At 43.2% G+C, this 144,179-nt stretch overlaps 4 protein-coding genes and 1 long non-coding RNA gene across 10 annotated transcripts in view; 1 reads left to right on the forward strand and 4 right to left on the reverse strand.

The window, feature by feature from the left end:
• Positions 1-32,801: 32,801 nt before the first annotated feature.
• Positions 32,802-86,105, reverse strand: LOC106562365 (serine/threonine-protein kinase 33-like). 2 transcript variants are annotated; one of them, XM_045689276.2, is made up of 14 exons: positions 85,958-86,105; positions 47,900-47,956; positions 45,272-45,416; positions 44,642-44,755; positions 44,392-44,496; positions 44,106-44,244; positions 41,746-41,831; positions 41,029-41,116; positions 40,864-40,939; positions 39,803-39,915; positions 39,531-39,616; positions 38,952-39,338; positions 38,477-38,584; positions 32,802-33,515 (listed from the first exon to the last, which is right to left on the reverse strand). In XM_045689276.2, the coding sequence occupies exons 2-14, from the start codon at positions 47,926-47,928 to the stop codon at positions 33,375-33,377; spliced, it is 1,617 nt and encodes a 538-aa protein (XP_045545232.1). In that variant the 5' UTR covers positions 47,929-47,956; positions 85,958-86,105; the 3' UTR covers positions 32,802-33,374. The 2 variants fall into 2 exon arrangements, with proteins under 2 accessions (XP_045545232.1, XP_045545231.1); XM_045689275.2 differs by having other exon boundaries at positions 32,802-33,525.
• Positions 76,261-79,107, forward strand: LOC106562366 (uncharacterized). Its single transcript, XR_001319018.2, has 2 exons — positions 76,261-76,353; positions 78,215-79,107. It is a non-coding gene; the product is annotated as an uncharacterized LOC106562366 (long non-coding RNA).
• Positions 86,106-87,421: 1,316 nt separating the features above from the next.
• Positions 87,422-94,828, reverse strand: LOC106562363 (ras-related and estrogen-regulated growth inhibitor-like protein). Its single transcript, XM_014127203.3, has 6 exons — positions 94,655-94,828; positions 93,872-93,928; positions 93,107-93,180; positions 90,036-90,184; positions 88,833-89,129; positions 87,422-87,557 (listed from the first exon to the last, which is right to left on the reverse strand). Exons 1-5 carry the CDS (start codon positions 94,704-94,706, stop codon positions 88,835-88,837), a joined length of 627 nt encoding a protein of 208 aa, XP_013982678.1. The 5' UTR covers positions 94,707-94,828; the 3' UTR covers positions 87,422-87,557; positions 88,833-88,834.
• Positions 94,829-99,384: 4,556 nt separating this feature from the next.
• Positions 99,385-115,232, reverse strand: LOC106562362 (tripartite motif-containing protein 66). Of its 3 annotated transcripts, none has more exons than XM_082957838.1 (17): positions 114,164-115,232; positions 113,175-113,388; positions 110,647-110,776; positions 110,236-110,352; positions 109,802-109,916; positions 109,251-109,394; positions 108,953-109,070; positions 107,915-108,798; positions 105,786-106,007; positions 104,316-104,466; positions 103,917-103,995; positions 103,621-103,810; positions 102,394-103,379; positions 101,752-101,884; positions 101,494-101,568; positions 101,241-101,393; positions 99,385-101,026 (listed from the first exon to the last, which is right to left on the reverse strand). In XM_082957838.1, the coding sequence occupies exons 1-17, from the start codon at positions 114,170-114,172 to the stop codon at positions 100,790-100,792; spliced, it is 3,957 nt and encodes a 1,318-aa protein (XP_082813964.1). In that variant the 5' UTR covers positions 114,173-115,232; the 3' UTR covers positions 99,385-100,789. The 3 variants fall into 3 exon arrangements, with proteins under 3 accessions (XP_082813964.1, XP_013982677.1, XP_045545236.1); XM_014127202.3 differs by having other exon boundaries at positions 109,251-109,397; positions 113,175-113,408; positions 114,164-114,983; XM_045689280.2 differs by having other exon boundaries at positions 109,251-109,397; positions 114,164-114,982.
• An 11,433-nt stretch (positions 115,233-126,665) lies between these two features.
• The window catches only part of st5 (suppression of tumorigenicity 5), a 90,390-nt gene continuing 72,876 nt past the window's right edge, over positions 126,666-144,179 (reverse strand). For 2 of the 3 annotated variants that reach the window (NM_001173687.1, XM_045688846.2), the window contains 6 exon segments: positions 126,666-127,236; positions 127,895-127,981; positions 130,834-131,073; positions 131,522-131,633; positions 131,757-131,798; positions 135,220-135,397. In NM_001173687.1, coding sequence (NP_001167158.1) covers positions 127,202-127,236; positions 127,895-127,981; positions 130,834-131,073; positions 131,522-131,633; positions 131,757-131,798; positions 135,220-135,397 — 694 coding nt within the window. In that variant the 3' untranslated portion in view covers positions 126,666-127,201. 3 annotated transcript variants of the gene reach the window in all.

Below are 144,179 nucleotides of genomic sequence, written 5' to 3' on the forward strand. Positions count from 1 at the left end.
ACTCTCTCTCTCTCTCTCTCTCTCTCTCTCTCCCTAACTCTCTAACTCTCTCTCTCTCTCTCTCTCTCTCTCTCTCTCTCTCTCTCTCTCTCTCTCTCTCTCTCTCTCTCTCTCTCTCTCTCTCTCTCTCTCTCTCTCTCTCTCTCTCTCTCTCTCTCTCTCTGTGTCTCTCTTCTTCGTGCGTGCAGAGTTGATAAGTTGATTGCTGATAAGTGTTATTCATTTCAATAACTAAGCCAATTAAAAATGGAATTTTATCTAATTCCTGCTTTGATAGTTGGACATTATTTGCCAGAGTTTAAAACTGAAAGTTCTCAGTTAATAGTGTGATATATTTAGTTTTTCCTTTTCTTTTTTCTGGAATGATGGGGTAACAGAATTGAGTCATTGTCCTCCAATTGCATGATTCCATTTGGCTTTTCAATTAGCCTGTTTTGCCATTCAGAACAGTACATAAGGTACTGCAGTAACTATTTCTCTGCAAAAATGTTTCATGTATAATTCAATGTAAGTAAAAGCCATAATAGTTTTTTGCAGCTAATAACACTTGTCTGAAAACGTGCCTGTAAGGATAATCGATTTAAAGGCAGACACACTACTATTACAACACTTTGTTGATTAATAAGAACACTTTGCCTGCAGCTGGTATAGCCAAGGGGAGTATAGACAAAACTTGAAATAGGAAAAGGGAGCTATACTGAACCAGACTCCTCTATTTTTCATGACCAAGGTCACTTATCAGTGACCAGAAAGTCACCAAGTTCTCTTCATCATTTCAATAAGACACTCAAAGTTAGAAAAAAATTGCATGGACGTTTCTTTGTAATACACCCCTGGGCTTTTTATTATGACTTCATTTCCCGTTGTAATATTGGAACGTCTCTATAATTGTAAAAGTGTAATATACTATAATAGAATTTCATTTTGAACCCTGAATGGTCTATGCCATCTCTGCTCAATTTGAGTAGAATAATGATTTTTAATGTCCACACATGGCTTCCTCTGACCTTATTCAATCTCTGGGCTGATCAGGAAATATATTGATTCAATTACAGGCCTGATGACAAGCGAACAGAGGAGAGGAGGGGAAAAAGGTCAGCACATATTTGAAAATGTAAATCTTAACAATATCTTTTGGGTTTGCTGAAAAAAGCCATTATCAAATGCCATTTGGGTCCAGCGGCATCAAGCCCTCCGCCTGCCTTTCCTCCCAGAGCAATGGGAATCGTTAGAATGTGTAGGACATTGCTGCTAGTGGAGTTTTCCATTGTCTGGAACAGTGATGTGACTAATTCAAAGTGTGCAGGGCCTCTATTTTGCCGCATGATTGTTATGTTCACACTGGTTGTAATGGTCACTGCTATTTCTTCAGCACAAGCATTTGTTACAAACTGACCTAGTACAATAGGACAAATGTGTCAATGTTTTTGACTTATGACTTTCAAATGTCTTCCTATACATGTAATCAGCTATAGCATAAGGTGGACTCAGCCAGTGGAATTACCAGTGATGTGCTCTACCCAAACATTGAACAAAGCTCTGAAATTCATCCCTGAGCAAATTACATGCACACACCACACCGAGTACTAATTCTTTGTTTGGTCATTAAAACCTAATTAAAATTAAATTGTTCATTTGCATACCACTGTGTGTCGCATAATAAATTATTAATTGAAGATAAATAAATGATATTAGAAAAAGAAGTGATGTTACATATACATATACACCTACAGTGATGCTGTGATTGTCTTTCTTTGAGGAGAAAGGTGAAGCTTTTTTCAAGGGAAATAATCGCCCCCCTAGACAGAAGTATAAACAACAGAACCTGCTGAGGAAAAGGATGGCGGTTAAAAAGGACAGGGGGTGGACTGTATGTGAATCTGAAAGACCAGATCTGAAGAGCTTTCTGATTAAGTTCTGTAACCCTGTAAATGTAGCATGGACAGAATGGTCCTACTGTTAAATCCCCAATGCATCAGACAAAAGTGGATAGCATTTTTCCTCTCCTCTGCTTTTCATTTCACTGCAAATTGATTAACTCTCTCTCCCCTGCTGTCACTGCTTGACTTTGGCAAATTATGAATAAATATACTTTTCTCCTGCTGACAAATATTTTGGTTATCCAGCCCAAAAAATGTCCTGCAGTGGGCCATTTTCCACAAGCCACCACATTCATTCTTCCACATCTGCATGTGTTTTAAGGCTGGATCATCCTGTTTTAATGCTGGAATATCCACCCCATCTTCAAGGGTTTCAACAACCTATCTTTTACCCTTAGTTATGTGTTCAATTCTTCTCTTGTTGTTAGTATTCCAGAATTTTCAGTTGCAGAAATTGGTAATTGCAGCAGCCCCCTTTTCAAATCACTTCATTAATGAAATGGGAAGGGGAAAGGTTCTGAGCTAATGGATTATTCTGGGGCTGGGTGGTTCAGGCCTGTTTACCGGAGGTCACATTTCATTTGCTGCCTATGTCAGGCGACTAGCAGCAGGGCCTCTGAGGCAGCCTAATCAATGTCTCCGTGCCGTAGCCCTTGAATGAATCCATTAAAGTTCTGCGGATGCATCCTGCCCAGGAAAGAAAAAGTCTCCTGATACCTCTGATAGAAATTAGCCATGTATTAGGAGAGAGGCTGGCTCATTCTGGAAGCAAGCCAAAGCAGAATTAATAGGCCATCAGAGCCTCTTGTGTGTTAAATCCCATTTGTTCGCCCATGCTTTATGAAAGCTTTTCCTCTGCTGCTTCTCCCAGCCTGGGGTGGGACCCCCACATATCCACCACAAAACTTCACTCATTAAATAAAGTTCCAGCCGGGTGCAGACAGGGAGGGTTGGAGACTGGGGACAGGGCTGGGGTTTAGACTGGGGCTGCTGGTAGTGGTGCTGCTGAGGAGGTGGATGATGATGAGGCTTCATAGGAGAGAGGCTGGAGCTGTGATTGCAGCTGGGGGTTTGGTTGGGATGCCTGAGTCTGTCTGTGGCCAAGGCTGCAGCTAAGAGTACTTTAGCAGGACACTGGGGGATCCTGGTCATGTGGACCTCTTCAGCACTAACATCATCTCTGCAATGTCCTCTAATCCTACAGATTGCTCTTCAATGTGTTTATGAGGAAGAAAGGCTCTGGCCGAATCTCTTTGAAAAGGATGTCTGGGGTGCCTGAACCAATCAGAACAAAAGGTCCTACTCCTGCTATTTTTCAAACACTTTTTTGGAGCAGGATCATTATTTCCTGTATGCTTGAAAACACAAAGAATGACATGAGATAATTATTGGACATATACTTTACTTAAAGAGTAAAGGCTTTTGGCATGCCTGACACAGAGTCAAATTCAGACTGGGTGTTTTCTTACCTTTTGTTTTGTGGCTCTGCATAATTCATTGGGATGCTGCCTTTAACAAACTTACTGTTTCTCTCTGTGAGGTTTTCATCACAGACTTTCTTTTTTCGCCTTGAATGGATCCTTTTTTCTTATTCCTAAAAGACCAATTAACTCTGCCTTCGTTTATGGTGGTGTAATCGTTTATATCTGGTGTGAGCTTCTCCCTGGGGCTCCAGCCAGTCCAGATCGGCCCAGGGTTGAGCCTGTAAACAATCAAGGCACTGACTCACCTTGACAAAACCAATGATAACCTCTAAACGCACTATGTGCTAGCCTCAAATCAAGCAGCCAACCAAACGAACATGGAGACAGCACAAAGGGACGGCCTCAAACTGCTGAGGAACAGAACGTCCACATTCTGAACCCACTGGAGAGCTATTACAACTCAACCGTCCTCTCTACAAGGCAGACAAACAACAATTCCCAGAGTCCCTCAGTTCTCCACAGTGGTCATTTACATGAAGATTAGGGGTTAGGTGCGTGAGACTTCTAGAGGTCAGTCTGAGTGTGGTACACACACGTGCAAGTACACACACACACACCTCACTCAATGCAAGAAGATTAGCAAGCAGTACCGCACTCACTCAAAATGTACTCTTAAAATGTATTCTAAACAAACTCTCACAACACTCATACACACCCACACATACAAGCTTGCTAATACACGCGACTCACACAGACACACACACACACACACACACACACACACACACACACATGTAAATGAGATCTAAAATGGCTCTCATGTTTGCCCTCTTCCACCAGTGCCAGAGTCACGCATCATTGTCAGCAGCCGGCGAAACAAGATGAAATAAAATTCTAAGCCGTCCTGGCAGTCAAGGACACCATTCCCTCACCGTAATAGCCTGTATCGTCTGGCCACTCCATGTGTAGCTTTTCTTCATTGCTCTGGGCTTTTATTCCTGACAATAAGCTCTTTATCACTCCTCAACACAATTCATTTAAAACCACCGTCAAGAAGCAATCAAACCTTAAGTAAGAGGATTCAAAGTCAGTGTGTTATTGTTAAGCAAAGTAGCGTTACTTCATTTCCATAATGCTCACAAGCCAATATGCCATGGAGGTAATAGTAAGTAACAGCACACAGGAAAATAATAAACAGTTCATATTATTTAAGTTTTAGCCCAAATGTAAACCCTATACTCCATGACCTTCTCTCAGTCTTGCATCTGTTTGAACTTTTTGGTTTGTCTCCCACCCCCTCTCCTCTTCTCTCTCATTCTCTCTAAAGGATGACATTATGTTTGGCTTTCTTGTCTCTCTGCCCTGGACACCTATGATTTAGAAACTCTTGACATATCCATTACACCGCACAGATTGGCTATTCTCCTCTCCCGGTGTCTCACCACCCTATAGAAATGACATGGACCTTTTTGTTTTTTCTCTAATGTCCTCAATTCACGGCTGGTGCTTTTAGCAAGAAGTGGATTCTAATTTCAAGAGTCTTCCCCTACTATTAACTAGAGACTTCAAGAGCTACAGGGAAGACATCAATCTTGACAAGGTCTTTTTGAGCCACGGCTGAAAAGGCAATCCCATTGTGTATTTTTTCACCTGCTTTCTACGGTCTGACAAAAGATGGACATGAGTGCTTGTTTATTGTTGGTAGCCTTGGTACTATTACTACTGTCATTGGTCATATATATATATAATCAATGATAGTAGTGGTAGTGATAATAGTACTATTATTAGTAGCAATTTCAACAATCAGCTGTTGTTGCTATATAATTACTTTTTGTCCATCATTACTGTAATATCATTATCATCATCATTACCATCATATGAAGCAGGATGCTTGTATTCTTGTCTAGCCAGTTTCGATCAACATTAGTTTAAATACTTTAACCCCACAGTCCATGTTGCCACCCAACACTGCTGTTTACATGTGGATTGGTCTGCATCCCCATGTGTTTGCTGATTTATTGAGTGGTGATTTGTGGATTCCTGACTGCAGCCATGGATTGATCCAGTAGGGAGGGAAGTTCATCAGGAGGACCTCTACTCTGTGAATGGATTCTTCATGACGATGGGACCACAGGATCATACTCTGGCAGGAGTTCAGAGTGCATCCAAAATGGCACCCTATTCCCTATATACAGGGGCGGAGCCAGAGGGGTGTCCGGGGTGGCACTGGACACCCCTGACATCTGATTGGCCACCCCGGGTGCCACCCCAAAATTTTATTCGCTACTGGCAGTTTGATGCTGATTGACATCTCATTTCAACTCTTGTTGAAAGAATGATTTAATTTGACGTTCGGCGGCACATTTTTCAAATCAAGGAAGAGCGAATATTAACGTTGGTTGCGAGATACAGAAGAATAAGAATAAGAAGAACATACAGAAGAAGAAGAGAGAATATTCCCACAGCTCTTTTCACGATTGGCAAAAGCATCATATTCATACCTTAAGTTTTAAGGTTTAGCATCGGGTTTAGGTTTCCTGAACAACTTTTACAAAAATTGAGTCGCTGTGTTTGTTAACGTTAGACCTTTGGCTCCATTAACAGACAGTTAATCAGATAAGAGAGATCGGTTCCCAATTTAGCCTAACATTATGTTTACATCTGTGCTAGTAATACAAACGCATATACAGTGCAGTGTCGTAAGTTACAGTATATGAATGTTTAGCTAATGTGGGGTAACTAGTAGGGTACAGCTGTCAGTGTTCAGCAAGTTAACATTCAGCAATTTGAAATCCATTAACTCAGTAAGATTTTCGTACTTGAACTCAAAACGAACAGTTGTTATTATCAATCTGTTAACGTTACTCAAAAGTTTACCACAATTTGAAGATAGCCTGTTTGCTATCGTAAAGGTGTAAGAGTTTATAGCTAGCTAAGTTACTTACTGCAGAGTAAGGCCATGATCTAACTAGTAACTTAGACAGGTAGTTGATTTTAAGATACAGTTATGATAATGGGGATTTGTAATTAAGAGATGAGATTGGACTAAAATGTGGGTAATTGGATGCTTAGATGTAACCATAGACTGTCTTATTTTTGCATAGGGTCAATTAAACATGCAATTGAAATGGAGAGATAGACTTATTTTTAAAGAAGCACAAACAGGCAGATCAGGTGTAAACAGACAGACCCCAGCCCTTGGATCACCACCGGACCCCAGAGCAGCTCCCTAGCTGAGGCTAGTCAGAGTCAGTGTGGTCAGACTTCACAAGGACCCAGTCTACCACCACCAGGTCAGAGCAGCTCCCTACCTGAGGCTAGTCAGAGTCAGTGTGGTCAGACTTCACAAGGACCCAGTCTACCACCACCAGGTCAGAGCATCTACCAGGCAGTGAGTCATATGCCCAGTTCAGAATTTAAGTTGAAGAATTTAAGCTTCATCTTGTAATAGATGATTTTGTCAGATTAAGCCTCACTTTAAAATGTTGGTTGTTGATTCATGTGTGTTCTTGTTTTGATGGCTGTGGCATTTTTATTGTGATTATACACTAATGGCTCAGGCTCCGGCCTTAGTCCCCAACCTAACCTGTCCACCCCCGCTGAAGGCTCAGGGCTAAGGCGCATCGCTGGAGACCTCGGGCTGATGCGCATCGCTGGAGACCTCGGGCTGATGCACGTCGCTGGAGACCTCGAGCTGAAGCACAACTCTGGAAGCTCCGGACTGGAGGGCGACTCTGGCTGTGCCGGTTCCGGACTGAAGGGCGACTCTGGCTGTGCCGGTTCCGGACTGAAGGGCGACTCTGGCTGTACCGGTTCCGGACTGAAGGGCGACTCTGGCTGTGCCGGTTCCGGACTGAAGGGTGACTCTGGCTGCGCCGGTTCCGGACTGAAGGGCGACTCTGGCTGCGCAGGGTCCGGACTGAAGGTCGTCTCTGTTGGCTCCGGACTGTGGGCCGTCTCTGTCGGCTTCGGACTGTGGGCCGTCTCTGTCGGCTCCGAACTGTGGGCCGTCTCTGTCGGCTCCGGACTGTGGGCCATCTCTGTCGGCTCCGGACTGTGGGCCGTCTCTGTCGGCTCCGGATTGTGGGCCGCCTCTGTCGGCTCTGGACCATCTTTTCAGGCTCCGGACTGTAGGATGTCGCCGGACGCACTGGACGGGGAACTGTCGCCGGAAGCTCTAGACGGGGAACTGTCGCCGGAATCTCTAGACGGGGCACTGTCGCCGGAAGCTCTGGACGGTGCACTGTCGCCGGAAGCTCTGGACGGGGTACTGTCGTCGGAAGCTCTGGACGGGGTACTGTCGTCGGAAGCTCTGGACTGGAGCTGCGCACTGAAGGCCTGATGCGTGGAGCTGGCTTAGGAGGCGGCAGACTATTTTCATCACCACAGGGCTAGTGCGAGGAGCAGGAGCAGGACGAACTGGACTGGGCTGACGCACTGGAGGCCTGGTGCGTGGGGCTGGTACTGGAGGTACCAGACTGGAGACACGCACCCCAAGGCTAGTGCGAGGAGCGGGAACAGGACGTACTGGACTGGGCTGACGCACTGGAGGCCTGGTGCGTGGTACTGGCTTTGGAGGCGCCAGATTGGAGACACGCACCTCAGGGCTAGTGCGGGGAGCGGGAACAGGATACACTGGGCCGTGGAGGCACACTGGCGGTCTCGAGCGCAGGACTGGCACCACCCATACTGGCTGGGTGCCCGCTTCCCCCCAACAAATGCGGGACGCTGGCACCGAGCACACCGGCCTGTGGATGCTCGGCCTCGACGCCGTGCGCATCACCCCATAGCACGGGGCCTGACCAGTACCACGCTGCCTCCGGTAAGCACGGGGAGTTGGCTTAGGGCTCAACCCTGGCCCAGCCAAACTACCCGTGTGCCCCCCAATTTTTTTGGGGGGGGGGCTGCCTCTCAGGCTTCCATGCCAGCCGTGTTCCAGCATAACACTCCCGGTCCTCTCCAGCCTTCCTCCATGGTCCCTCTCCGGCTAGGATCTCATCCCAAGTCCACGACTCCAGATAGCTCCTCTCCAGCTCCTTACCCGGCTGCTTGGTCCGTTGGTGGTGGGAAGTTCTGTCACGGCCGTCGTAAGGATTGGACCAAAATGCAGCTGGTACGTGAATGCTCATATTAACTTTTATTGAACACTACACAAAAACAAGAAAACGAATGAACGACAGCTAAACAGTTTTGCAGGCTACACACAGCAGTGCATAAACAACTTCCCACAAAAGACAGGTGGAAAAAGAGCTACCTAAGTATGGCTCCCAATCAGCAACAACGATGTACAGCTGTTCCTGATTGAGAGCCATACCAGGCCAACACAAAGAAATACACAACATAGAAAGAACATAGAGATACAAAACATAGAACAATACCCAAAACCCCCCGACAACACAAAACAAACACACCCCTGCCACGCCCTGACCAAACTACAATAACAAATAACCCCTTATACTGGTAAGGACGTGACAGGGTTTAAGCTCCGTTCGAAGGCAGAGCATCATATCAATGCTATGTATGCTTGGAATCAGCATAAAATTGCTATTGACAGCAACTCATCAATGTTAGATGTCATAAATGAGGACCGGAAAAATAAAGTGGAGGAACATTACATTAAAACAATTGCAGATGTGTTCCTATTAACTGCCACTCAAAATATAGAGCAGAGAGGCCATCAAGAGTCTGATGACTTTCACAACAAGGGTAATTTTTTGACAATCTTAGAAGAAATAGCAAAGCATGACCCTCTCATAGAGAAAAGGATGAGTACACAAGCCACCAAATCCAGAACAAATTTCTTGAGGTCTGAGCTGAGATGGTACAATGTGAAATAATAAGAGAAGTAAAAGAAAGTGAAGTTTGTAGTGTAATTGCAGATGAAACAAAAGATTTAAGAGAAAAAAGAACAGATGTCTTTAGTTGTGAGGTACTATTACATCCACGAAAGCTTTTTACACTTTCAGTCAGCTGAAAGCTTAGATGCAGCAGGTCTCACAAAAATGATAATTGATTTCCTTGAAAAACATGGTCTGGACTACAGAAATAATCTTGTGGGGCAAGGCTATGACAGTGTATCCGTCATGAGCGGAAAACATTCTGGTGTGTCTGCACGGATTAAAAACAGTTCAAGATTTGCATTTTATGTGCACTGTAATAAACATTGTTTGAATTTGGTTCTTGTCGATGCTGTAAAATCAGAGGCAGTTAACTGTTTTGCTCTCCTGCAGAAGCTTTATAACTTTGTATCTGCCTCGTACGTTCATCTCAAGTGGTTCAGAGATCAGAAAGAGATGTATCCACAGCAGCAGCCCAGGGAACTACAGAGACTAACGGATGTAAGGTGGCATGATACGTGGCATGCCGTAATCTGAGGGACAGGCTTCCAGCAGTTCTAAGAGTACTACAGTACATGACACTTGAAAATAGTGGTGATAGATCAGTGGAGGCAAGGGGCCTTCTTTCTCAGATAGATTTACATTTCATAGGGCTTTTGGTTACATTTTGAAAAGTGCTTGGTGATGCCAAATGTCTTTCTGACATGCTCCAATCAAGCTCTCTTGACCTAGCAAGGGCTGTGGATCTAGTAGGTGCCCTTATAGACACATTACAGGACTACAGAAATGAGGGTTACTTTGGAGAACTATGGAAAGAGGTTGAAGAGATTGCAGAGCACTGCAAAATAAATGTATAAACAGTGTGTAAAAAAACAGCCTAAAACAAGCTTAAGATTTCACAACTCATTGATGATGAGCACTGTAGGACAGAAAAATAGTGACCAAAGTGATGGTGAGAGCTTCCAAAGAGCTATCTTTTATCAGGTGCTTGACAGTCTTACAGCTGAGCTGCAGAGGCGTTTTTCAAAAAAGAATTGTGAGATAATGCAAGGGGTCCAGTCTCTCAACCCAAAGAGTACAACATTCTTGAATGAGGAGCCTCTGTTTGCCTTTGCTCAGACCTTTGAGTCAGATTTAGAGGACGTCAAACATGAGGTTCATCAAACCAAGCGGCTTCTTGATAGGAGAGAGAAAAGTGGAAGGGACAGACCGTCTACTCTCCTTGACTTTATTATGTTTCTAGAACCTTCTAAAGAGGTATTTCATTAGCTATTTTTACTTTGTAAGGTTTCTGTTGTTACACCAGTCAGCAGTGCTTCTTTCGAGAGAAGCTTCTCAGCTTTAAAACTGATTAAAACCCACCTTAGGACAACAATGGTTGATGACAGGTAAGTCCCCTCTAAATTCTCTGTTGAGTTTTTTTATTTTATTTTTATTTCACCTTTATTTAACCAGGTAGGCTAGTTAAGAAGAAGTTCTCATTTGCAACTGCGACCTGGCCAAGATAAAGCAAAGCAATTCGACACTTACAACAACACAGAGTTACACATGGAATAAACAAACATACAATCAATAATACAGTAGAAAAATCTATATACAGCATGTGCAAATGAGGTAGGATAAGAGAGGTAAGGCAATAAATAGGCCATGGTGGCAAAGTAATTACAATATAGCAATTCAACACTGGAATGGTAGGATGTGCAGAAGATGAATGTGCAAGTAGAGATACTGGGGTGCAAAGGAGCAAGATAAATAAATAAATACAGCATGGGGATGAGGTAGATTGGATGGGCTATTTACAGATGAGCTATGTACAGGTGCAGTGATCTGTGAGCTGCTCTGACAGCTGGTGCTTAAAGCTAGTGAGGGAGGTAAGAGTCTCCAGCTTTAGAGATTTTTGCAGTTCGTTCCAGTCATGGCAGCAGAGAACTGGAAGGAGAGGCGGCCAAAGGAAGAATTGGCTTTGGGGGTGACCAGTGAGATATACCTGCTGGAGCACATGCTACGGGTGGGTGCTGCTATGGTGACCAGTGAGCTGAGATAAGGCGGGGCTTTACCTAGCAGAGACTTGTAGCTGACCTGGAGCCAGTGGGTTTGGCGACGAGTATGAAGCGAGGGCCAGCCAACGTGATCATACAGGTCGCAGTGGTGGGTAGTATATGGGGCTTTGGTGACAAAACGGAATGCACTGTGATAGACTCCATCCAATTTGTTGAGTAGAGTGTTGGAGGCTATTTTGTAAATGACATTGCCGAAGTCGAGGATCGGTAGGATTGTCAGTTTTACGAGGGTATGTTTGGCAGCATGAGTGAAGGATGCTTTGTTGCGAAATAGGAAGCCGAGTCTAGATTTAATTTTGGATTGGAGATGTTTAATGTGAGTCTGGAAGGACAGTTTACACTCTAACCAGACACCTAGGTATTTGTAGTTGTCCACATATTCTAAGTAAGTACTGTCCATAGTAGTGATGCTGGACGGGCGGGCAGGTGTGGGCAGCGATCGGTTGAAGAGCATGCATTTAGTTTTACTTGCATTTAAGAGCAGTTGGAGGCCATGGAAGGAGAGTTGTATGGCATTGAAGCTCATCTGGAGGTTAGTTAACACAGTGTCCAATGAAGGGCCAGAGGTATACAGAATGATGTCGTCTGCGTAGAGGTGGATCAAAGAATCCCCAGCAGCGAGATCGACATCATTGATGTATACAGAGAAGAGAGTCGGCCCGAGAATTGAACCCTGTGGCACCCCCATAGAGACTGCCAGAGGTCTGGACAACAGGTCCTCCGATTTGACACACTGAACTCTATCGGAGAAGTAGTTGGTGAACCAAGCGAGGCAATCATTTGAGAAACCAAGGCTGTTGTTACGCTCGTTGTAAACATTGGACCAAGGTGCAGAGTGGTAGGCGAACATTTTACTTTTATTTTATGATGACTGTAAAGTTCTGCAGGCTACACAGCAACTATCCAAAAACAAGATCCCACAAACTAAAGGTGGAAAAAAGGCTACCTAAGTATGATCCCCAATCAGACACAACGATAGATAGCTGCCTCTGATTGGGAACCATACCCGGCCAACAAAGAAATAGAAAAACTAGAATGCCCACCCAAATCACACCCTGACCTAACCAAATAGAGAAATAAAAAGGCTCTCTAAGGTCAGGGCGGGACAGCTGTTGAGTCTGCCAATAAGAATGTTGTGATTGACGGAGTCGAAAGCCTTAGCCAGGTCGATGAATACGGCTGCACAGTAATGTCTCTTATCGATGGCGGTTATGATATCGTTTTGGACCTTGAGCGTGGCTGAGGTGCACCCATGACCAGCTCTGAAACCAGATTGCATAACGGAGAAGGTACGGTGAGAATAGATATAGGTCTGTAGCAGTTTGGGTCTAGAGTGTCACCCACTTTGAAGAGGGGGATGACAGCGGCAGCTTTCCAATCTATGGGAATCTCAGACGATACTAAAGAGTATAGTAATAGAGATTGCAATAATTTCGGCAGATCATTTTAGAAAGAGAGGGTCCAGATTGTCTAGCCCGGCTGATTTGTAGGGGTCCAGATTTTGCAGCTCTTTCAGAACATCAGCTATCTGGATTTGGGTGAAGTTGAAGTGGGGGAGGTTTGGGCGAGTTGCTGTGGGGAGCGCAGGGCTGTTGACCGGGGTAGGGGTAGCCAGGTGGAAAGCATGGCCAGCCGTAGAAAAATGCTTATTGAATTTCTCAATTATTGTGGATTTATCGGTAGAGACAGTGTTTTCTAGCCTCAGTGCAGTGGGCAGCTGGGAGGAGGTGCTTTTATTCTCCATGGACTTTACAGTGTCCCAGAAATTTTTTCAGTTTGTACTACAGGATGCACATTTCTGTTTGAAAAAGCTAGCCTTAGCTTTCCTAACTGCCTGTGTATATTGGTTCCTAACTTAAGGAGTTAAGGAGGGCACGCTCCCTTAACATAGATGAGTTTGTGAAACATTTTGCCAGCTCTCACCAGAACCGCAGAATTATGCTGTTTTAAATCTACCTAGGATAATTTGGCAGTTAGGCGGTCCCTCTGGTCATGATTAAAACCTGCACTGTGTACTAGCTAGTACACTGACATTATTAAATTATAAATCCAAAGGGTATCAAGGCACAAAGATTTCATTTGGTCTTGATTAGGCCAATTCCAAAACTTTTCTTTGCTATTAGTTAACATTTTTTTACATTTTACATTTTATACATAATATATATGAGCTTAAATATGCTACTGTAAGTTTGTAATATTGATGGCCACCAAAATTATTTTTATTTTTCAAGTCCATTTCTGCTTGATACATGGTATGTCAAATTGCAGTGTGTTTTTTTGTAAATTTACTTTTTTGTAAATAAACTATTCAATTTATGTAACGCACAAATGCTATCTTATCTCTTTGGTACTTGACCTTTATTTTCTGAAAATATGTTGGATGTTCAACATTTATAGACCCAGATCATATATTCATGAAAACAGAGTGACCCAAGTCTCTCCAGTATGTGAGTACAGTGTGTGTGTGTGTGTGTGTGTGTGTGTGTGTGTGTGTGTGTGTGTGTGTGTGTGTGTGTGTGTGTGTGTGTGTGTGTGTGTGTGTGTGTGTGTGTGTGTGTGTGTGTGTGTGTGTGAGAGAGAGAGAGAGAGAGAGAGAGAGAGAGAGAGATAACCTTTTTGCACCACACTATCTGCCACATTGAAGACATCTGGGTTAAGTGAATTATCACTTCTACCTCTAATCAGCAATCATAGGATTCATTCATGCTCCTTAGATGCCAGGTTAGGGTTACACACACATTTTCCGTCATGGTCTATGGACCCCCTGAAGTAGCCTTGGCCACCCCCTGGCCACCCCATGTATAAAACTCGAGTTCCACCACTGCCTATATAATGCACTATTTTTGACCTGGGCCCATATTGTCAAGCCATAGGGCCCTGGCTAAAAGTAGTGCACTGAATAGGGAATAAGATGCCATTTTGGATGCACCCCAGGTGTGTGAAACACTCTACTGTATGTCAGGGGGGTTCTGCGTCCAATCATGACCAAAGATACCGGGCACATATTTCAAATGATCCCATTACTTTCAAATGATCCCATTTGTTATGCCATTTTTGGATCTTTGCTGTCAAATAGATAAGGAGGAAAGTACTATGGGCAATAATTTGCTATTTATCATGCAGGCCTATGTATTAGTTGGTCCTGCATTAGGCTACTTTTGTGTCCAATGTACTTGCTAGATACAATATGTAGATAAATTATGCCACAGAGAAAAGGAATGCATAGGAGACATATTCACCTGTATAGGAAACGAGTGAACATATATCTGTATATCTGTCATAAAGAACACACAATACATCAATAGTAAGACTAGCTGCATTATTATTGAGCTAATTCCCTGTTGTAAAATGGTCTAATAAACATGGGTGTGAAATGTTGTGTCCACTCTCTTCCCTACCTGTACTTGCTTCGAGTGCTTCCCATTCCTAACACTAACTTCATCACCAGGGGATTAATGCTAATGCTTTCAATGAGCACGGCCCAGAAATGAAAAGAATTAAGGGCAATTAGCATGCTAACAAATGGCTAATAACATGTCAATTGTTCCATTTTATGACATTACCTGTAATCTTTGTGTTGAGAACCTCATTTTCCATCCTAATGAATGGGGCGGAGTGTTAAATTATTCAACACTGCTCTGTAATTCTCTTTTAATATTCATAATTCCTATTTGTTAAACGCCGTGACTAAAATAAAGCAGTGCAGGATTAATATTTGCACCTTTTTATCACGACTCTGCCATACTGTCACCAGGGAGTTCTCTTTTTGTTCCCAGAGTCCTTAGCAAACGTGGGCAGCACTCCTATGTGGGTAGAAGACAAAAGTGAGCATTACACCACGGCCATGGCTAATGCTACGGCTACACTGTACCGCTAAGGCCATGCTAACTGCTCCCTCGTCGTATTAACCCCATGTAATTAACAGTAGCGCTTTACTATGGTACTTTACTTTCTGCAATGTGAACAGTTCTTTGTGGATGTGTAAATTTCCAGTAGGCTGCAGGCAGTAAGCCCTAGAATGTAATTTGCAAGCCATTGTCACAGGGACAAACAGTGAGATGGGCAATATGAAAAAGCCTGGTGCTGAGTGAGCTATGATTTATTGGATCTCTCTGATAGCTATTGGGTAGAGTGGGTTTTCTCTTCCCCTCACCGATGCTACCTGCCATTACCATCCCTGCGCTCTACACTGCAGTAAGCTCTAATAATGAAAATAATAATAATGATAACAATAATAGCATCACTTCAATCTCACTTTCAGTGATTACATTGTTCCACCAGTTTCCGTTTCTGCTTAAATTATATTTAACTTCATCTACTGCACACCGCAAACAGGATTACTGGTACTTATCTGAAATGAAAGTGCGCTTTCAACGCGGTTTAATAACGAGAGTGGAAAATCCAGTCCATAGCAATAAAGCTAAAACTAATTCATTAGAATGGCTGCGTTGAGCGTTTCAATTGTGTTTCGCATGGCCATCCCTGCTCCCCTGTACTGAAACAAGCAGTCAAAGAAATGAGGGAGAGGGCCATTTGTGTAATCTGAAATGAGAGCAGGCTACTGGAGAGATCACAGCAACAGAGAAGCAGCTGCATCCACACTCTTCTCTTCAAGCAGGGCCTCTTCAAAGGCCCACTAAATGGCCAACTTAAAAGCAAACGACTATCAAACTCTGAAACTTTCCTTAAGCATCTTGAGAGGAGTGGAGAGGAGTGGATGGATGATTGGGGGTGGAATGGAGGGATGGAGAGGAGTGGAGGGTTGGGGGTGGAATGGAGGGATGGAGAGGAGTGGAGGGTTGGGGTTGAATGGAGGGATGGAGAGGAGTGGAGGGTTGGGGGTGGAATGGAGGGATGGAGAGGAGTGGAGGGTTGGGGTTGAATGGAGGGATGGAGAGGAGTGGAGGGTTGGGGTGGAATGGAGGGATGGAGAGGAGTGGCGGGTTGGGGGTGGAATGGAGGGTGTGGGGAGAGAAGAGAAGAGTGCTGTACGTCCTCATGCATCTAAAGAGGTCAGCAGTTTGAGCCGATCCGTGCCTCCTGTTCCATTATGGAATAGTAACACAGGGGCCTGTTTGTTCCTCTAACACAATTAACAAGGTTTCTGCAGCACATCAATACTGCTATTTGCATAGCGTATTGATCTGGAGTCCTTATAATCACAAAATGTTAATTGCACCAATTAATTCTCAATCTGTTTGTGCCCTTGTCTGGCTGCCCGGAGCCCAGAAGGTCAGAGTGAAAATGAACTGCTCTTTGATTCTCCTCCAGGAAAAGCTTTTCTCCCAAGACAACACTGTTTTCTATCGGAAGTCCAGAGGCCTAACCGTCTTTTATCATTATTATCATTCCCGGTGAGTAGCGCCTAATGGGTTGGAAATCATGTGATCTGATTTGTCCTTTTAAACAAGGTTTTTCTTGTTTCGTTCATTAGTGAGGGCTGCCCCCCCACCCCCGTCCCCCTCCCTGCCCTCTCTCTCTCTCTCCCTGCCCTCTCTCTCTCTCTCCCTGCCCTCTCTCTCTCTCTCCCTGCCCTCTCTCTCTCTCTCCCTGCCCTCTCTCTCTCTCTCCCTGCCCTCTCTCTCTCTCTCCCTGCCCTCTCTCTCTCTCTCCCTGCCCTCTCTCTCTCTCTCCCTGCCCTCTCTCTCTCTCTCCCTGCCCTCTCTCTCTCTCTCCCTGCCCTCTCTCTCTCTCTCCCTGCCCTCTCTCTCTCTCTCTCTCTCTCTCTCTCTCCTGCCCTCTCTCTCTCTCTCCCTGCCCTCTCTCTCTCTCTCCCTGCCCTCTCTCTCTCTCTCTCTCTCTCTCTCTCTCCCTGCTCTCTCTCTCTCCTCTCTCTCTCTCCTGCCCTCTCTCTCTCTCTCTCTCTCTCTCTCCCTGCCCTCTCTCTCTCTCTCCCTGCCCTCTCTCTCTCTCTCCCTGCCCTCTCTCTCTCTCTCCCTGCCCTCTCTCTCTCTCCTGCCTCTCTCTCTCTCTCCCTCTCTCTCTCTCTCCCTGCCCTCCTCTCTCTCTCCTGCCCTCTCTCTCTCTCTCTCTCTCTCTCTCTCTCTCTCTCTCTCCCTGCCCTCTCTCTCTCCCTGCCCTCTCTCTCTCTCCTCCCCTCTCTCCCTGCCCTCTCTCTCTCTCTCCCTCGCCCTCTCTCTCTCTCTCCCTGCCCTCTCTCTCTCTCTCTCTCTCTCTCTCTCTCTGCCCCGAATGCCACAGTGTCCGCCTCATATTGACTAATAAGTCATTCTCCCACATTTGATTCATACCCCCTATGCCATGTCTGTGCTGTGTCTGTCGCTCTCTGGCCTTGTTGCTACACCGTGTTACTACATGGTGGAACATGACCTCGTGCTCTGTTGTCTGTTTGAGATGATCAGAGTAATAAGTCAGGAGGATTCTATTCCCAGACCATTCCCCTTGTTAGTCTCTGTGGCATCTATGGGTGATAGTGAGTTTGTCTGTGTGCCCTCTTCTCCTTTCCATCACAACACAATGAGCTATACTGTGATGTTACGGTATTTACAGTAGTTATATAAATGAATCTTTGTTTTAATGTGTGGAATATTTGTTATTGTCTTGAGTGGACATTTCAACCCGAGATGCTGTCCATTCCTCAGGACCATGAGTGAAGACCAGTGTTACCAACACAATGTTAGGTCTGGCCTATGCCTGTCCATTGACATTCTACCTATTTAACCTAAAGCCTGACACCTGCATGACATCAGCATCATGGACATAACATTTATTGAAGATAAGTAGTTTTGAGAAAATTCTGGTTAATCTTCCTATTCATACCTTTCCATACATACCTTACTTACAATGAGAGGCTATCCAGAGGCTTTCCTGAGCATGCCACTCTGAGTCCCCGTCTCTCTGTCGTCCCTGCCTGCTCACACACATCCCACTCTGAGTCCCCGTCTCTCTGTCGTCCCTGCCTGCTCACACACATCCCACTCTGAGTCCCCGTCTCTCTGTCGTCCCTGCCTGCTCACACACATCCCACTCTGAGTCCCCGTCTCTCTGTCGTCCCTGCCTGCTCACACACATCCCACTCTGAGTCCCCGTCTTTCTGTCGTCCCTGCCTGCTCACACACATCCCACTCTGAGTCCCCGTCTCTCTGTCGTCCCTGCCTGCTCACACACATCCCACTCTGAGTCCCCGTCTTTCTGTCGTCCCTGCCTGCTCACACACATCCCACTCTGAGTCCCCGTCTCTCTGTCGTCCCTGCCTGCTCACACACATCCCACCCTGAGTCCCCGTCTTTCTGTCGTCCCTGCCTGCTCACACACATCCCACTCTGAGTCCCCGTCTCTCTGTCGTCCCTGCCTGCTCACACACATCCCACTCTGAGTCCCCGTCTCTCTGTCGTCCCTGCCTGCTCACACACATCCCACTCTGAGTCCCCGTCTCTCTGTCGTCCCTGCCTGCTCACACACATCCCACTCTGAGTCCCCGTCTCTCTGTCGTCCCTGCCTGCTCACACACATCCCACTCTGAGTCCCCGTCTCTCTGTCGTCCCTGCCTGCTCACACACATCCCACCCTGAGTCCCCGTCTTTCTGTCGTCCCTGCCTGCTCACACACATCCCACTCTGAGTCCCCGTCTCTCTGTCGTCCCTGCCTGCTCACACACATCCCACTCTGAGTCCCCGTCTCTCTGTCGTCCCTGCCTGCTCACACACATCCCACTCTGAGTCCCCGTCTCTCTGTCGTCCCTGCCTGCTCACACACATCCCACTCTGAGTCCCCGTCTTTCTGTCGTCCCTGCCTGCTCACACACATCCCACTCTGAGTCCCCGTCTCTCTGTCGTCCCTGCCTGCTCACACACATCCCACTCTGAGTCCCCGTCTCTCTGTCGTCCCTGCCTGCTCACACACATCCCACTCTGAGTCCCCGTCTCTCTGTCGTCCCTGCCTGCTCACACACATCCCACTCTGAGTCCCCGTCTTTCTGTCGTCCCTGCCTGCTCACACACATCCCACTCTGAGTCCCCGTCTCTCTGTCGTCCATGGCTGGTCCCAGCCAAGTGACAAATGAGCCAGCCCTGTGTGAAAGATGAATTTCAACCCACTACACCTGTGCCGCCCCACCAAATGAAAGGACTGATTGCCTCAAATTCCATATTTAAAATGCTTAATTCCTCCATTAGAAAACCTATTTACATGAATTAGGGACAATTAGCATTTTCAGACCCATTTCGTCTTTGTCCCCCCGCCCCCCGCCCCCCGCCCCCCCCCATTAACATTTGAAAGTGTCGGCTACCAGACCCAAGAAAGCCCGGGATCTGATTTGCGCTGTCCCCCCACATTAGGTGCCTAGATGGGCTTTTTCATCTGTGCCGACTGCGCTGGAGGAAGGTACTGAGAGCTGGCTCTGTGTCTCTCTGAGTCGCCTCAATTATGTCTAATCAACAAAGAGCATTCAATGAAAGACAGCAGAGTGGAGGACAAGGAGGGTCTCCAGGACAGGACCCAGGTTGAGCTATTCATTAGTACCCACCTTTCACACCAAAGGAAATATGCGTTCCATTACAATGAAGGAAGGGAGGGAGGGAGGCCTCTAAAGTCACACTGTACTGCACTGCTGAACAGTGGAGGGAAATGAACAACATAGGCCTCCAAACAGCCTGAGCAGTCGCATGGAGAAATATGGCAGAGGGGAAGAGAGGAGTAAGATGCATAAATTAAGAAGGAGAGAGGTAAAGCAAGAGGAGAGAGGGTAGGAAAGGAATGGTGGCCGGGAGCCAAGTGGTTAGTGTTGGGTCAGTAACCGAAAGGTTGCTGGTTCAAATCCCCGAGCCAACTAGGTAAAAAAATCTGTCGATGCGCCCTTGAGCAAGGCACTTCACCCTAATTGGTCCTGTAAGTTGGTCTGGATAAGAGCGTCTGCTAAATGACTCAAATGTAACTGAATGGAGAGGGTGTCGGGTGTGTAGTCTGGACCGTGTTGCTCAGGCTTACCATTATGACACTTCTCACGGTAATGGCTTTTCCTGCTGGCTTTGTCATTTCTACCAGTTTCAAAGTGAGGCCAACACCCTTGTACACTGTTTTCACCGAGCCCCTAGGTTTTCTTTTTTTTTCACTAGGCACAAATTACAGTGTCTGACCCCAGTCGCTCACGTATCCGGCCAAATGGTGGAGAATGGGCTCTAACAAGGCCAAAATGAAGATGACAGAGGCCATCTCTTTCAGAAGGAATTTATTAGACTGAATGATTCAAAGTGCAACGCTTTTTATTACAAAGGCTGCCATGGATTTCATGGGGGAAGAGCAAGTTAGGATGATATTTTCACTCCAACTTGAAATCACATAAAAGCCAGGGAGGGGAAATCAGACAAGTTTGGAGCAGACTTATCTATTTTTCTTGCACACGATGGTGAATTTGTGTGTATCATCGCACAAATTGGCCCAGTTTTGTACAGCATGCTCACCAAAAGGAAAACCTTCGATGCAGGTATATTCTGCTCATCTTATAAGAGCCTTTCATGATGAAAGTGGTCTTAAATCTCTCTTTTGAGTGGAGCGATTTTAGGCGAATGATCAAACTGGGATCTTATGGTTGTGCACAGAGACAGTGCCAAACCGCTTCCAAGCATCACAGCGTTTTCTCCTAAAACCCATAAATTGTAAAGCAAACGAGCATTTTTTAACTATAGTTGCATAGAAGATTTAGCTCACATTTACCTCACATCAAGATAAAAAAACTTTGGAATTTGAACTGTAAAATATACACACACGTGTACTACAAGTTAGCGGAGACATTTGAGCTGTTTCACTGTTCGCTCAGTTAGAGCTGGGGAGAGGAGGAGGGTGTCACTTCCTTCAGTTCATAGCACTCTGAGAACAACTCATGCGATAGGGCTATTATCTGTAATGAGTTAAAGTGACTGCTGGTATTCAAATGATCACGTTGGTTGCTAAACTTACAAATGTAAATGTCTGAAAGTAGATATGTTAGAATGTTTGATCTTTCGGCTCTAATTGCATTTCAAACTGGAGAGGGAAAATGTCAAAACCTTCCCCATACTTCACAGTTGCATAATGTTTTTCATGTGCACAATTAGTCCTGTGTTCTATTTTAGGGCTTGACATCATACTGTATATGCGGGTGGAGTGATGATGGGGTTACCAGTCAGTCTTTCAATGGCTGGCTGGCGTAGGCCTGAGTGCTCATCCCTGCTAAGACACACCACTGGGGAGAGAGAGAGGAAACCACATGGTGAAGAGAGTGATGAGCTGCCAGCTGATCTGGTGGGATTGAGAAGCACCATGTAGTACATATGGAAGGGAGTGGAACAGGCCTGGGACGGGGTGGTCCATGTCTGTCCTTAGGTCAGCTGGCCTAATAGATGATAGATGGTAAAAGCTGATGACATTCACTGGTCTGACTGACACCATTAATGCAGACCAGAGGCAGTGGGGTTCAATAAGTGGGGGGAGTGTCTATCCATCTCTCATCTCTTCATGTCTCTCCCTTTCTTTCGCTTTCTCCTTCTCTCTGTCCAATACTCTTGGTTCATGTCAGCAGAGTGTCATAACCAGACTGAATTAGAGGTTTACTGTTTGTGCTCATCCTAATATGGAGTTTCTCTCTGTCTCTTTGTGCCCTCGACCCCCAACATGCCTACAAATGACTGTCTGAGTGCTGTGCTCACGCACTGAACCAGGCCTCATCTGTCACCCTAGGGGCTCTGAGGGGCTCTGAGGGGCTCTCGGGAATGTGGAGCTTTGTCAGAATTGAATGATTTCATTTATCATTTTTTCTTTGACATACATTTCTTTACCATGAGCAGATTCAAACATAGCACTGTTTGAGTGTAGGAAGTACAGGCTACATGAATGTTGATTTATGGTGTAAATATTTGAATGATTTAACTCATACCATTGGAGTTTCAGTGCAGTGTCACCTATATTTCAGTTGTTCCAGCACCTTTGTCTTCCTCAAACTATACATAGAAGTATTTTGTGCTGTAATATTCTTCTATAATTATCATTGGCAACAGGGTAATATATTATCAAGAATTCCTCACAGAAAAAACACTGTCCAGAAAAGTCACTCTCTAATCGTTGTGGTTATTGATTTTGCCTTGTGCCATTCCAGAGGAGCGCCAACAGAAAGTGAAGCAGAGACAGAGTAGCCACTGCTGCTCAGGTAAAAAAAAATGCAATCCAGCCAATATCCCAGGGTTCACCAAAGGACACAATCAAATGTCATTGTCTCCTCGGATTTCACAGCGATATTGTGCTCCTCTCCTGACAATCCCCTTCCAATATGTTTCACTGCAAAATGGGGCACTGCCAAAGGTTCCAATATTGTAACGCTTCTGCGGGGTGCTTTTTTGTCTTTCATACTCATGGAGGTGTAGAGAAGTTCCATCAGGGTTCAGAATGGTCCTGTTGTGCTGTTAGAATTTTACCCTTACATCCTGGGTGATTACTGTCTCTGACGATGAGAGGACAAATGTATCTTTCTCTCTACCTGCGGGGCTGAAATACCCTGTAGTTTAAAAGACTAGTTCACACTATTTTATGGTAGACTGCCACCCAGATATTGTATGCTATGGGACATTTCTGCGAGAGTGATTCACTCTCTTTTCATGTTGATCGACCTATCAGTCATAGTAATGCATAAAGCCGTCTGAGTTTGTGTACACTGTGGCGCTGTGTGTTATATGATAAATGAATGTAAAGATGCAAGACTAAACTCACACACACACACACACACACACACACACACACACACACACACACACACACACACACACACACACACACACACACACACACACACACACACACACACACACACACACACACACACACACACACACACACAGCAGTCTGTTTGAATGTGCCTACACCACAAAGACAAGCTCTATTATAATAGCTGTGCTATTGATTGTGCATAACTCACTTTGTCTGATTATGATTACAGTTGAATGTTGACTTTCCCCATGCAATGAATTCATTGTAATAATGCCAGTCTTGTTGGCTTGTATGATCTATGATTCATCAATACTATTGATTCTCCCAAAGTTCATCCATCCATAAGTGACTGGCATATCAATGTTTTACATAAAAAGATTGAGTAGAGGCAATCTGCATGTCAGCAAAATGTCTCTTTAATTGAGCCTGGCCGACGTTATTGTCCCTTAAGGAAGTTGTGACTGTTTTGTAAACAGGACAGGGACACACGGCAGCAGTCACATGGGACATGGTTAACATTACGAAGGACAAGCGCATTGACAGAAAATAGCTCTAATGCTAGAAGTGCCACTCTGTTTCCAATCCAATGTACACGTGATGTGATGTGATGTGATGCATTGTCGTGCACAGCAGGTAACAGTGTGCTCTGCACGGCGATACTTGTTCTAGTCTATTCTCCCGAAGAACAGCTTACGAACATAAAGTAATGACAGGAGAAAATGTGTTTGATGGTTTCTGAACAATAGAGGGTATACAATAATAACATTCCACACCAGCACTTCAGCACTGCTAGGGCTAATTGGAGAGGCATGAGAATCTGTGAATAAAAAGTCACAATGTTCCGTCTGATTTGGTGTGTGCTTGCATCGGTGTGGGTGTGTATCTGGACATTGGGTGGTGGATAGTGCTGTTGTGACAGTGGGCTGCCCTCAGAGGTCTGTGGATATCCAGTGTAAATCCAGCCCAGGGGAGCTGTGAAAAAGCTAATAATACGTTATTGCAGTAGAGGTCCTTCCTGTCGCCTCTCCATCACCACACCAGTGCCACCCTACACATGGACCACAGCGGGATAATGGCCAATAATGTGGAGCAGCAGAGAGTGAGAAGTCCAATCACACTGGCCGCTGAGTGGTGTGAGAGGGCCGGGGTCGAGAGAGAGAGAGGGCTGAGGTAAAGAGAGGACCGGGGTAGAGAGAGGACTGGGGTAGAGAGAGGACTGGGGTAGAGAGAGATAGAGAGAGGGCTGAGGTAGAGAGAATACCGGGGTAGAGAGAGGACTGGGATAGAGAGAGATAGAGAATACTGGGGTAGAGAGAGGACTGGGGTAGAGAGAGATAGAGAGAAGGCTGGGGTAAAGAGAATACTGGGGTAGAGGGAGGACTGGGATAGAGAGAGATAGATAGAGAGAGAGCTGGGGTAGAGAGAATACTGGGGTAGAGAGAGAGAGAGAGAGAGAATACTGGGGTAGAGAGCGGACTGGGGTAGAGAGAGATAGAGAGAGGGCTGGGGTAGAGAGAATACTGGGGTAGAGAGAGGACTGGGGTAGAGATAGGGCTGAGGTAGAGAGGGGACCGGGGTAGAGAGAGGACTGGGGTAGAGGGAATACTGGGGTAGAGAGAGAGAAAGTGAATACTGGGGTAGAGAGAGGACTGGGACAGAGAGAGGGCTGGGGTAGAGAGAATACTGGGGTAGAGAGAGAGGGCTGGGGTAGAGAGAGAAGACTGGGGTAGAGAGAGAGAGGGGACTGGGGTGGAGAGAGAGGGAGGGAGGACTGGGGTAGAGAGAGAAAGGTCTGGGATAGATAGAGAGAGAAAGATCTGGGGTAGAGAGAAAAGACTGGGGTAGAGAGAGGGCTGGGGTAGAGAGAGGACTGGGGTAGAGAGAGGGGACTGGGGTAGAGAGAAAATACTGGGGTAGAGAGAGGGCTGGGGTAGAGAGAGAGGACTGGGGTAGAGAGATAGGACTGGGGTAGAGAGAGAGGGGGTCTGGGGTATAGAGAGGACTGAAGTACAGAGAGAGAGATATGGGGTATAGAGAGAGAGGGCTGGGGTATAGAGAGAGAGGACTGGGGTAGAGAGAGAGGGGACTGGGGTAGAGAGAGAGAGAGAGAGAGAGAGAGAGAGAGAGAGAGGACTGGGGTAGAGAGAGGGGGCTGGGGTAGAGAGAGAAGACTTGGGTAGAGAGAGAGGACTGAGGTAGAGAGAGGGATGGGATAGAGAGAGGGATGGGATAGAGAGAGAGGACTGGGGTCGAGAGAGAGGGCTGGGGTAGAGAGAGAGGGCTGGGGTAGAGAGAGGGGACTGGGGTAGAGAGAGAAGACTTGGGTAGAGAGAGGACTGAGGTAGAGAGAGGGATGGGATAGAGAGAGAGGGCTGGGGTAGAGAGAGGGATGGGATAGAGAGAGAGAGGACTGGGGTAGAGAGTGAGAGGACTGTGGTAGAAAGAGAGGACTTTGGTAGAGAGAGAGGACTGGGGTAGAGAGAGGACTGGGGTAGAGAGAGATAGAGAGAGGGCTGGGGTAGAGAGAATACTGGGGTAGAGAGAGGACTGGGGTAGAGAGAGGACTGGGGTAGAGAGAGGGCTGAGGTAGAGAGGGGACCGGGGTAGAGAGAGGACTGGGATAGAGGGGTAGAGAGAGGACTGGGGTAGAGAGAGATAGAGAGAGGGCGCTGGGGTAGAGAGAGAGGGCTGGGGTAGAGAGAGGGCTGGGGTAGAGAGAGAGGGGACTGGGGTAGAGAGAGGGGACTGGGGTAGAGAGGGTGGGAGGACTGGAGTAGAGAGAGAGAGGACTGGGGTAGAGAGAGAAAGGTCTGGGATGGATAGAGAGAGAAAGGTCTGGGGTAGAGAGAAAAGACTGGGGTAGAGAGAGGGCTGGGGTAGAGAGAGAGGACTGGGGTAGAGAGAGGGGACTGGGGTAGAGAGAGGGGACTGGGGTAGAGAGAGGGGACTGGGGTAGAGAGAGGGGACTGGGGTAGAGAGAGGGGACTGGGGAAGAGAGAGGGGACTGGGGTATAGAGAGAGAGAGAGAGGACTGGGGTAGAGAGAGAGGGCTGGGGTAGAGAGAGAGGGCTGGGGTAGAGAGAGGGGACTGGGGTAGAGAGAGGGGACTGGGGTAGAGAGAGGGGACTGGGGTAGAGAGAGGGCTGGGGTAGAGAGAGAGGACTGGGGTAGAGAGAGAGGACTGGGGTAGAGAGAGGGGACTGGGGTAGAGAGAGGGGACTGGGGTAGAGAGAGGGGACTGGGGAAGAGAGAGAGGACTGGGGTAGAGAGAGGGGACTGGGGTAGAGAGAGAGGACTGGGGTAGAGAGAGAGGACTGGGGTAGAGAGAGGGGACTGGGGTAGAGAGAGGGGACTGGGGTAGAGAGAGGGGACTGGGGTAGAGAGAGGGGACTGGGGAAGAGAGAGGGGACTGGGGTAGAGAGAGGGGACTGGGGTAGAGAGAGGGGACTGGGGTAGAGAGAGGGGACTGGGGTAGAGAGAGGGGACTGGGGTAGAGAGAGGGGACTGGGGTAGAGAGATAGGACTGGGGTAGAGAGATAGGGCTGGGGTAGAGAGATAGGGCTGGGGTAGAGAGATAGGGCTGGGGTAGAGAGAGAGGGGGTCTGGGGTATAGAGAGGACTGAAGTAGAGAGAGAGAGAGATATGGGGTATAGAGAGAGGGCTGGGGTATAGAGAGCGAGGACTGGGTAGAGAGAGAGAGGGGACTGGGGTAGAGAGAGAGAGAGAGAGGACTGGGGTAGAGAGAGAGGGCTGGGGTAGAGAGAGAGGGCTGGGTAGAGAGAGAAGACTTGGGTAGAGAGAGAGGACTGAGGTAGAGAGAGGGATGGGATAGAGAGAGAGGGCTGGGGTAGAGAGAGGGATGGGATAGAGAGAGAGAGGACTGGGGTAGAGAGAGAGAGGACTGTGGTAGAGAGAGAGGACTGTGGTAGAGAGAGAGAGAACTTTGGTAGAGAGAGAGGACTGGGGTAGAGAGGGCTGGGGTAGAGAGAGAGGGCTGGGGTAGAGAGAGAGGACTGGGGTAGAGAGAGGACTGGGGTAGGGAGAGGGATGGGATAGAGAGAGGACTGGGGTAGAGAGGGCTGGGGTAGAGAGAGAGAGAGGACTGGGGTAGAGAGAGAGGGCTGGGGTAGAGAGAGAGGGCTGGGGTAGAGCGAGAGGGCTGGGGTAGAGAGAGAGAGAGGACTGGGGTAGAGAGAGAGTACTGGGGTAGAGAGAGATGTGATAGAGAGAGAGGACTGGGGTAGAGAGGGCTGGGGTAGAGAGAGAGGACTGGGGTAGAGAGAGAGGACTGGGGTAGAGAGGGCTGGGGTAGAGAGAGAGGACTGGGGTAGAGAGGGCTGGGGTAGAGAGAGAGGACTGGGGTAGAGAGAGAGGACTGGGGTAGAGAGAGAGGACTGGGGTATATAGAGAGAGCACTGGGGTAGAGCACAGCAGGCCATATTTCCTGTGGCTGAGCCCTAGCTTCAGTCATCCCAGAGGAAATGAATCGACTCAGGGAAGGACCAGGAGGATCTTACCGTATGGTGCACCTGCACCACTAGCTACATAACTACACATAATACATACCAGCTCGTCGAAGAATCATACATTTTCACCCACTTTTTTGGGGGGGAATATAAATATTTGTTTAACCCAAATGCCTTTAGCAGTCATTCAGTGCTCTTAATTGCTATGGTAATTCCACATACTTTTGGAACTGAGGGTCAATTTGGACAGAGCAAAGGTTTTTTAGTTCAAATGAGTCACAAGCCCTTCATAGTGTGTGTGTTACATGAAAGGCATTGCCCAATTATTTCATCATGCCTTTTTATTCATATTTAATGCAGATGAATTTTACCCCCCAACAACAGTCATTAGTGAGAGTTGGCTAGAGATACTCTAAACGGGTAGATTTGTTGTTAGGGTGTTTATACCTCACAAAGAGAATGTAAAATGATGATATCTGGAAGTGACTTCAGGCTTACTCTGAGTAGAATTCCTGTATACACTCTTATTTACACTCTATTCTTCTTCTGCCTGTTTTGTTTACAACAAAGTTTCCTAAAAACAGCCCTCAGAAAATAAATATTAAGTCCATTTTCAAACCTAAACATATTAAATATTCTTCCTTTGATCGACCAAATGTTTTTGTTTTATTTTCAGCATGGTTTACAGTGACAAATTTCCCTCTAGACCAGTTGGAAAACATTACAAACAAGTACAACATAAAACAAGCAATAACAAAATACTACAATGGCTCCAAACAGTAGCATTGGGGACAAGGCTGTGGCTAGGACTCGGTCCCCCTGGTGGCTGTACAATGTTTATCCTCACAGTTGACACTAAGGCCATGAGGACAGTGGCGGCTACTTAACATAATAATACATGTTAAAGAGAGCACACAATATCCAGACCCTGTACGTTACCGGGTTTGTAAATAATATCAGTGTTTTTTACAGAATAGACCTCTGAAAAATGATGTGACAGAAGCAATCAATAAAGAAGTCAAATTAGCTGCGTCCTACAGTACAGTGACTGAAATCTACCATGTCTTCAACTTTTGAGAAAATACTGTCAGTAACTTGACAAATGTCATTAACAAGAATGACCACGTGTGAATCTCCAAGTGAGATATTGGATAGGAGACTGTTCTGATTGTTGTTCTTGTTGTACTGAGGGGCACAAGGGGCATTTTATTTTCTGTCCGATAATTGAATTTCTTCCCCTCTGCTGTGCCAAGTTGTGTTTTTGTGCGTAACCAGGGGCCTAGTGGTTTTCTGAGCCTCGTAGGAACAATCCCTATTATTTACTTGACTGTGACCTCATATCGAGACCCCGAAAGTCTCTCATTCTCCAGGAATCCACTCCTGAAGCGTACATCTAACGGTGCCTTGCGTTTTTACTGGACTGTAATGAATGTTCCAATTACACTGAAGGTGATGGAGGTGATTTTCCTGATATGACTGATTGCATCTGGCACACTCCATTTCACTATCTCCCTGCTTTCCAGGCACTCCTGCGGTCAGCCGGGGCTACAGGGAGGAAACTGAAGACCCACTTTAGTAATACACCCTCTCAATGCATTGCCAAACCACGATGCCGCCGAGGTGACTACAGAATTACGTGCTCTAAATAAATTGATTCATACTTGCAGAAATGTGTCAAATGACCTTTCCGCCGCTCATTACACATGGTGCACATTACACCAGAGAAATGCTCCTTGTTTGGGTCCTTTGTCTCACCCACACTCTGCCACCTCTAGGGGGAATGGTAATTCATTGAAATCATTTCCATGTGTAAGGTTGTGCAGGTCCCTCTTCGCCGTGTGTCAATGGGTCGATAGGTATTTGGAGCGTACAGTGGAGGTGATAAGAACTCCAGTCACACTGTGTTAAATGATTGCCAAAGCACCGTAAAAAAAGCCAACTCAAGGGCAGAGGAGTTTGAGGAGAGGCAGAGGCTCTGTCCTTAGCCGATGACATTCCGACAGCGGTGGCGATGGTCAGTACCCGCAGAAATGGAAATATTTCGGATCATTCAAGGCTGGGCACATTTTTCATTTTCTGACCTTTTTTTCAATTATTAAAAGGTTGTCTGTGAGAATCGAACAGTCTCCTTGGAGGTGGTATCATCCTGGTTGACTGAATGTAGGGAGGGTATTTTACCCAGCCTGCTCTTTGCAGAAATGGAAAGAACTTTTGAAATGAAGGGTTTATCCTGATCAGAGGCTGGCTGCCAGAGAGAGCTGTGACTTTAAGAGGGGCCCATACATGCTGTTGATTAGTTTTACTGAGTGGGTATGCAGAGACCAATAAATTAAATATGAATAAATTAAAAATGTACTCTAGCAGAAAATTGTTTGGAAAACAACCACCTCCCCATTAAAATATGTATAGTAATGCCTTTTATGTGCTGTAACTTGGGATTAGATATCACTGTAAATTAACACGCCATCCAACCGTAGTCGAGAACTTTTCACTTTTAACAAGGACTTATAAAAAAGGCATTTACTCTAGTGTGTTCACTAATTAATTTGATATTCAAATGAGTGTATGTATTATAATTGCAAATATCCCAAATAAGAGTAGTTTAAAAAAGGAATAGTGTCAACAAAGATTGATGAGGCTTGCTTTGAAATTGCCATCTGTCTCAAATGTTTACTTAAGGTTTTTACGCCTTTCTTCTTCTTTACAAATCCAACCCACTGCTGTGACATCATGCTTTCCCCTCCTCCTTTATCATTTTGAATATGTTTGTTTTGGTAAAATGGTTGCGTTGTAGCACAGCAAGGGAGGATTCACACACATACAGATGCAAACATTGAAGGGGATCAGGGACCTCAGCATGTGTGATGAGCTCCTACAGATAACGTCTCTGAAATGTTTCCATGACATTGTAGCTGCGTTACCTCATTAGCACAATGTCACGGCAGCAGAGAGGTGTGGTGTGAGGGAGGATGTTGTGTTTGGGGGAGTGGATGGGGGGCTCAGCTGCAGGTATCGGGTCTCTGCAGATGAGCTGATTAATTAAAGGGAGCTCTATTAAGGTTATTGAGATGCAGCCCCCACCCCCCTCCACCCTCATCTCTGCCTGGCAGTGAATAAAAGGGGTTCTAGCAGAGGGGGGGCCAGGGGAGGGATGCATCCTTTCCTCCTTTGACATTACCCCCCCCCATGAGCCTCACCACAGGTGCCATCTCCTCACCCCACCCTTCCACAGTGACACACTCTCTCCAGGCTGCAAAATGGGCTACATGGTTTTAATCCCCCCACTCGGGAGGCTGCTCGCACCCTCCCCCTGCTCCCATCTGTCAGGAGCACCGCTGGAGACGGGGGCAGAGGGCGCATCCCTGGTTCCATCCCGCCGAATTTCTAATTTCCTTTGCCTCCATGCCTTGTCGCAAACTCACACCCCTAACCTAGCCCCCATACCGCCCTGCTTGTTCTGTGCACTCTCCTTCTCCCTCTCTGTACTTCTGCAAAATCTGATAGAAGTTTGGTGCATCAAGAAAAAAACCTAGCTGACATTTGTTTGCTTTTTTAATACATAAATGGATAATACTGCTGCATATGAAGACATCAGACCAACCAGTTTTCCTCCATGTTTTTCAATCTCTTTAAATGTCTTCTTCCCTGAGGTCTGTAGATGCACACACTTACTGCAGGTCACATTCCACTTGCACAATTCAATTTGGAGATTTTTTCCCATCTATATTGAATTAAAAGTCTGGCACAAGAAAATGAGGACCATATGCTGAAATCCCATCTCTGCCTCTGACAGCGCATTAGCCATACAGGAGGTTGTCTAAACAGACCTTGTGCAAATTCAGTTCATGTGTCTAAAAGGAGGAGGGGTTTACAAACTGAATGAATCATTGTTATCTTCAATGCTTTTTATTCTCAGATCAGTGGATTATGCTGGGAGAAAATGTCCCTCTCAACATGCTATTTTCCTTAAATGAATCATTGAGACACATCACAGCAAACATGCAGTTGTTCATCACTGACAATTTACATACACCATAATTATTTAATGGCTCAATCAATCACACACGTATACGGCTGCATTCACACATGAAACCAGATAGCAGGCCATTCTAGCCAGCGTCCACCTGTCAATTCTAGAAATTAACTCTGGAATCCACTACAGCTCCATCTGGTGCTAACATAAGTAGTATCAAGTAAATTACAAATGTAATCCCACAATATTACAGTTTGGTGTTTTCCCATTTCCTTTTGCCCTTCATTTTTATTGATAATATACACGGAGTATACAAAAAATTAAGGACACCTGCTCTTTCCAAGACACACTGACCAGGTGAAAGCTATATGATCCCTTGATGTCACTTGGTAAATCCACTTCAGTGTAGGTTAAAGACGGATTTTTAAGCCTTGAGACATGGATTGTGTGTGTGTGCCATAGGGTGAATGGGCAAGACAAAATATTTAAGTGCCTTTGAACGGGGTATGGTAGTAGGTGCCAGGCACACCGGTTTGTGTCAAGAACGGCAACACTGCTGGGTTTTTCACGCTCAACAGTTTCCTGTGTGTATCAAGAATGGTCCACCACCCAAAGAACATCCAGCCAACTTGACACAACTGTGGGAAGCATTGGAGTCAACATGGGCCAGCATCCCTGTGGAATGCTTTCAACACCTTGTGGAGTCCATGCCCCCCAACTCAATATTAGGAAGGTATACTCAGTGAATACTATAAAATATATTTAATTTGTCATTCACTCTGTGCTCCCATAAAGCATAATTTTTTTATTTAGAAAGTTGTGTATCAAAACTAGGCTCTAAAACAACCTACCCCTCCTGTAGCCAGTCATTCCTCCCGGCATGTGGAACCATCCACCAGGCCAGGAAAGGAAAGGCAAGCATGCCTACCTGGACAAAGCACTGGCAGACTTTGATTAAAGGGAGCTATTTACAGTTTAAAGGCCGTGAACCAATCACCAAAAAGGAAAAATGTGCCATGTGCTTCGCTTCAAAAGAGCTAATCCAACCACCACACATACACACAGAGAGAGAAAGCCTCTGCTCACTCCGTGCTCCACTGTCTGCACACATTCACTTCAAGATGCAAATGGGTGGATTTGAAACACAGCCTCTGTGGGTTGTGCTTGACTACTTTAATGTTGTATCTATGCTGGGGATTATTCTCTCTACAGCAGAAAGACCTGTGCTTGAATGGCAGAGCCCTGAAAGTAGCTCCTGCTGCTTTCAATGGCCTCCCAAACGAGATTAGAGCCATGGTTGCCCTCAGTCCCAATCCCCTGCATTTTCATGGCGTGTAACCAGCCTGTGTGCCACTGGCGGTCTGTATTGACACCAAGAAGGTCAACAGCATTTTTTGAGATTTTAGAAAGTGAGAGGTCAAAACAGAACAACAGAAAAGTTATCACAAAATCAGAACAAAAAATATATAATTTCTGATTATGTTTATTGAACACAAAATAATGGAGTATCTGTACATTAGTTTATTCTCATGATGCTTGGCAATCATCCTTAAATCATCCTTAGAACAGCTCAATGAAAAGAATAAACAGCAGACAAGTTTGAGCCCCTGGTCGCCACTGACTACTAATGAATGTTGGACTATTTTTATGTTAATGACATGTGTGGGGAAAAACAAAGCACTTTGAAGATCTTTCATACCAAATTTGCCCGTTAGGATACTGAAAGAAATAGAAAAGTATACTTTTACAGTATATAGAAAACACTAACAGCTACACAACCCAGTGAACCACTAATAAATCATGAATTAAACCCAACGGAATAAATAAGAGAGATGAACACTCCCTTTGAGTTTCCCCATCTACTTTTTAATGAGTGTATTTTGAAACGACTCAGACTGTCAGTGAGTTTGATATGGAAAATACAGACAAAGTATGTAACTAAGCATAACAGAAACGACAGGTAGCCTAAGATAGGTCAGTGGGGACACAACAGGGATAGTTTGAACAACAGGAATCAGGTGCTTTACTGTGAAATCGTTGCTATGTCTTTGTGGGCCTCTGCCTTCCCTGGACCAGCCACTGGTTTGGGAGCTGGCCCCACTGGGGAAGAGGTTGGGCGGGTCTCACTCTTGTCCTGTGGGCTGAGACGATTTGCACTCGACTGCCTGGAGAGTTTGCCACCTGTATGGGACTGCAAAGATAAGATACTCACATTCATCTCACACTAGGCCAACACAACAGGTTCCCCTCTACAGAACAACATCTACTGGATCTGTCACTACCTCGGCTCACCTTCTAGGTAAATCTGTCACCATCTAGTGGTGAGTGAACATCAACAGCACCAACATGATGGCCAAAAAGCATTCAAACGCCCACACTAGTAGAAATCCACTTTTTTGAGCTGAAAGACAATTGCCAGAGCTTCCTCATGGTGTTGCACAACGATTGAAGTCAATAATTCATTGTTTTAGGTCAAAGTATAATATATTTGGGCTTGAAAAATTGGCCACTTCGTGAAAATTTGTGCAAATGACGTGTCTTTTCCTATGAAATGACATGCACATTCTTTTTAGCCGACGTTTCGTTTCAGGGCTGGGTTTTATTTGAATGGTACCACCCACCAGCATGGCATTGCTTATTAATCATAAACACCTGCAAAGTTTGCGAGTTGCGACTGAGCTGAGAAATATAATAGATAATTTATGAAAGATGCCAAAACTGGAGATAACAATAGATGACAAAGTCAAAGTAACTTGTTTCCCCTATCCATTTGTGGCGAAGTATCCCTACATTAGGGATGGGCAACTGGTGGCCCGCGGTTTGAAGGCACTCGGAACAGTAGAATACACAAGGTACAATTTTGCAACTTGGTTGTGCATCAGCAGATTATTCTCGTTATGTCAGTCAGTAACCACGTTTCCATCCACAGTTTTTATGCGAGTTAAGTAATATCATATAAAAAAATTTATCATATGGGCCTCCTCAGTGGCACAGTGGTCTAAGGCACTGCATTGCAATGTTGTAGTGTCACTACTGGGGTTCAATCCCAGGCTGTGGGAGTTCAATCCCAGGAGTCCCATAGGGCGGTGCACAATTGGCACAACATCGTCCGGGATAGGGGAAGGCTCTACTTGTCTCATCGCGCTCCAGCAACTCCTTGTGGTGGGCCGGGCACCTGCAGGCTGACTTCACCCGATGATACTCGGGAAACCTTGCAGTTTATTAGGCTACATGATGATCAATGCTTGATTGCCATTTGACAAATAAAAATATTCTCGCTCTTATCATGTAGACTAGACACTGTATTATTGTTATAGTATACTAGATAGTATTTTAGTTGTCTCTTGGTGTCTTTACTATATTTAACCTGTTGGGGCTAGGGGGCAGTATTTGCACGGCCAGATAAAAAACGTACCCGATTTAATCTGGTTACTACTCCTGCCCAGTAACTAGAATATGCATATAATTAGTAGATTTGGATAGAAAACACTCTAAAGTTTGTAAAACTGTTTGAATGGTGTCTGTGAATATAACAGAACTCATATGGCAGGCAAAAACCTGAGAAGATTCCATGCAGGAAGTGGAAATCTGATTTGTGGATCACCTTCAACACTTTGCCTATGAAACACACCGTGAGTTAGGATTCATTTAGCACATCCTAAGGCTTCGACTAGATGACAACAGTCTTTACAAAGTGGTTTGAGTCTTCTCCGGTAAAAACTGACCGAACGAAAGGCCTGGAAAGTTGGTCATAGAGGGAGGGCCATTACTACTATGACGCGGGCGCCCGTGGGTACCCTCTCGTTCCGAAACATTTCCCAGTAAAGTTATTTTTAAATCTGGCAATGCGGTTGCATTCACGAGATGTTAATCTATAATTCTTCGAATGACAATATTATATTTGACCAATGTTTTCTAATAGTAATTTTGTAAATTGTAGCGCTGATTCACCGGAAGCATTTGAGGGAAAATATTTTCTGAACGTCATGCGCCGATGTAAAATGCTGTTTTTATATATAAATATGAACTTTATCAAACAAAAAATGCATGTATTGTGTAACATGATGTCCTAGGAGTGTCATCTGATGTCTTCATTCATTTGTCAAAGGTTAGTGCTGCATTTAGCTGTGTTTGGGTATTTGTGATGCATGCTAGTTGCTTTGAAAATGGCAGTGTGATTATTTTTGGCAGGGTACTCTCCTAACATAATCTAATGTTTTGCTTTTGCTGTAAAGCCTTTTTGAAATCGGACAACGTGGTTCGATTCAGGAGAGGTGTATCTATAAAATGGTGTAAAATAGTCATATGTTTGAGAAATTGAAGTCATAGCATTTATGCGGTATTTGTATTTCGCGCGACGCGATTCCACTGGCTGTTGACTAGGGTGGGACGCAAACGTCCCAGGTTCCCAGACAGGATAACTCTTATTTTATTTGTATTTAATGTAATATCTTATGTTGTTCTTGTCTACTACTGTTCTGTACTTTGTCATGCATTTAATTTGTATGTGGACCCCAGAAAGAGTAGCTGCTGCATGTGCATTAGCTAATGGGGATCCTAATAAACTAAACTAGACAACCCGCACAGCCTCCCCACACTGTATCTGCAAGCTGTTGGCTTGAGCGCAGGTGCCAAACACAGAGTAGGCACATTTACTATTTTACACAACAGTTTTTGTAACAAAAGTATTGGTAGAGTTGGAAATGAGATGGAAACACTAAACTTTAGATTTTTATTCGGTACATATACATTTAAATGAAAAAGTATATTTTGTGAGCACTATGTCATCATTTATCTGAAACAAGTCCATTTGGTGGAAACATAACACCGCTGGTAAAATGTGCATATTTTCTATATGCAGATTATAGAATATTCACGTGAAAATCTGTCTCCAATTGGATGGAAACCTACAGTGGCTTGCGAAGGTATTCACCCCAATTACAGCTGCAAGTCTCTTGGGGTATGTCTCTATAAGCTTGGCACATCTAGCCACAAGGATTTTTGCCCATTCTTCAAGGCAAAACTGCTCCAGCTCCTTCAAATTTGATGGATTCCGCTGGTGTACAGCAATCTTTAAGTCAGACCACAGATTCTCAATTAGATTGAGGTCTGGGCTTTGACTAGGCCATTCCAAGACATTTAAATGTTTCCCCTTAAACCACTCAAGTGTTGCTTTAGCAGTATGCTTAGGGTCATTGTCCTGCTGGAAGGTGAACCTCCGTCCCAGACTCAAATCTCTGGAAGACAAACAGGTTTCCCTGTAGAATTTCCATGTATTTAGTGCCATCCATCATTCCTTCAATTCTGACCAGTTTCTCAGTCCCTGCCAATGAAAAACATCCCCACAGCATGATGCTGCCACCACGCTTCACTGTGGGGATGTTGTTCTCGGGGTGATGAGAGGTGTTGGGTTTTCCTTGATGGCCAAAAAGCTCAATTTTAGTCTCATCTGATCAGAGTACCTTCTTCCATATGTTTGGAGAGTCTCCCACATGCCTTTTGGCAAACACCAAATGTGTTTGCATATTTTTTTTCTTTAAGCAATGGCTTTTTTCTGGCCATTCTTCCGTAAAGCCCAGCTCTGTGGAGTGTACGGCTTAAAGTGGTCCTATGGACAGACACTCCAATCGCCTCTGTGGAGCTTTGCAGCTCCTTCAGGGTTATCTTTGGTCTCTTTGTTGCCTCTCTGATTAATGCCCTCCTTGCCTTGTCCGTGAGTTTTGGTGGGCGGCCCTCTCTTGTCAGGTTTGTTGTGGTGCCATATTCTTTCCATTTTTTAATAATGGATTTAATGGTACTCCGTGGAATGTTCAAAGTTTCTGATATTTTTTTATAACCCAACCCTGATCTGTACTTCTCCACAACTTTGTCCCTGACCTGTTTGGAGAGCTCCTTGGTCTTCATGGTGGCGCTTGCTTAGTGGTGTTGCAGACTCTGGGGCCTTTCAGAACAGGTGTATAAATATACAGAGATCATTTGACACTTAAATAAAGTACACCTGTGTGCAATCTAACTAATTATGAGACTTCTGAAGGTAATTGGTTGCAACAGATCTTATTTAGGGGCTTCATAGCAAAGGGGGTGAATACATATGCATGCGCCACTTTTCCATTTTTTATTTTGTAGATTTCTTTTTAAACAAGTATTTTTTTTCATTTCACTTCACCAATTGACTATTTTATGTATGTCCATTGCATTAAATCCAAATAAAAATCTATTTAAATTACAGGTTGTAATGCAACAAAATAGGAAAATACTAAGGGGCTTGAATACTTTTGCAAGGCATTGTAGCTAGTGATAGTCAGTGAATTAGCCTACGTCAGCAAAACATTTCCTCTCCTGCCCATGGCAAAATGAGTAGAATTGCATGAAATTAGTTATAAATTTGCAAAATCTTCTCTCCGCTCCATGGCAAAATGTGCTTAATTTAAGCAAACTTGCTTTATGGATGCGAGTACGCAAACCCAGCAACTGCGGCCCATGATGAGTTCAGATTTTTTGTGGCCCACACCCTCAAAGTTGCCCATCCTTGCCCTACATGCTTATGACAAATCCAGCTCCAGAACAAGCCATAGCCTAGCTGGCTAATCTTTTGAACAACAGATAACATTAGCTAGCCAGATAAAGTTAGCATGCTAGCTAGCTAGCTACACTGACAGCCGTCAGAACCCTGCTTGTTGCTTTTCCCCACTCCACGTGGAAATCACCACAATGGTCCCACCCCCAATTCATGAATATGTATTAGCAGCCTATGTTATTCTTCGGAGGTGGAACCTAAACGACAATTTCCTCTATAGGAAAGGAATTACGTCGAAATAGGGGTGGCATTGCCCTCTGGTGGGAGCCTTTAAAACTAAAAGCATTTTCTTTAACAAATCAACCCATTTTGAATCAGATCTTATACATTCCAGGCTGTTTTGTGAAGACAAATAGAGATTTAGCTTGGCTTAATATAAAATACATGAATCAATGGCCCGTGTGACAAATTTGAAAAAATGTTGCACGATGAAGAGTTGTAATCATCTTCATTGCATCAATATCAGAAAAAAAGTCTAAACTGTCAAAAAACAAATATCTAATGGTAGCCTAATTCCCAGTGTTGTGAGAAGAGGACTTTGCAGACAGACTGCTAAACGACTGACCTGTGAAGTGGGGGGACTGAGTGAGTTGCAGACCTTCACAGCAGAGCCGTTGGTTTTCAGTCCATTGGACGATGAGGAAGCAACCTTCTTCTTCTTCTTCTTCTGTCTCTGCAGTGGATTAGAGATATCGGAGGGGGATTGAATAACCCTAAATATTGTAGAGAGCCTGAACCGCTAGGTGATTACTCCCATGCTTTAAGTATAGCTACGCAACAAAGACCTAGTCTTTAGTCAAAAACAAGATCATTACCACATAAGCTAATTGATGTGGAAGTGGAAGGGAAACGGAAGATCGTATACCAGTGTGTAAGTGAAACAGCTCACTTGCCAAGAAGGCTAATTTTAAACCAAAGCTTGAGTCATGGTGGGTTTAGTGAGAGGTTATTTTGAACCTAACACCTATGAAGTGGCAAGTCATGATGGCGTGACTGAGTTGTGTGTACAGCATGTGTGGTAATTTTGTGTACTACAGTACCTGTTTGGTGGTGGGTTTGCTGCTGCTACTGTCTGTGTCTCCCTCATAGCTGAGCTCAGTAATGTTCCTGCGGTTACTGCGCGCTGAGGCCCCCCTGGGCTCCGGCCTTACCTGGTCCTCCAGCCTGGCCCCACCCTCCATCCCTGCCATGTTCTCAGGCCTAACCCTAGGTTCCAGTGTTACTGTATGCTCTGATCCTGCCCCGTCCTCCAGTGTTGCCCTGGGCTTCAGAGTCAGGCTGTCCTGGGAGCAGCTGAGAGAGAGCTCGTTCAGCACGTCACTGACCACCTCGCTCTCCTCCTCACTCTCCGCCTCCTCCGGGTCATCCCGGAACAGACGCATCATCTCCAGCACGTTGGTGGGTGTGGCCAGAGTGTTGGAGTCACCCTGTAAGACACAGTACCACTACCTAATGTTAGACCACCTCTAAAGGGTTAATATCACCACACTGCAATAAACCCCATAAACCAGGCTGTGAGATACCAATTCCCAATCCCATCATGCAGCAATACCAGAGAGAGTCCTTCCTGTACTCATTATTGTTAATGTGAAATGTAGCTGGGTAGATCAGCCCCTTACCGTGATCCAGGGGTTATCCAGCAGCTCATTGGCTGTGATGCGATGGGCGGGATCAACTTTCAGGAGGCAACTCAACACTTTTTTGGCTGGTGAGATAAAAATGTGACAGTCAGTACGCTATGTTAAAGTCATGTAATAATAACCATTGTAAGAAGGACCTATCAGCTCAACCTGGATGTGGTCAAGTACCATGTGTCCTTAGAGTTCCATATCACCAGAGATGTTACAAACAGAAGTCAGAGAGGTTGAGAAGCAGTACTACTGTATGTCACCTGCATCACTGATAGAATCCCAGACGGGTCCGTCAAAGTGGAGTTCTCCCTTCTTGATCATGTCAAAGAGTCTTTCCTCAGAGGTGGCGATGAATGGAGGTTCCCCACACAGCCTACAGGGAGACAGTCCTGTCAGTCACACAGCTTACAGGGAGACAGTCCTGTCAGTCACACAGGCTACGAGGAGACAGTCCTGTCAGTCACACAGGCTACGAGGAAACAGTCCTGTCAGTCACACAGGCTACGAGGAGACAGTCCTGTCAGTCACACAGGCTACGAGGAAACAGTCCTGTCAATCACACAGGCTACGAGGAGACAGTCCTGTCAGTCACACAGGCTACGAGGAGACAGTCCTGTCAGTCACACAGGCTGCGAGGAGACAGTCCTGTCAGTCACACAGCTTACAGGGAGACAGTCCTGTCAGTCACACAGCTTACAGGGAGACAGTCCTGTCAGTCACACAGCTTACAGGGAGACAGTCCTGTCAGTCACACAGCTTACAGGGAGACAGTCCTGTCAGTCACACAGCTTACAGGGAGACAGTCCTGTCAGTCACACAGCTTACAGGGAGACAGTCCTGTCAGTCACACAGCTTACAGGGAGACAGTCCTGTCAGTCACACAGCTTACAGGGAGACAGTCCTGTCAGTCACACAGCTTACAGGGAGACAGTCCTGTCAGTCACACAGGCTGCGAGGAGACAGTCCTGTCAGTCACACAGCTTACAGGGAGACAGTCCTGTCAGTCACACAGCTTACAGGGAGACAGTCCTGTCAGTCACACAGCTTACAGGGAGACAGTCCTGTCAGTCACACAGCTTACAGGGAGACAGTCCTGTCAGTCACACAGCTTACAGGGAGGCAGACCTGTCAGTCACACAGGCTACGAGGAGACAGTCCTGTCAGTCACACAGGCCTCTAAAACTATACTACTAGTTGATTGGTCACTGGGCTAACTGTACATAGTATAGAAAAAGCTGCTACAGTGAGAGGGAGAGACACAGACAGACCAGAAAGACAGGCAGTGATAAAGGAGGGATGGGTGGGTGGGTGCATTGCTTACAGCATGTACATGATGACCCCAATACTCCACACATCACACTGCTGACTGTACTCATGAGCATTGATCACCTCAGGAGCTGAAACAGAGAGGAGAGGACTGGTTTTAACAGGACTTCTCTAATATGATGTGATCTTTGTGTGTAGGAGCTAAGCGTGTCAATCTTACCCATGTAGATAGGAGTCCCACAGGTGGCTTTCAGCATGTTCTCACTGCCAACACCCCCCTTCTTTACTGACAACCCAAAGTCTGTCACCTGGGAGGAGAGAGGGCCGACAGCAGACACTGATACATGCTGTAGGCCTGCGTGTGTATCTATCTCATATCAAATCCTTTCTTGTTAGTGTTATTTATCAGACAAAACAAGGTTTACTTGAAAAGCAACTGGGCCTCTCTATGTTAGATGAATAACAAATATGAGCTGTACATGCAATATGTTCTCATGTAGTAAATAATGGCAGGCAGGAGAAATACAACAGGAGAAAATATCCAGGAGAGATGACCTCCTCCTGACAGATAAAAGCATTTTATACCGTGCCAGAACAACGCTGTCTTCCAGCAGTGTGTGTGTGTGATTTATGCTGCCGCCCTGCCTTGTTTGAGCCCACGCTCCAGGTATCTGCTTTAGCCTGTGCTCCGTCAATGCACACAACATGCTGGGCCCAGGCGGTAATTTGTCTTAAAAGATGCTCTTGATTCACCGTTTTGTACGGCGTGATATAAAGGGGAACCAAACGGGGGTCTGTCATAATGAAGTAGCATTTAAAACCATTTAGGGGGAGAGTGGGAGAAAAAAAACACATCAGCAGCCTGTCCTTAAGTCCCTGCAGAGACTGGCTGGATGAGAAACAGCAGTGAAAGTTTCAGTTTGTGTCGCCATCTCACCTTGATATTGATCATGTCATTATCAACACCATGATGATAACTCTTCACTAGAATGTTCTCCAGTTTCAGGTCTCGGTGAACTATGTCTGAAATACGAAAATGAAACCACCTTTACTATGAGAAGAACCAACCATAATGGCTTTCAAAAGGTCTTTAGCAGAGAGGACAAGTATGATGGTTAAAAGCAGTTAAAGGCTAAGTCTACAATGAGTAATTGTCCCCCACGATGAAATCGGGGAAGGGACTGTGGATCTGTCTCAGTCCGTCCGTATGCCATCTCAGACAGTACTGCATGATTTCGACTAAACTTGGGTGAATAATGTGTCTTACCGTAGAGATCCGGCATTTACAAAATGACACTGATTGGCTCAAGGCGGGAGCTATAGTAATTAACTGAAATGTGTGAGTCATACCAGAGAGGTAGAGGTGAAGCGAGAGGGATAAGGTGTCCCAAAATCTGTCTTCTCCAGCAGGTGGTGTTTAAAAAAAAGAAAATGCTCACCAAGTAAGAAGTTTTTGTATGGAGGTCAATGAGTGTCAAATTCTGTGACAAAAAATGGAATGGCGTTTTTGCTATGTGTGGCTTATTTGATCTAATATAAGTTTTGTAATGCTTAGGTTGTTGCAAGTGTACTGATATAAGTAGGACACGTGACATCCCTGCATCATTCGTGTGGGACGACATGTTTAGTGCTGCCTTGTTTTCAACAGGTGACATCTCCACAACCTTAATCAATCATGGATGTCATCGAGCATTCCACTGGGAATGAGTTTGATTCACTGAGAAAGAGAGGGGTTCTGCCCCAGCTGAAGTCCCAGAGATTGTGACAAGAACAGCTACTTTATCCTCAGGAAAACCATGAGCGCTTTACTAAATTCAAGCAATCCCTATGACAAATCTCTAGATATCAGCCTTCTTTTAAAAATGGTGAGCCACAAAGTATCAGTGGTCATTACAAGAGATGTGCAGAATGGAGCGGAGGATTCGGAGACGTTTGAAAGAGTTATAAAGGTTCGATTAGATGCTGCTGCTAGATTGACTTGATGGGATGGAAAATAAAGTGTCTCTGCACACATATTAGTTTGAGAAGTTCTCTCCCCTGGAGTCTTAAAGTTCAACTCTGTTAAAGTGATTTTGTGAGAGGGGCGGAGCATGCTGACCTCTAATATATTGTTTCCTCTGCTCTAATGTTCATGTAGATTGAGCTCAGGACTAAATAAAAAGACTCCGGGGTGTACAACAGTGGATGAACCTCTATATTTATATAGTAACAACAGTATGGTGAAGAACTAATAGTACAATGAACAAATAGTTCACAGAATTCATAGTAATATTCCATGGGACCAAATCAATCGTTCTATGCAAAATAAATGTATCATATCAATGTCTTTACTAAACAAATGTGTCATATTTACTGTTGAATAAGTAATGCATGTAAATGTTCATGCTGCTTATATATGGGTAAAGGACAATTCCTCCACCTTTTTACCTCATATTCATCATCTCCAGCACCAAACCATTGTCTACATATCTGAAAACAGCGTGTTTATATTTCTTTCCACAAAATGTATTGGTGCACTGTTTTCATATATGTACACACTGGTATTGTGCTGGAGACAATGAAAATGTGGTTGAAAAGTGGTGGAATTGCCCTTTAAGGCCACTACCTGTGACAGTCACTGCTAACCTTCAGCACCACATCCCCACTGGTATCATTAGTCGCCATAGAAGTGCGGCACGACAGCGCAGAGGGACTCTTAGTGTGAAAACACACCTATTAATCTGTATTCCTCCCCAGCTCGTTGTAAATGAGTCATTAGCCCCATGTAATGGTGTCTCATTGCCAAGCAACGTCCTAAATTACCTCTAACTAGAGATTTCACCATCAGGAGGGGGGAAAAACAGCATCTTCAAATAAACCCCTCAGACTCAATTAAAAGGGCTACCATTTTTGCCTGGCAGTTGTTCATTATTATGTCATTATTAGAATAAGCCAGGTTCTATAATGACTGGGAGCCATAACATGGTATCATCTCCCTGATTATCACACGTCAATGAGGCCAAAGCAATTTGACTCATTTGAGTACGATGTGACCGTGATATCACCAATTTGAACATTGTCCCCGCACACAATTTACTCATACAACACATTGTCTGTAGTGTTTGCATTAATGTTGGAATGATTTAATCAGTGCACCTAGATTAGTTAGTTATGTTTCATAAAGGTCAAAGAAGGCATAGTCTGATATTCTGCCTCTTACCCTTCCTTTATTGTTTCTTGAAATAAAGTTTCACAGTGTAAAATATTCAAATGTAGATCCTTGTAACGATGTGAAATCTATAACTTTAGTCATATTACCCTTCTTATGCAGGTAGACGATGGCCTCAGCCAGGCTGTAGATGATGTGCCTGGTCTCCTCCTCTGTGAAGCGTGTGTTCTTCTGAAGGAGCTCCTTCAGCTCCCCTCCCTCACACAGCTCAGTAACCAGATACATCCTCTGGACACAAAGCACAGCACATAGACTGAAAATGGCCCCCACAAATAGATCTGACTGGCCTCGCTCTCATTCATGGTGCTTACGCAATCGTCTGCACGCACACTACTGAGATATTGACTCCATTACTTCTAAGAAAGCATCCCTTACCTTTTGTGTTTCAAAGACTTCCTCCAGATGTATTATGTGTGCATGGTTCACACGTTTCAGGATGCTCACTTCCCGTTCCAACAGTTTGACACCTGAACTTCCAGCCTGCATGGAGGGAAGAAGCTGAGTGAGTGCACTGAGGTGTGGGGCTGTTCTAGTAGCCATTAGACTGACTTTAGACTGACTTTAGAGTGTCTCTTTTCATCACTGCAGTCAACAAGCTGCCCATGGGAAACACTAATTCACTCACCTTCTCTTTGTTCACCTTCTTAATAGCCCATTTCTTCCTTGTCTCATTGTGGGTGGCTTCACAGACGACCCCAAAGCTACCTTGACCTAATTTCCTCCCAAATGAGTATATTTGCTATGGAGATAACAGAGGAACCATTAACAGAAAGGCAACTCACATCTGCTCTGTCAACTCAGTAAAACCATTCACAAGGAAATTTACCCTCAGCTTATGGGCTTGTTTGAGTATACGAGCTCGGGTTTATTTCCCTGCTTCTATTGCAACATTATCTCAAGACCTGAATCTTAAAGTGGACCTTAATTTTCGAGCACTCAAAAAAGGAAAGTTTGCCCGTCTCTGGAGTTGCAGAATATAGTATTTCTAATCAAGTTACAAATGATTAAGTTGCTGCCGCAGTTCATTCAATCTCAGGTCTAATTAACTTGATCATTATCTCTGCGCATGCAAGGCTGAGCACTGCCTGCTGCAGATTTGGCAAAGAGAGCAGCCGAAGCCCCGAGAGAGGGGGTGGAATCAGGAGCAAACGGAGGCAGTATAGAGGTCAGACGGGGAGGGGTAGAGGGTGGTACTAGTGCCCCAGGGCAATGGGGGGTGGTATCTGGGAATAAACAAGATGTGGACTCTACCTACCTGGAGGTCAGCCTCATCCTCCATACGGGTGTGGGGCACCTTCCTCGCTGCACTGCTCACACGGGCAGTGTTCCACTGAGAAGCCATTTTCATGCCAACTCCACAAACATCTGCTGGTGTCATGTACAGATGAGGAGCTTTATAGCTGGGTGAAGCACACACAACACAGGGAAGGAACAGAAGGCACACTGAGATGACCCCTTCTGGGTGCATCCAGGCATACAATCTAATCACACTACAGCTAACAATCATACAACAATGTACATTTTTACAGGATTATTTCAGCCGAGAAATAGGATTTTGCTCAGTTGATGTCCAACTGTTGTTTAACATCATTATTAGGACTGTGACGGTCATGGAATTTTGGGTAACGGTTATTGGTCAGCCAAATGACAGTGGTCTCCGTTCCAATAGTGTTCTCCTCCGCTCCTGACTGCATGTGTTGCCGTGCTGCAGGGAGGGGGGCATTGCCTGGGCAACCAAAGACTTGTTTGTTACAACACTTTGCTTGTTTCAGCAAGGAACAACAAAGTTACATCACATTGTTAAGAATCCATGTTACCGCAGAAACCGACTCAACCGCACGAATGCCCGGCCGCCCAGTCTTCAGTCAGCTGTTCGTTCCACACACAAAAAAATATAAAATAAATGTAAACGGTTATTTTATTTAAACGACGGTTTTCATCCATAACTGTCGGTTATGCAGTAATTGTGCCAGCCCTAATCTCTATGTAGGTCAGGGATGGGCAACTCCTGTCCTCTGGGGCCGGAGTCTGCCGTGACGTCTGCTGGTTCTCTTTTGTCTAGCACTTAATTGCACACAGATACACCTGGGCAGTTTAACTCACATGACCTTAGGAGCCAGTCAGTTGGAGGGCGCCTCAGTAGGAGGCCTGACACTGTCACTGTGGTGACAGCTCTGCTACTTAAGGTAACTCAGATTCTTTCTCCCCCACTGTTTAGACTAGAGCAAGCTGCCGCAACACAGAACCCCAAAATGCTAAAGAGCACCTGGCAGCTTTTTTTTATTAAGAGGATTAAAGTTGGGAAATACTTAGGTGAGACACTTGACATTGGGAAAAGTAAAGGGTTCATTCCGTTTCCCCCTTATAGTACGCAATAAGATGCCTATTCAGACTTTTCATTTCAAATGATAGCATGCTAATAAGTTATAGAAGTGAGTTACTGTGGTGTACAATAATAGGCCTACTCTTTTAATCCATCCCAGGTAAAAGTAATATTATTATGAATCACCTAATCATCAGTCATACTATGATACAACTGTAAAAATGTTATCTTCTTTGTTAAATCACAGAACACATAACCATAGATATATTCCCCCCTGTCAATTAGTGTTTAAGATAAACTACTTAGAAATGGAGACACCATCTCCAGCGTTCAAATTGGCACACTTTGTCACCATTGATTTCTGACCAAACCGGTGTCTGAAGACAGGTTCATATTATTAACACTAAGCACAATTTACTTAGCTTGAAAAACACTCTCCAAAGCCAAATTAAATGTAAAGCAATTATCAAGTGATGACTGGGAGCGTTGGAGTGGATCCGCCACACGGACACCAATTAATTATTAACAGGGAAGCGGTGTCTTTAACCTCTTCACTCTGACGCATTATCTTATCCCTGACAGGGCTCTTATAACAGGCCTGTCTCTCCCATTACCAACTGTCTATTTGCTAGTCAAAATCATTGTGACAGCCTCTGGAAATCCCAATCACCTCAATCACAGCTCATTTGTTGGAGAGGGAGGCATGTGATGAGTGTATCACAGGGAGGGACCGCCATCTTGCTCTGCAGGTGCCTTAGGGAGGGTGTGCCCGCCTGACAGCCAGCCCAGTGGGGAGGAAATGGGATATCAGGGTCAGGTCAGGGAGACGTCTGACCTTAAAATGGGTCACTACAGATCCACAGGTCTTGGATTGCTTTAAGCCAGAGGGGACTTACAGTACTATCACATTCTTGGTTTAGCCAATCTCCCAATCATGTTTGAGTGATCTGCTAATAGTCTCATGAGAAGGATATTACTGTAATGGATTCTAAAAGAAACCTTACATGAGTGATATGTCAGCTTTCAGACTGATTGAACACAATGTACTGTACAGACTGGCTAAATTGAGAACATGCGTTAGATCTATCAGTAAGAGCTGCCATAACGGCTCCATAAAAGATAGGCCCACATATAACTGAATTTGATTGTAAGCATTTCCAAAATATCAGAATTACTGTGCTTGCTATGGAATTGAGAATCTGAACAAACCATATACATGTATTACTCAGTACTAAAGCCTCTAATGGGGTAGTCAAGCCTGTGAATATTGCTTTAACCATAGGGCTTGACGGACATTAATTAAAACGTGAATTAGCATGACGAATGGTATAGGCAGAAGAGGCATGACTGCACTCAAAACTAATCAACAGCTCACTGAAACACTATTGGCACTTATGAAGCCCTAAATTACATATTTAGAGGCAAAAAAATCTGGATTAGACAAACTACATCTTTGCGTTAGCAGCTGCCTTCCTGCACTGAATCAGCGCAAAAGTGCCATGTATTGCAAAGGCCTAGCATGTATGTGAATGACAACAAGGCAATGCAGATTGTACTTACCAACCTGGAGCAGCCTCAAAGTGTTCCATGTTTACTGCTTCTCACAGCGCATCACACCTGAACACAAAAGATAGGCTTATGCTGTTATAATACACATTTAATCATCACGTCAAATAACTTTCATGTTTCTAAGTTTATTCGCCACATACACAGGATACAACGGGTGTAAAACAGTACAGTGAAATTCTTACCTTGAGAGCTCTTTCCCAACAATGCAGTGATAATAAAATAAAAAGTACACATTTAAAATCACACAAGAACTACGATGTGTTAAAGAAACACGAGATTGCAAGTATATACAGGTCAGTGCCAGTACCTTTTTCAATGTGCAGGTGTACTGGAATAGTTGGTGGGTTTACACATAAAGTGACTGGTAGTAGGAATATATAAATAGTTATGGTAATATACTAGTGGATGCAATAGCAAAGAGCACATATTATAGGTTAGCCTATTAGAAATGGGGGTTTTGAATGGGGGAAACAAACTTCTTACATCATTTCCGATGTGATTGATATCCTGCTTTGCGTGTACCTTTTTACTAGTGTACTAGCCTAACAGACTGAATAGAGGTTGGTCTCCACAACCTTCTAAAACAGCATCATCATAGGCTTGGTTCACACACAGAGATACAGTAGAATATATTAACATGTAGGCTATCCTACCAGACAGGAACCATATGCTTCCTCATGCTCACCAGATCTCAGTAGAAAGTAATTATGGCAGATAGAATGTCATCAATCGATCTCTCTGCTTTTTCAATCCTCTCAAACATAACTGTCAGAACCCCATTAGAGTTTATTTACTGGTTGTTTGTGGATGGAAATGCACATTGTTTCCCTTGACTGCAAGGGAGATGCAGTGTTTCAGCTTGGAATGCAAATTAAATGTGACATTGGAATGATGCCTGGACACACAAAGATAATTCTGGACCAGATAGAGGTCTCCTCTATCTCGCTCTCCACCCCTTCCATCTCTTTCTTCTGTTTTCGACATGCACTGCCATCGCACTTTCATGGTCTGTGTGGCAACAGAAAGTTGTAGGCCTAAATAAAATCTGAAGTTTTGATTCTTCCACAATTATTACACTGTAATAAACAAGACATTGGTCCCCCAAAAAATGCCAGTTTTGCAGTTAGTCTCCTAATCATTTTCATTCAGATGAAAGGGGAGCAGTGCCTGAACTGTCTGTCCATTTGCTATATAATCGTTAGCCTACATGTTGCTTTCTTCTATAGGTGTAAATATGCTAAATAATGATGTTTGTTGAAGGTGAAAGTACAGCTCAAAAAGTAGGCAGACTATGAACAGGTGCTGCTTTGTAGCCACACCACAGCTAATTAAAACCTTGGATAAGCCACACACACACACACACACACACACACACACACACACACACACACACACACACACACACACACACACACACACACACACACACACACACACACACACACACACACACACACACACACACACACACACACACACACACACACACCATGTGTGTATGCAATTAAAATGTAGACAGCAATCTTCCTTCCTTCAGCCAAAATATTTCATTCTCCTCATCTGCAACTTAATTATTTATTGACAGCTGGCTTTGATGACAAATGATCAACTTCACAGTACTAATGAAGCATGGAATTACATTACCTGATGAGGGAAGGCTTTGCATGTCTAGAATGACAATACTGAGGCAGTCTAGTTCACTAAATTATGGGATGAATAACATTATATAGACAGATTTAACTGATTGATGAGCAAATCACATTTCCTTTGTCAATGCCATGAGACTGTCAAACTATGGACTTTTTAGGTTAATAAAAGAAGAATAGTCTTGACTAGGCCACAAGCTCTCCTTGGTTACAATTGACTTCCTCTAAAAAGGTATGCCTTTGTGCAGTACTGTATCTGTGCTGAGTGTGTTTATTGTTAAGAACTGTGACTGGAGGAGCAATCAGTCTGAACTGAAGGAACCATGGACCTGTCTTTGTCAAGCTGAACATTCAGACATCCAATATCTGCTTAAAATCATATCCATCATACTGAATTACCTGACAGCTTCAATTGATGGGCACTTGAAAGAAATTGAAGGTGCCTTTAGTTCCTCCCTTCTGCAGCCATAAGTATGTAGCACCCTGTAAACAAGCCACTTAGTGGGCCTTCCAAGAATTCCTTTTGTCTTCTCAGGTCATGTCTGATACAGTGCCTTCAGAAAGTATTCATACCTCTTGACTTACTCCACATTTTCTTGTGTTACAGCCTAAATTCAAAATTGATTCAATTGATTTTTTTCTCTCCCATAATGAAAGTGAAAACATGTTTTTAGAAATGTTTGCTAAAATATTAATAATGAAATATCTTATTTACCTAAGTACATTATATACACCCCTGAGTCAATATATGTCAGAATCACCTTTGGAAGTGATTACAGCTGTGAGCATTTCTGGGTAAGTCTAAGAGCATTGCACACCTGGATTGTACTATATTTGCCCATTATTCTTTTCAAAACTCTTCAAGCTCTGTCAAATTGGTTGTTGATCATTGCTAGACAGCCATTTTCAAGTCTTGCCATAGATTTTCAAGCAGATTTAAGTCAAAACTGTAACTCGGACACCCCGAAACATTCACTGTCTTCTTGGTAAGCAACTCCAGCGTAGATTTGTCCTTTTGTTTTAGGTTATTGTCTTGCTGAAAGGTGAATTTGTCTCCCAGTGTCTGGTGGAAAGCGGACTGAACCAGGTTTTCCTCTAGGATTTTGACTGTGCTTAGCTCCATTCCGTTAATTTTGTTATCCTGAAAAACGAATTGGGTCCTTAACGATTACAAGCATACCCATAACATGATGCAGCCACCACTATGCTTGAAAATATGGAGAGTGGTACTTAGTAATGTGTTGTATTGGATTTGACCGAAACATAACACTTTGTATTCAGGGCAAAAAGTGAATTGCTTCTCCATATTTTAACAGTATTACTTTAGTGCCTTATTGCCCTCTCAGCTGAGGCAATTTTACACACATAAATACACACAGAACAGGTAGCCTACATTCAATATAATACATGAGTTGAATCAAAACATGTTTTACACCCTAGTTCATAAGTTAATGCTTGGAGTCTTCACAGATTGTGTGACATAAAACACCACCTTTCTTTCCTTACATTAATGACAGTGTTATTTGTAATTTTTAAGCATTTAACAATTTAATTAGAACATTGAACTTAAACCCTGTACGAATCATGACTCTTGGAGAACTCGGAAAATGCAATTTAAGTATACCTATGTAACATTTCAATATGTTTCACTGTGAAGACAGTTATAGGTCTATGCCCTTGCAAAATCAAATGCTTCTAACTGAACTCTTCTAACCAAAAGAGTCACCTTACAGGCCTACTGTCATTAACGTATAGCCAGCCTTTTTGTTGGCTGGATTGGATGCGCATTGGTGTCTAGCTGTAGGCTAGTGATATTGTCAACCATCAGCAGCTGATCCAGGAAAGAAAACAAGTATTGATAGAAAATAAAAAGGTAAATAAATGGTCTACTACTTCTGGCCACGGATGGCATGGAGAACATCAGTACCCGCGCGGACCTGAAAAACAACAATGAGCGCTCTAAACAGCTGACTGACAAAAAGCAAACAATGATAAATTAATGATTAGATCTAATGCATTGGAATAAAGGCATAGGTCATTTTTTTAAATCAAGGACACATTGGAAAACAAATGGCAAAAATTAGGAAGCACCAGGGAAAATCTATGTGTAAAGGAGCTCAGCTAAGGCCGAAATCCAGCAGTACTGAGTGGACAGTGCCAAGCACATAGTGCCAAGCACATAGAAATATATTGGTTTAAACCATGACAGAGAGGTGGGGGTGTTCGTTTCATTTGGAAGCTTTCATTTTCATATTTACCACTGTAAAACCTATTTACCACTACATTTGAAACAAATAGGAGAATGGTTAAATTTGCATTATTTAGAGACCACCCCCAAATTTGACTCTTGTTGCACTTAAGAAAGCTAACATCTCATCAATGGGAGCTGAGCCCCCCCTGGCTCCCCCGTAATTCCCACCTTGTCTGTAACTGTTTTAATGTAACCATTGGCCTCAAGGTGAAATCCCTGAGCGGTTTCCTTCCTCTCCGGCAACTAAGTTAGGAAGGATGCCTGTATCGTTGTAGTAACTGGGTGTATTGATACACCATCCAAAGTGTAATTAATAACTTCACCACCATGCTCAAAGGGATATTCAATGTCTGCTTTTTTTATAATTGTTTTTTTATCTACCAATAGGTGCCCTTCTTTGGAAGGCGTTGGAAAACCTCCCTGGTCTTTGTGGTTGAATCTGTGTTTGAAATTCACTGCTCAACTGAATTTCACACACAGAATTAGTCCATGCAACTTATGTGACTTAAGCAAATCTTTACTCTTGAAAACATTTAGGCTTGCCATAACAAGGGGGTTGAATACTTATTGATCCAATACGTTTCAGCTTTCCATTTGATTTATTTGTAAACATCTAAAAAAAACATTATTCCACTTTGCCATTATAGGATATTGTGTGTAGGCCAGTGACAAACAACTGAAAATGTCTACAGGCCGGTGGCACATGCTTTACACAGGGGAAAATGAATATCAATTTGCCTTGCATGCTCAGAGGACTCTACATGTTGCTAGGAGATAAGGCTCAACAAATTCAGAAGCAATTCTTATTGGTTTAATCACAATATTGGCTAACCTCTGTATAACACTAGCCCAAGCTATAGGAACTGAACAAAGGCATCTTGAAAAATATATATTCCAGATTCTCAAATGACGTCTCAAAGAGAAACATCTCAGAATGTAAACGCTGCAAATTAATCTTTGCAAAACACCAACTAGGCCTAATAGCTAAGTTTAAACTTCAGTCATTCAGAATTCTTAAGCAAGAAAATATGCCAGAAGGCCTCAAACTATCCATGCAATAGGAATCAAAGGATGATAACAAAATGGAAATTAATTAGTTGGCTTTCTGAAGACTTCGGGAGGGATATACTCACCAGCAAGGATGGTGATCTTATCAAAGGGTGTCTGATATCATGTTGGTGCATTTCATAAACCATACATTAGAAGAACTAGGCTATGTGCTGTACTGTGTCACAGGCAGTCCTCTACTGGACTTAACGTGTTATATTGGACTGTTTGTAGTTGCAGAAAATCATCTGACAATGCCATCCAGGTCCATCTATCATTATCAATGTATGTGTACAGTACATTCAGGAGATAAAGGTACTCAAAATTACCCATTTTGTATACCCCACCATACCACGAGACATCCATGTCTTCATCACTGGAAAAGATAAACGGTTGACTTTGACATCATTTAAAAGCTTACAAAAAACAGAGTGCTAAAACTATTTTATTATTTATTGAAAAAAATGTTTAATAAAAATCATGTAATGTTTAAGCATTTAACGTCAATTATCAAAAACTGTGTATTTGTTTAACATTTTGTGGTAAATAGGTTTGACAGTGGTAAATATGAAAATAAAAGCTTCCAAATGAAACGAACACCCCCACCACTCTGTCATGGTTTAAACCAATATACACTGCTCAACAAAAATAAAGGGAACACTTAAACAACACATCATAGATCTGAATGAAAGAAATAATCTTATTAAATATTTTTTACTTTACATAGTTGAATGTGCTGACAACAAAATCACACAAAAATAATCCATGGAAATCCAATTTATCAACCCATGGAGGTCTGGATTTGGAGTCACTCAAAAATTAAAGTGGAAAACCACACTACAGGCTGATCCAACTTTGATGTAATATCCTTAAAACAAGTCAAAATGAGGCTCAGTAGTGTGTGTGTGGCCTCCACGTGCCTGTATGACCTCCCTACAACGCCTGGGCATGCTCCTGATGAGGTGGCGGATGGTCTCCTGAGGGATCTCCTGCCAGACCTGGACTAAAGCATCCGCCAACTCCTGGACAGTCTGTGGTGCAACGTGGCGTTGGTGAATGGAGCAAGACATGATGTCCCAGATGTGCTCAATTGGATTCAGGTCTGGGGAACGGGCGGGCCAGTCCATGGCATCAATGCCTTCCTCTTGCAGGAACTGCTGACACACTCCAGCCACATGAAGTCTAGCATTGTCTTGCATTAGGAGGAACCCAGGGCCAACCGCACCAGCATATGGTCTCACAAGGGGTCTGAGGATCTCTTCTCGGTACCTAATGGCAGTCAGGCTACCTCTGGCGAGCACATGGAGGGCTGTGCGGCCCCCCAAAGAAATGCCACCCCACACCATGACTGACCCACCACCAAACCGATCATGCTGGAGGATGTTGCAGGCAGCAGAACGTTCTCCACGGCGTCTCCAGACTCTGTCACGTCTGTCACGTGCTCAGTGTGAACCTGCTTTCATCTGTGAAGAGCACAGGGCGCCAGTGGCGAATTTGCCAATCTTGGTGTTCTCTGGCAAATGCCAAACGTCCTGCACGGTGTTGGGCTGTAAGCACAACCCCCACCTGTGGACGTCGGGCCCTCATACCACCCTCATGGAGTCTGTTTCTGACCGTTTGAGCAGACACATGCACATTTGTGGCCTGCTGGAGGTTATTTTGCAGGGCTCTGGCAGTGCTCCTCCTGCTCTTCCTTGCACAAAGGCGGAGGTAGCGGTCCTGCTGCTGGGTTGTTGCCCTCCTACGGCCTCCTCCACGTCTCCTGATGTACTGGCCTGTCTCCTGGTAGCGCCTCCATGCTCTGGACACTACGCTGACAGACACAGCAAACCTTCTTGCTACAGCTCGCATTGATGTGACATCCTGGATGAGCTGCACTACCTGAGCCACTTGTGTGGGTTGTAGACTCCGTCTCATGCTACCACTAGAGTGAAAGCACTGCCAGCATTCAAAAGTGACCAAAACATCAGCCAGGAAGCATAGGAACTGAGAAGTGGTCTGTGGTCACCACCTGCAGAACCACTCCTTTATTGGGGGTGTCTTGCTAATTGCCTATAATTTCCACCTGTTGTCTATTCCATTTGCACAACAGCATGTGAAATTTATTGTCAGTGTTGCTTCCTAAGTGGACAGTTTGATTTCACAGAAGTGTGATTGACTTGGAGTTACATTGTGTTGTTTAAGTGTTCCCTTTATTTTTTTGAGCAGTATATTTCTATGTGCTTGGCACTGTCCACTCAGTACTGCTGGATTTCGGCCTTAGCTGAGCTCCTTTACGCATAGATTTACACTGGTACTTCCTAATTTTTGTTTTCCAATGTGTCACTGATAAAAAAATAACCATGACTTTATTCCAATGAATGTAAACTCAGATTTCTTTTCAATGTTATATTTGCATTTGTTATAGCTTAGATCCTATACTTCACATCATCAGAGTTGATTGTGTTGTGCCAAGCATTGGTTGAAACTCAATATGCTCTTGAATACAGGGTGGGTGTCATTTCAATCTTAGAAATATAATTCATAGAATGGACCTATCCCTTCAGACAATTGCAATTTGGCTGGTACACCATTGAAATTAAAATGTCATTTACATTTTTACTTTAATTACTATCACAAACATGACCGCCGGTCCACCCACTGTCGAATGTCAACTTAAATGGTAATTTCTATTCTAAATTTATATGATTTCAATAAGTTTCCTATGGAGGATTGACAGTAAAATCGTAAACATATTCCCATTCAAGTCAACATTCTCTGATGTGTGGACCACCACCAATCTTTGTGGTACCATTTGAGAGTTGAAATTTCAAATGTATTCCCATTTTAGTTAATTTACCCACCCTGTATTCAAGAGCAAGTTGTGTCTCAACCGATGGCGGGCACAACACCAAAACCTTAGATGATGTAAAATAGGGGCTTAGCTACAACATATGTGAACATATGTGTTTTTAGATAATTGACATTAAAAAAGGTTAAAAATGTAAATAAAAATAATTATTAAGAAAAAATGTTTTACCAGAAATGATCAAATAGTTTGACAACCCTGTTTGTAAGCTTTTAAATTATAGAAAATCTCAACTGTTTATCTTTTCCAGTGATTAAGACATGGATGTCTCATGGTATGGTGGGGTATGTAAAATGGGTCAACTTTGAGTACCTTTATCTTTTGAATGTTATGGCATTCAGGTTGAAAATGTCACTTTCTGAGCACTTCTACAACGGGCAAATAAATATGTATGGAAGGTTTCATTCAAAGCAAATGGGGTGCTGTCAAAAGTGACTGAATTCAAATGTATTTAGCCTATGGACAGCACCAGGGCCATATATTAAGAGAGTTGGGCCAGGTTTTAGAACGGACACCATGTTAGCGCCTTTATTCTGAAAATTGGTGATGTACCAATACGAGAGAGACTCCGATAAATCCCTACGTCATGACCCGCTGTAAACAAGCAAAACAGAGCAGCGAATTTAACAGACGTTTTTATTGATTAGCATTCGGGAAGTCCGTACTGTGTTGTGGTGTCAACAAAGTGCATATACAGTATGCTTATACAGTATGCTTTCACTGCACAACTTCATTTGAAAACTTTTAGAAATAAACCGCAGAATGCGGAAGCGTTAATTGTCACTTAGCAGCGGCAATGGAGGAGAAAGTTAAGCTTGCTGAACGTTCAGACAGAAACCGTATCCACTGTCCCAACTCTCTAAATACAGTATGACTCTGGACAGCACTATCCTCTGTAGGCGGTGGGCCGAAGCATCGGATCTGCTTTAGTTTTGGAGCTGATTGCCTTCTGCCGAAGGAGGAGCCGTTTTTTTTTTTTTACCTATTACGTATTTCATCTGAACACATTTTCGTTTGTTGGCAATGTTAATTCTTGCAATTGTTTTCAAAATACATTTTTATCAAAAAGAAAGGAGGACCAAGGCACTCTTCATATAATAGATTAAAATGCCTTTATTAGTATGGCATGTTCAATAGAAACAATGTTTTTAAAAATCCGATGAGTTTCGGCTGCATGGCCTTCATCAGGGAGTACAAAGAAATAATACAATGTTCTCTTTTTAACAGCTTTTCCCATTAGCCCTAATTTGAAGAGGGGGTGGTTACAAGATTGATTGGACACACCTAGTAAGCAATACTATACACACTTTAAAGTGAAATGCTGTAGCTATGTTATCATAAAAATACAACTCCAAGCTCGAAGTATCAGAACACTTCGAAAGGTAGTTCTAACCTTAAATATGGCTTGGAGAAGTGTCAAGAATAAGAAAGCAATATATTCCATAGTACACTAGAACACAGCAAAACATGAACAACAAGAGTCTAAACATAGCTGAGGGCAATTGAGCAAAAAGTCCACAAGTTACAGCAAATGGACCCATCACAACCCTACAGGAAGGGTGAGAAATCCATATCTTCATTTAAACCAGGGTATTTAGTGGCCTGTAGTTTGTAAATCCAAAAACTTTCCCTTTGGTTTAACTGTTTAAGACGGTCCCCTTTTCTAATAGAGGCCGGGATATGATCAATACCTGGAATGGACTTAAACAAGGCTTACAGAGACTTGCAACACCTTATGGAGAAAGATACAAAACTTGACCTCAATTCTATCACCTTGTCTGACTATTGGAGGAAAGGCCTAATCCCCAGAGGACTCCGTATTATGAAGTTTCCAGCTACTGGATCACAAGGTAAAACTGAATTTAGAGATAAATGGGAGGCTATTCTCAACAAATGTTCTTTTGACCAAATGCTACTTCTAATAGAATAATCTAAAAAGGACAGATGAGTAGTCCAAACAGAAATTGAAGAAGTAAAAAAGAAAATCACAGAACACAGTGACAATTCCAACAAAGCACAATGTGATGAGATCTTGAAAGAGAAAGTAGACACATTCACTCTTGACATTGAAGCAAGACAAGCTAAGAAAATTTAGAAGAGATGAAGTAGACTATAGAGATGGCAAGACCTTTGCCTGGAGAAAACCAATGCGCAAGAATTCAGAATCACATCTGCAGAGGAGGAAGCCTAGATCTGTCTCTTTCAACCTTACAAGCAGTGACGATGAGGATCACCCCAGACACTCAGAGGCCAGCTCCTCCCAAGATTTTTTAGATCAGAAAGAGGAGTCACGCAGGTACCTCAACAGGAGAGGGAGAGGACACGGAAGAGGCCAACACGGAGGGGGAGGAAGAAATCAAGACTATCCAACCACACGGAGCAGGACCAGAACAAGGCTGTGATCAACATTTCTGGAGAACCCCTTTCTGATGATTGCGTAAGGGTATTGTCTAAAGGACTGTCCTTTGCCCCCACCTACTCAACTAATGAATTTAATACAAAGATTGACCCATTTCCTTTCTACAGGAATCTACATCTGAAGGCATGGTACAAGCAAAACATCTCTCCAACTATAGACACCAGTGTCTCAGGTCAGGCAGTTTCTGTTCCCTCAAAAACACCTTTTAAGCCCAAGTCCACCTTTTGTTCCATCGTCCAGAATGCCACACTAAATACATTTGCCAAGAAGGTGAATTTTGATGTGGAGAATCTGTTTAAAGGTAAAATTGACTCCAACCAAACACGACGTAACCTTTCTAAGACAGAGAGGGATGCAGTGGAATCATTGTCCAAAAATGAACGGGTTGTGGTTAAAAAAGCAGACAAAGGTGGCGATACAGTAGTGTGGAGTAAAGACAAATATGTGACAGAAGCCAACCGTCAATTAGACAATGATGAATTCTACCAATCTCTTACCTTCAACCTTACAGAGAACCTAAAAACTGAATTGAAAGGGATCCTCAGAAGCTAAGGAGAATGGCTACATTTCAGACAATGAGTTCAAATTTCTTTTCAATGGCAGTCCACGTATGGCTTCTTTTTACCTTCTTCCAAAAGTCCACAAAAATCTTGAAAATCCCCCAGGCAGGCCAGTCATTAGTGGTAATGTCTGACAGAACCCATCTCTAAGTACATTGATTACTTTATTAAGCCTTTTCTGACGTCACTCCCAGCCTATCTTCAAGATACCACAGATGTGTTGAACAAAATTAAGGAATTGAATAATATAGGTACAGCTTCCTTTTTAGTCACCATGGATGTGGAGTCTCTATACACCACCATTGAACATGAACAAGGTTTGGCAGCTATGCACCATTTCTTGAGTACCCGACCTGAAACTGAGATGCCTCCTACAGAATTTATTGTCTCACTGACTGAATGGACTCTTAATCATAACATCTTTATCTTTCAGGACCGTATTTTTAAACAGGTCAAAGGTTGTGCCATGGGAGCTTGCTACAGCCCTTCCTACACTGGTTTGTACTTGGGTAAATGGGAAAATGACTTCATTTTGGATCCTTCTAATAACCATTTCTTTGACCGGATTATATGGTGGGGACGCTATATTGATGATGTTTGCCTTTTTTGTTCCGGCTCAGAAGATGAACTTATTTCCTTCCACCAATACCTTAACAGCATTAACCCTAACATCAAACTAACTATGGAGTACAGCAATGATAACATTTATTTTTTGGACCTCGACATCAGTAAAAATGACAAAGGTTGTTCACACACCAATCTTTAGGAAGCCTACAGATGGGAATACCATTCTGAGGGCAGACAGCTTTCACCCCAAAAGGCTAAAAGAGAATATTCCATATGGCCAATTCCAAAGAGTCCACAGAATTTGCGATCAGGAAATAGACTATAGTGTCAAGTCTGCTGAATTGGAGAATCGCTTCTTGAAATCGGGGCTACAGCGTTCAGGTCCTGAAAGATGCAGGTTTAAGGGCTGGATTACTTGACAGAGAGAAGTTGTTGCGAAGGGGAGTGCCTCGTGATGCATCAGAGAGAGTGTATTTTGTTACAAAATACAGCACTGAAGCAGAGAACATTAAAATAATCATTAAAAATAATTGGGGAATCATCCAAAGTGATACGCTACTACGCCAAGTCTTTCCTGAGCCACCAGTCATAAGCTTTAAGAGATGTCATACCCTAAAGGACAAATTAGTCCACAGTTATCTTCCGGGTGACTCAAAATACTTGGCTTGGCCACAAACCCAAGGGCTCTTTTAAATGTAACCAGTGCAACCATTGCAGAAATATTGCACAGAAAAAATATTTTGTTGATACAGCTTCCAAAATGGAGTATTACGTCAAGCATTTCATTAACTGCAAAACCACTCATGTCATCTATAGATTGGAATGTCCACAGTGCAAGGTGTTCTACATTGGACGGACAAAGAGACGCCTTCAAGACCGCCTAGCGGAACACAAGTACACCATACGGGTAGGCAATGACGACTACCCCATGGCAAGGCACTACACGTCCTTACACCATGGCAACCCTGCCTCCCTACAAGCTATGGGTATTGATCATATCCCGGCATCTATTAGAAAAGGGGACCGTCTTAAACAGTTAAACCAAAGGGAAAGTTTTGGGATTTACAAACTACAGGCCACTAAATACCCGGGTTTAAATGAAGATATGGATTTCTCACCCTTCCTGTAGGGTTGTGATGGGTCCATTTGCTGTCATCTAGTGGACTTTTTGCTCAATTGCCCTCACCTATGTTTAGACCCTTGTTGTTCATGTTTTGCTGTGTTCTAGTGTACTATGGAATATATTGCTTTCTTATTCTTGACACTTCTCCTAGCCATATTTAAGGTTAGAACTACCTTTCGAAGTGTTCTGATACTATGAGCTTGGAGTTGTATTTTTATGATAACATAGCTACAGCATTTCACTTTAAAGTGTGTATAGTATTGCTTACTAGGTGTGTCTGTGACAGGTTAAAGGAAATACTCATAGCCTGTTATACATTAAAAAGTATTAGTAAGTTCATAGTATGTGAGGATCTTAAAACATCTAAGGTTAAAAAGATCATGCATTCTGTATTAGTTGATAGAGATTGATAACATTCATATAATTGTGTTAAAAAGTTAAAATCCGTCAAGCGTACAAAGGGTAAGAATTGTAAAAGGAATGTGTAAACGTTATATTGATTACTTTATTTTGTGGTGCCTAATTGAAGGGGGAAAGTGTCAATCTGTGATCTACTAAATGCTCTTAATCTATGAGCCTGAGATCGATTGCTCTGGTCTCCACCCAAGTTCGCGGGGAAATCGCGGTCTTTTCCTATTTGCAGTAAAAGTTCTCAGAGAAGAAACAATACCGTATCATACTCGTGATTATTTCTCCCCTTTTTCAGGAGCGTAACATTTTTGGAGGCTCCGCTGAGATTGCTGCTCAGATGTCCAGTTTCCACATCCTGGCCGCTGAATTCCGAGCCAGCTAAATCCCCACATAACAACTCAGGCAGGCTGCAGTGAGGAAAGTGTTGCTGTTCGAGGAGAGCTGGAAGTTGGTGGTTAAGTAAGTGTCAGCTGAGGCCATTGATCGACCATCAGAGACAGTAAGGACCATCTAATTCAGAGTCAACTCCTGCACAGTAAAAGTTCCTCCTGTTCTGTCAACATGACAACCACCTTGGAAGAACTACAGGAAGAGGTAGCAGGAGAATTGCCCACCCTGACTAAAGACAAGTTACTAGAGATATGTGATTTCCTTGACATCTCAGGTGAACAGAGAAGAGATGTTCAAGACAAATCCCGCATATCATTGATGACTCACATTATGATGTTCCTTGAAAGAGAGGAAGTTGCAGAGTTAGAAGATGGCGGCATGTCGGAATTGTTGCTACTTAAAGACAAAATGACAGAGATGATCAGTGGCATAGATAACAAAACAGGGCAAACTGACCATGATATTGAAACAGCCGGAACACATCACAGAATAGAGGAACTGAGAACTGCAACCCCACAACAAGGGGTGGTAACTGAGCAGATTACTGCAGCCAAAGCCAGTGATTCTCTGCGTCAGCCCCAACCCCATGCTAATCTTAAGGTAAGCGTGCCGCTCTCACCCAGTGCACAGCCCAGCTCATACTGGCGCAAAGAGTTTAACATTTCTGGTCAGATAGGTGAACCGGGCCAGAAAGAAACTGATTTTTTTCCAGCCTTGCCCATCAGATCGAGAATGGACTTAACCTGTTGGGGATAAGGGGCAGTATTTGCACGGCCGGATAAAAAAACGTACCCGATTTAATCTGGTTACTACTCCTGCCCAGTAACTAGAATATGCATATAATTAGTAGATTTGGATAGAAAACACTCTAAAGTTTCTAAAACTGTTTGAATGGTGTCTGTGAGTATAACAGAACTCATATGGCAGTCAAAACCCTGAGACAAATCCTAACAGGAAATGGAAATCTGATGTGTGGAATCACTTCAAACCTTTGCCATTGAAACACACAGGGACTTATTAATCATTTAGCACTTCCTAAGGCTTCCACTAGATGTCAACAGTCTTTACAAAGTGGTTTGAGTCTTCTATGGTAGAAACTGACCCAAAGACAGGCTTGGGAAGTTGGTCACAGGGGGAGGGCTATTACTACTATGACGCGGGCGCCCATGGGAAACCTTTTGTTCCGAAACGTTTAGTAAGACAATGCAATCGTCCGCCTTGAATATTATTGAAGCTCTGGTTGAAAAAGGCCCTAAAGAATAATGTTATTCAACGTTTGACATGTTTGAACGAACGTAAATATATATTTTTTGCACATTCGTGACGACAAGTCCCGCGCGCTTCAGTACATTATGAGTAGCCTTCGGAATGCGCTAACAAGAAGGAACTATTGGGACATAAATTATTAACTTTTTCGAACAAAACTACATTTGTTGTGGACCTGGGATTCCTGGAAGTGCCTTCTGATGAAGATAATCAAAGGTAAGGGAATATTTACAATAGTATATTTGATTTTAGATGGTTCCAAGATGGCGCTAACATGTATCGCCTAGCCTATTTTTCTGAGCATACCACGTCGTTTATTGCAAAGTGTGATTTCCCAGTAAAGTTATTTTTAAATCTGGCAATGCGGTTGCATTCACGAGATGTTAATCTATAATTCTTTGAATGACAATATTACATTTTAACAATGTTTTCGAATAGTAATTTTGTAAATTGTAGCGCTGATTCACCGGAAGCATTTGAGGGAAAATATTTTCTGAACGTCACGCGCCGATGTAAAATGCTGTTTTTATATATAAATATGAACTTTATCGAACAAAAAATGCATGTATTGTGTAACATGATGTCCTAGGAGTGTCATCTGATGGAGATTGTCAAAGGTTAGTGCTGCATTTAGCTGTGTTTTGAGTATTTGTGATGCATGCTAGTTGCTTTGAAAATGGCAGTGTGATTTTTTTTTTGGCAGGGTACTCTAACATAATCTAATGTTTTGCTTTTGCTGTAAAGCCTTTTTGAAATCGGACAACGTGGTTCGATTCAGGAGAGGTGTGTCTATAAAATGGTGTAAAATAGTCATATGTTTGAGAAATTGAAGTTATAGCATTTATGAGGTTTTGTATTTCGCGCAACGCGATTCCATTGGCTGTTGACTAGGGTGGGACGCAAGCATCCCACGTTCCCAGACAGGTTAACAGAGGCTATCCTGAGGTAGAAATAGTAGATGCAGTAGTCAGAGCTATTTGTCCAGGCTCACAGCTACGCAGCTACTTGGAAGGTAAACCCCAGCTAATTCTTCCCACACTTAGATGTATCCACTTCCAAGAGAAGAGTGCAACAGAACTTTACAAACAGCTAGCTTCAGAAGCACAGCATAGCAGGGAGACCCCTCAAAGCTTCTTGATGCGCGTTTTAGATTTGAGGCAGAAAGTACTGTTTGCATCCCAGGAGTCAGAATCAGGGCTTAAGTATGACCCTGCTCTAGTCCAGCGCATGCGTTTACACACAGTCCTTACAGGTCTCCAGAGTGACAGTATCAGGATAGACATGCAGCCTCTCCTGCTAGATAGCGAAACAGCAGATGAGGTTTTGCTAGAGAAGCTTACATTTACATTTACATTTAAGTCATTTAGCAGACGCTCTTATCCAGAGCGACTTACAAATTGGAGTTGCTGTAATACTTAACATTGCTTGTGCTAATGAGATAGAAAGACGAAACAAAAAGCGGTTAAATGCCCCACAGCCTGCTACAACTGTAAGTGTAGTCCAGTTAGAAGATACGCTATCTGCAAAGTGTCCTGTGAAGGAAGCCAAAGCTAAGATACCCGCAGAACTGTTAACAGAGTTAGCTGAACTTAAGACAGGTGTAGCTTCTCTAAAAGGTCTCAGTGCAGAGATTGCTCAGATTAAGGAGACATTACAGCAGCCTGTTTCAGTCACCACCTTGTGCCTATGCCCCACCTCCAGTTAGGAGGGCAGATAGGGACCCCCAGCCACCTGTTTCCCAGCAGCAGTATTACAGCAACTACAGTCAGCCCCAAGCACCTGACCCTGTGCAGCATCAATATGCACCTAACCTGTATACCAACCGCTCTGCTCAAGCTCCAACGAGGTGTTTTGTCTGCCAGCAGGCCAGAACAGATGCACGCTGCACACACTACTTCCGATGTGGGAGTGGAGAACATTTTCAAGCTGGATCTAAAACCCGGTTGTCAGACCATCAAGAGAGGCCCCTTTAAACGGGGAAGGGTTACCGCTGAGGGACGAGTGTTAACCATAGCTACCAAAAAGTCCCAGAAATGTGCAAATTGTGCCAGAGAAGATTCATTTGAGAACCTGAAACAATGTTCATCATGTAAAGAGACACTGTACTGTTCCAAAGTATGTCAAAACCAACATTGGACTAAACATAAGGAAAAATGCACTCACCTGAAAATTGACTCTACCAGTGAAAGGTTTTCCTGCACAGAGGAAAATGGCCACTCTTTACCATCCCTAGCTCAAGGTTGCCACCCCCATAAGGTCACCTCGCTAGTCGGCAGATAGTGCCTTATTAAGTGTCACCTGAATCGCCACCACCTCCAAGCTCTATGGGACACAGGCTCTCAGGTATTGGTCATTGATGAACGATGGAAAGAGGAATCTCTCCCAAACGCAAGGCTGAGAGATGTTTCAGAAATCCTGGACTCACCTGATGATCTAAGGTTGACTGCAGCAAATGGGACTGAAATGCCGTACCTGGGATGGATTGAAACAACTTTTTGGCTAGCCTCTGAAACTGACCAAACAAAGGAACTGATCATCCCAGTGCTGGTAATGAAAGGCTGTCACCTATCGCATCCCATCATAGGTTTCAATGTTATCGAGCACATCCTGACAATGACTGAAAAGACTAAACAATACAGTAAAAAAGAAACAAGGTGAGAGCTTTTATACAGGCTGTTAGCGCAGAACAGACAGATGAATATGCAGTGAAAACCAAGAAAGAGAAGGTTGCAGTACCAAAACACAGTAGCATTCAGACTGAGTGCTGTGTAGCTTCCCAGCCTTTCAAAGAGGACATGACAATGCTTTTCCAGCCAGACCTGAACCCGCAGTGGCCAGACGACCTTGAGTTCTTTGACACACTAGTCAGAGTCAGGAAAAGTGTTTTTCCAGTTATCATGCTTGATGTCTCTAACCCCACTGACCACGACATTGCCCTGCTAGGACACACAATAATCGGTACAGTACAAACCATTATGACTGTGTTACCTGCCCAAGTCTTTGAAAAAACTGTCACCCCAGCCACAGTGAATCACACCAGCGTTCGAACCCCATGTACTGCTACTGAACAGTGGGATCCACCAGTAGGTTTAAATCACCTAACCGAAGAGCAGAGAGAGGTTGTTAGGCAAATGCTTAGAGAAGAGTGTCACTCCTTCTCCAGATCAGACAATGACATTGGCTGTATTGAACGATTGAAAATGACTATTTCTCTAAAGGACTCTGAACCAGTCAAGCGCACATACATGTCAGTGCCCAGGCCACTGTATCAGGAGATGAAGGGTTACCTTTATGACCTCATAGCCCAGGGCTGGGTTAGGAAGTCAAACTCTTCATATTCTTCACCTGTCGTGTGCGTTCGGAAGAAGGATGGGACCCTCCGGTTGTGTATAGATTACAGAGACCTGAACAGAAAGACACATCCCGACCGCCAGCCCATCCCTCGGGTCCAAGACATCATGGACAGTTTAGGTGGTAATTCCTGGTTCTCCCTCTTAGATCAGGGAAAAGCGTATCACCAGGGGTTCATCTCTGAAGAAAGCAGACCACTGACAGCATTTGTGACCCCGTGGGGACTCTGAGTGATACGTATGCCATTCGGCCTCATGAACGCTCCTGCAGCTTTTCAGCGGTGTATGGAGGAGTGTTTGGAAGGGCTCCGGGATAACATCTGCATTCCTTATCTGGACGACACGCTAGTTTTCAGTTAAACTTTCGACAGCCATGTGAATGATGTGCGAAAAGTTTTGCAGCGTCTCAGAGAGTATGGCATTAAACTCAAACCAAGTAAGTGTGTTCTCTTTAAACCCCAGGTCTGTTATTTGGGCAGAATAGTGTCTGCAGAGGGCAGCCGAGTTGACCCAGCCGATTTTGAAGCAGTAAGAGCATTGAAAGAAATCAGACCAGAGACTGTGGGCAGCTCAGAAAAATGCTTGGTTTACTCACTTACTACAGACAGTACATCAAAGACATTTCTAGGAGGGCCAGCTGCCTGTATGACCTCCTGAAAGCAGATTCAGAGAAATTACCTGACCACCCACAGAAAACAAAAACAAAGAAAGTAAGTCATGTGGTGCCCTCAAACAAGCCAATCCTGTGGACTGACCAGCATCAACAGGCACTTGAACAGCTGATTGAGTGTTTGCTTCACCCACCAGTCTTAGGTTTCCCTGATTTCACTCAGCCATTTGTTGTACACACTGATGCGTCACACCAAGGCTTGGGAGCGGTTCTTTATCAAAAGCAAGATGGGAAGCTTAGGGTCATTGCTTATGGCTCTCGAATCTTAACAGCAGCTGAGAAGAACTATCACTAGCACTCGGGCAAGCTAGAATTTCTAGCTCTAAAATGGGCAATCACTGATAAGGTCCATGATTATTTGTACTATGCTCCGACCTTCACTGTATACAGTGATAACAACCCGCTCAGCTACATTCTGTCTACTGCAAAACTGAACGCAACCACTTCCAGGTGGGTTGCAGAATTGGCTGATTTCCACTTTACAATAAAGTACAGGTCAGGCAGAGAGAACGGTGATGCAGAATCTTTGTCAAGGATGCCACTGGATGTAGAGTCACTGATGAGAGAATGTTCTGAGGAGCTTCCAGACACCATTGCCGCCACGATACAAGCAGTTGAGGTACAGAAAGAGGCTGTTGTACCTTGGTTACTTTCAGCTGCATCTATGTCAGTATCAGCTGAAGGTGAGACAACCACTGCAACAATCAGCTCAATCCCAAAAGATGGGATAAGAGAAGCACAAAAATCTGGTCCGGTCATCCGTCCTGTGCTCAATTTCAAACTGTCTGGTTCCAAACCGCCAGTTAAAGAGCAAAAGGAATCCAGTCCAAAGACAAAATGCCTATTCAGAGAATGGGACAAATTGACAATAGACAGTGATGGCATTCTGTACAGAATCACTACAGCCCGCAAGCAGTTAGTTCTACCAGAGCAGTACAAAGGTAAAGTGATGGAAGAGTTGCACAATAACATGGGACACCAAGGTACTGACCGCACTGTATCACTAGTACGTGACCGCTTCTTCTGGCCATATATGCAATCTGACATCGAGCACTATGTGACTAAAACTTGTAGCTGTGTCAAGCAGAAAAAGCCAGCCCATGAAACAAGAGCTCCTCTGACAAACATTGTGACAACACAGCCATTTGAACTGGTATGTATAGACTTCCTTCATCTCGACAGATGCAAAGGGGGATATGAGTACATCCTCATGATTGTTGATCATGAGGATGTTTCACTCAAGCCTACACCACCACATCAAAGTCAGGTAAAACTGCTGCAAATCTCATCTTCAATGACTTTGCCCTGAAGTTTGGGTTCCCGTCCCGCATCCACCATGACCAAGGGGGAGAATTTGAAAATCAGTTGTTCCATCAGTTAAAGAAACTCAGTGGCATGGCGGGGTCCAGAACAACGCCCTACCACCCGATGGGGAACGGTCAAGTGGAACGCATGAACAGAACAGTGTTGCAAATTTTAGACACTGAGACACAAAAGTCAAATTGGAAGGAGTCTCCGAACAAACTGGTTTATGCCTATAACTGCACCCGTTGCGAAGTGACTGGCTATTCACCATTTTATCTTCTGTTTGGGAGATCACCCAGGCTTCCAGTTGATATGCTCTTTGGATTGTGCACAGAGGCAGGTTCCAGTAACCAGCGAGAATACGTGGACAACTGGAAACGAGGGATGGAAGAAGCATACGCCATTGCAAATGAAAATGCTCAGAAAGCCGCTGAAAGAAGTAAGAAGTACTATGACACTAAAGTTAGGAATTCAGTGCTACAGCCTGGCGAGCGAGTTCTGATTAACCTCTTACATCTAGACGTTCCGCTAGCGGAACACCTGCTCCAATAGCCAATGATGGGCGTGGCGCGAATTACAAATTCCTCAAAAATACAAAACTTCAATTTTTCAAACATATGACTATTTTACACCATTTTAAAGACAAGACTCTCCTTTATCTAACCACACTGTCCGATTTCAAAAAGGCTTTACAACGAAAGCAAAACATTAGATTATGTCAGCAGAGTACCCAGCCAGAAATAATCAGACACCCATTTTTCAAGCTAGCATATAATGTCACATAAATCCAAACCACAGCTAAATGCAGCACTAACCTTTGATGATCTTCATCAGATGACACCCCTAGGACATTATGTTATACAATACATGCATGTTTTGTTCAATCAAGTTCATATTTATATCAAAAACCAGCTTTTTTTACATTAGCATGTGACGTTCAGAACTAGCATACTTCCGGTGAATTTACTAAATTACTCACGATAAACGTTCACAAAAAACATAACAATTATTTTTACCTGTTTGGGCTAGGGGGCAGTATTGAGAATTTCGGAAAAAATATGTGCCCATTTTTAACTGCCTCCTACACCAACTCAGAAGCTAGAATATGCATATTATTGTTCAGGTTTGGATAGAAAACACCCTAAAGTTTCTAAAACTGTTTGAATGGTGTCTGTGAGTATAACAGAACTCCTATGGCAGGCAAAAACCTGACAAGGTTTCATGCAGGAAGTGGCCTGTCTGACAAGGAGTCGTGCGTCTTGCATCTGTTTATTGAAGAGTAAGGATCTTAGCTGTAACGTGACAATTCCCAGGGCTCCAATAGGCTCTCAGAACCCGGGAAAAACCTGAACGATGACGAGGCAGCCTCTGGCTGAAACAGATTATCGCCTTATCCAAGTGGCCGATCAGAGGACCATTGAATGAGGCGCGTGCACGATTCGCCCCCGTGGAGAAATTTCATTCGGCTGTTTAGCTTATTGCAGATTCCCGGTCGGAATATTATCGCTTTTCTACGAGATAAATGGCATAAAAATTGGTTTTAAACAGCGGTTGACATGCTTCGAAGTACGGTAATGGAATATTTAGACATTTTTTGTCACGCCATGCGCCATGCGCACGACCGTTATTTACCATTCGTATAGTGTCTAGAACGCACGAACAAAACAGAGGATATTTGGATATAACGATGGATTATTTGGGAACAAACCTACATTTGTTATTGAAGTAGAAGTCCTGGGAGTGCATTCTGACGAAGAACAGGAAAGGTAAGAACATTTTTCTTATAGGAAATAGGATTTTGGTGAAGGCTAATCTTGCCGGGTGTCTAAATAGCTAGCCGTGATGTCTGGGCTATGTACTTAGAATATTGCAAAATGTGCTTCATCCGAAAAGCTATTTTAAAATCGGACATATCGAGTGCATAGAGGAGTAATGTATCTATAATTCTTAAAATAATTGTTATGCTTTTTGTGAACGTTTATCGTGAGTAATTTAGCAAACTGTTAGTAAGGTATGCTTTTTCTGAACGTCACATGCTAATGTAAAAAGCTGTTTTTTGATATAAATATGAACTTGATTGAACAGACATGCATGTATTGTATAACATAATGTCCTAGGTGTGTCATCTGATGAAGATCATAAAAGGTTAGTGCTGCGTTTAGCTGTGGTTTGGGTTTTTGTGACATTATATGCTAGCTTGAAAAATGGGTGTCTGATTATTTCTGGCTGGGCACTCTTCTGACATAATCTAATGTTTTGCTTTCGTTGTAAAGCCTTTTTGAAATCGGACAGTGTGGTTAGATTAAGGAGAGTCTTGTCTTTAAATAGCTGTAAAATAGTCATATGTTTGAGAAATTGAAGTAATAGTATTTCAAACGATTCAAAAATCGCGCCACTGAATTCAGGTGGCTGTTACGTAGGTGGGACGAATTCGTCCCGCCTTGCCCATAGAGGTTAAGAATTATAGATACAGAACTCCTCTATGCACTCGCTATGTCCGATTTTAAAAGAGCTTTTCGGTGAAAGCACATTTTGCAATATTCTCAGTAGATAGCCCGGCATCACAGGGCTAGCTATTTAGACACCCAGAAAGTTTAGCACTCACCAAAGTCAGATTTACTATAAGAAAAATGTTATTACCTTTGCTGTTCTTCGTCAGAATGCACTCCCAGGACTTCTACTTCAATAACAAATGTTGGTTTGGTCCCAAATAATTTACATTTACATTTACATTTAAGTCATTTAGCAGACGCTCTTATCCAGAGCGACTTACAAAATGGTGCATTCACCTTATGATATCCAGTGGAACAACCACTTTACAATAGTGCATCTAAATCTTTTAAGGGGGGGGGGGGGGGTTAGAAGGATTACTTTATCCTATCCTAGGTATTCCTTAAAGAGGTGGGGTTTCAGGTGTCTCCGGAAAGTGGTGATTGACTCCGCTGTCCTGGCGTCGTGAGGGAGCTTGTTCCACCATTGGGGTGCCAGAGCAGCGAACAGTTTTGACTGGGCTGAGCGGGAACTGTGCTTCCTCAGAGGTAGGGGGGCCAGCAGGCCAGTGGTGGATGAACGCAGTGCCCTTGTTTGGGTGTAGGGCCTGATCAGAGCCTGAAGGTATTGAGGTGCCGTTCCCTTCACAGCTCCGTAGGCAATCACCATGGTCTTGTAGCGGATGCGAGCTTCAACTGGAAGCCAGTGGAGAGAGCGGAGGAGCGGGGTGACGTGAGAGAACTTGGGAAGGTTGAACACCAGACGGGCTGCGGCGTTCTGGATGAGTTGTAGGGGTTTAATGGCACAGGCAGGGAGCCCAGCCAACAGCGAGTTGCAGTAATCCAGACGGGAGATGACAAGTGCCTGGATTAGGACCTGCGCCGCTTCCTGTGTGAGGCAGGGTCGTACTCTGCGAATGTTGTAGAGCATGAACCTACAGGATCGGGTCACCGCCTTGATGTTAGTGGAGAACGACAGGGTGTTGTCCAGGATCACGCCAAGGTTCTTAGCACTCTGGGAGGAGGACACAAGGGAGTTGTCAACCGTGATGGCGAGATCATGGAACGGGCAGTCCTTCCCCGGGAGGAAGAGCAGCTCCGTCTTGCCGAGGTTCAGCTTGAGCTGGTGATCCGTCATCCACACTGATATGTCTGACAGACATGCAGAGATGCGATTCGCCGCCTGGTTATCAGAAGGGGGAAAGGAGAAGATTAATTGTGTGTCGTCTGCATAGCAATGATAGGAGAGACCATGTGAGGATATGACAGAGCCAAGTGACTTGGTGTATAGCGAGAATAGGAGAGGGCCTAGAACAGAGCCCTGGGGGACACCAGTGGTGAGAGCGCATGGTGCGGAGACAGATTCTCGCCACGCCACCTGGTAGGAGCGACCTGTCAGGTAGGACGCAATCCAAGCGTGGGCCGCGCCGGAGATGCCCAACTCGGAGAGGGTGGAGAGGAGGATCTGATGGTTCACAGTATCAAAGGCAGCAGATAGGTCTAGAAGGATGAGAGCAGAGGAGAGAGAGTTAGCTTTAGCAGTGCGGAGAGCCTCCGTGACACAGAGAAGAGCAGTCTCAGTTGAATGCCCAGTCTTGAAACCTGACTGATTAGGATCAAGAAGGTCATTCTGAGAGAGATAGCAGGAGAGCTGGCCAAGGACGGCACGTTCAAAAGTTTTGGAGAGAAAAGAAAGAAGGGATACTGGTCTGTAGTTGTTGACATCGGAGGGATCGAGTGTAGGTTTTTTCAGAAGGGGTGCAACTCTCGCTCTCTTGAAGACGGAAGGGACGTAGCCAGCGGTCAAGGATGAGTTGATGAGCGAGGTGAGGAAGGGGAGAAGGTCTCCGGAAATGGTCTGGAGAAGAGAGGAGGGGATAGGGTCAAGTGGGCAGGTTGTTGGGCGGCCGGCCGTCACAAGACGCGAGATTTCATCTGGAGAGAGAGGGGAGAAAGAGGTCAAAGCACAGGGTAGGGCAGTGTGAGCAGGACCAGCGGTGTCGTTTGACTTAGCAAACGAGGATCGGATATCGTCAACCTTTTTTTCAAAATTTTTGACGAAGTCATCCGCAGAGAGGGAGGAGGGGGGGGGAGGGGGAGGAGGATTCAGGAGGGAGGAGAAGGTAGCAAAGAGCTTCCTAGGGTTAGAGGCAGATGCTTGGAATTTAGAGTGGTAGAAAGTGGCTTTAGCAGCAGAGACAGAAGAGGAGAATGTAGAGAGGAGTGAGTGAAAGGATGCCAGGTCCGCAGGGAGGCGAGTTTTCCTCCATTTCCGCTCGGCTGCCCGGAGCCTTGTTCTGTGAGCTCGTAGTGAGTCGTCGAGCCACGGAGCAGGAGGGGAGGACCGAGCCGGCCTGGAGGATAGGGGACAGAGAAAATCAAAGGATGCAGAAAGGGAGGAGAGGAGGGTTGAGGAGGTAATAATAATCCATTGTTATATCCAAATAGCGGCGTCTTGTTCGTGCGTTCAAGACACTATCCGAATGGTAAAGAAGGGTGACGAGCACGACGCATTTCGTGGCAAAAAAATTCTAAATATTCCATTACCGTACTTCGAAGCATGTCAACCGCTGTTTAAAATCAATTTTTATGCCATTTTTCTCGTAAAAAAGCTATAATATTCCGACCGGGAATCTGCGTTTAGGTAAAAAGACGAAAGAAAATAAAGCATGGGGTCGACTCGTGCACGCGCCTAAGCCCATTGTCCTCTGATCGGCCACTTACCAAAGGCGATAATGTGTTTCAGCCAGAGGCTGCCTCGATATCATTCAGCTTTTTCCCGGGTTCTGAGAGCCTATGGGAGCCGTAGGAAGTGTCACGTTACAGCAAAGATCCTCAGTCTTCAATAAAAAGAGCCAAGATGAACAAGAACTTGTCAGACAGGTCACTTCCTGTATGGAATCTTCTCAGGTTTTTGCCTGCCATATGAGTTCTGTTATACTCACAGACACCATTCAAACAGTTTTAGAAACTTTAGGGTGTTTTCTATCCAAAGCCAATAATTATATGCATATTCTAGTTTCTGGGCAGGAGTAATAATCAGATTAAATCGGGTATGTTTTTTATCCGGCCGTGAAAATACTGCCCCCTAGCCATAACAGGTTAAAAACCTGACACCAAGAGGAGGACCAGGCAAACTCTGTAACTATTGGGAAGATACAATTCACACAGTAGTGAGACAAATGGGTTCAGACCTGCCGATTTATGAATTGAGACCAGAAAAGGGTAGGGGACGCTCCAGGGTCCTGCACAGTGTCATGACGTTGCCCTCTTTGAGTACAGGGAGCACAGTTGACCCCCTCCCCCTTGCACCATCCCCCTACCTACCTCTCCCTACCCAGGCCCTGTGAAGGCGGTCGTAAAATTCTAAAGGAGAATGTCCTGCCACATGGCCCAGTTGAGACAGAGAGGGGTTTCATAGAGAGACAAAGGAAATTCTTCCAACTCACAGAATTGGGGAACCGAACGACATTTATGTTCTGGAGAAGGTATAAAAGATCGGTGAAGAATCCAGCTACGAACTGGTCCGCTTGGTACAATTTTGTGAGGCTCATTAGAAACAATATTGCCATATTACCATAATAATGTTTATATAATAGCCTCAGCTATGGGACTTACATCTAAATGGTTGTATACAATGATTTAATAAGATTAAAGCTATTTGGAATATGTTGAGACGCTATGTACTGATGTTAATGGGAGAGAATTGTATTTCTGTTCAAAAGCTTAACTCAGTCATCGGCACGCCCCCAGGGACACAGACAGGACCTGGTGTCATGTGACAGGCTGTTCTATGTTCAAGTATAAAACCCCCACCCTGATTTACTTTCTTCAGACCAGGCCTCCACTCCATTACGAGTTGGCCAATAGGTTTGACCATGCATCCCTCTACTGAAGTAACCATACCACGTGGTTAAACTATCGATACCGACAGAATAATAACAAGTCTTTGATATTAATTAATAGTCTGCAGCTAGAAATTCTATCATTGAACGCGAAGACCGACGAAACATCCATTGTGTAACAACATTAATGAATGTCGCTTTGAAAGATCCATTCTAACCGAGAAAGAGAACGCAGCGGGAACTCTCCAACAGAACGACCTTTCCAACGAAGATCACGACGACACACTGAGCGTAAATATATATATTGATTGCAATTGTTTCCGAATGAGTGAGCGTTCATGTGCAAAGGATTAGCATATCAATTGTTAATATTTCTCAACTCTGTTGTGCCTTCTCAGCTGCCCCCAATCCCCTTGTTTGTTTAACAAGCCACCATGCCGGTTTAGCCCACTAGGGCACATTACTCTACCAATTCTTTGTGACGATAATTACTGTTTGTATACTTTCTGTGAATTACTTTGTTTAGTAAATAAATGATTTTTAAGACAGTTGATGTATGGATGATTTAGTAAAGACTGGGTTCGTGCAGATACAACAATTTACGATGTTTGGAATGAGACGGACGCGAGGTAAAATACACCATTTAAACCAGAAGATAAATCGGCCTATACTATAATATAATATATAATGTTATAATATAGGAAAGTTATATTAGGAAAATTATAACTTTAATCTGAATATTTTCCTTGGTGCCCCGATCTCATAGTTAATTACAGTTAAACGATTAATCAGTTAATCGCGTGATAATAATTACAGGGAGTTATTTTGATAAGCATGTCTTCAGTTAATGGTGCCCAAAGACACGACAACAGAAACCTGCTCATGTCCTGTGACCACTTACCTTTTGAGAAACAACCAGAAATGACCAAAGATGACCAAAGATGACAAAAGTCAGAAAAAAAGGCGACATCAGCCTAAATCACAGCCTCTAGATTCTGATGAAGACAGCGTGGATGAATATGACCTTCATCATGAGCCGCTACAGGTTCCCACATCTCCTACAGTACCTGAGGAGAGGAATGCTGAACCAGCGAGAGAGTGGGAACACAGGCCCCCACCAGTGAAACAGACAGTTGAAGTGCCAGTCCCTGAAACGGTACCAGCACAGCCTCTTGTTGAAAAGCGGCTGGAGGAGACAGCAACAGTTAAAGACCTGCCTGCTGAGGAGATGAACTTGCCTGCTGAAAATTTGCCTGATGATCGTCCACCAAGTGCCTTTCCGTCATTAACTGCTGCTGCAGAACCTGAGGAACCAGCCTACCAGCTGCCACAAAGAGAGAGACACCCTCCAAGACGTATCACCTATGATCAGCTTGGTATCCCTTCCTGCTACAGTATCCAGCCACAGTTGTTCCCTGTCTACTCTGCACCAGGACTGGTTCCATGGCTGCCATCACTACAGCAATGTTACTTTCAGCCACCTTACATGTATGGGCTTCAGCAAACTTGAGGCTACAGAGTTGACATGTTTGACCATGGACTACTGACTGATTTCACAGACTGTCACAAGAGACAATTTGCAGACTATGCATATAGATCATTAAAATTGATGGACTGTTGATCAATAGTATGAGAAAAGACTGTTTATGGACTGTTTATACAGCTGGACAACAGATATGGACTGTGAAAATAACCTGTTAGTTATATTTGAACTGTGACCCTTGACCTCTGCTCAAGTACTACCTTACAGAAGAGGATTTTCTAGGTCCAGTGCATACAGACTGTTGAAGAAGACAATGTTGGTAATGTTGGGACAACATTTATTTTGTCGGGGAGAGTGCAACAGGTTAAAGGAAATACTCATAGCCTGTTATACATTAAAAAGTATTAGTAAGTTCATAGTATGTGAGGATCTTAAAACATCTAAGGTTAAAAAGATCATGCATTCTGTATTAGTTGATAGAGATTGATAACATTCATATAATTGTGCTAAAATCCGTCAAGCGTACAAAGGGTAAGAATTGTAAAAGGAATGTGTAAACATTATATTGATTACTTTATTTTGTGGTGCCTAATTGAAGGGGAAAAGTGTTAATCTGTGATCTACTAAATGCTCTTAATCTATGAGCCTGAGATCGATTGCTCTGGTCTCCACCCAAGTTCGCGGGGAAATCGCGGTCTTTTTCTTATTGCAGTAAAAGTTCTCAGTGAGGAAACAATACCGTATCACTCTCGTGATTATTTCTCCCCTTTTTCAGGTACGTTATTGATGATAAAACAGAGTAATTTAAATGTAATAACTCGCTAACATGTCAAGAGTGTTTAAGGTTTGTCTTAGTAACATCTTGAGGAAGTTAGAGTTAAGTTTGCAGAGAGTAATATGAAGCCTGCTTGTTTGCAGTGAAGAATAGCTTCCTACTGAGAGTAGCTGCCATTTTATGTCGATCGTGAATGGACATGTGCGTTGTTAATAAGATATTTTGCGGTGTTGTTTGTATAATGGTTTTTCAAACACTTTATTGCCTGTTGATAAATTGAGTTATGGTTGACTGAGTTAAAGCTTTTTGCTTGACAGTTATATTGAAATTAGTATATGTTTCAGTGAATTACAGTGTATACTGTTGTGACTTGAATAAGCCTTGTACCCTACAACACTAGCTCTTTCCTGTAGATCTGTTGTTTTGTAAAATGTGTTACTTTTGTAAAATGATTGCAGTAAAAGTTCTCAGTGAGGAAACAATACCGTATCACACTCGTGATTATTTCTCCCCTTTTTCAGGGGCGTAACATGTCCAATCAATCTTGTAACCACTCCCTCTTCAAATTAGGGCTAATTGGAAAAGATGTTAAAAAGAGAACATTGTATTATTTCTTTGTACTCCCTGACGAAGGCCATGCAGCCGAAACGCGTCGGATTTTTAAAAACATTGTTTCTATTGAACATGCCATACTAATAAAGGCATTTTAATCTATTATATGAAGAGTGCCTTGGTCCTCCTTTCTTTTTGATGACCAACTCACCCCTTTTACCAAAGAGCACCTTCTGTCTACCAACATTTACTATTGTGTACCTTAGTAGCGCTTCCCTTCCTCCTCTTTCTACATATTTTTATATTCGTTAGCTGGACAGGCAAACGCTGCCAAGTACTAAACAGTAAATCAATAAAAACTCTTCCTATCCAGGTACCATCTCTGCTGATCACGTCTGCCAATCATGTTCTCTGTACCTAAGATACATAAACACAGCTGGTGACAGCTCAGAGATCTCTGTCCGACAAACTGCTATCAAGCCTTTTTAATATTTGTAACCTATTTAGTTTTAGAAACATGATACCATCAATGTAAAATAACTCCCAACTTTACTTAACCTAAGCAATGTAGCTAGCTAGCTAAAATATGTAGACCTGTTGCTAGTTGGCAGCAGCAGATACTGTAGCTTTATAACTAGCATGTCATTCAAGATCAGGGAGCTTTAGCTATCATTATTCCAAGTAATAATTTAAGACTACAATACTTGTCCCATAGATTTTTGTAAAGCTAATAGAGTCATCAAGGCAGGACTCCCAAAAAATAAATAGCACATTATCCCTAGTCTCGTAAACCCGACCCTAGGCAAAAGCAGTGACTAGGGTCTGGTTTCAAGGATGGACTCTTTTGACAGAGGAACTAAGTCACAACTATATCCACTTCAACAAAAAAAACGAATTTGTAGCTAGCAAGATGGAGATCAGATTTTTTATTTTATGAGTGCATTTCACAAGTGGCTAGTTTGCATCAACAACCGCAACGTTCTGGCATGTCTGCCTCATGATTTGTTGGGAGAGTCCCCAGATATCTTTTCTTCCCTTATAGATGTAGGAAATTCCGTAGTTCCTCTATGCCAAAAGAGTCCATCATTGAAACCAGACCCTAGTCACTGTGTTGCCTAGGGTTGGGATTTTGAGACTCCAACTAGGCCTATTGACAGGGTTAATGTAATAGGATGCAGAGCACCCTCCCTCTATCCTTACCCTAGTAGCCTAGTCATTGTTATTTTTTTTGACTGTCAGGATGTTAATTTGTAGGTCCTAAACTGCTGTGATTTCTTTGATTCATTAATGTCTCCCATGATCTATTCAGCTCTCCTCTCCTGTGTCCTGCTCCCAGAGATCAACCAAGTGCTATTCTCCAAGCATGGGCTCAGCTGATTCACTCACCTGTGAGGAGAACCATCCTACTGCAGTTTGAACTAGCCCTGCCATCACTATTAGACATTGAGACCCCATATGCATTTGTCTGTTGTCTTTTCTTTGTGGGTTTTGTCTTACAGTCAATTAGAGTTGAAGAGCACCAACTACAGATACACATGCTTGTTAGGGAATCTCAAATACTCAATTCAATATAGAATCAGTTTGACGAGGTGAAAAACAGAATGTTTTACTATTGTAACATACAGTGATGAGAACTCCATTGTCCCAGTCATGAACCCAGGCTTTGCCGTAGATGGTAGAGTTCTCGTCTTTGGACTACACAATCTTAAGATTGCATTCCGCTAAGGCACTTCTCTCTCTCTCTACATCGGTGACCAGGGTGGTATCCTTTCGATACACCTATGGGGCCAGGGCACACAAGTGCTCCTAGAGAGAGGATGGCAGCGGGGGTGGGTGTACTGAAGCATGTGTTGATGACAGATACTTCAAATGTTGCCTGAGACAACATTGCTATTTGTCTCCATACTCAAATGGTGAAACACTAAATGGGAAGTTCTTTGTTCTAATGTATAGGCATGAAAGGTACACTATGGAAAACATGCATCATACTCAGTCATATTTAGTAGTAGAATAATGGATTGGCAAGCATTTGGCACCGTCAACTTTGAAGGTTAGTAGGAAAGTAACCATTTAAACCAATCTATTAACATTCACTGGACATTTAGCATTTGAAACTCAAATATTCATTTCCCAACTGCTTTTTCTATAATCCTGTAGACTCTATCATTCTCCATACGTTATATTAAAATGCATTCAACATTATGCGTGCCGACCATGGTATTGGGCAGCTGCTGACATTTTGAGAACTCATCTGGTTTAGAATCAAACTCTGGTCATCTTATTGAAGAGCACATTGTGTACATTTTGCCCAGCTGTTTTTAGAGAAGATTGTATTGCAAGGTATAGTCTGTGTAGGATATGCCATGTTGGCTAATATGCATATGCAGCTGTAGTTTTTAAACCTCCATTCTAGCATACAGTACATGACACACAAATTTCTATCTATACTTTTTGGGGTTTATGCAAATTATATGACTGAATGTTTCCTTAACCCTTAGACTCATGGGATTTGGCCTGTATGGATAAGGCTAAATTAAAATGTTTCTTACAGAAGAAATATGGAAAGCATATGCATAACCATGGAAGCAATGAAAAGGGAACAACTTAGAGATTATGGGAAAAGTATGACTAAAGGTGAGGACACAACAGTTCACCTGACAAGACTGAATCCAAACATAAAACTTGATTTTATGTGCATTTTAGATTTACAGTACTTTACCACATTTGTTTATAACACAATCTGAAAATACTCTGGATACATTCAGTAACATAAGAATATTATTGGAAAAGTTGGGTTAGGTTGCTAAGTAATTTCAATGAATTTTAATGAGTTAAAGAAGAGCTCAACTATAAAGGTTCTATTTTGAGCTCTCCTAGCTGTGCCGATGAGGAACTAGAGCAAGCTCACATGTGGTTGTTTTGTTTGTAAAACAGCCCTGTGTCCTCGCCTTTACAGAATTACTGTTGTTCACGCAATCCAAAAAGAGTCCATTATAAATTGCAACCTGGGTCGGGTGGGCATCATTTGAAAGCTTATTGTATTGCCAACATGACTAGCAAAATGATCAAATATGATCTTACAGTGTTGTGTTTATCATAGTCCAAAATGCATACGCGTATGCACAGCAGTGTTCTAGAAAAATGGACCATTGGCTTTCATACTTTGAATTCTCAGTGCACCTCAAGCAATTTCTCTAACTGTCAACACATTCAAATGAAGAGGACGCGTATCAGAGCCGCGTTAGCTGGGAATTGTGGGGAGGGAGGTGCGCGATGAGGCTGTGTGTTTCCAGTGGTTGGTGGTCTCAGAGCAGTGTAGCTATGTCACAAAGGGCACTGGACTATAGCGTCTCAGCATCAGTAGACTATGCTTTACGCTTTCTCAACGCAATTCAGAGAAGCAGATGGTCATTTTGGTGCACATAGAATGGAGTCCTAAGTGCATTTAGATGTGTGAGCCGCTGCAAACTTTCTTCACAATACAACAAATATAGTCTTATTCTGTTCAAGACAAGCCAAGGTATAACACCCTGTCATCTTCTAACAGTACATCAAACATAGTGATCATAAACAGTGACACTATATGACATGAGTTTTATGATATGGAAATGTGAAGTGCACATTTGGACTCGTGGGTGTTTGGCTTGCTTGTATGACATCAAAGCGGTATTTATTATAATCCTCAACGTCTCATCTTTCAAAGTAAATAGAGTCCTTGTAATATACAGCATTTCCCTCACTCAGACAACAAAACATTTGCAAAAGTTGCCCAATCAGTGGGAGGGATGTGGCAAATTCTTGTCGCACGCGGTGCTCAAGACAGAACGGCTGTCAGTCAAAACCCATGCAAAGCTATGGAAGTGGAAAACCTGAGCTCTGAAGTCATGTATAGCATGTTATTGTACAGCCACTGCGTTCCAATTTAGCCACTTATCAGTGTCCAAATCTGCCATTTTCAACCCGTACAAGTGTAAAGGGATACGCCTGCAGATAGTTACTTGAAATGAGACATAACCATGCCAAAACATGATTCAAAATCTGAATTTACCGACAGATAGCTAATGAAACACTAGCTTCCTGAGCAGGCAAATTTACATGTACAGTAGCTGGCTAGGCTAGTCAGACTAACATTGTGTCACGAAACTCTAACATGCAGGAAAGGTGAAGTCAGGCGCAGGAGACCAAGGTACGTGAAAACACGTTTAATAGACACCAGTCCAAAAATGCCAAAATAATAGGCAGGGTACAATACATACAATAATAGGCAAGAGCCCTCAAACTGAGTCGGGACGCAGCCCAGGAAAACCCGTATGCCCAAATATCCAAACGGCAGATGAAAACCCAATCCCCAACCTGTCAAACGTAGACACAAAATAATCCCGCACAATCCCAAACAGACAGACTAAATACCCCCACTAACGAACTAACTCAAAACAGGTGCTAACATAAAACAGACATCACCAAATGAAAAGGAGATCGGTGGCAGCTAGTAGGCCGGCGACGACGACCGCCGAGCGCCGCCGAACGGGGAGAGGTGCCACCTTCTGTCGACGTTGTGACACATTGACTAGCTTTCAATAAATTGGCTAAGCGGTCAACGGAGTTACCTCTTCAAACGATCAAGACAATTCACATTGCATGCTGCATATTTCAAGTGCACTTAAAACAGATATTGATCTTATTTCAGTCTTCATCAAACATCTGTGCAATAATTTAAGGTGCCAACACATTTTATAGTCATAAGACTGTTTCACTGTCATATAAAATAAAATAAAAATCAGTTCCTCCCTCAACGGGGATCGATCAACTTCACGCTTTTCGGCCCACCGCCTACTGTAGTGAATCTTAGACTGATAAGCCTAGCCATAGAGAGCTTATTAAATTACCATTACTATTCTAATTCTATGGGCCTAGCCTATTCAGACGTGTCATTAGAGGAAGCCATGAAACAAGAACATTACATTCTTAAACAAGAAAAGCATTATTGCAGGAGGAGCCAATACCCAGCTGCTTGAAACACATAATTATTTCAACCTCATACAAGCAGCAATTAACTTTCTATGACCTGTTCCAGCTAAATATAATTATCTGGCATGAAACCTGCATAGTAGTGTTTTACTGTGTGTGATGTTTAAAAACAGTCAAAGCGCTCTGAGCTGAAGTGCACTGATTGAATGGAGTTTGAAGGATTCCTTTTAACAGCTTTCTGTCTGCAAATGAAGTCAGATAGCTAATTTTTTACTTACAGTGGTGGAAGAAGTATCCAATTGTCATACTTGAGTAAAAGTAAAGATACCTTAATAGGAAATGACTCAAGTAAAGTATTTGGTTTTAAATATACTTAAGTATCAAAAGTAAAAGTATAAATAATTTCAAATTGCTTATATTAAGCAAATCAAAACGGTACAATGTTCTTGTTTTTTTATCTACAGTTGAAGTCGGAAGTTTACATGCACCTTAGCCAAATACATGTAAACTTTGTTTTTCACAATTCCTGACATTTAATCCAAGTAAAAATGCCCTGTCTTAGGTCAGTTAGGATCACCACTTTATTTTAAGAATGTGAAATGTCAAAATAATAGTAGAGAGAATAATTTATTTCAGCTTTTATTTCTTTCATCACATTCCCAGTGGGTCAGAAGTTTACAAACACTCAATTAGTATTTGGTAGCGTTGCCTTTAAATTGTTTAACTTGGGTCAAATGTTTCAGGTAGCCTTCCACAAGCTTCCCACAATATGTTGGGTGAATTTTGGCCCATTCCTCCTGACAGAGCTGGTGTAACTGAGTCAGGTTTGTAGACCTCCTTGCTTACACACGCTTTTTCAGTTCTGCCCACAAATGTTCTATGGGATTGAGGTCAGGGCTTTGTGATGGCCACTCCAATACCTTGACTTTGTTGTCCTTAAGCCATTTTGCCACAACTTTGGAAGTATGCTTGGGGTCATTGTTCATTTGGAAGACCCATTTGCGACCAAGCTTTAACTTCCTGACTGATGTCTTGATGTGGATATATTGAAGCAACATCTCATCTTCCTACCTCATGATGCCATCTATTTTGTGAAGTGCACCAGTCCCTCCTGCAGCAAAGCACCCCCACAACATGATGCTGCCACCCCGTGCTTCACGGTTGGGATGGTGTTCTTCAGCTTGCAAGCCCCCCTTTTTCCTCCAAACATAAATGGTCATTATGGCCAAACAGTTCTATATTTATTTCATCAGACCAGAGAACATTTCTCCAAAAGGTACGATCTTTGTCCCCGTATGCAGTTGCAAACCGTAGAGTGGCTTTTTTATGGCGGTTTTGGAGCAGTGGCTTCTTCCTTGCTGAGCGGCCTTTCAGGTTATGTCGATTATAGGACTGATTTTACTGTGGATATAGATACTTTTGTACCTGTTTCCTCCAGCATCTTCACAAGGTCCTTTGCTGTTGTTCTGGGATTGACTTGCACTTTTTGCACCAAAGTACATTAATCTCTAGGAGACAGAACGCGTCTCCTTCCTGCGCGGAAAGACGGCTGCGTGGTCCCACGGTGTTTATACTTGCATACTATTGTTTGTACAGATGAAAGTGGTACCTTCAGGCGTTTGGAAATTGCTCCCAAGAATGAAGCAGACTTGTGGAGGTCTACAATTCTTTTTCTGAGGTCTTGGCTGATTTCTTTGATTTTCCGACAAGGTCATGCAGAGGCACTGAGTTTGAAGGTAGGCCGTGAAATACATCCACAGATACACCTCCAACTGACTCAAATGATGTCAATTAGCCTATCAGAAGCTTCCAAACCCATGACATCATTTTCTGGAATTTTCCAAGCTGTTTAAAGGCACAGTCAACTTAGAGTATGTAAACTTCTGACCCACTGGAATTGTAAGTGAAATAATCTGTCTGTAAACAATTGTTGAAAAAATTACTTGTGTCATGCACAAAGTAGATGTCCTAACATGCCAAAACTATAGTTTGTTAATAACCTGTTACGGCTAGGGGTTCCGCTAGCGGAACGTTTCGACAACATCTGGTGAAATTGCAGAGCGCGAAATTCAAAAACAATATTAGAAATATTGAACTTTCATACAATCACAAGTGCAATACACCAAATTAAAGCTTAACTTCTTATTAATCTAGCCACCGTGTCAGATTTCAAAAAGGCTTTACGGCGAAAGCAAACCATGCGATTATCTGAGGACAACACCCCATCAAACAAACACATGACAATCATATTTCAACCCGCCAGGCTCGACACAAAACTCAGAAATAATGATATAATTCATGCCTTACCTTTGAAGAGGTTCTTCTGTTGGCACTCCAATATGTCCCATAAACATCACAAATGGTCCTTTTGTTCGATTAATTCCATCGTTATATCTCCAAAATGTCCATTTATTTGGCATGTTTGATTCAGAAAAACACTGGTTCCAACTCGCCCAACATGACTACAAAATATCTAATAAGTTACCTGTAAACTTTGTCCAAAATTTCAAACTTTCCTAACCAACTTTAGGTTTCCTTATCCAACTTTAGGTATTTTAAAACGTAAATAATCGATCAAATTTAACACGGGATAAACTGCGTTCAATAGCGAATAAAATGAAAGTGGAGCAAGCTTCAGGTCACGCACCCCAAACAAAACAGTCCACTTGGCTATACACCCAGAAAGGAAATGGCTACTTCTTCATTTCTCAAAGGAAAAACATCAACCAATTTCTAAAGACTATTGACATCTAGTGGAAGCCATATGAACTGCAACCAGATGCCTCAGAAATCTAGATTCACATAGAAAACCAATTGAAAACAGTCACCTCAATAACAACAAAAATTCCTGGATGGTTTGTCCTCGGGGTTTTGCATGCCAAATAAGTTCTGTTATACTCACAGACATAATTTTTTTCTATCCAAATCTACCCAAGTGTGCCCAATTTGTTAATCATATGCATATCCTAGCTTCTGGGCCTGAGTAGCAGGCAGTTTTACTTTGGGCACGCTTTTCATCCGGACGTGAAAATACCGCCCCCTAGCCCGAAGAGGTTTTAACAAGAAATTTGTGGAGTGGTTGAAAAACGAGTTTTAATGACTCCAGCCTAAGTGTATGTAAACTTCTGACTTCAACTGTACAGATAGCCACGGGCAGGAACACTCCAACACTCAGACATAATTTACAAATGAAGCGTTTGTGTTTAGTGAGTCCACCAGATCAGAGGCATTAGGGATGTTCTCTTGATAAGTGTGTGAATTGGACCATTTCCATTTTCATGTTCAAAATGTAATGAGTGCTTTTGGGTGTCAGGGAAAATGTATGGATTAAAAAGTACATGATTTTCTTTAGGAATGTAGTGAAGTAAAAGTAGTCAAAAATATAAATAGTTAAGTAGATACCAAAAAAAACTATTTAAGTAGTACTTTAAAGTATTTTTACTTAAATACTTTACACCACTGGCTACTTATCTACAATATAAAATGTTGGGGAAATAGTTTTAGGCCTATTAGGTCATTTTTTTTCCCCACACACAGTTCACTGATGAAATAGAGCTAACGTTAGCAATAAGCAAGCTAATTTACAGGACTCCTCAAAATAATCATTAACTACTTCAGGGATGGGCTACTCCAGTCCTCGGGGGGCCTGACTGGTGTCACACGTTAGTCCCAGCAACTGCTAACACACCTGACTCCAATAATTAACTAATCATGATCTTCAGTTTAGAATGCAATTAGTTTAATCAGCTCTATTTGCTAGGAAAAAGTGTGACACCGGCACTCCGGCCCCCAAGGACTGGTTGCCCATCCCTGAACTAGATTAACATTAATCTCGAATGAATTCAATTATATGTAGCCACCTCCACAAAACGTAATATATAGCTACATAATAACACATTATTAATGAAGATTACCTAACGTTAGTTATTAGCAAAAAAACTGCACAGAGGCTTGTCAAAACAAAACACACTGCTGCTTTAGCGTGTGTTGCCATGGCAACAGCGAGAAGTACGCAAACTATTTACTTTTCATTCAAGCATAGCTAACGCATTTAAATCCTATTAATCTATTAACATGCATTTACCTTTTGTTTGTTTGTTGATGGTAGCGGTGAGATCCGTTATTGTACTCATCCAACGTTACGGTCTCTTTAATAACCAGGAATCAAGTGGCATTGCATGAGCCACTTTCCCAAACTTTTCTTGTGTGATGCGAAAGGTGGTGTACTACCGGTACTAAACAGAGACAAAAAAGCGCAATAAAATCTGGTGTCATCATATTCTCTACCAACAGCAACACTTGATTTGAATGCTCTGCTAAAGGAAATGTATATTTGTATAGAAATACATAATTAATGTATTGCTGTTAAGGTATAGGAATTGTCATACATGTTTTGAATAGTAAACCTATTTCTTTTCACACATTTCATGAAGATAAGAATAAAGTCTATGACTATGGTAAATCAAACTGAATAGCACTATAGTTTACGTATGCAAACGTCACAGGGTGGCCTATCCGCCTACATAGTGATTAGTCCCCATCTAGTGGAGAAAAGTGATATCACAATTATTGGCGTCAATATGTTTATTATTCTGTACCTAATGTTACAATTCCATTTTTGTAAAATTCAAAAATTCATATTTCCAATTATCAGCTTTAGGAGGGAACGGTGTAGTTTAAATGTGATAAATAGTGGTATTTGGACCTCCTTGCATTTTTAGACCTACCTAAATGCCAAGTTGGCAGTTTCTGAGGATTATCACGACATTGTTTTTGACAAAATGCAATCCCTGTTACTGTAGCATGACCACAACTTTTAATTAATCTTAAAAGTAAAGGCAAGATCATCAAACAGATTGTAAGTGTAACTAGATTCCAGAGCTCCTTTGAGTCCCCCACTTTAATAGCTTCCACTGTTTGGACATTTTGCCCATTTGTGGACTGTCCATTGTAAACATTAATTATGGTTGCACATTTGAAAGAGTGATGCTTGTATGACATACTTTTGACCACATTTTCTAAATACAACAGAATGGAAAAGACAAAACATTATTGTGATATTAAATTCCTTATTAAGAACTGAGCCGAACTAAAACAGCATTTCAAACTTGGGGATAACATTTTGGACAGACATGCTAAAGACAGACATTTGACAGACATTTAAAGACATTACAAGCTGAGTTAAATCAATGTTTCTGCTCTTTTCAAAGATAACGATCACTAGATGAGATAGCTGATCACATGCAAACAGTACCCTGAAATCCAAGCACAGCAGTTAAGCCTTGCAGGTCTGAGCTGGGTTGTATACACATTATCCTACCAACAGTCGGTTTTAATGAGACTCCAAAGCAATGACTGGTATGCTAATTGTGGGTTGTTTTGCATTTGATTCATATTCAAAGCACTATTCAACATAATTATTGGATGAAAAAAAGCAAGGTGTTTCACCAGAACAAACTATTGGAGCGTAGCTGAATCATTGACTTTAAACCACATAATACAAATGGGACATTATTTAGTTCATTGAATAATTCACACAATACTCATACCCCCAAATAGCTCTTTAATTGCAAGTTGGTCCACACCAGGCATAATCACCCACAGGGTACACACTGGTTGAATCACGTTGAACCAACATGGAATAGACGTTGAATTGACATCTGTGCCCAGTGGGTAATTTTCAACTAGAAACAAGAATGAGAGGGAATGTTTGTTTTTATGCATAACACAATCACAGACATTTGTTCATACTATCCAAAGTAATACAGCAGCAAAGACATTGAATACAGGAAATCAACAGAATATGTACATGCAAAGAAAATAGCTGCACATTCCTTTACTACTATGTAAGGAATGAATATACTAGCTGCTTACGTTCATGTCCACGGGAAAGCAATTGTACCCATTGTTACAGCTTAGAATTAGAAACAGCCCATGTAATACTGCCAGGGCAGAAATTCAATAGAGATTTATGTGAAGTCATATGCCATAATATGTTGTTAGTGAGCCAATTTACCCGTAATTCTCACCTTATTACTGCCCCCTCTGAGAGATGGAATGTACGTTAAGACATTGGTGCACATTCCTTGATGCAAACTCAAATATGTTGTGCTCTTAGGTCCATAAAACAACTTTTGGAAAGTAATTTTCCTTGAAATAGTTTGGAATTAGGAAAGGAACTTAAGCGTTGAAGAATACTCTACTGGCAACATGGGATTTAGAATATCAAGAAGGAAAAATAAAAACGTAAGAAGATCTGAATGGCAAAGTGACTTAAGTGCTACTTAAGTAGTTTTTGGGGTTTCTGTACTTTACTTTACTATTTATATTTTTGACAACTTTTACTTTTACTTCACTACGTTCCCAAAGAAAATAATGTACTTTTTATTCCATACATTTTCTCTGATACCTGAAAGTAATCATTACATTTAGACAGGAAAATGATCCAATTCATACACTTATCAAGAGAACATTGCTTGTCATCTCTACTGCCTCTGATCTGGCAGACCACCTAAACACAAATGCCACATTTGTAAATTAATGAGTGTTGGAGTGTGCCTCTGGCTATCCGTAAATAAAACAATATTTAAAAATTGTGCCATCTGGCATGCATAATATAAGGAATTTGAAATTATTAATACTTTAACTTTAACTTTTGATACTTAAGTATATTTAAAACCAAATACTTTTAGAATTTTACTCAAGTAGTATTTTACTGGGTGACTTTCACTTTTACTTTTCTATTAAGGTATCTTTACTTCAACTCAAGTATGACATTTGAGTACTTTTTCCACCACTGTAAAGTCTGGACTATGACATATGTCATTCACACTTACAGAGCTGTCCCTATCACAAGAAGTGTTAATCAGAATCAACAACCCAGGCATCCACAACATGTCTATATAAATACAAGTCATCCCAATCAAACATCCCATCAACGTCCACATGAGCACCCCCACCTTCAGACAGATTTCCTCCTCTTGCCGAAGACATTGTTGATGAGCTTGGCCATGGACTTAGAGCCACTGTAGCGGCGGCGGTCGGCCCGGTACTTCAGGTGATCCATGACATGGCGGATGAGCTTGGTGAAGAGGTTGGATATCTCCAGGTAGTCCTCTGCTGCAGACACCTCCTGGAAGTGGCATCTGTGCTCCTGAGCCAAGGCACGGCCCTCCTCCTCAAACACCTGACGGGCGTGGCACAGGTCCTGCTTGTTCCCCACCAGGCAGATTGGGATGTCCATCTTGTCCATCTCTCTGTCCAAAACAGGCACAGCATGGTCAAAAATCTCCCTTAAACTTTCCTTAAAATGACCATAAACTTTATCAAAATATGTGTTTCTGCTGATTCATCATGAATTTCATCTGACGTTCATTACGTTCATCTGAATTAGTAAGGCTTTGTAAAGTAGTGCAATGTTTATTGAAGCAGCCCAAAGTATCAAAGGAAAACGAACCAAGTAGGCCAAGTGTTGGCTTCAGTGATGTTACGGAGAGTTTATATAATGCAGACAGACCCTCGCCCCAAAGTGCTCTTTTGATATACAGTGAGGGTGACTTCTGCTTCACATCTATTTCCTGGAGTGTCAAACCATCAGGACCCAGCTGAAGTAAAATCTCGCTACACAACTTAAGCCTGACCACCCATGCCATTTTGTGAGCCATATGTGAGTCTTTATCATCTCAAGCTGTCCCAGCTCACTCTTCCACACAGCATCCGTCGACTGGCTGCAAACCACTTTCACTTAAAGTCCTGTAACAAATGTCCAGTGGAATCCCAATAGTTCCTCTAGTATTTAATCATGTTTTAATTAACGCCTCTGAGAAAATTGGATACAAGCCATTCTGGGGCGAATTCAATTGAGCATGAGAAATAATTTACTCATATAATTAACTAAGGCAAGCCATGAGGTTGTAAATCCTACAAAACATGTTTATCGAGAAGGAAAAGCCTACACAGCTGCCTTTTGTGTTCACTCTGACTTTTATTTTCTCTATGGTACAACAATGTTAAAATCATGTTGGAGTCTGCCACTTTAACTGGTGTGTGCCCCCCTGATAGCCTAAACATCAGTCCAGGAATGGGAATCATTAATTCATCAAAGCCCAATCCCTTTCCTCCGTTAGGCATCAGGCCCTGGGATGCAGGTCACAGTCACTCACCCCTTGCAGCTCTCTCCGCGGGCGTCTTTGATCTGACATAGGATGTTTTGGGCGTTGAGGAAGGACGTTCGGTCGCTGATGTTGTAGACCACGATAAATCCATCGGCCCACTCCACCGGCTCTTCCAGGATACATCTGCTCTCTCCACTCTGACAGAGCAGGGGACAGGGGGGTGGACAACAGATCACAAACACATCCTCACACATCCTACCTGACTTATGGAAACTAATGGGGAAAAATGATGAATTATGTTTTGGTCACTCAAAGGCTATTTTACATGGGAAATTGTCACCCCTGCACCCGCTCCCCCTCCCTGGCACTCAAAGGCGCCAGGCTCCCCAGCATTATTTACTCCTGCCAACATCATTACACACACCTGCCTTCCCCCGTCACAAGCATCAGCGATTATTGGACTCACCTGGACTCAGTCACCGCCGTCCTTACCTCCCCTATATCTGTCTGGTTCCCCGCTCTGTTCCCTACTTCAGCATTAATTTGTCGTTTGTCATTGTTTACTGGTGTGCTGATGCTGTTCCTGTTGTGTTACCTGTCTGTTCCTGATTAAATGTTGACTCCATGTACCTGCTTCTCATCTCCAGCGTCGGTCTTTACAGAATGTTGAAGCCATCATACAAAGCATCTGGGAGTGCTGGCGTTCCGGTTGGTGGTGACGTCGGGTCCGGGGGGGCGCCACCGATGGAACCAGGGGTGTCTAAGCCAGCTTGTTGGGCTGTCATGCTCTAGCTGGCTCAAGAGGTTCTTGCCCCGGTTGGCTCTGAAGGCGCTCATCCCACGCCGGGCCTCCGCTGGATCATCGGGCTCCCACGCCTCAGCTGGATCGACAGGCTTTCAGGCCCCAGTCAGATTGCCGGGCTCCTATGCCTCAGCCGGCTCGTCAGGCTCCCATGCCTCTGCCAGTTCGTCGGGAGTTTACGCCCAGCCGGCTTGTCCAGCACCTGTGGTTCGGCCGGCCCATCAGTCTCGCCCAGGTGGGACGCTGGGTGGCGCCCCTAGAGGGGTTGTGTACTGTTACGCCTGCTCCCGCTCCCCCTCCCTGGCACTCGAAGGCAGCAGGCTCCCCAGCATTACGCACTCCTGCCAACATCATTACGCACTCCTGCCTTCCCCCCGTCACACGCATCAGCGATTATTGGACTCAATTACCACTGTCATTACCTCCCCTATATCTGTCTGGTTTCCCGCTCTGTTCCCTACTTCAGCATTAATTGTCGTTTGTCATTCTTTACCCATGTGCTGATGCTGTTCCTGTTGTGTTACCTGTCTGTTCCTGATTAAATGTTAACTCCCCGTACCTGCTTCTCATCTCCAGTGTCGGTCTTTACAGGAAATAGGGTAACTGTGCAAAACCTTTAAACTATTTAATGGAGGTTCATTTTATTAGGTAGCCTCACCCCTCAGAGAACTATGGAATATGAGAAAAATAATGGGAGATGAAGCTGTTGAGTATAAGCATGTGTTTAAGTCATATCAAAGTTTATTGGTTGCTTACACAGACTTGCAGGTGTTATGGCAGGTGCAGCAAAGTGCTTATACAAAGTTGTCTAGGAGCTGGAAACGGGGCAACCGTGTCTGTCTGCGCCATCTTGTCAACTTGAAAAAGATTTGCCACAGGAGCTTACAAATTGGTCCTTGCTATCTGGAATCCTTGGGATGTCCCCTACGCCATTGAAGTTGACATTTTCAAATGGATAAGGTTAGGGTTAGGTAAGGGTTATGGTTATGGTTATGGTTATTGGTAAGGGTAGGGGTAGGGGTTAAGTTTAGGGTTTTGGGTATGGATGTCCAAAGGATCCTGGATAGCACTGACCCTTAGAAATTATAGTTTCACGTTGTATTATTCCAATGTATGGGATACAAATGGTACACACCGTCCAATGAAGTGCTTACTTACAGGTTCCTTCTCAACAAGAAACAATAAAAGTTAAGAATAAGAACATAAAATAAATGGTTCAGTAGAATATAATAAATATTTGAGCATAAGTGTAATACAGGAAGGCACGATTTATAGTCCAATATTTACAGTACACATGTTTTGGGGAAAGAGGGATTGGGGGCAAGTCAAAGACATGTCAACAGTGCATGACTTCTTTTGTTCCATAAAACAGGAAATAGACCAGAGAAAGACATGTACTGTACAGCAGTAGTTCCCAAACTGTGGGGCACGCCCCGGGGTCAGCGGGGGGGAACTCAGTCTGGCTTTAAACGTATTCTTGAAAGTTGGAATAGTAGAATGCACAGGGTGCAATTTAGAAATTGGGTAGTGCATCATCAGTATTCCTCTTGTCATGTCAGTCATTGCATACCTTAGAGAGATATTTATAACTTGTCAGAATTGTCCAGATCAACTAGCCCATGTCAGCTAATGTTTTTTAACCCATAAATATTGTTGTAATTTTTTTGTCACTCAAATATCACGAATACCCATTAGACACATTAGAATTGCAAGAAAATGTGCAATTAGACACATTAGAATTGCAAGAAAATGTGCTTTAAAACTGTTACATTTTCTTTGCACCCCATGACAAATGTGTAGAATTGCAGGAAATAAGCTCCACCAACAAAATTCTCTCCACCAACAATAGGGGTGTGAACAGTTTGTGTCATGAACAGTGCTTGTGCCCATAGAAATAGACGTGGCACGTGTGTACACACATGGAAGGGCGCGGTATGTTCCCCAATGCTGGAAGGGGGGGCCAGAGTGAAAAGTTTGGGAACCCCTAATGCAGAGTACCACTCACACATACCCTAAAAGGTGAATAGATGAAGACAAGGCACATCCTGTTACCTGAGCCTAGGGGAATCATAATAAAACCCAACGTTTGGGAATAAAGGGTACCATATGCAGCTGCATGAGCAGTCAACATGTTCTAGTGCTGCCTGTCTCAGCTTTCCAAGGGCTGTTCATTGTGTACAGTGTGTTCTGAGCTACCGTGGAATATCATAAATCACATCAGAACACAACATACAATCTATTTCCCATGCCATTAGATACTACTATGTTAGGCATGAGCTAAAAACATATGAATATATGCAGGGAACAGATCAGATACCTGTGAACATGGATCAAATACTTCCAAGTGTAACAGTCTTCCTTCGATGGAGAGCCTTTTACGGTATAAGGAGTCTGTAACACAAGTTCAAAGAATACTTATTGTAATAGGAAACGTGCAATAGTTCAAATCTGATGTAAATAGTAATGTAATCTACCATTAAATAATGATTACTGTAAGCCTCAAACATCCAGGCCATGATTGTTCTGATGAAGTAGACTGAGTTAATTAATTTAAGGGAAATGTCTGAAATCATATACCCCTGTGTAAACTGTAACATTAAATGCAGCCATCTTCCAACATGTTAAACAAGCGATGACTAATGGGAACAAGTCAACATGCCAATGACTTCATTCAGAAATGATAAGTTACCCTCGGCAAAGCATATCACATTAAACCAAAACATGTCTTAACACATAGTGTATGTACTGTATGTGAACTTGAAGAATCATTTGAATAGTCCAATCAGTATAGGATTACTTAAAATTCACTCACAATTAAAATGCCTGTGTGAACTATACATAACTTCCTGGTGGATCTTGTACTGTGCAGTATGTGTTTCAATTCATGTCAGACTCCCAGGGGTAATAAAGTAATAAAACGTTTTACTTCCTAAATTGATGACATTGGTGAACAGCCAGTAGCAACAGACTGTAACTGTGAATACAACAGATTGCATTTTTATGTCCTGAGAGCATGTCTATATGACATTGTAAAAACATTACTACCCTACATTAAATATGGGTGAGAAATCTGTGTACTCACTGGCGTTGGAAGCATACTCTCCAATGAAACGTTTCGTCAGGAACCTTACCAGAACAGCTGGAGAGGGAGAAATGTGACATGGGTAAGACAAGCTTATTAATATACAGGAAACAAAAACATAAACAACAAATAGTTGAATTTAGGCTTGGATACTTTGGTCTTAGTAGTGGAACCCTGAACAGTTGTTTGGTAAGCTAAATCAGGGTTGTTCAGTCATGGTGTTTTTCTCCTATTGTGCTCTTCTCCTCCACTCTCCCCTCCATGTGGATTGAACACTGCAGTGGGCTTTCTCCTGCATCTACTTTTATTAGTTTCTACCACAGTATCATTTCTCTCTCTCTCAAGAGACCTTGGTTGAAAATGTTCCAGTTAGCCTGAGGGATCGCACTTTCCCCTGCCTTACAAGAAAAATAATTCCTCATCAATTAGACGCATGTTCCAACCATCAATCTTCATTTCCTCTCTCCAAAACCTCACATAAATCTAGCAACTTCATTCCTCTTCTAGTTATGATCTAAAAACATTGTGCTTGGAGCTCATGCAGCGATCTCTATCTATCTGTCTAGGTGATCATTTCCCCCTGGTCACGGCTACACTGTAGAATGTTACACTGTTTACAGTGAGGGAAATTACACATTCGTATGGAAAGCATAGAAATAAGCAGTTCAATTGTTCTGTTCATTTAGGAGACCTTGCAAGCCCCTACAGTCAAATACAAGAAACTAGGCAGTTAAAGAAATACTTAATGATGCAAACATATACATTATTCATTCATACACTTACCTGATTTCCCTGCTCCCTCGCTGCCCAGCAGAGCCAACTTGATGTCATTCATGTCTGCAGAGTGGAGGTGAGCAGCTGAGAAGGACTACCTGAGCTCTCTTTCTTGCTGCTGTCATGTACGTTAGGCGGTATCAGGATTAGAACTGTGCTTGTAAGAACTGCTCAGCCACAACAGATGCCTGTGGAAAAAAGGAAAACATACACAGTGTTTCATGTCCCCTCCCACCCAATGAGGAGAGTGCCAAGTTGGATTACACAGAGGTCACCACAACACTGAATACCTTAAGAATCTCTCTTGCTCCTTTCCAGTTAAAACATTAATAGTAGCTACAGGGAGAAATGGCACTCGATGTAAGTTAAAAAAATGAATATGTTTTCCAAATAATTTGATTACTTTCTTTCATTTATTTTTTTCCCCCCTCAGGACATGGCAGAAAATTGTAATATATTTGACCGCAACTTACAATGCAGACATCTAAAAAGACAAAACTTTGATGCTTACTATATGGCTCTTTCACATTCACTGTACCAGTCTATAGTCCCACCTATCTAGGGTTTGTCCTTGGCCTCTGGGTACACACTATGTAAGCTGCTGAACATCTGCCGTGCTGTGGGGATGGACAGGGCTTTAGGAAGACCAGAAACAGTTAATACCGCTGATACCTCCCAATTACCATGGCTAACACATAAGCTCCAACTGCACAGCATTAAATGCCAACATATGTCCAACGTATGAGGCATGGTTTGATTGCAGGGTTCAGTACCTTTGAAAGGGAGGTACAACAATCCACTTTCCCTTTTTCCCCCCACAGTTCAAAAAGAACGAAGAAAGTCATTAAATTCTTCAAACTTCAATTTCATGGACTGCTTCACTAGTCAAAAAGTCCTTTCATTTATTTGTATTTTTTACACTGGCAGTTTTTTCCCCATGTCTACCGCTGTCATTGTTGACTAAAGTTCACAGGGATGTCGCATAATTATCCTGTTATGTTTCATTTTACGTCTGTTGACTGAAAGGTCGCAGACCCCAGGAATAAAAGGCTTAAAATGTGCCCAGGACCAAAAATTATGCAGCACATTGTTGCCTGATTGTTCCATGAGTAGAATGAAATCAATAAGCTTCACTGAGGGAAGCACAGCAGGGAGACAAGACTGAACACTGTACAGAAAAAAGACACATTGGACAAATTCAATGCAGACAACATCACATTATGACAATCAATGAAGCCAGCACTTTATTGTATGAGAGTGACAATAAACAGGTAGAATCAGGTAGAAGACAAGACACAGAACAGAACAGCTGGAGGGATGCCTAAATGGTGGATGGAGTAAAAACAGGTAACAACAACACCCTTGTCACTTAGTAGCCATGTTTTATACACTGTACCAGCTATTATCTAAGAGCTCTCATGAAATAACAACAAGAGAGTGGTACTCTTGAAAACACGCAAAGGAAGACGATTGTCTCTCAACAACAGTATTTAGTGTATTATTTCTGTCTTTCAGATCCACAGTTCCTAGACTGCAGTTTGGGCCCTACCATACCCTAATGGCTCTGGACTTGTGGAAATGTATCAACCCACAGTCATAGGAGACTTTTAACCTACAGCCGGAAATCCTTCATGTTGTCAGACAGACAACCGCTGTTCATACCATCTTCTCTCAAGAAACAGCCATGAACTGATCTCAAACTACCACTTGGGACTATTACCCCGAATGCATCGAGGGGGTCGAACTATTGTTATTCAACAATAACATATGACTTCACCACATACAAAACACTTAACACTGATTGACTGGGGCTCCCCTTAAAAGAAATGCTACCGATTTACCTATTCAAATATATCCCTGCTCCCATATGTGTGTCAAAAACAGACATCACAATACCAAATAAAGTAAGGAGGTAGTTCATAAGTTTAGGAACTTTTATGAACTACACCATTCCCCTAAAGTTAAGTTATTAATTTTTACTAGCAGAAAAACGGGGGGAAAACACCACTAGTCCTGCAAAAATGTTATCCTTTATTGGTAAGGTTAAGAAAGAAATGATGTGTGCTCTTGACATGAGGCAGGGGCCAGCAGCAGAGCAGCATTTCCAGGGTAGAGAGAGGTTTAAACGCTGCAGGCAGAGTGATTACATCATGTCTGTCTTCAGGAGAACCTCCTGGGAGCAGCATCTCCCTCCAGCATTGTCAGGACAGCAGGCAGACAATCAGCGTCTTAATCCTGCAGGTATTGAGGGAATTCTCCCAGACAGCACTCTGATCTGATTGAAGACTCATCAGGATACTGTCTATAGAGATGAACCAGAATGAGTCTATTGGAGTGAGAGTGTGCATCCCAAATGGCACCCAATTCCTGTATAGTGCACTGCTTTTGACCATGGCTCGTATGGCTCTGGTCAAAAGTAATACACTTTATAGGAAATAAGATGCCATTTGGAATGCATCCGTGGGGCAGGATTCACTGGAATAATAAGATTTTCTGACTGCAAATGTGTGTTTCTCTCAGGAAGGAAAGATGATATCATCTCTTGGGATGGAACAAGTAACCCAGCTTGGTTCCTTTCATCAAGGGAGAACTGCAACCACTGGGAGGGGAAAGGAATTCACTCTTGATCCAGTAAATTTTTAGACAGGAATATATGTGAGAGGTCTTTTGATACAAATGAATCACTGCTGGTCAGCCTCTAGGTGCTAAAGTTGGCACGTTTTAAGTGCTCCGCAGTTCATGCCTTGCTGAAATTCTATTTCTAGTTTGCATTTTTCATTAGAATTTGGGGCTTAGGATTTCTTAACTTTTGAAAGACACGTCTTTGGCCTAACTACATGGATTTCATTGGACATGCAAATCCATTAAATCCATCATGATTTTCCTTGATTAAAACATTCAAAAGTATGGTTAGAGCAAGTATGAAAGGAGCATAGATCGTATTCTTTAGTTAATACTTAATGATGGTGTAATATGAGATTGTTTTGCCAAGACTACAGTGTGTTTAATTATCTTGTTGCTCACAACTCTGCTAAAGTCTTTTCCAGACTCCCCCACATTAAGATGATCCTATCATTATTAATAGGCTGCCATGATTGCGTCTCGAGAGAAAATGACTTACGGTCAATGATGGAAATGTCTGAGCTGTCCAAAAGACCACTCCCATCTCTGTGATGCGAAGACCCACCAGTCTGCTGCTAGCTAGCCCACAGACAGGACAGCACTGCTTCTCACTGCTCACCACTCACAGAATCAGGCTGTGTCCTCATTACAGTCCAGCCAGGGCCGGCCCTAGGTATAAGCGGCATAAGGCCCCGCAACCACTACGGGGCCCCCGACCCACATTTTTTAAATAAAATATAAATAATTTTAGGAACTCAGTCGGGGTTTCAACTTACTGTTGAGAGTTAGAATAGTAGAATACGCAAGGTGCGATTTCAGAATTTGGTTGTGCATCAGCAGTTTTCTCTTGTAATTTCAGGTTGGATAAAAGCAGAAGACTAATTTCCATCTTGCATGGACTAATAAAGTATATCTTATCTTAATCATGGTCGAATTACCGACCGAGCACACAGGGCACATGCCCAGGGGGCCTCAATTGATTTTGTTAGTCATTCTCACTCAGATATCATATTAACATGGTATAAGTCATGGCAAAATGTGTAGAATTGCAGGAAAGTAGTTGTAAAACCAACCAAATTATGCTTAGGGCCCCCAAAAGGCTAGAGCCGGCCCTGCATCCACCAGGCTGCTCTGTTATTTGTTATTTAACTAGGCAAGTCAGTTAAGAACAAATTCTTATTTATAACGGCCTAGGAACAGTTGGTTAACTGCGTTGTTCAGGAGCAGAACAACATATTTTTACCTTGTCAGCTCGGGGATTCGCTCTTGCAACCTTTTGGTTACTGGCCCAATGCTCTAACAACTAGGCTACCTGCTGCCCCAACGGCAGGTTATTCTTGTGCCTTTAGTGAAACATTTCAGTGTGGAATGCTTTAATGTCTGCATGATGGTTCAATCAAGACTTTCGAGGATAATTGAATTAGAAAATTGGTCGGGGCTAGCCGGTGGTTTTCAAAGGGAGCCAGGATTAATCATACATCATTCACTGCCCTCAACCATAAGCAACCATAAGGACCCTGTGAATCACCTTTAATGGAAGACTACACTCAAAGTGAATGATTTAAAGGGTTCCAGGCAACGCATAATGTTCTAACTCATTAAGAGAAAATTACTTTTAGGTAGGAAAAGTCTTGGACAAACAGAGAATCAGTGCTTTGAGGAAAGTTTGCATGGTAGGCTGACACAGCAACTTTTAAACACTTTTTATCTCCATGAAATATTTAGTAAGGCATGTTATCTTTCTTGGATATGACTAGCTGCTGTAAATAAAGGAAGATGAAAGAAGTTGTGAAATAGCTTACATCAACATAAATGTGGTTATTTTAGGAGATTATTTTCCTTCATGTCTTGAACAACAAACTCACAATCCTGAGAAGTCTTCTGCATTAATACCCACTGATGCTCTGGCTCCATGTCTCCAGTAGGCAACGCATCCTGCATCTTGTCAAGTCCACAGCAACACCGCCCATATGGAGAAGAGGTGGGACACTGACTGACACTTGACTGTCGGCAACTAATCACAACCCCATTCTGTCAAATCCCCCAAAAAATACCTTTAAGCTTATTACATGTATTTTAGGTAGTAACTAGTAAGAAGACTATGTTGATACAAAACATGTCTTTGTCGGTTAAAGATAGACATTTATTATTTCCATAACCCCATAAAACAACTTCAGACAGAATAGAAATGAGGAATCAAAAGGAATCGTAGAAGAATAGCAAGGACCGTTTCAAATAAAGCACTTTTCAACTGTTCTTTATTAAATTGACATTTCTTGATACCAGCTAACTCTGAGAGGGTCTTTGTAGCTTTTAGGATTCAATATTAGAGATGGAAGCAGAGATATTCCATATTGATAAGTCCAAATGACATATTACAGAGAAAAAAATACCTACAATCGTTTTAAGTCCATTTGTTTATTCAAATAGCAAACTTAGCTTGATCCGACAGTTAATTTCAGCTATTAATTTGCAGCAACCTTTAAAAAAATACAGCCAGCTCTACTGTATTGCAGCAGCCATTTTACATAAATGAAAAAGTAACATGTACATTCTACATAGAAACTACAGAATGTTGAAATAACATAACATTACTCTTAAGTCTCTCTTAATTTCTCCAGGTCTTTCTACTTATTCACACTGGATCACATACCTTCTACTTCCATTAAGCCTGAGAAATAATCATTATTAATACTGGCCTTATACTAATGAAGTAGAATTTCATTAGGATTGAATAAATGCAAATTTAAAGCATACGTGCCTTGCAATACTATTGTGGAAATTTCAACTAAAGGTATGTTCATTTTTATATTTATCTTAATCTTCTTTGAATACCCCCTTGGTTCAATATGAACTTAACCTTAACCTTAACCTTTGTTCTCAGTCATTGCTGCTGAAGATAGGGCGCCCTCTGTCAGTCACTCAAATCATTACCGTAAAAAAAGGGAGGCCATACATAACATTCTATACTGTACTTTATGTGCATATAGGACAGAGAGACATATTATATATTATATATACATATAAAATGCAAGACAGAAATATTAACATTAATAGTCTGTATTTACTAATTTCCTGCAATCATTTAGCCACTAAAAACATTCAATATTAATATATAAAACAAGATAATGTAGAGTTTAACATTTATAAATATGTTTACCATTTATCAATACTGACCTTGTAGGTTTTGCTGTATATATGATGGAGAATCTACAAATATAGGTAGAATCTCCAAATATATCTGAAACAAAAAACAAATACCAGAAATGCAGTTTATAAAGGCATAATAAGTATAAAGATGTAAGTCAGATTATAGTTATACAATAATATTTTACACAAATATCAGGCCAAATTAAGAGCAGATAACCTTTATAATGAAGAAGTACAATTCTCAAAATGTAAATATGTACAATCCCTTCATAAAAACTCAGCTTCCTCTCTTGGATGGAAACGTCCAGTGCAATATCATGTCATACTGTCCTTCAAAATAGCCAGTGATAGGCTCTGCCCCACTGCCTACAACTAGAAGTTATGCTTCCTCCAGTTGAGAGAGTGCCTCCTCTTCCTCTTTCTGTGGCACTGCTCTCTCTTCTCTGGCCAGGGGAAGCCTCCTTCGGCTGCTCTGTACACCTCGTCGTACTCATCGCTGTCGGAGTCCTCCTCGGCTGCAGGGAAGGCCCTGTCTGGGAACACCTCCCTGAGTCTGGAGCTGAAAAACGTCTCCAGGCTGCGACCTGCCTGGGCCACCTCTGAGTCCGGCTGGAGGACAGACAGAGAAACCAGACATTAAACACAGATCATCTCAGGTCTTACTACTGTGACCCGGATCAGTACTTACAATTGCATTGTGGGACATTTAATAATGTAAATGATACAATAAAATATGCATTTACAATATAGCACTGAAAGAGTGGTCAATATATACAGTTTAACCTCTATCACTAAAATATTATTATTAATCTATATCACTTACATAATTGAACTTTGCACAGTTCCTGAACATGAGGGAGACATCAGCCACAAACTCCTCAGGTGAATAGTAGTGGTGAGTGCTCCTCTTGCTGAGTTTGGCCCTGATCACAGACAGATCCATGGGCCTTTTGATTATCTGGTAGTAGTGGCGAGCCTAGGTTTCAAAACACGTTTTATTAAACCAGATCACTGTGTTTTTGCAGAGTATTGTGAATTCTAACATGCTGATTAAGAATACGATTGGGATCACTTACCAGTGGACTGACCGGCTCATGGAAGGGAGCACTTAACATGTTGCTGCAGATCAACAGAGTCAACCTCTCACATTTCTACAGAGGGGGGGGCAACATTGATTTCTTACGATAAATAACATTTACTGTAACTAGTAGGTGTGAAACCCCACTTACAGAAGACATTGAGCCCTCCTTGACACTACTGACTGGTCATTACCAGTAATATTTTGAGTCCCTTGTCAGTTGATTTAAATTTTCATAATGAAGAATAATACTTACTCTCTGGTCACAAGCAGAGAGCCCATGAGGCAATGGCTTTCCTGAACATTCTGCAGCCAGCCTCTGGTTCTCACAGTCATACTCCACCTCTGGCTGCTGGATATCTCTGCAGAAGGTACACACCCAGTCACCCCTGAAGTGGGAGAGGACACAGAGGCAGACATTGGTTATCTTCAACCACAGAGCAGTAGTGTAGACAAGACTGATGGATGAGAGAAGTGAGGCGTCACAAATGGCCCCTTATTCTACTTTTGACCAGAGCCTTATGAGCCCTATGAGCCCTGTGAGCCCCATGAGCCCTATGAGCCCTATGAACCCTATGAGCCTTATGTGCCCCATGAGCCCTGTGAGCCCTATGAGCCCTGTGAGCCCTATGAACCCTATGAGCCTTATGTGCCCCATGAGCCCTATGAGCCCTATGAGCCCTATGAACCCTATGAGCCTTATGTGCCCCATGAGCCCTATGAGCCCTATGAGCCCTGTGAGCCCTATGAGCCCTATGAGCCCTATGAGCCCTATGAACCCTATGAGCCTTATGTGCCCCATGAGCCCTATGAGCCCTAGTCAAAAGTAATGCATTATAAAGGCAATCGGGTGCCATTTGGGACCCAGTCTATGACTTATGGCGGTGAGATGACTTACGTGGGGAAGCTGAGGAGAGTGGGCACATGGCAGGACAGGTGGAAGACTTTGGGACAGTGGTCACAGCACAGAAGGTCTCCTCCGATCAGACACACTGCACAGAAGTCTTCACTCTCCATCTCCATGGTCTCTTCCCCAGGCAGGGCCTGCTCGGCTCCTTCACAATGCCTCTGTGGACCAGGGTCTGCATGCAGGGCCCTCTGGGCTGGAGGGGACTCCACTCCTGGTTCAGGACTTAGAGAGGCTGGGTCAGGACTGATAGAGGCTGGGTCAGGGGCTGAGTCTGGCTCCGATTCAAGATCTGGTCCAGATTCTGCAGACCCTTGTGATTCAGGGGGTTGTGCACAGTCTGATTCCAGGTCTGAATCTAATCCCGGACGTGTTTCAGATGGAAAACGGGGGTCTGAGCCAGGATCAGGTTGGAGATCCGATTCTATATCAGCCTCTGATTCCGCATCAGCATCCAGGTTTTCACCATTCTCTGATTCTAAACCATTCTCTGATTCTTCACTACCTTCTGATTCCCCTCTAGGTTCTGATTCCACACTAGGTTCTGATTCCACACTAGGTTCTGATTCCACACTAGGTTCAGATTCTGTAGCAGGAGATTCCTCATCAGCAACTGATTCCAGATCAGCCTCCGATGCAGACTCAGCTTGTGGGTCAGATTCTGGTTGTGGGTCAGACTCTTGCTGGGGATCCGATTCTGGTTGTGGGTCCGAGTCCAGTTCAGGGTCAGAAACAATTTCTGAGATTGACCTGGGATCTGAGTCAGAGTCGAGGTCAGGTGCAGCGAAAGGTGGAGGTGATACAAGATCAGTGGCGGGTACTTGCAGTGTGAGCTCTTTGTGAGGACTGTGTCCTCCATGCTCAGGCCAATCATTGATTACTGAAGGTGGGAGAGATTGATTGATAGTGTGTCTCTCTGAGTATTGTTTATCCAGAGACGGGCTGACCGTTGCGACCTTGGCTTCTTTTGATATTCCCTGTAGACAAAGTACAGAGTTTGACATTTAGAACATGCCAGTAGTATTTTACCCTGATGTGAAACACATTGCAGTTTAGTTCAGACCTCTTCTCCGGGCTAATTGCTATCGCTTATAAGAACCAGCTGCTGGACAAAATTAGTTCAGACATAATGTTTATTGTGGTTATGAAACTAGTATAATCTGACATCATAGACTTTCTGGAAGAGAAGAGAGTTCACAGTGTTTTAGTGGAGCCTACCTCATTCATCTTGTCCTTCCATCCCCTCTGTGGAACAGGTCCGGTCCTTTCTGTTGCAGTGCCTGGCAGAGGGTCACTCTGTCGCCGCCCCTGTGGTGGGATCCGAGACACCAGGATCTTCAGCCTTTCCAAACACACCACTGGAACCTTGGAACTGGAACTCCCAGGTTCCTTCTGAACCTCTCTGTCACTGATGTATGAAGAGGGAAGTGGTGAAGCAACATAACTTTAGCTTTTCCCCCTTTTGACTTCAACTTATTTTTTGAAGATTAGTGTGATGTTTAAATAGAATGTACCTGTTGTCTGGAGTCTTTCTTGGTATTCTGCATTTTCCTTTGACGTCATGCCCAGTCTCATCATATGCATAGACATAATCTGGTAAACAGGAGAAATAATAATCCCTTGATGAATCCATTTAACTGATGTGAAGGCAGAATTTGGATATTAGTGATGATGATATTGTATTCATCTCTCAGTGTTCATATGTTTATATAAGAGCATATTGTTACTACATAATCAGAACATATTTATTGAGAGAGTGAGATGTAATTTATTATAGCCATGGTGTACAATATTGGCAGCTAGATCTGAATTGCAGTGTAGTGTATACATAAATAAATAATCGGAGAAATGTATATTGTATTATAATAAATAAATGATAAATGTGTAATATTTGGAAGTAAGTGGCTCAGTACCAGGCTCTGTCTTGTAGATGGTCAAAGGCGACAGGCATAGGCTGGGCTGGCCTCTGGAGGGAGGAGTGGCTAAGGACCTCTCCAAGGAGGCCACAGATCGTATCACTCCATCAGAAGACAGCCTCCTCCGCCTGAGATCCATAAAACCATGCTGAGGGAGGGAATCAGTCAATATCAACATCAACTACTATATCAAGCACAGACACCAACCATATTATACATCCAAAGTTTGTAAGAATAAGGAGGAGGGACACCTTAGTGTTAGCTTTAGGAATGTGTTTAGTAAGATAAACCAGATATCGTTACAAAACATTATTGGTATTGTACTACATCATGCTACAAAGTCAACTGCAGAGACAAAAACAAGAAAAGGCTTTCCCACCAAAAACCTGGAATCTGATTGACCCAAAAGGTAATTTTCTTAAATGTACCTTTAAACAGCAACACTAGCAACTTTGTCCAATTTGTTTGCAATAAAAGCAAATGGACTCATTGCTGTATCAGTTCTGTTTTTTGGTAATGTGTTTTACCCTCTGCAAAGAAATTACATTGCCAAGTATGTAACAAGAACAAGGTTTTAAGTCTGACAGCCAAACCTTTCTGCCACATTTATATGTATCCCTTTAAAATCAAATCCAAAACTGCTGAGACTGTGCCTTAAAATAACTTTTTAATCTGACATATTGTAATAGATACAGTATTTGGAATTTTGTTTTCTTTTACAATGTTATTTTCTTTGTAGCTATACTGTAATGTCCCTAATGGAACTGTATAATGGCATGTCTCTTATAAAAGCTCTGATCAGAACAGCCTTAACAGCTAGACAGCCTTAACAGCTAGACAGACTTAACAGCTAGACAGCCTTAACAGCTAGACAGCCTTAACAGCTAGACAGCCTTAACAGCTAGACAGACTTAACAGCTAGACAGCCTTAACAGCTAGACAGCCTTAACAGCTAGACAGCCTTAACAGCTAGACAGCCTTAACAGCTAGACAGCCTTAACAGCTAGACAGACTTAACAGCTAGACAGACTTAACAGCTAGACAGCCTTAACAGCTAGACAGCCTTAACAGCTAGACAGCCTTAACAGCTAGACAGCCTTAACAGCTAGACAGCCTTAACAGCTAGACAGACTTAACAGCTAGACAGCCTTAACAGCTAGACAGCCTTAACAGCTAGACAGCCTTAACAGCTAGACAGCCTTAACAGCTAGACAGCCTTAAGAAGCTGACATGTAATAATGGAAGTTGAAGAGAATAGGCATGACCCTCGATCACAAATAAAATGTCCATTAATTGTCCATTGAAAATCTTATAATAGAATGCCAGTCATTTATTAAGAATTGCTTGTCTCCAGTCAGCCATGACCTTTCACCTGCACTCTCCTTGGTAGCAGTAGGCATAGAATTACATGAATTATAGGATCTCTATGGCAGCAGGTCTCTGTTCATTAATGGGTTAATGGGTTACCTGGTCTGCCATGCGTCCCCGTTCCACGGCTGCTGTTGCTGTTGCTAAGCTGTGGGTGGCCCCCAGGGGCCTCTCTGTGGAGGGGCTGTTGGAGGGGCCTGCCAGTTCTGGTGGGATGCTCTGGGATCGACTCTTCCTCCCACACAGTGAGCTGGGCCTGCTGCTCTGAGCATCAACACTGAACCCATGGGTCGTCACAGACATCTCCAGTGAAGTGGATCTCTGTCAGGACACAGAAACACAAAAGCAGACCGCCTCAGCACACTCTACTGTTGCTGACTGAGCATCATACAACACAGGTGCATCTATTCATGTCATAGCAACAGAGACAGTGCGGTGGTGGGAGGTGTGAGGCGGAACAACCTTCAGTATCACACGCACTAAGGACGCCACTCAGAATCCATTCTGTGAGCCCTGCCTGTCTGATTAAAAACAACACAATCGCTACAAAGCCCATTCATTTCAGCGAGAGATGGCCCACACAACTGCTCACAACACCGTTATTCTACTGATAATGAAGGGCTTAGTTACAACACCAATTATCGTATGTAAATCCACTATCAGAAGTGTGTTAGCTAGGCTCCTTTGAATAAGCGGCATTAGCACATCACAGATTAGACTCTCTTTCTGTCTCTCCTCCATTGGCCTTCCCCTCTCGTCATCATTTCACTAATGCGAGTTTTCCAAAAAGCCCCCAGCAACTGTGTCTCTGTGCTAATGCAGCCATACGCCTGACAAAGCTCGAGCACTAGCTTGTGTCTCAGCACCCCTCCTCTTCCTCTCCCCCCTCCTCTTCCTCTCACCTCTCCTTCCCTCCCTTTTTTTCTCTGTCTTATTTCTCACAGTGCGCCACACACCATGAAGATTTAGACCAGCTGACACAGAGCATGTGCTCATAATTACCACTCGATTAAAACACTTACCTGATCCGCGCCCCGAGGAGAGGTGTGAAGGAGTCTAAATGTGGAGAAAAAAGCTATAATCCTCTTCTAGAGGAAGAGGGAGCGAGACAGAAGACAGGGATGTATCTGAGAGAAGTGTACCCAGTGCTGAAATCAACCTGCCAGCTCCACCAATTCCCCAAGTGTCTCATTATTACCAGGTTAAGTACGTATGTGGCTGCGCCCAAGCGCTTTTTCTTCTCACTTTCACTCACTGTGTCTTGGCAAGGCGGAAATCATGTGCCTCTGTTGTTTTAATCATGCAGGAGGAACATTTTTGATCAGTGATCATTCGGTTGCTCAATCCCTGTTACCAAGGGTACTAATAATAAACAGTAGAATCTTTTTTTAGCTTTACCGCAATGCTGCACTTAAGTTTTTTTAAATATATTTCAGCATAGCTGGTGCTTTGATTGTGTTAGTGTGCCTCTTTCTTAAGCATAGTCCCTTCTTCAAATGGAAGCCAGTCAGGTTTCTGTAGCACCATCTGTTTTCAGTGCAGCTGTCAACCACTGTGACTGATAATTTGGCGTAAACAAAGTTATTGCCAGAATTTTTTCAATATCCGCTGTGTGTAGATATTGAGACAGGAAATACTGCTGTCAGCCTGGGTTTAAGACTTGCTATCACGCGAAGCTCCCTGCGGTACAATGTGCTTTGAGCTTCAATTATAACACCATGAAACCAATTTACTGTATCCAGCCTTCCCTCAACCCATTGGCTTTTTATTCTGCCATAATGCACAACCGAAGTGAAACAATGGCTGTACCTTGCTCTATTCTCCTCAGGACAGATGTGTGACCTGTGGTTTGTGTGTGCGTGTATGTGTGCATGGCCAGAAGCGAGGCAGGGCTGAGGCATGTGTGTTACTGTTAGTCTGAGAGGTGTTTGTGAACAAGACTGTGTGTTTTGACACCTCTGAGCTCAGAGTGTGTGGTGAGGTCTATAAGGCCATAGAGAATGAGGAGGGACAAGTGTGACCACTGGGGAGTCAACAGAGTGAAAGCGAAATGAGGTTGTGGGACCTATACAACTCTCTGGTCAACAGACAACAATGGGGGAACTCCAACGTAGGCCAAAAGTGCACTATCGCTGAGCAAACATGGACAGCTTTACTAAGTTGATATGGTTTAAGCATCTCTGATGTGAAGAAACAATGTTCATCATAGTGTGCTTTGGTCAACTCACCCTGCCATCTCTGCAGTCTCTGGATGGCTGTGTAGTCCTGGCCTCCTGCTGCTCTTCCTCCTGCTGCTCCACTGTCAGTTCGGCCACTAGGGGAGCCAGGAGCTGCTGCTGCTGCTGCTGCTGCTGCTCCTGCTGGATCCCGTCTGTCAGCACCTCTCTGTCCACCCCTGTCTGTACATGTGTCTTCTCCCTGCTCCCCTCCTGGATCTGCTCTGTCAACACCTCTCTGTCCACAGCTGTCTGTACATGTGTCTTCTCCCTGCTCCCCTCCTGGATCTGCTCTGTCAACACCTCTCTGTCCACAGCTGTCTGCCCAGGAGTCTGCTCTCTCTCTCTGCTGGCCTGCTGGCTCTGGCCTTCTCTGGCCCCATCTGTGGCTGGCTGTGCATGAGTGTCGGGAAGCGGCTGAATCTGAGGCTGGTAGAGGGCTGTGACTAGGGTCTGGAGTCCAAGACCTCCACTGTTGGAGCTGGAGCTGAGCAGGCCTGGGTCAGCAGCCGGGAGATGCGCTGGCTGTTGGGGACGCTGCATGGAGGAGGGCACCACAGCTGGTGGACCTGGAGGACTGTCAGGGCCCCAGCACCTTAGCAGCTGACTCTGATGCAGGGCCAGGGAAGGAGAGCTGAGGGTGGACTGGGCACACCTGGCGGAGTAGGGGTTGGGTTCCCGCTGGGTCTTGTCCAGCTGCACAGCTGGCTGTGGGGGTATGCAGTGGAGGCAGCACATCTGGGGCTGACAGCAGGCCTGGAAGGCACAGCTCTGCTCCCGCCCTCCATGGCACACAGATGGCAGGGACAAGCAGGTGATAGGCTGGGGCCTCAGGATGCTGGGGAAGGCCACGCCCTCAGAGTAGGAGTGATTTCCCCCCTCTGCAGTGAGCTGACCTATAACAACAGAGATACTTGTAGTTTAGGAATAAGGCCAGGTCTCCAGTAGGAAGGCATTAAATGCAACACTTTCAATAATTACATACAACCGGTTTACAACCAGTCACTGCAGCCAAGCTACTGCAGCCAAATCATTTTAGCCTTAGTTTACCCAAAGTTGAGATCTGCTTAGTCCAGTAGCTGGCATCCCAGTTGAACTTAATCTTCACAGGGAGCCAGGCGTCTGAGTGTAGTGGGGGTTCAAGCAGGCGCTGCATCTGGAGAGAAATCTAAAGGAGGACAGGCGTAATGTAAAAGCCCAAATTAGCTTTTTTCCATAACCAACTCCAAAAATGTTTTCTTTCTCTGTTTTTAAATGAGACTAGAAAATGGCCTTGTGTTTTACAAGCGGCAAAAAAATGGTCTTTGTGTTTGACCGCGAGCCCACCCTTCTGTCCCTTCAGACCTACCAGCTCCCTGCTGAAGAGCAGTGGGTTCTTGAGGTGGTGGGCCGTTGCCCAGCTGATGAAGTTCTGCACGTGGTCCAGCTGGCTGCACATCTCTATCTCCCCCTGCAGCTGGTCCTCCAGACGCCGCTGGAAGTCCTCCGAGATCTTCTACACACACACACACACACACACACACACACACACACACACACACACACACACACACACACACACACACACACACACACATGCTCACGTGTAATTGCTGGCACAGAGAGAGCGAATTACAGATGGAAAGAGAGGGGCTAATCAATGGCTTGTTTTTCACCGGATTTCATTCCTAAGATCCCTGCTTTTTTGACAGATCATTATTGCCTCTCCATTGCAAGCGGTCAGAACTGATTAGATAATGTTGGGAGCGCTCCTGATTGGGAACATGTACATTCATGGTCAGCTAGACACTGGAGATGAATGCCCCTGGAAACATTGAGACTGAGGGGAAGAGAGAGAGAGAGAGAGAGAGAGAGAGAGAGAGCGAGAGAGAGAGCGAGAGAGAGAGAGAAAGTCATTACCTCCAGTTGCTCTATTAATAGGTTGGCCCGTTTGTTCAGCTCATTCATCATAATCATCTTTGCCATTTTAATCTGGTTCTCAGCCTTCCTCTGCGTGATCTTTACACCGTGCAGCCTGAGAGGAACACAGAGAAAATAAATAACATTGTGATTACTGACAGAGAAACCAAAACAGTTGATGGATTGTGGTGGATTGTGCTTTATTGCACTTGGATGCTTTACAAATGTTAGATGGGTATTTCATTCAGAGTTGGAGAGTGTATTGTATATGATCTTTGAGAGGACATATGCATGTCATCAACATTGCTCTGGTAAATTTGAGCCAGGTTTCTGAGACCACCAGCTGTTGGCTTTACACTTGCTTTATGAGATCAGTGTATACTCTTGTTCATTCTACACATCTGTCTGTAATGTATTGTACAAGCGGAGCTTACCTGTCCTCTATCTGTTTGGCTGTGCTCTCCACTGCAGACCTCCTCTCCTCCACCTGAGCCATCAGGCTCTCAAACTGCCACTGTTGGTCCTGCAGGGCCTTTCCAATGTGCACCAGCCTGAGGACAAACAGATATCACAGTGGGTCAAATAATACAATAGAAACACCACTTAACCTCACCGCTTTACACCCTTTCATTTAAAGCATCTCCTTGAGGGCTAGTTACTGTATGACGTTAGGGACTTTTGGGACCACTAATGCGCTGCAAAATCACAGGCAACAGGGCAATGTATCCTATGGACTGAATTAGAATTAGGTAGGTTGAAGATATGCACCAGACACAATGCAGGAGGTTTTTAACCTGCTGTTAGCCCCTCACTGTAATGCCCTTGTGCTGTGTCTAAGGACTGACCTGTGGTTCTTGTGGGCGGACAGGTGACAGCTGCTGCAGCACATGAGGTCACAGGACTCGCAGAAGAGCTCCAAGGGCTCCTGTCTGTGAGAGTGGCACATGAGGAGGGGGCGGCCACACGAGCCAGGGCCTACCGGGCAGAGAGGGGGAGGGGGGAGAGAAGCATAGCATTACCACAGAGAAGGACTAAACAAGCAATTCACACTTCAGCTAAAGCCGTTGGGAGGAATTGGTGCTGTACAAGAAAATAAATGCACCAAGATATATCATGCAAACAAATGTTCAAAGACACATCATGTAAACAAAAGTGGCCTACAAAAAGGCAACTGTATAACATTCATGTCTGGCAGCACACAGTTTATGTACATCAACTTTTAATTATATTGCTATATCAAGCTACAAGACAAACTACTATTTCGCTGAATGTTTCCTGTTTAGTTTTGTTTCATTTTGCTTAAAATGTTATCTGCAATCTCATTCTACTCTATTTTAGAGTTGGAAAATACATTGAATCTGATATTGGCCACAAGTTAACGTGCATTACATGAGTCATTCAGTATCATCATCATTCCAAAACTATTTTAGGTTAGGGAAATATGGCATATTTTAAATCTAGTAAATATTTCTGGGCTTAAAGAATGGGTAGACAGATGGAAAATAGGGCAGAGAGAGAAGGTCTTTGATCGGAGAAATGAAAGACCAGTGCCAATCTAGATGAATAACTTTGTTCGGTTGGCTTTTGAAGAATAAAACAAAACCTTCACACCGCAGGATGTAGACAGTAACAAATGCTGCTAGAGAACAAATTACTTTCATGTGTGCATGCATAAACGGCCATGTTTTCAAAATAAATGCAGCATTAGTCATTTGATTTGCAATGTAATGAGAGTTACTCTATGCAAATTATCTGTATAAATAGCTGGAAATGTGATTCTTGTGCAGCACATATGAGACTTCCTGCCCAAAGTTATCACTTCCTCACACTAAGGTTGTATCCCAAATAGCACCTGTTCCCTATTGGGCTCTGGCCGAAAGTAGCGCACTATGTAAGAATAGGGAATCATTTGGGACGGAGTCCAAGCAATCACCATGTGGCATTAGTTAATTTATTTCAAAACTGGACCCAAATTGACTGAAGCCTTTAATTGACTTTTGAGAACAAAAACAACCAATTGTTGTATCCTGATGCTGGTGTTTATTTTCCCTCTTGGGTAATGATTGTGTCATGAAACTGTGTGCACTGCACTCGGAGCAGGCCTAAGCATTGTTATGAGGGGTTGACTGAGAAGACTGAGTGATGTTCAGATGGCTATCCACTGTACACATTAAAGTTGGTCCTATGTCTATACTCTGGGGTGATGCAGAAGGTTTTCCCACAGTCACAGACACACACGCAGGCACAAACGCACACACACACAAACGCACACATACCACAAGGGGCAGGAAACAGATCACAATGTGATAGAGAGACCACAGGGTCACGATGAGTAAACACAGCCCCCAACAATACACAGTACTGCTGCTGCACACACACACACACACACACACACACACACACACACACACACACACACACACACACACACACACACACACACACACACACACACACACACACACACACACCACACACACACACACACACACACACACACACACACACACACACACACACACACACTGCTAAGCATGGCCCTAGTTAGTACATTAAACACTGACTCAACAGAACAATAAAGCGCTCAACACAACCCTATAACATAACAAGCACATCACAGTTCATACTGCAAACTGCTGCACACAGGCCCACAGAGCCTGACTAAAGTCTCAGCTGAACATAGCTATCTGCTGAACGCAACCCTACTGCACTCTGCTGGACACACCACTCCAATGAGCAGTGCCTTTTGCACAATGCTCTCCACAAGGCCTATTGTGCATTGCATAGCACAGCCCCAGTGCTAAGAGCTGAGGGACCACATCCTGCCTGCAGAGCTACGCTTTCTCACCCGCAACACTTCAAACTGATGTTCTCACCAAAACACAAAAACAAAACACTTACACACTAAGACAGCAAGACTTAGAGGTGGCAACAGAGGTGAGATGTGATCACAGAGTTATAGTATGACTTCGCCTTTTAGCATCCAAGAGTAGAGACCTAGAAACGTACTTCTCAGCATCCACAAATAATATCACACTGTTGCTACAAAAATAGTATCATTCTCAGTGTTCACTCTCTGAATGTGGGCCACAAGATAACAGGAATTGTAATACATAAGGGTCTGCAGGAACCATTACTGTACCACCAACCATTACAGGCTACATGCATAATTCATCACAATCATTCCTACTGAGACATGATTAACAAACAAACATGGGAAAAAGTTGAAACAAAGAAACCAAACAAACAGGTCTGATGACGACCCCGGGGAAACGAAGCCCATCTCCACCCAACCGGCCAGAGACACCCGGATGTGGAGACTGGAAAGGCAGTGAGGGATGGGGGAACCTGTCTGGGAGAGAGAGATGCTTGCCTGGTTCGGGTGGAGGCAGGGAGCTGGGGGCCATCTGGTCCCTTTGGTGCAGGTCGACACATTGGGTAGTGGGCTTCTGGTGTTGGTGCAGGTCTGAGCACTGAGGGGTGGCTCTCTGGTGCTGGTGCATGTCTGTGCACTGGTAGCACAGCCACTTGTTGCAGAATGTACACAGGCTCTGGGCTAGCCTGGGCTCTGGGCACTCTGAGCAACGCTGCCACACACAGAGAAGACCTGTCATGTATTTACACACACCAAGCACGCACGCACACAAGCACACACACAAAACAACAAGGTCGTCTGAAATAAAGATGGGGTGACATATGTCAGAAGTATTTGTGTTACCTCCCTCTGTACTTTGGGCTAAATCACACTCCTCAGAGCGGTTACTTGTGTCGATGCTCACACATTCTGAGCTATTCCCAGAGAATGTCAGATGCATTCGATCAAGTTCCTCAAAATGAAGCCACGTTGAGTCACAGACACAAGCTGCTCAACCAGCTGATTCATTTCCCTTTTAATGCAGCTTAAAGACAACTAGTAGCACAGAATGAAGTGCACATTCAAATCAAATGTACTGAAATCACATATCAAAATAAAGCTGCAACAACATAACAAAACAGGTCATACTGAAGTCATGCCAATTGTACAGGATTATCCTTTCTTCTTTTAGAACATGTTGTGTATCTTTTCATCCTCATCACATTACAGTTAACAGTTAACATTATTTGGAAAAATATTTATATTCACTTTGTTAGAAATACACTGAAGTACATCAAAGACTTGAGAGAGTCTGAATACCCTCGGGCTAAGACAGAAAATAAAAAGTCCATGCAAATACATTCATTCTATTTCTGCAATTGCCTCTACACACAGAGGCACAAACAACAGTAGAATAGAAAATCTGCTTGTGGGGAAAAAGAGAGTTGAGATAATCTGTGTCAGCCGTGTCATAGGAATGTTAATAGAACGTTGAGAGAACGCCTTACCTTCTCCATGTCAGCACTGGGGTAATGTGTCCTCTGGTGAATGGTGGAGCTGGTACCCAGCAGAGCTGCTCTCGCTGTGGGAGGGAGAGGACAGCACAGCCTGACGCTCACACACAGCAAAGCAGCACTCACACTGACGCTTTTACCTGCGGCAGGAAGCAACGTGCACCAAGAGGTGGCCCCAGAGAATATGGCTTACATGACAGCCTGCGAGCTGAGCTCTCCTCTCCTCTCCTCTCCTGGTTCATCTGTGCGTAGGACTCCTCACAGACCAGACGTAGAGGAGTGTCAAATTCAAATCCATCCTCTCTAACACACAAAACATATAATCCTTTTTCTTAAATAAGCCTGTGCATAATAATTGGGAATTAGGGAGATACGATAATTATTTTTTTTCTAGGGCGAAATATCCCCGGAAGCCCTTCCCAAAATGGAAGGAGAGGCCGAATGACCTACAATGTAGGAGGGAATTGTAAGCACTGCAAACAGGAGTGGAGCAGGCTGGGATGGGATGGGCTGTAGTGAGCTGGGCTGTGGTGGGCTGGGTTGTGGTGGGCTGCTGGTGACCTCCTTCTACATCCCTGTATCAGCACAAGGAAGGGACAGGTCCCTCTGGAGCCACACATGCTCACGTAGCACACCATAACCGGGTCAGGCTCTGATGAGCACCAGATGGGAGTAGGAAACACTCCTGCTATTCTCTCTAAAACGATGAAATCAATTAAGATCTTTATCACAGTATTGCAGAAGAGAAGGAATGGCACACTGCAAGGAAACAAAACTAACTTCATTGCTGGAAAGACAATCCATATACAGTACTAGAGAGGAGGGTCATGTTGTAACTGTCTTAAAATGCATCAGCAACAAGTGACACTATTAGAAGGGGGGATATGACTCCTCCCGTTGTTGTAATGTAGACAGAGTTGTGGAAAAGAGTAGTAAGACACCATCACTATGTGAAATCACAATTAAAACACCATCATTGCTGCTGCTCTGAGTCTGCCTAACACCAACCCCTGCAGCCTGACCTACAAATCTGACAACTTTCTCATCCTCTGGTGCTTCACAGGGGAGCTAAAAACCATCCCATTCCCCATTGTGTGCTACAAGACCCACTTTAAAACACAATTAGTCAAACCTAGCGCTCCCCGCCTCTTGTTCACTCAGCTCTCCTGCTTTTCAAACCCCCCTCCTCCCCTTTCATACTCCCCATTTTGCTTTAAAACCAGAAAGGTTTTAGCACTATACCTCTCTGTGAGGGACAGCTCTCCTGCCCTGCTAAGTGAGGTTGGTACTGGATAAAAGGCAGCCTGAAAGCATGACATCTCTAGAGATGACACAATAATAGAAACTTCACTGGTGATGTCTCCCCTGAAAGCACACCTATGTAACATCCATTAACACTGAGGTGATGGGATCCAAGTGAAAAACCGCTCCAATGTCACTTCCCTGATCAGACAATTATCTACATAGCGACTGTAAATATTCATGACTTCTCTGGCCAAACTCCTCAACCACTTCTTGTACTGTACACTGTAATGGAAAACTGTAAATTATAAGGTCATTTTGGGTATTATCAATACTCTGAAACGTTTTACTGCAGCATACTGTAAATTATGGTGCATTGTGGGAAAATATTGCGGGCGGGGAAAGAACTGCTGTATTTCTAATGGTACTGTAATTCCACCCCACAGAATACAGTACCATATCTTTGGCGCACCAAAAACCTTTTGACCAATAGTGGGTGCATGGTATTGTTGTTTCTGGCTTATTAACATACACAATATATACAAAAGTATGTGAACACCCCTTCAAATTAGTGGATTTGGCTATTTCAGCCACACCAGTTGCTGTGAGATGTATAAAATCGAGCATGCAGCCATGCAATCTCCATAGACAAACATTGACAGTAGAATGGCCCTACTGAAGAGCTCAGTGACTTTCAATGTGGCACCGTCATAGGATGCCACCTTTCCAACAAGCCAGTTCATCAAATTTCTGCTCTGCTAGAGCTCAACTGTAAGTGCTGTTTTTGTGAATTGGAAATGTCTAGGAGCAACAATGGGACAGCCACAAAGTGATAGACCACACAAGCTCACAGAACAGGACAGCTGATGCTGAAGCGCGTAGTGCATAAATACCATCTGTCCTCGGTTGCAACACTCACTACCGAGTTACACACTGCCTCTGGAAGCAATGTCAGCACAATAATTGTCCGTAGGGAGCTTCATGAAATGGCTTTCAATGGCCGAGCAGCCGCACATCTAAGATCACCATGCGCAATGCCAACTGGAGTGGGGTAAAGCTTGCTGCCATTGGACTTTGGAGCAGCGGAAACGCATTCTCTTAAGTGATGAATCACGCTTCACCACCTGGCAGTGCGGCTTTGGCGGATGCCAGGCGAATGCTACCTGCCTGAATGCATAGTGCCAGCTGTAAAGTTTGGTGGAGGAGAAATAATGGTCTGGGGCTGTTTTTCATGATTCGGGCTAGGCCCCTTAGTTCCAGTGAAGGGAAATCTTAATGCTACAGCATACAATGACATTCTAGATGATTCTGTGCTTCCAACTTTGTGGCAACAGTTTGGGAAGGCCCTTTCTTGTTTAAGCATGACAATGTCCCCACGCACAAAGCGAGGTCCATACAGAAATGGTTTGTCGAGATTGGTGTGGAAGAACTTGACTGGCTGGCCTGCACAGAGCCCTGACCTCAACCCATCGAACACCTTTGGGATGAATTGGAACGCTGACTCCGAGCCAGGCCTAATCACCCAACAGCAATGCCCGACCTCACTAATGCTCTTGTGGCTGAATGTAAGCAAGTCCCCGCAGCAATGTTCCAACATCTAGTGGAAAGCCTTCTCAGAAGAGTGGAGGCTGTTATTGCAGAAAAGGGGGGACCAACTCCATAATGCCCATGATTTTGGGATGAGATGTTCAACGAGCAGGTGTCCACATACTTTTGGTCATGTAGTGTATATATCAGTGGAGGCTGATGAGGGCAGGACGGCTCATTATAATGGCTGGAATGGAGTGAATGTAATGGTTGTAACGCTCTCTCCACTGGCTTCCAGTTGAAGCTCGCATCCGCTACAAGACCATGGTGATTGCCTACGGAGCTGTGAAGGGAACGGCACCTCCATACCTTCAGGCTCTGATCAGGCCCTACACCCAAACAAGGGCACTGCGTTCATCCACCTCTGGCCTGCTGGCCCCCCTACCTCTGAGGAAGCACAGTTCCCGCTCAGCCCAGTCAAAACTGTTTGCTGCTCTGGCACCCCAATGGTGGAACAAGCTCCCTCACGACGCCAGGACAGCGGAGTCAATCACCACCTTCCGGAGACACCTGAAACCCCACCTCTTTAAGGAATACCTAGGATAGGATAAAGTAATCCTTCTAACCCCCCCCCCTTAAAAGATTTAGATGCACTATTGTAAAGTGGTTGTTCCACTGGATATCATAAGGTGAATGCACCAATTTGTAAGTCGCTCTGGATAAGAGCGTCTGCTAAATGACTTAAATGTAAATGTAATGTAAATGTAATGGCATCAGACACATGGAAACCATGTGTTTGATACCATTCCATGAGCCCCTCCTCCCCAAATAAGGCGCCACCAACCTGCTGCGGTATATATAACTGTAGATGAATACCTTCTCATTATGTAGTAACAATAGGCTCTCATATGAACACTGAGAGATGAATACAGTATCATCATCACTAATATCCAAATTCTGCATTCACATCAGTTAAATGGATTCATCAAATTATTATTGTTCCCCCTCTGTCCACATACTTTTGGTCACATAGTGTATATTTAGGCATGCCTTGTCATAGGCTATATTGGTTGCACCCGTGAGTGAGAAGGCTGTACTAATTTAACTCCTTATAGTGCCCCATCAATTTGCCTATGGGACAGATTGGAGTGGCAGCAAGTCTAAACCTTAAATGGTTGAGCATTTTGTCATGTCCTTTTGGTCTGTTTGGCCCTGTAGTCACTGCCAGTTTGGAAGCCTTTGTTAAGGCCTCTAGAAGTGCAAGTGATATAAAACACAAAATATTAATGAATATACTGTAATGTGTAAACACTTTACCTAGCAGCCAACCTGTTCGCACCAACCCCTTGTAATTACTGTATAATACTGTGAAATACAAACCGCTCCTATATTAATTTCATTCATCCATTTATTCATTATTTTCCAATTACGGTAGCATTTACTTTTTACAGTACATTTTACGGTATTGTACTGTGTGTCATTACACAGTACTTGCTTTGATACTGTATTTATATTACAGTATAAATAATACTGTAACATGAAATACAGAACTTTACTTGCCACCGAGCTGCCTGTAAGCTACTGTCAAATTCACAGTAACCCATTTTAAGTCCATAACTCATTATATAGCCTACAGGAGAAAAATATGTTCAATACTCTTCCTTGGAATCTGCCTTGGGGTACAGATGTATCCGTATTGAATTAATGATAATAGCATATAAAAAAATCATAAAAGATATGCATAATTTAAATCATTTGAGCACTCTCCTCACTGAAGGTACTCTTGTGGTCCTCTGTTCAAAATCAGGCATAGTGAATCCATGTACACAGTGAAACAGTGCCTTCAGAAAGAATTCATACCCTTTGACTTATTCCACATTTTGTTGTGTTACTGTCTGAATTCAAAATGTATTAAATTGATTGTTTTCTCTCACCCATCTACACACAATACCACACAATGACAAAGTGAAAACATGTTTTTAGAATTTTTTGAAAATGTATTGAAAATGAAAAACAGAAATATCTAATTAACATAAGTATTCACACCCCTGAGTCAATACTTTGTAGAAGCACCTTTAGCAGTAATTACAGCAGTGAGGCTTTCTGGGTATGTCTTAAAGAGCTTTTCACAACTGGATTGGGCAAAATTTTCCCATTATTCTTTTCAAAATGCTTCAAGCTCTGTCAAATGGGTTGTTGATCTTTGCTAGACAACCATTTTCAGGTCTTGCCAAAGACTTTCAAGTAGATTTCAGTCAAAACTGTAACTTGGCCACTCAAGAACATTCACTGTCTTCTTGGTAAGCAACTCCAGTGGAGATTTGTCCTTATGTTTTAGGTTATTATCCTGCTGAAAGGTGAATGAATCTCCCAGTGTCTGGTGGAAAGCAGACTGAACCAGGTTTTCCTCTAGAATTATGCCTGTGCTTAGCTCTGTTCTATTTCTTTTGTAACCCCAGTCCTTAACATTACAAGCATACCCATAACATGATGCAGCCAACACTATGCTAGAAATATGGACAGTGGTCCTCAGTAATGTGTTGCATTGGACTTGCCCCATAACACTTGTATTTACTCCACAATACTAACTTAAATTAGAGTGAAAAAATGGAAGCCTTTACAGAATAAAAATATTCAAGAACAAGCATCCTGTTTGCAACAAGGCACTAAAGTAATACTGCAAAACATTTGGGAATGCAATTAACTTTATGTCCTGAATCAATGTTGTTGATCCATCCTCAGTTTTCTCTTAATATAGCCATAAACTCTGTAACTGTTTTAAAGTCACCATTGACTTCATGGTGAAATCCCTGAGCAGTTTCCTTCCTCTCCAGCAACTGAGTTAGGAAGGACACCTGTATTTTTGTAGTGACTGGGAGTATTGATACACTATCCAAAGAGTAATTAATAACTTCACCATGCTCAAAGGGATATTTAATGTCTATTTCGTTTTTTTACCCATCTACCAATAGGTCCCCTTCTTTGCGAGGCATTGGAAAACCTCCCTGGTCTTTGTGGTTGAATCTGTGTTTGAAATTCACTGCTCGACTGAAAGGCCTTACAGATAATTGTATGTGTGGGGGTACAGAGATGAGGTAATTAATAAATCATGCAACTTATTATGTGACTTGTTAAACACATTTTTTCTCCTAAACTTATTTAGGCTTGCCATAACAAAGGGGTTATACTTATTGACTCAATACATTTCTGCTTTTCATTTTTTATTAGTTGGTAAAAATGTTGAAAACCATAATTCCACTTTGACATTATAGGGTATTGTGTGTAGGCTACTGACAACAACAAAAAATCTAAATGTATTCAGGCTGTAACACAAAACAATTAGGAAAAAGTCAAGGAGTGTATATACTTTCTGAAGGCACTGTATGGATCTGCATGTGTTGACTTTTTTTTACATTATGACCCCTAATCCTAATGCACCATCCATGTATTGGGTCTTTCTATTGAGTGATGAGGGGGCTCTTTGAGAGCTACTATGCATTTCCTGTGAGAAGGAATGTGAGCACCACTCCCTGGCTGTCTGTCAATAACAGCTTTATAGCAGTGCAACACCTCCCTGTGTTTCACTAACACCTCCCTGTAATTATTTTTTTATTTTTTTATTTAACTAGGCAAGTCAGTTAAGAACAAATTCTTATTTACAATGATGACCTACTTATAAAGCCCCCTGGCCAAACACTCGCCTAACCTGGACAACGCTGGGCCAGTTGTGTGCCGCCTTATGGGACACCCGATCACGGCCGGTTGTAATACAGCCCGGGATCGAACGCGGGTCTGTAGTGATGCCTCTTGCACTGCGGTGCAGTACCTTAGACCGCTGTCCCACTCGAGTGGCCCTGTATGCTCGGGGGACTACACACTTCCCAGCTTGTTCATGTTTCTGCTGGCAATAAGAGCTATAATATGTGGATATGCAGGTATGAATTGCAGGGCATTTCTCTTTTATTAGATTGCATAATTATCTTTTAAACCTCCCAATATGGAATCAATGTGTGGGGAAATGATTGTATTATTGCCCTATTTTATATAGATTGGCCACACTAACACTTAACTGGGGTCAATGTCACTCAATGATAACCTGTCATTGTCATCATGTATATATCAAGTGTGTATTGAGCCTGATCAATGAACGCAAACGTGGTTGCTGTTGTTTCAACCATTGTTTGTAAAATATCAAGTTGTTAAAATTAAAACAAGTTATGATACATGGCTGGGCTATCATTCCAGTAGGCTATGTGCAAATATCTGATTTTCATCATGATAGACAAGGAGCAGGTGAATCATTGACTTTCAAATTAGACAGATAGATTGCGTAACAGAATCTAGTCTAATTATATTGACGCATTACCTGCTGTAATCAAAATATAATCGTAACCTAACTGGTATCGATTTGTTGTTTATATGACATTGCTGAAATCTTGGCTCACATACAGTATCAGAGGATGCGCATCATTTGAGCTACTCAATAGTCAACAGAGCCGCACCTAAATCCATTCGATTATTTACGCATGTATTGCTGTCCAATAGATCATGCATTACAATATCGTTTTTAAGATACAAAACACAATAGTTGCTCATAACATACCTCAAACGCGATAACTTTCGCTTTGGCAGTGCGTCCGAAAGGTTCAGTCAGACAATATCAACTACCGTTATGTGATGACAATTGCTTTCAGTGTCAGTGCGCACGTAGTGTACTAGGACGGGCTACATTATTATTATGACCATGTTTACGAATTTGATTTGGACTGTAGGCTACTGGTATATTCACTGTGATACAGAATATACTCACCTAGGCCTACCCTACGATAGCGAAGGGCTGTCACAAGTCAAGTATGACCAAAGCTTGAGGTTTTTACCTTAACCTGATCATCACCATATAGGGCAGGCTGTTCCCTCTCCATCCATTGGATGTCGCTGTTTTTTCCAGCTCAAATATTTTGGAGTTACAAAGTCTCGTGTTTGATCGTGAGACTTACATGCGTTTATTTATTCGGGAAAAACGGTACTTCCCATCTGAAATCTCACATCAAACTTCATCCGCTTACACTGTTCCACAATAGTGGAACTGATCAATATTCACAAAATACCACATAATGAAAAAGCAAAAACAATTTTTTTGAACTTTTTGCAAATGTATTAAATATAAAAAAGTATTCAGACCCTTTACTCAGTATGTTGTTGAAGTACCTTTGGCAGCAATTACAGCCTTGAGTCTTGGGTTTGACGCTACAAGCTTGGCACACCTGTATTTGGGGAGTTTCTTCCATTCTTCTCTGCAGATCCTCTCAAGCTCTATTAGGTTGGATGGGGAGTGTCGCTGCACAGCTATTTTCAGATCTCTCCAGAGATATTCAATCAGGTTCAAATTCGGGCTCTGGCTGGACCACTCAAGGACAATCAGAAACTTGTCCTGAGCCACTCCTGCATTGTCTTGGCTGTGTGCATAGGGTCATTGTCCTGTTGGAAGGTGAACCTTCGCGCCATTCTGAGGTCCTGAGCGCTCTGGAGCAGGTTTTCATCAAGGATTTTTTATTATTTTACATTTTATTTCACTTCACCTTTATTTAACCAAGTAGGCCAGTTGAGAACAAGGTCTCATTTACAACTGCGACCTGGCCAAGATAAATTTAGATGCACTATTGTAAAGTGGTTGTTCCACTGGATATTATAAGGTGAATGCACTAATTTGTAAGTCGCTCTGGATAAGAGCGTCTGCTAAATGACTTAAATGTAAATGTAAAATAAAGCAAAGCAGTTTTACACATACAACAACACAGAGTTACACATGGAATAAAGAAACATACAGTCAATAATACAGTAGAAAAAGTCTATATACGGTGTGTGCAAATGAGGTAAGATAAGGGAGGTAAGGCAATAAATAGGCCATGGTGGCGAAGTAATTAAAATATAGCAATTAAACACTGGAATGGGGTGCAAAGGAGCAAGATAAATAAATAAATAAATACAGTATGGGGATGAGGTAGTTGGATGGGCTATTGACAGATGGGCTATGTACAGGTGCAGTGATCTGTGAGCTGCTCTGACAGCTGGTGCTTAAAGTTAGTGAGGGAGATATGAGTCTCCAGCTTCAGTGATTTTTGCAGTTCGTTCCAGTCATTGGCAGCAGAGAACTGGAAGGAAAGGCAGCCAATGGAGGAATTGGCTTTGGGGGTGACCAGTGAAATATACCTGCTGGAGCGCGTGCCACGGGTAGGTGCTGCTATGGTGACCAGTGAGCTGAGATAAGGCAGGGCTTTACCTAGTAAAGACTTGTAGATGACCTGGAGCCAGTGGGTTTGGCGACGAGTATGAAGCGAGGGCCAGCCAATGACAGGTGACAGCGAATGTACAGGTCGCAGTGGTGGGTAGTATATGTGGCTTTGGTGACAAAACGGATGGCACTGTGATAGACTGCATCTAGTTTGTTGAGTAGAGTGTTGGAGGCTATTTTGTAAATGACATCGCTGAAATCGAGGATCGGTAGGATGGTCAGTTTTACGAGGGTATGTTTGGCAGCATGAGTGAAGGATGCTTTGTTGTGAAATAGGAAGCCGATTCTAGATTTAATTTTGGATTGGAGATGCTTAATGTGAGACTGGAAGGAGAGTTTACAGTCTAACCAGACACCTAGGTACTTGTAGTTGTCCACATATTCTAAGTCAAAACCGTCCAGAGTAGTGATGCTGGACGGGTGGGCAGGTGTGGGCAGCGAACGGTTGAAGAGCATGCATTTAGTTTTACTTGCATTTAAGAGCAGTTGGAGGCCACGGAAGGAGAGTTGTATGGCATTGAAGCTCGTCTGGAGGTTAGTTAACACAGTGTCCAAAGAAGGGCCAGAAGTATACAGAATGGTGTCGTCTGCGTAGAGGTGCATCAGAGAATCACCAGCAGCAAGATCGACATCATTGATGTATACAGAGAAGAGAGTCGGCCCGAGAATTGAACCCTGTGGCACCCCCATAGAGACTGCCAGAGGTTCGGACAACAGGCCCTCCGATTAGACACACTGAACTCTGTCTGAGAAGTAGTTGGTGAACCAGGCGAGGCAGTCATTTCAGAAACCAAGGCTGTTGAGTCTGCCAATAAGAATGTGGTGATTGACAGAGTCGAAAGCCTTGGCCAGCTCGGGCAGATTACGTCGGTAGTCCAGTCGTGATGGATAAACAGGGATCCGTGTAGTAAGAGGGGTCCAGGCCAATTGGCAAAATAGGTATAGTGGCCCAAGAAATTGGCCAATGGACCTATTCAGCTAACAGTCCGATATGCTCTGGACAGCTAGCGGGCCACGGCTAGCAGGCTAGCAGATGGGCATTCAGGGGACATCGTGATGTTGTAGCCAGTTGAGGAACCCCCTCAGGCAGATTACGTCGGTAGTCCAGCCGTGAAGGATCAGTGGGGCTCCGAACCGGCAGTAAAAGGGGTCAAGGCCAATTGGCAAAATAGGTATTGTAGCCCAGGAGTGGCTGATGGACCTCTTCAGCTAGCCGGGAGATGGGCCTAGCATGGGCTAGCTCCAGCATGGCCTAGCATGGTGCTTGCCTCGGGACAGAGACGTTAGCCAGGAGTAGCCATTCGGAGTGCAGCTAGCTAGCTGCAATGATCCAGGTGAAAAGGTTCAGAGCTTGCGGTAGGCATCTGGGAATATGGAGAGAAAATAAGTCCAGTATGCTCTGGTTTGAATCACATTGTGCAAACTGGCGAGAGTTTTCCGAGCTAAAAGGTTAGCTGATGACCACTAGCAGTGGTTAGCTGACTACTAGCTAGTAAGCTGGCTAGCTCCTGTTGGGGTTCCGGTTTAAAAGTAAAGAAAAATACTTTAGAAAAAAGCAGATCCACACCACACTGGGTGAGGCGGGTTGCAGGAGAGTATTCTGAAGTTGAGGTTTAGAAAAATATAAAAAGATATGCGAAGAAAAAAGATATATACATGGGACAAGACGAGGACAAAGACATCTGACTGCTACGCCATCTTGGATTGGATATGTCTGTACTGTGCTCCGTTCATCTTTGCCTCGATCCTGACTAGTCTCCATGTCTGCCGCTGAAAAACATCCTCACAGCATGATGCTGCCACCACCATGCTTCACCGTAGGGATGGTGCCAGGTTTCCTCCAGACATGACGCTTGGCATTCAGACCAAAGAGTTCAGTCTTGGTTTCATTGGACCAAAGAATCTTGTTTCTCATGGTCTGAGTCCTTTAGATGCCTTTTGGCAAACTCCAAGCGGGCTGTCATGTGCCTTTTACTGAAGAGTGGCTTCCATCTGGCCACTCTATCATAAAGGCCTGAATGGTGGAGTGCTGCAGAGATGGTTGTCCTTCTGGAAGGTTCTTCCATCTACACAGAGGAACTCTGGAGCTCTTTCAGAGTGACCATCGGGTTCTTGGTCACCGCTCTGATCAAGGCCCTTTTCCCCGATTGCTCAGTTTGGCCAGGCGGCCAGCTCTAGGAAGAGTCTTGGTGGTTCCAAACTACTTCTATTTAAGAGTGATGGAGGCCACTGTGTTCTTGGGAACCTTCAAACCTGCAGAAATATTTTGGTACCCTTCCCCAGATCTGTGCCTCAACACAATCCTGTCTCGGAGCTCTACGGACAATTCCTTCGACCTCATGACTTAATTTTGCTCTGACATGCACTGTCAACTGTGGGACCTTATATAGACAGGTGTGTGCCTTTCTAAATCATGTCCAGTCAATTGAATGTACCACAAGTGGATTCCAATCAAGTTGTAGAAACATCTCAAGGATGATCAATGGAAACAAGATGCACCTGAGGCTCAATTTCAAGTCTCATAGCAAAGGGCCTGAATACTTATGTAAATAAGGCATCTGTTTATTATTAATACATTTTCAAAAATGTCTAAAACCTTTTTTTGCTTTGTCATATGGGGTATTGTGTGTAGATTGATGAGGAAATAATTTGACACATTTTAGAAGGCTTTAACGTAATAAAATGTGGAAAATGTCAAGGGGTCTGAATACTTTCCGTATGCACTGTATACCTAACCTGTTAGTCCTGAGACTATTGTCTCATCCTGACACCCTCCATTCCTCGGTCGTCTTCGTCGGATAGAGCTAGAACATAAACATGGTCTTGTCCACTGAATGGCCTTCCTGTACACCAGTCAGCTACCCAAATACACACTCAGTGACAGTTTCATCTCTGTACACGTTCTGGGCTAGTATTGACTAATATAATATCACTCTCATAAATATGACCCAGCAATGCATTTATAGGCACCCAAAATTGACAAGTTACTCACATTATTCAGTTCCAGATTGTTGTTCCATTCCTTGCCAAAACGTATAAAATCACTAGACGTCATGTCTGACAACTCAATGACAAGTCCCCCACAGCACCCAACTGTGTAGTTGGTGGGGTGGAATCCCAAAAGGCACACATAGCTACCACATGCTGCCAATAACCTAATTATGTCCTCACACATCACTCCAGTGGCTGTCACTGCCATGCTTTTATCAGCTCTGCTGACTTGGAAGCTTACTGTCATCTTGCAGCACTCAAATCTGTTTTGAGTGTTTGACTTCTTTAAAATGTGTGATCCAACCTCCGTCTGTACAGAGCCACCTGGGTTCCACCTAAAGAGGAACAATGACCTTGTTCACCTACTGCGATTCCTGTAAGTACTGATGAAGTTCTGTTTCTTCTGAACAGTAACACATAAAAAAAGTTAAAAGAATCCAATCGTTTGAAGTCTTTTGTGTTTAATGACTGAATTTTACAAAGCAATGCATGTTTTAAACATTTACAATCATTTTCTTCATGTGTTAATGCATGTACAAATCCTCCCAACCAGGTGTGGAATTTACAGCTCTCATTCAACAAAAAGACAGGACAACGATGATCTAAACTACGAAACAAAACATAGTAACTGTACATCCACCATACATCAGCTTGCATTCACTCACTCAGTCTGATCATGTTCTTCTCAAGCATGCTTTAATGTCAGTGGTTAATCAGAAACAAAGGCAGATTCACTCTGTACCGTCCTACTGTAAATAAACCTCCACAATTAAAGGTACCAGACAACTAACAATCAAGCTACATTGGAGGGTATCACAGCCAGTTTACAGTGAAATATGTACAACATATTGACATTTCATTGATGTTTTTGAAAGACAAACAAGTGAATAAAATACAGGGTTTTGGGTGTATCAAATCTTCTGTTTGCAGTAGAACAAGCTTTCATGCGCCGGTATTTGGTTATTAAGTAGCAGGTTTCCTCAGTTCTTTTTGTGAAGAAACTTCATTTTACTTCCTAAAAGACAAACAAAATGCAAGTAAGAACTGTTCATATCATGTAAACTTTTTTAACACACTTCAATGAAATTTTCCAATTGAGCTGACATCTGCAGTGTTTACTGTGAATGTGATCTCTGTGATTGTCAGGGAAATGATGTAGTGCCTCAGATGGAATCCCGGTTTTAGACTACATCAGGGATCATCAACTACATTCAGCCGCGACTGATTTTTTCTTCAGCGGATGGTTAGGTGGCCGGAATATAATTACAAATAATTTGTAGACTGCAAGAAGCCCAAAATATATAATATTTGACTAAAACATAATAATTTTGAACATTGCTTACATTTGTATACGATCACATCTCTTTATAATGCATGGGAATACTATGGAACAGATTTCCAAAATTAAAATCACTTGTAGCTGATCTGCTGGTGTTTTTACAGTATTTTATGTTACAAATTACAAATTCCACCAGTTGGGGAACCCTGGACAACATGGTGCTCATTACTACATCATAGCCAAATGTGAATAGGCTTCTTTTAGAACAAAACTTTGTGTCATCCTAGATTTTAAGTCAGGTTACAATTTGTCCCAGTGGTAAAGTGGACAGGTAAGGTCTGTTGAGGGGAGATATTTGTTTTAAGTGGAGATCCTATTTTATTTGAGAACTCACCTAGCCCTTTGAGGAACTTGTTCACTCCACTCTGCTCTGTGTCTGGTAGCTCTTCCAGGTACTGCTCCACCCTCTGCTCAAAGAGTCCTGACAGAAACACAACAAAATGGCAGAATAACATGAGGTAATTATCAGTGGTGTAAAGTACTTAAGTAAAAAATACTTTACAGTACCACTTAAGTCGTTTTTTGGGGTATATGTACTTTACTTTACTATTTCTATTTTTGACTACTTTTACTTTACTACATTCCTAAAGAAAATAATGTACTTTTTACCTGACATCCAAAAGTACTTGTTACATTTTGAATGCATAGCAACAGGACATGAACATAGTCAAATTCACACACTTATCAGGGCAACACATGGTCATACCTTCTGCTTCTGATCTGGCGGACTCACTAAACACAAATGCATCTTTTGTAAATGATGTCTGAGTGTTGGAGTGTGCCCAGAGCTATCCATACATTTAAAAAATATGGAAATGCTTAATAGAAGGAATTTCAAATGATTTATACTTTTGATACTTAAGTATATTTTAGCAACTACATTTACTTTTGATACTTAAGTATATTTAGAACCAAATACTTTTAGACTTTTACTCAAGTAGTATTTTACTGGGTGACTTCTACTTGAGTAACTTTCTATTAAGGTATCTATAAATTTACTCAAGTATGACAACTGGGTACTTCTTCCACCACTGTTAATTATTAACATTATTAATGTTATACAGTGGCTTGCGAAAGTATTCACCCCCTTTGGCATTTTTCCTATTTTGTTGCCTTACAACCTGGAATTAAAATGGATTTTTGGGGGGTTTGTATCATTTGATTTACACAACATGCCTACCACTTTGAAGAAGCAAAATCTTTTTTTATTGTGAAACAAACAAGAAATAAGACAAAAAAATTGAAAACTTGAGCGTGCATAACTATTCACCCCCCCAAAGTCAATACTTTGTAGAGCCACCTTTTGCAGCAATTACAGCTGTAGGTCTCTCGGAGTATGTCTCTATAAGCTTGGCACATCTAGTCACTGGGATTTTTGCCCATTCTTCAAGGCAAAATTGCTCCAGCTCCTTCAAGTTGGATGGGTTACGCTGGTGTACAGCAATCTTTAAGTCATACCACAGATTCTCAATTGGATTGAGATCTGGGCTTTGACTAGGCCATTCAAAGACATTTAAATGTTTCCCCTTAAACCACTTGAGTGTTGCTTTAGCAGTATGCTTAGGGTCATTGTCCTGCTGGAAAGTGAACCTCCGTCCCAGTCTCAAATCTCTGGAAGACTGAAACAAGTTTCCCTCAAGAATTTCCCTGTATTTATCGCCATCCATCATTCCTTCAATTCTTATCAGTTTCTCACTCCCTGCCAATGAAAAACATCACCACAGCATGATGCTGCCACCACCATGCTTCACTGTGGGGGTGGTGTTCTCGGGGTGATGAGAGGTGTTGGGTTTGGGCCAGACATAGTGTTTTCCTTGATGACCAAAAAGCAAAATTTTAGTCTCATCTGACCAGAGTACATTTTACATTTACATTTTAGTCATTTAGCAGACACTCTTATCCAGAGCGACTTACAGTAGTGAATGCATACATTTCATTTCATGCATTTATTATTATTTTTTTTTTTTTGTACTGGCCCCCCATGGGAATCGAACCCACAACCCTGGCGTTGCACACACCATGCTGGCGTTGCAAACACCATGCTCTACCAACTCCACCATGCTCTATCAACTCCTTCTTCCATATGTTTGGGGAGTGTCCCAGATGCCTTTTGGCAAACACCAAATGTGTTTGCTTATTTCTTTCTTTAAGCAAAGGCTTTTTTCTGTCCACTCTTCCGTAAAGCCCAGCTCTGTGGAGTGTACAGCTTAAAGTGGTCCTATGGACAGATGCTCCAATCTCCGCTGTGGAGCTTTGCAGCTCCTTCAGGGTTATCTTTGGTCTCTTTGTTGCCTCTCTGATTAATGCCCTCCTTGCCTGGTTCGTGAGTTTTGGTGGGCGGCCCTCTCTTGGCAGGTTTGTTGTGGTGCCATATTCTTTCCATTTTTTAATAATGGATTTATTGGTGCTCCGTGGGATATTCAAAATTTCAGATCTTTTTTTATAACTCAACCCTGATCTGTACCTCTCCACAACTTTATCCCTGACCTGTTTGGAGAGCTCCTTGGTCTTCATGGTGCCTCTTAGTGGTGTTGCTGACTCTGGGGCCTTTCAGAACAGGTGTATATATACTGAGATCATGTGACAGATCATGTGACACTTAGATTGCACACAGGTGGACTTTATGTAACTAATTATGTGACTTCTGAAGGTAATTGGTTACACCAGATCTTATTTAGGGGTTTCATAGCAAAAGGGGTGAATACATATGCATGCATCACTTTTCCATTTTTAAAGTTATTTTTTTCATTTCACTTCACCAATTTGGACTATTTTGTGTATGTCCGTTACATGAAATCCAAATAAAAATCTATTTAAATTACAGGTTGTAATGCAACAAAATAGGAAAAACACCAAGGGGGATGAATACTTTTGCAAGGCACTGTATTGTGAGGTAATGTTACAGTGCAGTATATCAGAGAAAGCATGTTTTTGGTATGGGGTGAAATACCCTTCACTATGTGGCCAGGAGATGGCACTGAATACCCAGCTAGAAACACTGTCAACTAGAGGTCCGTACCAGCACAGGTTTGAGAAGATCCCTTTAGGGATTTTGGACTACTTTGGCGGAAAGTGAGGGGTGGCAGAGCCTACCTCTAAAGAGCATTTCTACCAATTATTACAGTTGACATATTATTTGTGTTATGATGAACTACAATGAATCCATTTTAGGAGGACAGGACACACTTAACGTTATTATCTCTTAACAAGTAGACAGGACCATACAATTACAGACTGTTGTGGACTGACAGGGTCATTGTAGGTTTGCTCTACCTTTGGCCCGGCATTTCCGCAGCTCCCGGTCTTGGATGAACCCCGCAAACATTTGGGACTCCATGAAGACCCCCAGGAAGCGACGGATGCTCTTGGAGGCCACAGACTTGCGGAAGGCCTCACGTTGGAAAATGCGTTCTCCTCGCTCGCTCTGGGTGAGGAACAGGGAGTAGTGGCCGATGGTTTCCAGGAAGAAACGGATGAAGGCCTCCGACACCAGGCTGTTCAAGGAGTTACACTCTACAGAAACAGACGAAACAGGATAGGTTGGTATTATGATGCTGAAACTGAAACACACTTAATACATGTTCAATACATCTAGAAAGAAGCAACACATAAACTACAGTGGAACTCTTTATGCTTGAGAATTGTGCTTGAGAATCAAGAAGAGCCTATAACATTTGTGGGAATGACACAAGAGTTATTTAGAGTTGATGTTTGACTGATATTGTGTATTCATACGTAACATTAAACAAACACTACATTCTGAACACCAGTAACCTTCAATTCAGTGAGGTGAATCACCCATTCCAGGAGTTCTCATCACTCCACAGAGCGCGTATTGCTCCTAGACATGTGCTGTACATGTTCTTGTTCACAGGGTTGAAACATGGCCAGTGCTCTGTTGTCCTAATTTACACTCGTAACATCTGGTTTAGTAGAGAGTGATGATGTGTCCCTCGTTCACCTTCGTCTGACTCGCTGTCAGAGTCCTGATTGATGATGTCATTCCTCTGCTCCAGAGCTAGCTCAAGAGCAGACTGGAGTTTCCGTGGCAACAGCGAGGCCTCATCATCCATCTATTCACACACATAACAATGGAATTAGTGACAAACAAGAATATCAAAAGATCAGTCCATATTATATTAGAATAAACGTTCTGGTCTTTGTTTACGGTGAGGTACTGGAGAATTGAGACCAACCTGTCTGAGGAAGCGGTCAGTTCCTAAGTCCACCATCAAAGCCTGCAAAGGAAACAAACAAGTCACATATTTGTGACTCATTTCAGGAAACTAGGCGTATGTCGCACGTCACTACTTGACAGGAGAGGCATTTGAACATAAACATTCATTGTTTATCAAAATGCGATTTTTGCCAGAAATGCCTTTGGAACATGTGAACTTTCATGTGCCTTAATAACAAACGTATATTCCATCTGTAAATATGAATACAATTGTTAAATTATGAGCCTAGTTGGTTTAGCTACGGAAAAAGACAGGAATCATCCTGCTAGCCATGATTGGCTGAGATAATTGATGGGCTGGACATGCCGAGAGATGAGTTTGGATTGGTCTGACGTGTAGCATGCTTCTGTCTATAACTTGAGCTGTTCAGTATGTGTTGATAGTCCTTTCTACCGCACTGTTTTGAAAGATATAAGGTTAGCCATTGAGAACTGCAAAAGTTTTGCAACTTTTCTCAACAACATTGATGCCCTAAATTTCGCAGGCGTTATCAACAGATCAGTTGGAAAAAGTGATGGGCTACTTTCTGCACACGGTCAGTGTGAACCGGAGTGACTTGACACAATACTGGCCAAACAAGATGTACCAACAAACAAAACAGAGTTAAATGGTTCCAGTCTGCCGTAAAGCATTCAGCCATGTATACAGGTAAGAGTCTAGCTACATTTTCAGATATTATACATTTCAAATTTTGTCAGAATGTCGTTTCATTGCAAGTTAAAGCATACTGTTCGCTAGCTAGCGAGCGTTAGCTTGCTGGTTCGCTATCTAACGTTACATGTATGATATGTGTCGTAATATTATTTGAATCACAAAACCATTTTTTATTACTAGTTATAGCCTAATGTTAGCTAGCTAACAATTGAACCTGGTTGGTTAACTTTAGCTACCTGCAGATTCATACTACAGCTATGACAATGTTTGTATTGGTAGCAGTATGAGTTGGGATTATTCCGGTTCATTGTTTAGCTAGATAGCTACATGTCTAAAGAAAAGACTCCACTTCACCAGATGATTACATGACCCATCAAGTTAGCCAGGTGTGTCTGGGGGTGATTACGACCATCTATTGTATTTCTAGACAATAGTGGCCCATCCACTTAGCTAGACGAGGATGGGGGTTGGTTACAGCATTTCCTTCACATGACCCATCAATTTAGACAAGTGTGTCTGGTAAGTGTCATCTAATAATTCTAAAATATTTTATCTGGACACTTTCTGTTTTGGATATTGCTACTATGCAAGTAACCATTTCACTGTACCATTTACACCTTCTGTGTCCTGCGCATGTGTGTGTGTTTACCAGAGACGGTAATGTGAAGAACAACATGACCTGCACCAAAATCAGATTAGGATACAGACCAAGGACTAGCTAGAGTATTTTTACCTGGAGTTTTTTGTTGTTGTGTAGGCTAGTACTTTTACCACTTTTAGTCATGAAATCTTTGGTTGTTTACTAAACTAGTCACTGTTTAGCACATGGCCTCACATGTGAATCCTTAAAGAGATGGGTGTGGCTAAGGCTTAATAGGGTGTGAACAATGCTGAATGGGTATAGACAAAGGAGAGCTCTCTAGTAGGTGTAACAAAACAGTTCTCAAAAATGGGGTTACAAGTTTATCAACTTTCAAAGCAGAATTACTTTCCCATTGTTCCTCAACTGCAGTGTATGATATACCATTTTCTACCTCTGAGGCTCTACTTTTATCCAATATAAAAAACACCCACTACAATTTTGCTACATAAGACCAAATCGAGGTGGTCGATCACATTTAGGAATCCTCAATCAAATCCAGGCTTCTTCCATGTGCATACAGTGGCTTAAAGTGAATACCAATGCCCTCTACAAATAAGTCAAACTCTCCAACAAGAGAAAGACAAGCTCTTCCAGAAGTTGGAAGTGTTATACCAGTGTTAAAACGAGATCTTTAAAAGCACCGAAAGGATACTTGGGGAATTTTAAGGATTTTAATTGAGTCGATCAGCAACATCAAGACAGATGACAACAGATGCTGTTGACAGGCCATTAAAAGCCCTGTGTTACGTATGACAGACAGGGTGAGATTGTCTTTTCGCTCATACCATGGGCTGAGGGCAGATGCTGCTGACTCAGACTAACTGTGTTAATAGCAGAGAGCTGGGCTTTAAGAGGCCTGATGGCTTCTCCTGCCAGGCTTTTATTGAGAGCCAGAAACTCCCACTCTCCCTCCCTAGTGGGGCCAGGACCCCAGAGCTGAGGGCTGAGGCTGCCCTGCCAAGGCCACATTCACTGGTCGGTTTAGGCCAGGGTCAGCCACACTACAGCACATTGAGGCTGGAGGAGTTGTTGCTACTTAAACGAGGATGGATTCTGGTGATTTCCTCCTCTTTCTACTCTGCCTTGGCAAATCAGCGCTCCGTTCCAAGAATGCTGCAGAACAGAGCAGAACTGTCCAGCTGGGAGAGCAGAGAAGCAGACACGTCTTCTTTCCCTCCTCCCTCTGTAATTGGTGACAAAATTGCTACAGGTCAACGTCCTGTCAGGCTTTGACCACAGCGAGACTGCTGGACAGCACTGAACAGGCAATTATAGCTATAGTAGGCCTCACACCGTGTGTGGACTCTGACAGCTCAATACTAGGAAGCTCATGGCTTGAATTCTAATACTCAATACTGGGAGCCTACAGGGTCTGTGGCAGCAAAACAGAGGAAACGGGTCATATTACACTCAGCGCTCTGAGAGAATTCAAGTTTGAGCCGACCTTTCGAAAACACAATGCTATTGCTCAACGTGTGACTGTGAATTTAGCATGAGACTGATTTAGAACTCTCTCTGGTATGTAGTGCTTGAATTAATAGATGTACAAAAAAAAAATGTGAGGGTAAAATTGCTCTGAATCATTGGAAGGTCCAGCATTCTTTCAAAGAAGCCTGTGACAGTCATCATGAGAGTGGGGTTTCATCCTAGACCCAGGGGTGGTCCTGGGTCTCTGAGGGAGGTTGGGAGGAGCACCATGATAGCTGTCTCGTGAGATGTCCCAGTTACTGTATATCCGGATCCCTCTGAATCTGTCCCATGGCTGTACCAATCAGCCAAGAGGATCAACATTCTCTATGCAATTCTCTCCAGAAATGTAAGTCCCCCATTGGATAAATGTTTAATGAAAACAAGCAGGGTAATTGACTGTGTAATATACTGTAGGTTGTTGTGGGCGTTTTACTGCTGACCAGTAACAGGAGGGCCACTCCCCAGCCCAGTGTCTAACAGAGAGATGGAATGTGACAGTGGTATAGCCTCTAATCTGTAGCCTCAAGCTAACCAAATCAGAGGAGCAGAATGAGGAGGAAATTAATAGAGCCAATACATTAAACCTGGTCAAAGAAAAGCAAGACAGTGGGAGACAAAGATGAAAAGCCAGAGAGAGAGACATGAAGTACCAACCTCTTCCACAGGCAGGTCTTTGAGTTTGGGCAGTGAGCTGGACAGGAGCCCCACCAGGAAGGGCGTGGGGCAGCAGACGATGTCCACCATGGAGGCAGGCAGGACGGGGATGAAGGTGTGCTGCCAGGAGAAGGGATAGAGCAGAGCCACCACTGCGTGCATACAGCTGGACAGGGTACTGCAGAGAGGGAGACAGACAACTGTAGAATTACATATAGAATCACTATATCTAATCCTTTTAAGATCTCTATGGGGACAGTCAACATCAGATACAGCTGGACAGGGTACTGCCGGGGAGGGAGACAGACAACATCACTCACAACACAGAACTGCAGGGGGCCCATCAGTAAAACCAGATATGAACATTGTTAGGGGAAAACATGGAGATGCCAGATTTTCCATCAGATTGCCCACTTTATCCTGACCTTTGAAAGGGAGTGGTGGATTGTGTTTTGAAGTGAACCCTGAATACTCCTAAAACAGCCAGCAGCGGACAAAGAACGACAAACAGATGCAACAAAAATGTGGACTCTCATGTTCCTCTATAAAATACAAAATAAAAGCTTATTGAGATTTAAAGTCCATCATTATCTGCCTCTAATATCAAGAAGAGAGCCGAATGAGAGCGTATTGCTTAACGTCATAAGTGAACCAGTCTTTCCAACGTCCAAACCAAACAACAACCTGATCCTCTTTTTCTTGAAACAATTACTTTTGTATATGTGAGGTGAACCAGTGCGACTATGTACCCTGGCTTAACACCGCGTTCCTTCCTCCAGTTGGTCTAAGGGACAGTCTGAAATCCATTCTTAACAGGCTGTTCTTTCTCTCCAACAAAAGAAGAAAATAAGAAAAAGACAGGAAAGGAAAGAGCAGAAAGAAATCACTCCTCCTGACTCTCAGCTGCCAGGAGAGAGAGGTCCGTACAACACTTCACATTGGAGCAGCCAGTAGTGGGAAAAATACCCAAATGTCATACTTGAGTAAAAGTAAAGATAACTTAATAGAAAATGACTCAAGTAAAAATGAACATCACCCAGTAAATACTACTTGAGTAAAAGTCTAAAAGTATTTGATTTGAAATATACTTAAAGTATCAAAAGTAAATGTAATTTCTAGAATATACGTAAGTAATTAAGTATCGAAAGTATAAATAATTTCAAATTACTTATGTTAAGCAAACCAGAAGGCACCATTTTCTTGTTTTTTTAAATTTACAGATAGCCAGGGGCACACTCCAACACATCATTTATAAATGAAGCATGTGTTCAGTGAGTCCACCAGATCAGAGACAGTAGGGATGACCAGGGCTGTTCTCTTGATAAGTTACATTCAAAATGTAACGAGTACTTTTGGGTGTCAGGGAAAATGTATGGAGTAAAAAGTACATTATTTTCTTTAGGAATGTAGTGAAGTAAAAGTAAAAGTTGTCCAAAATATAAATAGTAAAGTAAAGTACAGAAACTCCAAAAACTACTTAAGTAGTATTTTGAAGTATTTTAACTTAAGTACTTTACACCACTGGGAGCAGCAGACAGGCAGACAGGTTCACCCATGGCAACCATTCAAAAGCTTTAATTTTTTACGTTTCCACCTCTTCCACTGACAGTGTAACACCCTTAACTACACAGCTAAGACGTGCTCTATAAACATCTGTGACAGGCTGATTACACTAGGCACTGCCACTGTGGCAACACACACACTAGGTCCACTCCCTCACCCTCAGATAGGTTGAGTGTGTTACAATAGTTTAACAAGATCTTGAATCCGTTTGATATTACCCAAAACAGCAACCTTACCGCTGGTGAATTTTGACAGCTGTGGCTTAACACAAAATCACAAACAGTATGTCGTCTTTCTCACGGTCCCAAGTTTGTTGACAGTGGCCTCCCCTCCTCCCCTCTGTCCCCCTGCACTCCATACAGTCCATGTACACACAGATAGAGAGGGGAAATAAACCATGAGGCCCATCAGAAACACACAGATACCACAACTCAAAATCAGTGGGGATCAAACACCACTGAAGATGAATGCACTGTTAATAAGGAATGTTGTCCATAGTTGTTCTCTTCAACAGCAGAGGGCACATCCTACCAAACACACAGTATCCCCATACATATAAGTGTCCAGACTCTACCACAACGTCAATATTGATGTGCATACAGCCTCTCCTTGACGGAACCTTTATCTTGTTTTGGTACAGTTTACTGTAAATAGAGCTATGGGTATAATGGCAAGTTATTATAGTTAATGAACACTGTAAAGCGAGACCAGTATCTACATGGCTCAACAACTGCAGCCCCATGGTCTGTTTAGGTTTCTTATTCACCCATCATAACATAGAGCAGAAAGCAGTCTCAGTTTCACTGTCTGAGTTTTATTTGCAGAAGGAGCTGATCCTTTTGAACAGATCCAGTCTCCGGGGTTTGACATGTTCCAACAGGGAGTGATGGGGTACAGCTCTCACAACCTCAGCCACAGGCAAGACAGAGCTAGCGCTGCAGAGGAGAGGACTGATACCATGAGTATCACTTACACACTCAGTCCTGAGGGAAACACTCATGGGAAATGATGAACTTGCAATAAAAACACCATCTCTGCCCACATCTGCCAGTCAACTCTCTAAGGGTGTGTGTCAAATGGCACTCTATTCCTTATATATTGCACAACTTTTGACCAGAGCCCATATGGGCAGTAGTGTACTACATAGGGAAAGGGGTTCTATTTGGGACGCAATCTAAAGCAGAAAGGAATGGCAGACCTTTACAGACCAGGTCATATCAAAACCATATCAGCACCCGCACAACTGTCCACTTAAGTTTAGAGGATCCTAACTTTGCTTTGTGATATATTGCATTTGGGGTTATATAAGCATGTCAGATCAGGAATGATTGTCCTGGGTCTGTCTGTGGCTGACCATGCAGATTCCCAGGAAACTCTCAGGATAGAGAGGCTTACTCTGTCAGACCCACAGGTGCAGGATGGAGAGTCCCAGTGTCAGCAGCACTGTCCACAAGCTCAGACGGGCCCATTTCAGCCCAGGACAAACACAGGCCCTGGCAGGAGCATCAGTACAGCTGTTCACTAACAGCTCCTCATACTGAAGCAAATACATATTTTTCTGGGTGAGAATCAGTGCTTAATTTGTAAATCGGGAGGTGCCGGAACAAAAAAGTGAGTGCAAGAGGGGGGTAACCTGGGGAGCTCTAATGTACCGGAACGCATGAGAGAAAAATCACCTTTAATAAAGCACTGCATACATATCATTGCATTTGCGTAGTGGCATAGAGAAGTAGAGCAGAGGCACTTACAGAAGTTGCACACATGGAGAACATTTTTAGTAGCCTAGTAGTACAAATAGTCAAAATGACAGTATACTTTGACACTGACACACTGAGATCAAGAATAACGACCTCATCTTAAATCCATCAATGGTCTAGGCATAGGTGTGTGGAGACACACATATTCTAGGCTACAATATGAGGAGGAAATTATAGTCCTAAAACTGCTTTCCAGTTTCACTGACTCACCCAATCATGTGCAGCTCAATCACCGGTGATTCGTGCCAAAAGCCTCTCTCTCTTGTTTTACTTTGTAAAAAAATATTTGGAAGTTGATCAAAAATGTTGGTAGCCTACAGCAAACACATTAGAGTCTTCTCTTTTCAGCAGGAGCCATTTGCTTTCCACCCTATGTTTTCCCACAATTGTATTTGAAATATTGCCTATTTCATCTGCATGCTGTTCACTGACAGATTTAGGCTATGCCTTGTTATTGGCTACACACAATCCATAGCTAGATAATTTGTTAAAATAACCTATTGATCTTCTGTGGCTAAATGATATGCTTTCTCATGGTGTACTGAATTATTTCATTTCTTTCTGAACAGACTGCAGTAACTCTATAACTTTGGCAAATGTATTTCAATTGATCAGGGGTGATGCAGCTCCTCCTGAACCCTTCGCACGGCTATGATTCTATAAGGAAATAAATGATGAAGTGCAACACTGGAGAGATCAGCGTTGCAGGCTCATTCATGTCTATCAGAGCAGAGAGGGAGAGAGATCATAGAAAGTGAATCTTGTTCCAATTCTGTGAGAGACACAGGCGCACTTCTCACACAGCCACAGCCACACGTTGGTCTCAAACATAGGTTGCAATGTTGCGCAAACCTAAACCAACTCGAATATCAGGAAAAAAAAAACTTTTTCACATGATGGGGGGCCTCGAATGAACTTCGATCGCTTTAGGGCCTCCTGAGTGGAGCAGTGGTCTAAGGTACTGCATTGCAGTGCTAGCTGTGCCACTAGAGATTCTAGGTTCGAGTCCAGGCTCTGTCGCAGCTGGCCGCGACCGGAAGACCCATGGGGCGGCGCACAATTGGCCCAGCGGCGTCCGGTTTAGGGGAGGGTTTGGCAGGCAGGGATGTTCTTGTCTCGCGCTCTAGCGACTCCTGTGGCGGGCCGGGTGCAATGCACGCTGACATGGTCGCCAGGTGTGCGGTGTTTTCTCCGACACATTGGTGTGGCTGGCTTCCGGGTTAAGCAGGCATTGTGTCAAGAAGCAATGAGGCTTGGTTGGGTTGTGTTTCGGAGGACGCATGGCTCTCGACCTTCGCCTCTCCCGAGTCCATATGGGAGTTGCAGAGATGAGACAAGACTGTAACTACCAATTGGATACCATGAAATTGGGGAGAAAAAGGGGGTAAAAAATTATAACTTTGATCGCTTTTATTAGGATCCAGCTCAAATTAAGCAATGGTGAGAATGATGAATGAATGTGTGCATACTGCTCATTGGTGCATCTAGTAGAATGTTAAGTATTCACAGAGCTCCAATGTCTTTTCCCCACTTCCTCTCCGTAAGGATCTCAAGTCCCCATCACGACCTAGGCTTGGACTCCCTGGTATGAACAGTTGTAGCGGAAGCTGTTGAACAGCAAGACCAGGCTTCCCTTGGCAACCCTACACATGGTCCTACTCAAGCCTATTGATTCCAATGCTTCTTGTGGGCAGCATTGCCGGGTGTGTGTATATATAATAATAATAATAATAATAGTAATAATATTATTAATAATATTAATAATAATAATAATAATAATAATAATTGGAAAGTCAGATGCTTGGCCTTTGGTTTCCATCTTCTGGGTTTCCCTCTTCAGTCTCACAGAAATCTTTTACATACAGTATGTTTCCACTGTGTTCATCCACTCCACCTTTGGGCGTTAGAAATAGACACATGGAAAGTGTTAAGTTGTTGTAGGTTGTTTGGTGCGGTGCCAGCATTGCTCAGTGTGATACAAGTGTTCAGGAGTAATAAGGGACTAAATAAACTGTACAGCTTGTTCCCAGATTAGAGTGGTACACTGTAGCTACCTACAGTGGCTCACTTTAACAGACTGGGGTTACAGACATACACCATATTATATGGCTGCTGCTACTGGAGTCTGGAGCAATGGGCTCTTCCTGAATCTAATGCAAACCCCAGTCATTTCAACAGGTGGTAGAAGAAAATTATGAATGGGGTTTGAAAGGAGGATTTTAAACTAATAAAAATGCAATACAACTGGTGACTACCATGTGTTAGTTTGAAGTTTTCTGATGTTACAGTGAGCGGTGTAAGGGGAAACGAGGTACAGAAAGCAGCCTTCCTTCTCCCACTCAGAAAACAAGAGCCTGATTAATTCACCAGGACCATGAGAAAAGCTTTCAGAGGCGGTCTTTTGCTCTCCCTCTGCACCCCCCACTCTTTCTTTCGCCCCGTTTCTCCCTCTCTTACCCTCCATCTTTCTCCCACTCATACACACACTACCTTCCCCCCCCAATCCCCTGTCTCTTCTACTGTGGGCCTCTCATCAAATACAATAGAAACATTAACTTATTAAAGCACTTCAGTAATTGGAAACGACCTCCATGTTCTCAGATTGAATCGCTTCTCTTTTTTTGGCCAATCACCTCTACACCCACAGGCTGGGTTGAAGATGGGAAGGTTAAGACAACAAAGTCATTCTATGCGGAAGCGTTCAAAAATAAACAAATTCATGGAAACAGCTCCATTGATATCTAGTCGCGCCGTTGCTAACTAGCAACGCTGGTCCCATGAATTGCAAAGAGTTATGGGATATTAGAATCCTCTTGTCTTAACCTGTATATTTTGAACCTAGCCCACAGGCAAGCCCTAATAATAGAGGAATGGCAGGGGAAAAGTTTAGACCCGCCCATTTAGACCCACAGAGAGGCAGATCAAACAAGCCAACACTCTCTCAGTGGTGGTAACCCTTCTCTGTCCTAGACCCATAATAACTGGAAGATGATGTTTACATTATGAGCACTGCAGCAATCCCAGCACAGAGCCGTCAGGTAAATCTGATTAAGCAATTACAGACTGATGTAACAGATGATGAATTTACGTAATTAGGCATCTGTCACGTCCTGACCAGTAATAGGGGTTGTTTGTTATTGTAGTTTGGTCAGGGCGTGGCAGGGGGTGTTTGTTTAGTGTGTTTCGGGGTTTTTGGTTATGTTCTATATTTTCTATGTGTTTGTCTAGTTTTTCGATTTCTGTGTTGGGGTTTTGGAACGACCTCCAATTAGAGGAAGCTGGTTGTCGTTGCCTCTAATTGGAGGCCATATTTAAGTGGGTTAGTTTTCTCTTGTGTCTGTGGGTGGTTGTTTCCTTGTATAGTCTGAGCACCTTACAGGACTGTTTTTCGTCGTTTGTTTTGTATGAGTATTTTTTCCCTTCTAATAAAAAGAAGATGAGCATTCTAACCGCTGCATATTGGTCCGATGATTTCACCTCTTCAGACAACGAAGTTTGTGACAGCATCAAAGTTGTTATTACAGCAGCCATTTGCTGGTTAATCATCATCAGTTCTGAGTAACTGTCTGTCTGGCTGTTTGATGTCACAGAAAAGCAGCAATTTTATTTATTTTATTTCACCTTTATTTAACCAGGTAGGCAAGTTGAGAACAAGTTCTCATTTACAATTGCGACCTGGCCAAGATAAAGCAAAGCAGTTTGACATATACAACAACACAGAGTTACACATGGAGTAAAACAAACATACAGTCAATAATACAGTAGAAAAATAAGTCTATGTGAGCAAATGATGTGAGATAAGGGAGGTAAAGGCAAAAAAAAGAGGCCGTGGTGGCGAAGTACATACAATATAGCAAGTAAAACACTGGAATGGTAGATTTGTAGTGGAAGAAAGTGCAAAGTAGAAATAGAAATAATGGGGTGCAAAGGAGCAAAATAAATAAATAAATAAATACAGTAGGGGAAGGGGTAGTTGTTTGGGCTAAATTATAGATGGGCTACGTACAGGTGCAGTAATCTGGAAGCTGCTCTGACAGCTGGTGCTTAAAGCTAGTGAGGGAGAAAAGTGTTTCCAGTTTCAGAGATTTTTGTAGTTTGTTCCAGTCATTGGCAGCAGAGGACTGGAAGGAGAGGCGGCCGAAGGAGGAATTGGCTTTGGGGGTGACCAGAGAAATATACCTGCTGGAGCGCATGCTACAGGTGGGTGCTGCTATGGTGACCGGCGAGCTGAGATAAGGGGGGACTTTACCTAGCAGGGTCTTGTAGATGACCTGGAGCCAGTGGGTTTGGCGACGAGTATGAAGCGAGGGCCAGCCAACGAGAGTGTACAGGTCGCAGTGGTGGGTAATATATGGGGCTTTGGTGACAAAACGGATGGCACTGTGATAGACTGCATCCAATTTATTGAGTAGGGTATTGGAGGCTATTTTGTAAATGACATCGCCGAAGTCGAGGATCGGAAGGATGGTCAGTTTTACAAGGGTATGTTTGGCAGCATGAGTGAAGGATGCTTTGTTGCGAAATAGGAAGCCAATTCTAGATTTAACTTGGTATTGGAGATGTTTGATGTGAGACTGGAAGGAGAGTTTACAGTCTAACCAGACACCTAGGTATTTGTAGTTGTCCACATATTCTAAGTCAGAAGTCAAAACCGTCCAGAGTAGTGATGCTGGACGGGTGGGCAGGTGCAGGCAGCGATAGGTTGAAGAGCATGAATTTAGTTTGAACTTGAATTTAAAAGCAGTTAGAGGCCACGGAAGGAGAGTTGTATGGCATTGAAGCTCGTCTGGAGGGTTGTTAACACAGTGGCCAAAGAAGGGCCAGAAGTATAGAGAATGGTGTCGTCTGCGTAGAGGTGGATCAGAGACTCACCAGCAGCAAGATCGACATCATTGATGTATACAGAGAAGAGAGTCGGCCCAAGAATTGTGGCACTCTATAGGGCACCCTGTGGCACCCCATAGAGACTGCCAGAGGCCCGGACAACAGGCCATCCGATTTGACACAGTGAACTCTATCAGAGAGGTAGTTGGTGAACCAGGCGAGGCAATCATTTGAGAAACCAAGACTATTGAGTCTGCCGATGAGGATGTGGTGATTGACAGAGTCGAAAGCCTTGGCCAGGTCAATGAATACGGCTGCACAGTATTGTTTCTTATCGATGGCAGTTAAGATATTGTTTATGACCTTGAGCGTGGCAGAGGTGCACCCATGACCAGCTCTGAAACCAGATTGCATAGCGGAGAAGGTGCGGTGGGATTCGAAATGGTCGGTAATCTGTTTGTTGACTGATATAAAGCATTTTGATACATACGAAGACGCTTGCTTTAGGCAAACAACCTGTTGTGTCCTCTTAAACAAGTCATACACAGCCTACAGTACAAATAAAGGGTTAATGCAACAGTCCATGTAACCCCGTAGGCTCGGCCCTAATTTACTCGCCGCATGGCAAATGGCCCAAGACAATGCCTAAGGTTCAGTATTGCCTTGTAACTTAAGCTTTATGTATGTAATTTCATTCATTTTATAAAGTTAATAAATAATTAGCATACAGGTTTAGATATTCACTTCTCATGACCATTTCTTGATCTTAGTCGGCTAAGATGGAATCCCTGAGCTGACAAGGTAAACATCTGTCGT

The sequence above is a fragment of the Salmo salar genome, chromosome 11, assembly GCF_965601325.2.
Source record: "Salmo salar chromosome 11, fSalSal1, whole genome shotgun sequence".
Lineage (NCBI taxonomy): Eukaryota > Metazoa > Chordata > Actinopteri > Salmoniformes > Salmonidae > Salmo > Salmo salar.

Bases quoted from the DNA above. Each gene is read 5' to 3' on its own strand.
- LOC106562365 (XM_045689275.2), bottom strand. From the start codon at position 47,928: ATGGAACACTTTGAGGCTGCTCCAGGTTG. The intron at 44,756-45,271 runs GTAGGTAGAGTC...TTATCTCCATAG, and splicing joins AGGATGAGGCTGACCTCCAG to CAAATATACTCATTTGGGAG. The intron at 33,526-38,476 runs GTCAGTCGTTTA...TTATCTTTGCAG, and splicing joins TCAGTCCCCCCACTTCACAG to TCCCATACAGGTGGCAAACT.
- LOC106562362 (XM_045689280.2), bottom strand. The intron at 103,996-104,315 runs GTACTGAGCCAC...CCTGTTTACCAG, and splicing joins CATCTACAAGACAGAGCCTG to ATTATGTCTATGCATATGAT. The intron at 103,380-103,620 runs GTAGGCTCCACT...CTTTGTCTACAG, and splicing joins GGAAGGACAAGATGAATGAG to GGAATATCAAAAGAAGCCAA.
- LOC106562363 (XM_014127203.3), bottom strand. From the start codon at position 94,706: ATGAATGACATCAAGTTGGCTCTGCTGGGCAGCGAGGGAGCAGGGAAA. The intron at 93,181-93,871 runs GTGAGTACACAG...CTTGTGTTACAG, and splicing joins AGAGTATGCTTCCAACGCCA to ACTCCTTATACCGTAAAAGG. The intron at 89,130-90,035 runs GTGAGTGACTGT...TGTTTTGGACAG, and splicing joins CGCGGAGAGAGCTGCAAGGG to AGAGATGGACAAGATGGACA.